The following is a 109274-nucleotide window of genomic DNA, read 5'->3' as shown; positions in this document are numbered from 1 at the left end:
ATTATTAAGTTTTCTCTTTCTTTCTAGCTAAACATTTTAATTAAGGGAAAAATTAGCATTGTCTTTCTTGTTTACGCTTAAAACAAACAATTATCACTTAATAAAAGTAGTAAAAGTAGTCTCATAAATAATGTTGGTTATGTAACTCACAAAATAAAATTTCTCTTTTATAATTTAGTCTATACGAGTAATATACATGTATAGTGGCTAGTTATGATAATAAATATTTTTGAATGAACGGTCAAATGTGTAACTTTCCAAGTATTATGTATATGAGCAGGAATTAAGATGGTCAAGATTTGTTGTTTATGAATTCTGAATTAGCATTGAATTCATAACTCGCTTTGATTGTTAGGTTCGCAATTATATATATATATATATATATAGAATTGAATTTTTCAAAACAAATGCGTGATTTAAGCAAAATTTCAAGACAAGTACGTGATTTAAGAAAAGGGTGAATTACGTATATATATACATATTAAGGAGAAATATTTCGAGCTTGTGACGATGGTTTTCTATTTATAAAACATAACATTGCAAAACCTATAACAAACATACTTTGAAAAAAAATTATTTAAAAAAAATTAAAAAAATTTATTCTTATTTTTTTCTCTCAAAAATTTATGTATGAAAGTTGTATAAAATGTGTATATCTCGCTCAAAGCTTAAAAAGTTCGCTAAAAATTTAGTGTATGAAAACTGTATCAAATGTGTATATCTCGTTTAAGGCTTAAAAAATCCTTTGTTGACACCCAATTTTGTCCCGCCTTTCTTCCAAAATATTTATTTGCGCTTCTAATATTTTTGACAACCTAAGAACAGTTATTTACATTTTATTACAATTTAGCTTTTATTAATATCGTCATTTTTCATTATCCTACAATAGTTGTTGGCTATTATCATTATTATTATTATTATTATTATTATTATTATTATTATTATTATTATTTTCATTATATTATGATCACTTAATATTATAATCGTCAGGATCACTTTTAACATTTCTATTTGTCGTTTTATGCAAAACGCATCGCATTTATTTTATACAATTAAACGATAACATTTACTTCTTTTTTTTTAACTTTTAAATATTATCGCACAACTATTACGATATCATATGATTTTTTCATTTGAATGCAAATAAATATATTTATATTAAGTAATATTTTAGCACGCGTTAATATAAACTGTTTTTAGTGCATCTTTGGAATTGGATTTTAACTATGTTTCTTATCTTATGAAGTCTCCTTTTTTATCAAGTCTGGACCCACGATTTTTTAACGAAAAAGGGATTTTAAAGCTAATTTGCGAATTGATATTATCCAGTTGGTCGCTTAATATTATTTTCAGTAGTTAAACAAATGGATACTTTAACAGTGAGATATTTTAAATTTTAGAGATCTTGATTGGTGCTAAAATCATTTTCTACATATACTATCTTAGTTAACTTAATTACTATTATCCTTATAAACTCCCCTTTGTGACATTATTAATATCTATATATATATTTTCTTAAATATCTGATCTTAAAGGATGCCTTACCCCTTCCCTTTAGGATAAATAAGAACCCTTACCTAGAATCACATTAGTTAAGTAGACCATTAATTGGAGTTTATTTTGGCATTTCCTTAGTTAAAATAGGTGTCCTAATTCACCGTTAAAATAATTAGGTGGCGACTCCTTAAGTTAAATAATTAGGAATCACCAATATGTTGTACTCCGCTTTGACCCGGTTAAAATGGGGTATAACAGCTTGGCGACTCTGCTGGGGACTTTAGGTTCTAACCATAACAAACTTAGGTATAATTAAATTGTTGACGTTTGGTTGCTATTTTTTTTAGGTCATTTTCCTTATGTGAAATTTGTTTTTTATGTGATGTAATATTGTAATTATTGCTTAAATTGTTCCTTCTATGTGAATGTCTTTTCATGTAATAATGTGTTATTGCTTTCCTTAATTGTCATTCCGTTCATATTTCCTCCACTCCTGAAAAATTCACACAAATTCACACACTTAAGCGGTTTCGCGGTTCGCGGCCGTGCACTACTAAAACACCCTCTAGATTGGATCGATCTTGTGGATTTAGTCGATCGGCGGTGCAGTCGACGGCCACGGACTTTCCACTCCCAAGTTGTCCGCTTGGGGGAGCCTTGTGTCATAGGAAACCAACTCTTAGTCAGCCTAAGATAGAGCTCAACCAAAACCCTCCTTTAGGGACATGCATCATGCAAACTTAGGAGGCTTAATACCCAAGGTGTATTAAGTCCATTAGTCAACCTCGTCCAAATGTCCAAGTGGGTGTATGACCCCGAGTGACGATTATCACATTATGTGCATTTGTTTGAAGGATAAACATGTTTATTATGTGGACCATGTGCTATTTGAAAGGGTAGTGGGTAGAACTAACCATTTGTGAACGCAGTAGCCATGAGTCAGTACAATATTTACCCAAGGTTTGGCATGGTCTTGAGCACCCCTCCTCAACTAAAGGCATGGTGGATTGATTTGGGGGACTACGGACAGAGGGTGGTACGTGGAGCACTTGGACACTTACCATCTTTAATGGATATCCAACCATGTAGAGACATCATCGAGGCGGCAACTGTGTTTTGGGATGAGAAGAGAGTCGTGTTTAGATTCGGCAACAATGAAATGACTCCATTGTTAGAGGAAATAGGTGGCTATGTGGAAAATGCAGCTTTATTACATAGGAAGAAAAATGGCAAAATTGCGGCATGATTATTCCAAAAGAACCTTCACCAAAAGAATTTGTTGACAGTTTCGAATTCAGGAAGGGTAAAGGCGTAGAATGTTTACAAGGGTCTATGATACCATTTGACTACTTGTATCATAGATTTGGCTATCAACAAAGTTTCACCAATCATCAAGATGAATTTTTTTCGTGTGACTCTTGGAAACAAAAACGGTGCTTCGCTTTCGCAGTGTGTTTTTGGGAACTATGGTGTTCCCTAAAGGGGAAACAAGAGATATTCACACCCGACTCATTACCGTAATGAAGCTCTATTTGGTGGCATTGAAGGAAATACTACACTGTGGTTCCTATGGTCGTGGCAGATATCTATCGAGCGTTAGGACGTTGCAAGCACGGATACAAGCATTTTGAGGGATGCAACTTGCTTTTACAAATTTGGCTAATGGAACATCTTCAAAAGGTCGACAGAAGTCTAGCATTTCGAAAGCCGACGGGAGAAAATCACATTCTTGGACATGTTCCAGGTGCTATTTTGACTAATAGATCATTTGAAAAGCCAAATTGTGTAGAAGGGTGGGTAAGACTTCTTAGCCGTTTGAACGATGATTCAATTCAATGGATGTTCGGTTGGTTTCCATCCGAGGTTTTGGTGTTTCGTACGAAGATCGTACCATTTTTAGTTTTGATGGGACTTCGGGGCTTGCAACCTTATGCCCCACTGAGAGTTTTAAGACAATCTGGAAGGAAGCAAAACATACCCTTAGTGGCAGACATGGATCATTATCGAGCCGACTACAAAGAGGGAAAATTCCTTTTGCGAAAGAAGTTCTAAGCATGTGGAAATCGAGGGAGACCATGAAAGCAGAGTCAATTGAGCCAAACAGATACCAAGCTGGATGCGATGATAACTATCTGGAGTGGTTGACCGCTAACTTGGAAGGATCAATCAAGCCCGGCATCAGCCTGAGAGGACGAGTTAAGGATGGAGAAGCAGAAGCACACATCTTACTCCGGCAACTGCGTAAGAAAAATCTTGTCTCTGAAGCCGAGCACCATGCACAACTTGAGGAAAAGGAAAGGGAGACAGAGAAATGGAAGCAACAGGCACTTAGTTACGAACAAAGCATGCAAGAATTAGATACACTTCTAGCTCAGCAAGGAGAAACTTGCATCAAAGAAGGTATCAAAACAGGAGGGGTTCTAGCTATGTCATACATTATCCAGAATCGCCGGAAGATCGATCAATCAATTCAAGCAACCAAGAGGCTCAAGAACGATGAAGGGCCTTCTTCATATTAATTAGCTCATGAAAGTCAAGTATTAGTTGTAATAATTTCCTTTATTACTCTGTACTAAGATTTAAATTTTCAAACAATGTATGTTTTTGGGGTCTTCAATTAATAGCACGTTGGGATGACATATAATTACATGTTTTATCCTTCAGATCTTCGCTAGGCCTACCTCTGGCACAAAAGAGGTCCCATGCATAATAGGTCGCGCTATGATTTTTCTTTTGCTATGTGATTTGTTTGCTATGCGATATATGTTTCTTTCACATTATTTGTTAATGTTAACATTATTTTATCAAAGTAGCAATCATTCGCACTATACTAACGTAGTTTTCTTCATTTTGAAGGTTTTCTTTTATTTTGATTATTTCCCCAAAGGTTGATTCGTGTTGACTGCGAACTGGCGGATCACCCATACTTCACAAGATCAAAAGCACGAGCATCCAACAACATGAATGATTCAGGTGCATCTGAACAGAATGGCTTGGGACTTATCACCATTCCGAGAGACGAACCTGAGGCTTCGGAGGGAAGGAATGATGTGGACTCATCGCCCAATTGATGCAACAAATGGCCAACATGCAAAGTGAAATTGAGCGACTTCGAAATCTCACCAACCTGTCCATTACCCTCAACACTCCTCCTCATGAACAGAGAACAAGTGCGACAATCCCACCATCCTTTTCGCCTGTTGACTCGCCTGCCCCTCAACCATTTCCCTCAAACCCTCCACTTCACACAATCAATCCAAGCGCTACTAATTCTCCCCCATCCCACAACAAACTAACCTACAACAAACCATCTCACAACAATCTAATCCACAACAAGCCATCCCACAAACAACTAACCCACAACAAGCCATCCCGCAACAAAATAACCCGTAACAAGCCAATCCACAACAAGTTAACTTTCAACAAGCCAATCCGTTACCCTTCACCACTCCATATGTTCCTCAGCCTTCAGTTATCCAAACTATCCCACTAAACTAGTACTACCCCACTTACCCAAAGCTACCAAGCAACCCAACACATACCGTTGGCACACGCCGCTAACCATAACACGCAAGATGTGCCACCGGTATATGTAGCGGAAGCTCAACCTTCACTACCCCATTGCAAGCCGTGCAACATAGAGAGGCCGATCCTTATGAGGAGATGGAAAGGGAAGCTAGGGCAAAAGCGGACGAGAATGTTGCAAAGGAGATTCGTAGTCTGAAGGAAGCGTTTAGAAGCATCCAAACCCACAAGGGATGTGAAGGACTTGAATACGAGGATCTGTGTATTCATCCCGATATTGAGTTGCTTGCTGGATATAAGGTGCCAAAATTTGATATGTTTGATGGAAAAGGAAATCCTCGGGCTCATTTTGAGATCGTACTGTGATAAGCTTGTTGGAGTAAGGAAAGATCAAGCCATTAGGATGAAGCTGTTTATAAGGAGCTTGAGAGGAGAAGCACTTGATTGGTACACATGCCAAGATCCGCAAAAATGGCGTAGTTGGGGAGAGATGGCGCGCAAAAATTCATGGATAGGTTCAGGTTTAACACTGAGACTGTCCCAAACAGATTCTATTTGATGAAGTTAGAACGGAAGTTAACAGAAACTTTCAGAGAGTATGCTATGCGGTGGAGAGCAGAAGCCGCAAAGGTCCAGCCCCCGATGGCAGAAAGTGAGATATCGACGCTCTTTATACAATCTCTAAAACATGCAACATACTATGAAAGGTTGATAAGTGTCATCGGGCAAAAGTTTTCTGAAGTTATTAGGATGGGAGATTTCATAGAAGAAGGTATCAAGACGGGAAGAATCACAAATTTGGCGACCTTGCAAGCAACAAGTAAGGCAATTCAATCAGATTCAATTGGGGGAGCAGCTAAGAAGAAGAAGGACGGAGTGTCCGCGGTCATGACCATCAGGAACGTAGACCAAACCAGATGTTAACCTACCAATACCCTTCATCCCAGCCTTCATATCCACAAAAGCCAATACGCCCAAGTCCCTCAGCCTTATTACCAACCTCCACCCGCTCCCTATCCTGTTTACCACACCCAGCCAACATATTATCCACCTCGAGCACCTGCCTATCAAAGCCCATCACAATACCAACCAACCTACCCGCCTCAACCCCAATACCAACCACAAAATCGTCCACAAAATATACCCAGACCTCGCCCAAACTTTGAAAGAAAACCAACTAAAACTTATACACCATTAGCCGAACCCTTAGCCTAATTATATGAAAGGTTGAGAACCGCGCAGGATACTCCAACCGATTCAAGGAAGAGTTCCCAACCCCCTTCCTGGATGGTATGATGGGACTAAACATTGTGTGTATCATTCAGGAGTTGCCGGACATGATATTGAAAATTGTCTTACTCTCAAAGATAAAATTGAGGCGTTGATCAAAAAAGGAGTCATCCTGCTCAAAGGAGCTCCCCCAAATATAAACAACAACCCTCTACCCAATCATGGTGATGCAAATGTGAACATGATCACTATTGATGAAGACTGTAACTTGGAAGGGACTATTGTACCGGTCAAAAAAGAGAAAAAAGTTGAATCATCAGCCTTTATCGCTCCCGTAATTACAGTCCAAATGAGGGCACCAATTGAAGTGGAAGTGCTCACTCCAAGGCCTAAGATCACAGCCTTAGTTGCTCAGGCACCTTCTTTCAACACCAAAGCAGTTCCTTGGAATTACTCGGCTGATGAAAGGAACAAAGGAAAGGCAAAATTAGTTGTAGAAACTATTGCTGCCGGGATAACAAGATCTGGGCGGTGTTATGCCCCCGAAGAGGTAGCACGAGGAGCACCGAGTAAGGAAAACAACCAAAAGAAAGCTGTGATCGAGGCTGAAGTAGAAGAATTCTGGAGGAAGATGCCAACTAAGGAATATTCTCGTTGTAGAACAACTAAAGAAAACACCGGCTCAAATTTCTTTATTGTCATTGTTGATGAATTCTGAAACTCATAGGAGCGCTTTAGTGAAGGTACCGAATGAAGCCTATGTTCCGAGACCTCTAGCGAGAAATTTTCAGCCATGGTTGGAGAAGTCCTCGAAGCCCACAAAGTCTCTTTTCATGACGATGAGTTGCCACCGAAGGTTTGGGGCACAACAAGGCATTGAATATCACAGTCAAATGCAGAGATAAATTCATTTCTAAAGTGTTGATTGATGGGGGTTCAAATTGTTAACATATGTCCTGTCATTACTCTCCGAGCTTTAGGAATTGATATCGGGAAACTTCGTGATAGTCACGTGAGGGTTAAAGGTTTTGATGGAGCTCAAAGGGGTGTCGTAGGGGAAATTGACTTAGCACTGAAATTGGACCCGTGGAGTTTGCGGTGGAATTCCAAGTGATGGATATATCCGCTAGTTACAACTTGCCGATAGGAAGGCCATGGATCCATATGGCACAGTGCGGTCCCTTCTACCCCGCACCAAAATTTGAAATTTGTCCGGAATCATCGGGAAATTGTGATCCATGGAGAAGGCAACAATTCGATCTATCCCGAAAACTCAATTCTATTATTGAAAGTGTAGAAAGGCTAGATGGATCTCGTTTTCCATATTAAGGAAACCATGTGTACTACTCAAGCCGAAAGGGTAAAGTTGTCACGTGTGCTTATGATGGTGGCTTGGGAAATGTTGAAGAATGGTTTTAAGCACCGGTCGAGGTCTCGGAGTGAACTTGGATGGAATAGTAGAACCAATTCAATTACCCGGTCAGAAGGATACTTTTGGTCTTGGATACGAGCCCACTCTTGAAGAAATCTCATTGGCTAGTCTCAAAAGGAAAGGTGATATTCCCTTGACAAAGCCTGTCCCTCTCCTGAATCAGTCATTTTTCAAGGCGTCTGTCACCCAAGTATCAGAGGAAGCTGCTGAAGACAACCTCGTGGAAGGTCTCAAGAATCTATTCATTGCCGAGGAAGAAGTTGAATGCAATGTGATTCTGGATGATTGCCCTGAAACTCCAACTATCTGGGATCGAGCCTGGAGATGCTTTAAACAATTGGACTTGTACCCCCCCCGATTTCTGGGGAGTCTTAGTAGATGATTTGTATTAGTATTTGATGAAACAACGCGATTCAAATTTGAGGCCTGAATCGTGTTTATGCTTTTGTTGTGTTTTGCCTCCACCTTTTGAAAGCTTAAATGCCAAATCCAAACTATAATTTTATTTTTTAATTTCGTCTTCATTTAATTAATTTCTCTTTTCTTTTTCAGCAATCAAACTAGTAAATGCAACGATCTTGTGAATATGACACGTAATGAAACAAGCGAACCAATCCTAAATGCCGAACAAGATTCTGAAGAATATGAAGAGGACATGCAACCTGAAGAGTTAACTAAAGATTTTGAACATTTTGAGAATAAACCAAAACCAAATTTGGATGAAACAGAGACCATAAACTTGGGAGACTCAGAAACAGTGAGGGAAACAAGAATTAGCGTCCATTTAACTCCATCACAAAGGGAAGAATTGATCAACCTCTTGAGACAATATATAGACGTGTTCGCTTGGTCTTATGATGATATGCCGGGTCTAAGCACGGACATTGTTTCACATAAGTTGCCTATTGATCCATCTTGTCCTCCAGTGAAACAAAGAAAAGAAATATTAAACCGGATTTGAGTTTAAAAGTCAAGGAAGAAGTCTCCAAGCAATTTGATGCAAAAGTCATTCGAGCTACAAGGTATCCCACTTGGCTAGCCAATATCGTGCCTGTACCAAAAAAGGAAGGCAAAGTCAGGGTATGCGTGGATTATCGGGATCTCAACAAGGCTAGCCCGAAAGATGACTTCCCCCTCCCAAATATTCACATACTTATTGATAACTGTGTGAAGCATGAGCTGCAGTCATTCGTTGATTGCTTCGCGAGATACCACCAAATTCGATGGATGAAGAAGATGCCGAGAAAACGGCATTCATCACACCTTGGGAGTATACTATGATCGAGTGATGCCTTTTGGACTCAAGAATGCGGTGCCACCTATATGAGAGCCATGACTACCATTTTTCATGACATGATCCATAAGGAGATTGAAGTCTATGTGGACGATATCATCATCAAGTCACGAAAGAGTTCAGATCACTTGATGGATTTGAAGAAGTTCTTTGACAGGTTGAGGCGATATAATTTGAAATTAAATCCCGCAAAGTGTGCGTTTGGTGTTCCTGCTGGGAAGCTGTTAGGTTTTATTGTGAGCAGGAGGGGCATAGAATTGGATCCTTCGAAGATAAAGGCTATTCAAGACTTGCCTGCCCCAAAGAGTCGAAAGGATGTGATGAGTTTCCTCGGTCGTCTCAACTACATTAGTCGATTCATAGCACAATCGACAGTAATATGTGAGCCAATAATCAAGTTATTGAAGAAAGATGCTGCTACCAAATGGACGGAAGATTGCCAACGAGCTTTTGATAGAATCAAAGAATATTTGTCTAATCCACCTGTTTTGGTGCCTCCAGAATCCGAAAGACCTTTGTTATTATATTTGTCTATGTTAGCGAATGCATTTGGATGCGTGTTGGGACAACATGATGAAACAGGAAAGAAGGAGCAAGCAATATACTATTTGAGCAAGAAGTTCACGCCTTATGAGGCCCGATATACTTTGTTGGAACGCACCTGTTGTGCTTTGACTTGGGTTGCACAAAAGTTAAGACATTACCTGACTGCATATACTACTTATCTCATCTCAAGGATGGATCCACTCAAGTATATCTTTCAGAAGCCCATGCCTACTGGGAAGTTAGCTAAATGGCAAATTTTGCTAAGTGAGTTTGATATTGTATATGTTACCCAAAAGGTTATCAAAGGGCAGGCAATAGCGGATCATCTTGCTGAACATCCCGTAGATGAAGAATACATGCCTCTTAAGACTTATTTCCCCGATGAAGAGGTGCTGTTTGTCAGAGAAGATATCTCAGAGGAATATCCAGGGTGGAGAATGTTCTTTGATGGGGGCTGCAAATTCCAAAGGAGTTGGCATTGGAGCAGTTTTAGTTTCGGAGTCGCCCGCATTATCCAATTTCAAAGAAAGCTCGTGTTTTCGTGCACCAATAATATGGCAGAGTATGAGGCTTGTATTCTTGGACTCAGAATGGCCGTTGATATGAACATACAAGAATTATTGGTTATAGGTGATTCTGATTTATTGGTTCATCAAGTACAAGGCGAATGGACCACTAAGAACGTGAAGATACTTCCGTACCTGCATTGTGTGAAAGATTTGTGTAAGAGATTTATCAAGGTGGAATTCAAACATGTCCCAAGGGCTCAAAATGAGTTTGCTGATGCTTTGGCAACCTTGTCCTCTATGATTCAGCACCCGGACAAGAATTACATAGATCCTATCAAGGTGAACGTGCAAGATCAGCAAGCCTATTGTTTCCATGTAGATGAAGAACCTGATGGAGAACCTTGGTACTATGACATTAAGAAGTATCTCAAGGCAGGAGACTATCCAGAAGGCATAACCAGTGTTCAGAAGAGAACACTTCGAAGATTAGCAAACCGCTTTTTCCTAAATGGAGAAATCCTTTATAGGAGGACTGTAGATTTAGGATTGTTAAGGTGTGTTGATGCCAAAGAAGCGGTCAAGTTGATTGAAGAAGTGCATGGCGGTACATGCGGGCCTCATATGAATGGTTTTACTCTGGCTAAGAAAATTCTACGAGCTGGCTATTTCTGGATGACTATGGAAACAGACTGCATTCATTTTGTGCAAAAGTGTCACCAATGTCAGATTCATGGTGATTTGATTCGAGTCCCACCAAATGAGTTAAATGTGACAAGTTCTCCTTGGCCATTTGCAGCTTGGGGCATGGATGTCATTGGTCCTATCGAGCCGGCCGCGTCAAACGGACATAGGTTCATTTTGGTAGCCATCGACTACTTCACAAAATGGGTAGAAGCATCTTCGTACAAGTCAGTGACGAAGAAGGTAGTGGTAGACTTTGTTCACAATAACATCATTTGTCGATTCGGAATCCCTGAGTCAATTATAATAGATAATGGAGCTAATCTTAATAGTGGTCTGATGCGTGAGATATGCGAAACATTTAAGATTACTCACCACAATTCCACCCCATACCGACCTCAGATGAATGGAGCAGTTGAAGCAGCCAACAAAAACATCAAGAGAATATTGCGGAAGATGATTGATAATTACAAACATTGGCACGAAAAATTGCCATTGGCCCTTCTCGGTTATCGCACTACTGTTAGGACTTCAACTGGGGCAACACCTTACCTTTTGGTCTATGGAACAGAGGTCGTGTTACCTGCAGAGGTAGAGATACCATCCCGAGGATTATCCAAGAAGCCGAGTTGAGTGATGCCAAGTGGATACAAAATCGATATGAACAATTGATGCTCATTGATGAAAAGAGGATGAATGCAGTTTGCCATGGACAACTTTATCAGAACAGAATGGCCAAAGCTTTCAACAAGAAGGTAAGACCGAGACAATTCAAACCGGGGCAATTGGTGTTGAAGCGCATATTCCCACACCAAAATGAAGCTAAGGGAAAATTTGCACCTAATTGGCAAGGGCCTTACATGGTTCATCGAGTACTGACTGGAGGAGCACTAATTCTAGCAGAAATGGATGGCGAAGTGTGGCCGAAAGCTATCAATGCAGATGCCGTCAAGAGATACTACATCTAGGAGCTTTTCATTTATTTTATATGTAATGTCTTTCTATGTAATGAAAAACTACATTCCCTCGGTGGGATACGTAGGAAACCCATATCGGGTTTGGACTCTTTAAGATAGGAATATTTTAAAATTTCCATTTGCTTGTATGTCTATGAACTACGCCTGACCTGATTCCCGTGGTGGGATACGTAGGCGGCCTACATAGGCTTCGGTCACATTATTAGAAAACCTCAATTTTATTTTGCCTTGTATGTTATGAACTACGCCTGACCTGATTCCCGTGGTGGGATACGTAGGCGGCCTACATAGGCTTCGGTCACATTATTAGAAAACCTCAATTTTATTTTGCCTTGTATGTTTTGAACTACGCTTGACCTGATTCCCTTGGTGGGATACGTAGGCAGCCTATATAAGGCTCGGTCTCGTCATGTTAAAAGTTCCATATCCTCCTATGCCAGAAACTGGGACAATTTTTAAGGGCATCATTGCAAGAAGACATCGAGAGATAAGGTCAACTGAATCGTCAGACAGAAGGAAAGACTTTGGAGAAAGGACGTTCGCTTTGTTTCACAACGTGTCACGGTTCTAAGTTCGGCAGAAATTGTTTATCACTATATACATATTCACCATAATTTTATGCATATTTCTTTTTTTTTTTAATTTTTAATCAAACAGTTTTATTAATTGTCCAATACTTAGAAATAGGCGGAGGTTACAAGTCCAAACAAAGCTGGAAGCACGAAGCATCAAGAACTGGATCTTCAAAGTCAACGCGAGTCAACCTCCCCCCAAAACTTACAAATTTTGAGATAATAGTCAAAATACCCCCCAACGTTTGACCAAAATGCCAACTACACACCTAACCTTTGCGTTGGACCTATTACCCCCCTGAAATTTTTTTTTCAGTATTAAAATGCCCCTTTTTTGCTGATGTGGACAAGAGCGTGAATACACCGCTCGGTGGCGCGTTATAGCCTTTAAAAAAGAGCATGTGACGTGTTTTGGAGCGCCAACCGGACCTGCCACGTAGATGCCATGTAGATTAATTTGAACTCCTCCATTTTTACACCCAAACGGCTACTTCATCTTCTTCTTCACCCATTTAATACCCATCTCCATTTTTTTGTCAAAAAAGCAAACGACTCCATAACTTCAACCACTCCAATCGTTATACCTCTAAAAATCAACACCTTAATCGCTCCAATCGTTGGAAAGAGGTTCGTTAGCTAGGGTTTATTTCTCATTTATTTCTCTTTAAATTTTCGTTCATGTGAAATTTATTGTTTTAAATTTCTTGAGTGATTCTTGCTCATATTTAGTCATTTTTCATTTCTTAGGGTTTGTTATGGAAAAAATTGACCTTGGTCGATTGTGTATGGATGAGAGTGATCCTATGCTTAGAACCGTGGTCCAATGTCAACACGGGAATTTGTTGCAAATGCAAACTTCTTGGTCTAAAAACAACCCGGAAGAAGATACGGTCTTGTCCCTATTATGGTGTATGGTCTTGCTCCCATTTTTTGATTTATTGAAAAATTAAATTTGTAAAATTATGCTCTGTTTTGCTATTTTTCGTGCTCAAAAATGCAAGTTTTTATTTGGAGGGACGGAGATGAAGTTGATCCAAGATCAAAATTTATCCTCCCAAAATTGGTTAACAAAATTAGAGATTTAGAGAAGGAATTGGTGCAATATCGGAGTTTGAAGATGGAATTGGATGAGATCACTACTAACGATAATAATTCGGTTAGTGTTGACATGGGTTTGGTCGAGGTTGATGGACCAAAAAAGAAGACACAAGGAAGACTAAAGGGGTAGGTTCCATAGGAATTTCATTTTTTGTTTTGTTGTTTGTGTTGTTGTTGTGTTCATAAGTTTTGTATTCCGTAGTGGCAATTCAAACAATGGAAAAATCAAATTGCCATAGATAGTGGTAGTGGTGGTAGTGTCTCGGCTATGTTATGTTTTGTTTGCCTTTTGTTATGGCAAATTTTCTAACATATACATCTATTTTATCATGTATGAATGAAGAAGTTTGATGTTAAGGTGTTTTGAAGTATTTATCCGAAATTAAAATTAAAATCAAAATCACATCCACATAACATTAATCATTGTCTTAATCAAAATAGTAGCATACATGGACATGTTAAACATAGACAATTGAATAATAGAGATCTACTAATCAATATTTATGATCTCTATCTCTTTTTAAATACATGAAATCCTATGCCATCTCCACACTCACATTTACACACCCAAATCTCTAGTGTGTCTCCCTCTTTCAAACCTTTTGAATCTATAAATGCCTTCCACCCTTGGCATAAACGAGCTTTTTTCCCAATTACGAACGTCATCTTGTGAACGGTGTCATCTTGATACTTTAACACGGCATGCGTTGTTGTCGTTGGAAAATGTCATGATGTTCATGTGGAAGTATCTTCAATGAACAAAAAAGAAAGTTTACATCGTCGGTTTTCACGTAAATCAAATAATAATTTCGCAAGGCAGGACTAGGGGAGTGTATGCCGGATCCAGCATACAATCTTTAAGAAAAAGTTAAAGTTATGCCGGATAAGATAACTAAAAATCGCCCTCAAGGCAAAGTACCCCCTCGGCGGACTTTTAGTTAAACATAACTAAAAGTCGGCCGGAGGGGGCATATAAAATTTAAACTTTGCCTTATAAGGCAAACTTTTTTTTTGGTTGAAAGTCTATTTTATTCCATCCAAAAAACTTGTACAGCACAAAGTTGAAGCTGACCTTCAACTGTACATGGTAAAATTCCTACTCACTAACTTGTATAAGTCAAACTAGGAGCAACTATTACATTAAAAAAACAACGGCCCGGTTTTAATCAACTACACTTAGCTAGGGATAGCAATTCATAGCAGCGCAAGAGCTCTGCCATTTGAAATTGTTCTGCCTTGGATGTGAATATGTTGTGCAATCTCTCTCCGCAGTCTATCGGGGAAGAAAGCGAGTATTTTGAAATCGAGTAGGTTCCTTTCTCTCAAACCAATGCCACTAGCATACCAAAAATGCAGCAAGTAATGGAGCGATTGGCCGATTTGTGTCTAGCAATGTGTGAGATCCATGTGATTTCATCTTGCCCCCTATTCTTCTAGTGTACCCCACCCATACCAACAATACGTACCACAATCCTTTTGTGATGGAGCATTCAAAATAAAGATGGGAAAATATTTCTTGGTCGCATACATAAGAAGATGGGAAAATATTTCCGAAGTCTATCAACGATTTGCTAATCTACCTTGTATTGCCGGCCAAAGTGTGAATTTGTATACGGGATGGACATTTGGTTGTAGCATAATACTTTTCCATGTAACTTTGGTATATATGCTTGAAAAAAATACATATATATGCTTCAAGGCAAAGTTTGCCCATAAGGCATAAGTATGCCCCCATCGGCATAAGTTTGGTAAATCCTTAACAAGTTTATGCCGATGGGGGCATACTTTTAATGGGCAAACTTTTATGCGGATCCGGCATAAACTTATGAAGGAATTATCAAAGTTATGGAACCGGCATACTTATGTCAAGTACGCCCATAAGGCATAAGTATGCCGGGTCCGGCATAACTTTGCTAATTCCTTCACAACTGTATGCCGATGGGGGCATAGCGAAATTTAAACTTTGCCTTGCGAATTTTTTTTAAAATTTTGACTGTGTGGGGGTTCGAACCTGAAACCTATGGGATTTAGCGAAGGGCAAAATTTAAAGATTTCAAATATGAAGGGCAAAATTTAAAGACCACCCCAAAAGAAGGGCAATTCTGCGAATTGCCCTGGTTTCAACCGAATTATTAGGCCATTTAATGGTCCTTGACCATGTTGGATTTAGTGCCATTTAATGGTCCTTGACCATGTCGTATTTAGTGCCTTTAATCGTCTTTGTTGACCATATTAAATTCATGCCCTTTCTGCCGAATTTGTACACGTTTCTATGTCAAGCCGAAATGGAATTGGAACACGTTAAACGCCTATGTACGTAGTGTTGTTTTGATTAAACGAACAAGACAAAATACTAAAATGTTGTTTTGATTAAACGAACAAGACAAAATACTAATATGTTGTTTTGATTAAACGAACAAGACAAAATACTAAAATGTCAATCCATAAATGTGTACATTGAAGAGCTGAGGGACATTTTCATCATAATTATATTTTCCATACGTTGGATCGTGAACAGTGCTTTCTTGGCTTGGGTTTGCCGATTTACCTCTACCTTTTGTCATTTTCTCTCTGTATCTCTTGTAGTTTCCTGGTTGTGATTGCTTCATTGCCTCTCCATTTCGCTTACTATTTGCACTTGGCTTGTAGCCAATGTCACCGATGGTAGCTGGCCGATCCGGTCACCTTTGCTTTACTAGTTGACACAATCTCTCGCTTGACATGCCAGTACATTCACGCAAATTATACCAAGGAGTTAGTAATGGAAACAACACATAAAATCTTCCTTCAAAATTCTGATAAACCAAGTCCAAGTGCTCTTGTTTTCATACTCCACCACAGCCCATGCCAGAGGCAACATTTGGTTATTACCATCTTTACACACACGCCTACCAATATTGTCCTCTCTACAAACCCTTTCGGAAAACAACCATCTAAACCAATACATTTTCTCTGATCTTTGAAATGCTTTCTTCAAAGCATCAAAACGGATATAAAAGCTGCGAAAAAAATGTGCCTACTATCAAAGCATTTGGTTCAAATAAGTTTAACTACACAAGTGGAACCGAGGATTAGTCCTTAACAATTCATCCCGTAGTCAAGGATTTTTCCAAACTCTGAATGTGATCTCCCATGATTTCTTTCGGTACTTTTGCTCTTGCTCTTCTAAGCGTGGTCTTACCAACATGAAGATTAAACTTTGTCCTAATTAGCTCTTTAACCGAACAACTTTAATGTTTGGCCGCTCGTTATTCTCTTTCTATAAGTCTCGACAATAAACTTGGCATTACACAAGTAGTTTCGCATTACTTTGGAGGCAAGTATGCTTTGGAATGTAAGTTTTAATTTGGAAATCATCTGTGGTTTTATCAAGCCTAGCATACAATAACCATGGACAACCATCCTTGCACCTCACCCTAACCCTTGTAGGCTCATTCACCCACTTTTCTACTTTAACCCTTTTCCCAACAAAGACATATTTTGTTCTCGCTCTCCTAAACTCATCAACATCTTTAAAGACCATACCAACTCCGCCATACAACTTTCTTGGCGGTGGGGTCATGAATGATTTTGTTCTTATCATTCTTCCTTCTTGTAAACCTTTGTCTTGTGGCATTTACCCCAACCGTATTCAATGTCCTCTTCATCATCCCAACCCTCATCCTCATCTATTTCAAAGCTATCATCAACAGTAACTATCAATGTAAGGTTCATCACCTCCTAACCTACCCTCAAGACTAACCTTACCTATTCTAGTTTCATCAAATCCTAGATCCACACCGAACTTGACCGCCGGAACCTCTTCCGTCGTGTTTTGCCCTCTCACTTCTTTTTTCTCCTCTCGAAATTCAATCCTCCTTTCACCCTCAACTCTCTTACCTCATCGACCTCATCACTTGCATATTCATCCTCACCTTCCCCTTCTATGTCATCTACAGATTGTTCACTATCATCGGTTGAGAAATCGAACCCTCATCTAAGGAATCGCATCCAACGGACCTACATCTTTAAGATCTTCATGAACAAGCGGGTGTAGAAGAGGGAAGGTCCCGTCGTATTTTCGGCGAGTAGTATCAAAGACAAGGAAAAGAGAAATGGGGTGTTGTTTCTTCAGAGCAACGGCGAGGCAGTGTAGGATAGGTAGGAGGTGTTTTTTCTGGAACAGAAAAATTTGAAGTAAAAGAGGAATGGGGTGGTGTGTTTTCAGCAGTAGCAGCAGGTGTATAGGAGGTAGGAGGAGGTGTTTTTTCACAAGTTTGAGTAGAAAAGGACAAAGGTGCATTAGGACAATTTAAGGGCTCCTCAACAACCCTTTCATTACTACATCTTTCATCAGCCCCTATGTCGTGACCCCTTTATTAAAAGGGGAACAAGATTCCTCCCTGTCCTCATGACTAACATATTCTAATAAAGGTGGGTCAACAATCGCTTCATCAACCATGTGCTTGACAAAAACCTCCACGGTGTCACCATCATTCAAACCCACGGTCATATTTAAAATAACCTCATCACTATCAACATCTACCAAAATGCCACAAATGAGGTGGCTTAACCGAATGTGCAAGTAGTTGTGTATCCTAATTCTTTAATAAAGTCTCTCAACTCAAAAAAAGACAACATATCAACATCGACATTGAATATATCAAGAACTTCCCCACCTTCATATATTGGCTCCCCATTATTTAAGTATAACACACCTCCATGGTACCATCTTAAGGTTACATACACAAAATCGACCATGTACTACCTAAATACAAAATAAAAAAACAAAGAATACCAAGTAATTCAACTTAATGTCAAACGGAATCAAAAAAATGATAATAATATGCCAAGAATCGAAAACCCTAGACTACATCATTTTTTGAAAAAAAAATCAAACAATATGCACAATATGATAATAAATGTGTTGATTACAGTTAGGGAACTATGAAAATTTGTTTTTTATAGTCCAGATTTCAAACAATATGCACAAAATCCTAGTATCATTTTTTGAAAGAAAAAAAAAATGTAAGGAAACTAACCTTTCCTAGATGAACAACAATGAACGAACGAGAACAAAAAGAACGAAAAATATGTACGTGAGAAAATGAAAACAAAGATTGGGGTTGAAAATGGTGTTTATCGTGAAATTTGGGATGGCTGCTAGGTTTTTGTGAATAAGAGAATTGGGGCTGATTTAATTTAGGGCTACGGGTCGGCTTCCGGGTCAAAAAATGGGCTGAAATTAAATATGTGACACGTGGCCAGGCGCGTGTGGACAAGCGCCATTTCATAATTGGGGGTTGGCATACTGGACTGCCACATCAGCAAAAAAGGGGCATTTTAATACTGAAAAAAAAATATCAGGGGGGTAATAGGTCCAACGCAAAGGTTAGGTGTGTAGTTGGCATTTTGGTCAAACGTTGGGGGGTATTTTGACTATTATCTCTACAAATTTTCTTTGAGCGCAGGTTTTCAAAATTGCGAAAGTTGGAAATCTATAATGTTTACAGCCTTGCAAGGACTATGCATCGAACGGTTTGAGTTTTCTTATAACATTTAGGAGGAATTATGCCTCTCAACTGCAATAACTCTCGAATTTTACGATAAATTAATGCCTAAGTTTTACCAAGATTTTCAAATGTATCGATGCACAAATATTTCCTACTACTTTCAAATGCTCCGCATAAACGCTTTCAAATACTCCGCACAAATGCTTTCAAATATCGCACATGCATCGCACCACTGCTTTCAAACACTCCGCATAAATGCTTTCAAATGCACTGCACACGTACTGCACAAATGCTTTCATTTGCTCCGCATAAATGCTTTCAAATGCACGCACATGCACACTGCACACGCACTGCACAAATGCTTTCATTTGCTCAGCATAAATGCTTTCAAATGCACTGCACACGCACTGCATAAATGCTTTCATTTGCTCCGCGCAAATGCTCTCAAATGCACTGCACTACTGCTTTCAAATGCACTACTTGCTTTCAAATGCCTTGCATGCCCCGCTTTAAACACGCACACGCACCGCATAAATGCTTTCAATCGCTTCGCGTAAATGCTTTCAAACGCACATGCACCGCACAAATATTTTAAAATTCACTGCATAAATGCTTTACACCACGAGTCATCTTTGGTTTGAAAAATCTCATTTTCATCAATCATTGGGTTTTAAAGAAAACCTCATTATGCCAGCTTAGAAAGCCTCGTTTTCATAAATCATTTGGCTTAAATAGCCTCATCTTCATACTTGGTTTAAAGCCTCATTTTCATTAATCATCGCCAAAGGCATCATTCTCATGAATCATCGGCCTAAAACCTCATTTGCATTAGCCTTAGCTAAGGCTATTTTACGTCGCTTTACTTTCGATATTTATTTACTAACTATTTTATCTAGTTAAGTTTCGCAGGAGCTTTAGCGCAACGTGGAACTATTTCTTCGGCAGTGAACTGGGGCAATTTGTTGGGAAGGGTAATCAAACTTCCCGACAAAGGTCAAGGGTCTACCTCGAACACTCGTCTCTAACCCCAAATATTCCGTTTACGTTCATAACCCGATCATCGAGTTCACACATAATACCCAGTGTCATTATAATTCGACACTGGGACAATATTTTTCAAAGATTCGCCCAATTGTGACTCGTTATTCGCAAGTGTCGTAGCTTCCTAGAACTACACACGGCCTAATTCTCGTGCAACCCGAGATATGTAGGCAACTCGAAGACCGGAGTTCGGCCGCAATTCTCTCAAATTTTCTTTATCCTTATAGTCTCCCAAATTCTTTTAGTCGGGACAAAACAGACTCTTGAGTCAACGTCTTTGCCGAAAATTCTTTCATCATTACCGGTCAAAGAGGGACAAGTTGTTGACACCCAATTTTGTCCCGCCTTTCTTCCAAAATATTTATTTGTTCTTCTAATATTTTTGACAACCTAAGAACAGTTATTTACATTTTATTACAATTTAGCTTTTATTAATATCGTCGTTTTTCATTATCCTACTATAGTTGTTGGCTATTATTATTATTATTATTATTATTATTATTATTTTCATTATATTGCGATCACTTAATATTATAATCGTCAGGATCACTTTTAACATTTCTATTTGTCGTTTTATGCAAAACGCATCGCATTTATTTTATACAATTAAACGATAACATTTACTTATTTTTTTTTAACTTTTAAATATTACAACTACTACGATATCATATGATTTTTTCATTTGAATGCAAATAAATATATTTATATTAAGTAATATTTTAGCACGCGTTAATATATAATTAATTAAAGAGAGTCTTTTCATTTTTTTTTTTAAAACTTAGATGCCTAGAAGTTAAAGGAAGAATGGAGCAAAGGCCAATAAGCAATACCTATTCAATTTCAACCCTTAAAAGGCCCATCTGCCTCCATTCAAATTCGGCTAGCCCAACTCAAACGACCAGCCCATCAACCAAATTAGCCCATTTAATTCTTTCTCTTGAATGAAGACTATACCTAAGCGTGTTGGTCTCCACAAAAGACGCCGTTCAGCAACTTTCCTCCATTTTTGATAAAGAGCTCCCTTCAATATTTTCAAAGTCAGAATTGCTACTCCATTTCGGTGCAATGTCTTCATCGCGCTCCCCCCATTACGAGTAAGGGTCCTAAAGCTCCAATTCACTCTCTGAATTCCATTCCTTTCTTATTTAAATCACTGTCAAGAATTTTGGACTATTCCAATAGCTTTGATGTTTTCAAACTTCTTTTGCTATGTTGATAGATAAAATCAGAATTGACAAAGTTTGCTCCACCTTTTTGGTGAATATTTCTGTAATCGTCCCTGGCCTTAGCAGAAGAGGTCAAAAATTTTGTTTGAATTTCCCAACCTTAACGTTTCAAAATCCGCCCAAAATCCTGCTCTAGGAGCCCTAATTCTTCTCTATAAATACCAGCACTTGGGAAAAATAAGGGGCAAGATTTTGGCTGCCACTCTAGCTTTCAAAGACTTTTTTTTTCTTCTCTTTCGTTACTTCCTAAAATTCTACCCGCTTGCTGCTATCTTCCTAAAAACTACTCGAGTTCGAGGTCGGAGTTCGTCGGATCTGCAAACCCCTGCCTCAGTTCACTGCACCATAAAAAGGTTCGTAACTCTGAGGTTCTTTCTAGCGATCTTATTTTTTTTATTTTTTTTTTCTTTTAGATTCAAACGAATATGCTGTAGACTGTGTTTTCTTTAGAAATCATGTCGTAGGATTCGTTTGTGCTCTGTATTTAGGCCATAAAATTTGGGTGAAGATGACTGCATTTTGTTGAATGTGTGATAAATGAGTCTCTGGATTACAAAATCTTTAGAAATGCATTGTATTTCAGTTATTAGAATTAAGCAGGACTCTTAAGTTTCCGCCTCTGGTTTAATTTCGTGTAAAGTGTGATTGTGATTTAATTAGCTATGCATAATTTGAATCGACCTCCGTATTTAGTTCGAACTAATATATTAACAGGTAGGGAGTAGGAAGCATGATTTAACTTTTCCTTATTTAAATACCATGTCTACTAATAAAGATCTGTAATCGGATTTATAAAAAGAACTAGAGAGCAAGTACTAAGTTCCAAAATATGAGTGTAAGTCATAAGATTTCTACTCTTTCGTGTATTATAAAGAAAGGTTGTCAGTTTATTCTTTTAATCCGGATTGGCTTGTAGTCCATCTTTATGAAAATTGCACTTTTAGAAAACACGATTGAGCTTCGTTCATGTTTTAGAAATCATGAGTCTTCTTCGTGAGTTTGATATCATGATAGTATGTTTCTAGATATTAGTCATCTGTATACTCACTTTGAACGATTCTGCATTTAAAATTTTATTACAATCCATGTCCCGCTTTTCGATAAATTTTAGAGCAATCTGGAAAATGCACATTCGTCTTTGTATCTTTTTGTATTTCATTTGAAGTTTAAAAATCATGCCTATAGGGGTTTACTGATTACACGTGCTTTGAACGTGGGTTCATACAAGTATCTATGATTCTTTTAAGCTAGAACTCCAGGAGTTGATTCCTTTTCAATGACACTCCTAATTTTTGTTAGGTGTTGAATTTCATTTACTTTCCTTTTTTTTTTTTAATTTCTTCCAGTTTTCCTGTTAAGTTTTGCTACTATACTACACCACTTTCCCCCTTATCTTGTTCGAGGAAATATGATAGATTGGTATAATCTTAAAGTTGTTTGAGTTTCTGGAGTCATGTCTAAATGTTGGTTCGTTTGGGTTAGCTGGAATAACTTAAATCAGATTTGTGTGTTATCCTCTTTAGTTGTAGTTGTGGTGTAAATTTGAACTTGTATTAGTGTTGTCTCTGTCCAGTAAGATTATGTGTTCCTTTAATACTAGAAATAATGTTTCAATGCTTTTCATAGTTCGTCTTGTTCTTGTTTGAATGCTACGACGAAGTGTGATATAGGACTCTATTTTCGTAAAACAATGCCTACGAATTCTTATTGAACCATGACTGAGATTACTCTACTCTGAAAATCACGTTTGCGAGATCTTAAATTACTCTTATGTGCATACAGCATACTACATGTTTGCGGGTAAATAAAGTTGAGATTGTTAGTTTGGCCTTGCTGGTGTGGAGAAAAAAAAAAAAAAAGGATCCCGCTGTCATGTTCGCTGTTGTAGGTTTTGATTTTTCCGTAATAATTCCATGCTTAGAGATATTTAGAAACCATATATTTGACTACTGTTACTGTTTGTTGTGTCAGCAAAAAAATGCTTTCCTAGTATCTATATATCTCGCCTATGAATTTTAACCTAATATAAATATGAACAAGGAGGATATTGTCAGAACTAGTATGTGGACTTGTTTTATAGAAATTGATTTGGCTTGTTCCGTTTCTTTACATACTAGACTTTAATGAGCTGGAAATGATTGACAATGGTTATTGCTTAAGTAATCCTACCTCCAGGAACTTTCCTTTACATGCTGTGTCATTTTTCAATCAAGTTTAAATGCATTTTCTCAAATAGTTTAATGGCCAAACCCATCGACAGACACCTGTGATCGTCCACTTCTTTCACTTGAACACCTCAAGTGCCCCTTGTTCCTATTGAGCACTTAGACTACCCGAATTTTGTTCCAATTAGGCATTTTTTGCTGAATCTGCTAAATATGGAAGGTGTGTGAAACGCACTCGCTGATGACGTGTCAAAGTGGCGAATGAAATGAAGACATGTGGCACATACTCCCAAAATAATTATTAAACAATATATATTGTGAGTAAAAAAACTATTTAGTTAATTAAAATAGAAACAAAAAAAAAATTGCAACAGCTTCCTCCTCCGATCTTCTTCTTCAAATCCTCCTCCGACGACCACCATGACTGCAAATCCAACCACCACCAGCGCCTCATTCTTCTTCAGTTTCTATCACCATAACCACCAACACATCCTCCTCACCCTTTATCGAATTTGACCTCTACCACTATCAGAACATTTTATTGGTTTTCAAATGATACCCATGACAAGTCCTATTTCAAGCAAACCTTTGAATACCCATGTCCTTAGTAAGATTTGATTTGCTGAAAGCTTAAAAAAATACACGGCCTCTTTTGCTAGAAGCAATAATATTACACACAAAATTATTTTGAATAACCCATGTCTTGCATCAAAATTGGTGTAAAGAAGTGCCCTGAAAATGATTGAACAGAACCATCTCATGAATCATGATTGTGGAGGTGGAATCGGCGCCATTTGTGCCGGGGGAATTTTCCGATCTTGCGATATATAATGTTTTTATTGAATAACCCATGTGCTTTCTTTACTGTTTTGGTGATACACAAATTCTTAATTGATTTAATTTGCCACGGGAAAAAATGATAGGAGAGGAGAAGATTGAATATATGGTGGCAGCATTACGGTGGCAGGATGGCGGTGGATGGTGGAGGAAGTCTTGGAAGGAGAGAGAAGGAAGAAGAATAAGTAAAAAATAAAAACTTGCAAAATTTAAGCCTTCCACGCGCCTCTTTTAAGTGATTCACACAAATCTTGCCATGTCAGCAAAAAATGCCTAATTGGAACAAAATTCGGATAGTCTAAGTGCTCAGTAGGAACAAGGGGCACTTGAGGTGTTCAAGTGAAAGAAGTGGACGACCACAGGTGTCCGTCGATGGGTTTGGCCTAGTTTAATTAGTGCATGAAGTGCTGCATATGTTGGTTTGTTTGCTGATGTTGAATCTAGAATGGAATTTTCCCACTGCTATGTATTTATTTTTATTCTACTATAATGTTAATATATGCTGCCCCGCTAATCTTTATTCTTCCTCTTTCTTTACATGTACACTTCGGAGCAAACTGGAGTCTTGAATTGGGACTCTCTCAAAACGGAGTTTCAAAATGAGACTCGGTGCTATTACCATACTCGTGCATGGAGTCAACACATTCCATATTTCTTGAACCACACCGGACAAGCAAAACCCGTGCATTGGAGTCGCCTGTGGCGACTTCTCTTTTTATATGTTCACTTTGTTGCCTTTTCTTCTTGCTATTTTTGTTTATGTGATTTGGGCTGTTTTGGTTGGACATACTGCTTAACATAGGATTAATTAGGAATATTTCACTTAACCCCTTTAGAATTCCCACTCTTATTGTTAATGGAGAATTTATTCTATCTTATGGAGTATTCACCTCATACTTGAAAGAATTAGCCAAATATTTGCTGGAGGGTGCGTATATATATGAAAAAAAAATGATTTTCGTAAACTGTTTTTAGTGCATCTTTGGAATTGGATTTTAGCTATGTTTCTTATCTTATGAAGCCTCCTTTTTATCCAGTCTGGACCCATTATTTTTTAACGAAAAAGGGATTTTAAAGCTACTTTGCGAATTAATATTAGCTAGTTGGTCGCTTAATATTATTTTCAGTAGTTAAACAAATTGATACTTTAACAGTGAGGTATTTTAAATTTTAGAGATCTTGATTGGTGCTAAAATCATTTTCTACATATACTACCTTAATTAACTTAATTACTACTATCCTTGCAAACTCCCCTTTGTAACATTATTAATATCTATATATAGTTGCCAGCTATTTTCTTAAATATCTAAAAGGCCACATCTACATTTCCTTAATTTTAATTTCATTAACCTAAGTTTGACCGGTTAACTGTATTTAAGCGGATCTTAAAGGATGCCTTACCCCTTCCCTTTAGGATAAGTAAGAATCCTTACCTAGAATCACATTAGTTAAGTAGGCCATTAATTGGAGTTTATTTTAGGCATTTACTTAGTTAAAATAGGTGTCCTAATTCACCGTTAAAATAATTAGGTGGCGACTCTTTAAGTCAAATAATTAGGAATCACCAATATGTCGTACTCTGCTTTGACCCGGTTAAAATGGGGTATAACAATCACCTCAAAATTGTATGTATGAAAATGGTATGCAATTTGTATCTCGCTCAAGGCTTAGAATTTCGCTCACATTTTCCTGTATAAAGTTCATGTTAGATTTCTCTAAAATTAATACAACTACAACAACATTGTATACAACTTTGATACAATATTCAAGACTTAAAATAATCGCTTAAATTATTGTATATGAAATGTGTATATCTTGCTCAAGGCTTAAAAAATTCGCCCAAATTTTGTATATGAAAAACGTATGAAATGTGTATATCTCGATCGAGGCTTAAACATTATGCTCAAAATTTTATGTATGAGAATGGTATGAAATGTTTATAGCTGGCTCAAGACTTAGAATTTCATTCACATTTTGTGTATGAAAAACGATATTAAAAATTTCGCTTACGCATACACATTTCATACAACTTTCATACACAAAAATTTGAGGTAATTTTTTAAGCCTTTTAGCAACAAAAAAAAAAAAAAAAAAAAAAAAAAAAAAAGTTAAAAAAATAAATGAACTTTTTAAAAAATATAAAATTGTTTTTTTAAAGTTTAAAAAAAAAATTAAATTTTTTTCTGAAAATAAAATAAAAAACGAAAAATATATGAAAATCCGTCATGTTTCGTTAAATATCATTATGTTTTGTAAATAAGGAAAACTATCGTCACGTTTCGTAAATATTTCTCCTTAATATGTATATATACGTAGTTTTCCCTTACGCAAAAGCAACTAAATTCCTCCGAACACATACTATATTGTAACACTAAATTGGAAGTATAACAGTTGTAGTCAAAGCTAGCTAAATTTGTTTTGTCAGTACTGATAAAATCTTGGGTTAGACAACTCTTCAGTTTGGATTGTCAATGAGGTTTTCTATTGCTATGTACATTTGACTAATGTCTCTTAATGCATATTTACTTTTAACAACGATCATAACTTAATTTGCCTACCATGACACAACCTCCCTTCCTTTTTATTGAGAACTTCTAATACTTCTTATTTTACTTTCATTATATATATTGTTGGTTTGAGATAGAATTTAAATGAAGAAACAATGGTAGTGAGAATCCGTGCAGCGAAACCCAACTTGTTTGAAAGGAGCATAGTTACTGTTGTATCATCTTTAAGTTCTTCAATATTACATAATCCCTAATCAGTTTGGATTGCATTTCAATCTCTATGTGAGACCAATAATAAATTTCTTTAGCCATCACATTTTTAAAATATCCTAATTCTTATTTTTCATGTGATTCTTTAAAAGTGATAATATAGTTTCTCATTTTAGATATCATAAAAAATGTTTACTCACAATATTTAAGACTAAACTTCACTTGCAAACCATTCTCATTAAAATCCATTTTATTTCTATGATTTTTTTTTCTACTTTCTGTATACAAAACTCAATTATCTAAGAGTAAAAATTTGTGCCGTATAGTGTTTAACAGAAAGTCGAAGTACTCTGGCTATTTTTTAACAAAGAAAAAGGTACATAGCTACTACTAGAAATTCACTTCCTACTAAAGAAAGGAAATACATTATTACATAAAAGGAGAATCTGCCATGGTCCTTCTATCAATGTCCAACCTTTACACGGAACAATCTCCAGATTTTTGGTAAAAAGAATTGCTTCAATAGGCAGAAGTTTTCCAAGAGGTATATCATCATCATAAATAATATGGTGGAAGTAGTATTTACATCTAAAGCACTTGTGTACTTTAGAAGGCTTGCAAAAATGTAGATACTACTTATTCATTTTACCTACTTGAATGGAACTGGAGCTATATTCTTCAAAACATATGTTGTTACTTTCTTTCCATATAAGTCCACCAAATGCAAGCTGGAATGGTCCTCCACCATTTTTTCTGCTTTGCCCTTCTTCCAGCATAATTCCAGGTCCTAAGGTCACAAGTGTTCCCTTGTATCACCCGTTTCATTTTACCCAAAGTCAAACAGATTCCAAATCTGGGAGGTAAAAGAGCAATGAAGGAAAAGATGGTTGTTGCTCTTCGATTCAGATTTACAAAGAAAGCATCTTAAGGAGAGTTGGAATCCCCTTCTCTGTAGATTAACTTGAGTGAGGCATCTAATGCCACAAAAAAGCAACACTATTTATTGTGTTTAGAGATATTGCCATCTTAAACTACTGTCGGATATAAACACACAAAACTGGAAAAGTATTGCAGTAGGCCACATTCAGGAGCGCATACCAATACTAGAAGAACCAGACATGCAAATATTACAAGATTTAGCGCACAATCCATTTATTTGTTGTCATCATCATCTAGTAACCTCCTCGTATGTAAGCATTTAAATGGTTCAGCTCATCCCAACGCTCACTTGCAGCAGCACGGACAACATCTCCAATGGAATGTTACACCGTTATCTGGCAAGTGACATGCTGTGTCAGACAAAAAGAAAGAAAGCTTTGAAGCATGAGCGTTGTCCTTAGAGAAATATTTCATGTGTGAATTACTTGGAAGATTCCCCTTATTGGTAAGTCCTCAATTAAGTTGGCAAGAAAGGGAGTTTTCTATACAAGAATGAGCTTCAAAAGAGAACATGGCTTTTTATTTTTATAAGGATTAAAAAAAAAAAGACAAAGAGTACGCGCTGAATCTCGGAATCAGAATGGAAAGGCGTAGGTCCGAAGATTGGGGAAGCATGATACCTTAATCTAATAAACTAAACACAAAAAGAGGAAGGAAGGAACTAAAGAAACTTGAATTTCATGTAAATTATGAAGGCAGCAATAAAGGGAGGGAACAACTATGCAAGAGTTATTCATATAGCTAAAAAATATTGAGTTGGAAAGTGAATCCCAAAGAACCATCACTCAATTTCCTTGATGCTCAAAAGCAGAGACAAATATCAGGAGGCAACTAAGCAGTGTGTTATAGCAGCAGTAAGGGGTGTTTGAATGGCCCATTGGCGCTGTATGTGGACTTCAATGGAACTAGATACACTCATGAGAGAAACAATAACCAAGATTGACCAAAGGGATAAATGATTTTTCAGATTTTATTGAAGACTTAGAGCTGGACAAGAGGAGATTCAAGGGCTGGCCTCAAGAATTGATAGTCTGTTATAAACAGAGAGGGATGAACATTTCAAGTATATAAAACAGATGCAACTTGCCAAAGTAATATGGGGTCGTAATCCTCAAATGTTAAAAGTGGACAATAGTAAAACAGAAGATCACTGCTGACATTTGACATTCAAATTTGAAAACATGTAATTGGAAAATGAAGGCTTGTGTACACGGTAGAAAATGGTGGAACAAATTTGAGGTGACAGGGAAACCAGATTTAATATTCGCCAGCAAAATGAGATTACTTAAAAGGAAAATTGATAGGATGGAGCATACAAGTCTTTAGCAACATTGAGAGAAAAGCAGAGGTACTGTACAAGTCAATGCTGTTGGACAAACAAGCAGAAAACAAAACTATTTTCAACCACACATAGTTCAGAAGGCAGATTTAACCTTAAATCCCAAGAAAAATGGAGCTAAGAGTTGAAAGATTTCAAATCCATGAGTGATTACTAGTATATATAACAACAACAACAACAAAAAACCCAGTCTGATCCCACGAGTGGGGTGTGGGGAGGGTAGGATGTAGGCAGAACTTACCCCTACCTTTTCGTGAGGTAGAGAGGCTGTTTTCCGGTAGACCTCGGCTCAGAAAGAGTACCTAACACAGTAATGTCAGAAAAGAGAAAGCAAATTAACAAGATACAAAATAATAGTGGCAACAGATAGTAATACACTTCAAGGAATAATAAACTATGCGATAACTGAATACTACTACTAAAGGATAAATAGTGGCACAGTATATATAAAATTAGCCAAATTGATGGAAAAAGATTGAAGCAATTTATCAGCAAAGTGGACAGAAAATAGTTGGCATTTACTAAAAATAGACAAATAATGGACGCGGCAGCATTAAGCCGTTAATAGCAAATGAGGCTTTGGATTCGGGAAAAAAAAAAAGATAAAGGAGCACTTGGCTATTGATAAAGCTGGACATATAGGAGGTGTACAAACCATGTAAATTGGGATTTTTGATGAATTCGATGGTAGATATGGGTTTTGGGAACATTACCATTCTCAAAAAAGATAAAGTTTTGGGAACAAGAGAAATTGGATAAAGTTTTCCACATCATCTGTCAAATTCTCAATCTTGATAAATTGTACACCTGTAGGTTTGGCATTATCCAAACAATGCCTCTTAGATTGATAAAAATCCTCCACAGCTGGGCTGTAATCCTACAATGCAAAAATAGATGACTAACTGTCTCAACCTCTTCACCACACAAATAGCATCTGGAACAAAGAGAGAAATTTCTTTTTTTGAGGCTTTCTTGAGTCAAAACAGCTTCACTTGCCAACAGCCAACTGAAACATGCAACTTTGTGAGGCACCTTCACTTTCCATATGTGCTTCCAAGGCCAATGTTGCACTTGTTGGTTCCCCTGGATCAAGAATTTGTAAGCTGAGCTCACTTTGTAAATGCCTTTGCTGTCTTCTTGCCACCATAGTTTGTCTGCTCCTTCCTGTGTTCCTTTAACTTCGTCCAGTTTTTTGAAAAATTCTGTCAATGTATTGATTTCCCAATCATTGAAGTTTCTTCTAAACTGAATGTCCCATCCTTGAGCAGTCCAGTTCTCAGCTAGCTTCTTATTCTGATGTACTGCCAGTCCATGAATGCTTGGAAAGAGTTCCTTTAGACAAGTGTTTCCCAACCATTTGGTTCCCCCAGAAAGAAGTGTTTTCACCATTGTTCACTTTAACAGTGGAATGTATCCTCAAGAAAGGCCAAAGGTTTCTTATAGATCTCCATAAACTGACTCCATAAGGGGTGTTCACCTCCTTAATCATCCAATTGTTATCTTACCCATATTTTGTTTTGATGATCCTTCCCCGTATTTTGTTTTGATGATTCTTCCCCAGTAACGTTGAGGTGTTTGTGAATACCTCCACAGCCATTTGAGTCTTAAAGCTTTGCTCTGTAACTTTTAAGTTTCTGATACCTAAACCACCTTGCTTCTTTCCCAGTATAACATTACACCACTTAACTAAATGGAATACATGCTTATCTTGGTTACCCTTCCAAAGAAAGTCCCTTCTGATGCTATCAAGTCTTTGGATAACTCCCTCTGGAATGGGAAAGATGGACATCATATAGGTTGGGAGTGCATCCAGTACAGAGTTAATGAGAGTGACTCTGTCCCTTAGTGATATGTATTGTGACTTCCACCTAGATAATTTCTTCTCACACTTTTCAATCACACAATTCCAGATATTCATAGACTTTGATTTAGCACCTAAAGGCATTCCCAAGTAAGTAGTTGGCAATGAACCTACTTCTCCACCCAAAATCCTGGTCAAATCTTCCTTATTATTTACTTCATTGATAGGATACATATGACTCTTTCTCCAGTTAATATGTAAACCAGAAATTCCTTCAAACAGTACCAGAATAGTTCTCAAAATCTTTAGTTGATCTTCATCAGCATCACAAAAAATTAAGGTGTCATCTGCATATTGTAAATGTGTGATTTCCATGTTTTCCTTTAAGTTTGAGCTTGTCGCAACCTCAAAGCCTCTGATCCAGTTGTTGGTTCTTGCCACTTTGATCATATTATTCAGGCCCTCCATGGCTAAGACAAACAGTAAAGGAGATAGGTGGTCACCCTGCCTCAACCCTCTATGTGCTGGGGAAAAACCTTCAGGTGCACCATTGGTAAGAACTGAGAACCTGACAGTTGATATACAATACTTTATCCACTTGATCCATTTTCTTCCAAAACCCATACAAGAAAGCAGTTTCAGCAAAAACTCCCAGTTGACATGATCATATGCCTTTTCAATACCCAACTTGCACAAAATTCCTGGCTTGCCTTGTTTAATTCTTGAATCCACTGCTTCATTGGCAATTAAGATGGCATCCATGATTTGCCTATCTTTAATGAAAGCCATCTGCTGTACATCCACTATAACTCTTTTAAGCCTCTTTGTGAGCACCTTAGAGTTCAATTTATAGACACTGCCTATAAGGCTAATGGGTCTAAAGTCTCTCAACTCCTTAGCACCGGTCTTCTTAGGGATTAATGCTATGTAAGTAGCATTGAGGCTTTTCTCAAAAATTCCATTAGAGTGGAAATTCTGAAAAGTAGCCATGATATTTGGCTTCAGTCCTTCCCAACATTTGATTAAGAAACCCATTGTATAGCCATCAGGACCTGGAGCTTTGTCCATGGCACATATCTTCAAGCATGACAACACCTCTTGTTTTTCAAATTCCCCCTCTAGAGCTGCTTTTTCTTCTTCATTAATAGCAGGACAGTTAATTAGGTTGCATGAAGGCCTCCAATCTATAGACTCAGAGTACAAACTCTGACAGAAATCAATAATTTCTCCCTTTAGTTTTGTTGGATCCTCCACTGTTTCTCCTTGTATCACAAGCTGATCAATGTTGTTGCTTCTCATGTGCATTGGCCACCGTATGAAAGAAACTGGTGTTCCTATCCCCTTCTTTAAGCCAAAGAGCCCTAGATCTTTGTCTCCATGGAATTTCTTCATTTTTAAGATGCTCTTCATATTCCATCAACAAAGATGCCTTCATAGATCCTATTAGCATTCTGTTCACCACCACAGCATCCAGTGTAGCCAATTGACTCAGAATCTGAGTCTTTTGAAATCCCAGGTTTCCTTGGCTAGTTCTGCTCCAATCTTTCAACTTGGCTTTTAAAGCTTTGAACTTACAAGCCAGAATGAAATCTGGTTTGCCTGTAAAGACAAAGCAGCTCCAGCTCCATCAATCCCTGATTCTTTCCACAAATCCATCAGTATTCAACCACCAATTTTCAAATTTGAAATAGGATTTGTTGTGCTCCCACACTCCACACTGCAATTCAACTGGGAAGTGATCAGATTCAGTCTTTGCAACAGTGACTGCTTGATATTCCTGAATTTATCATCCCACTCATGTGAGAATAGAATCCTATCAAATCTGGATACTATTCTATAGTTATCACCCTTATACCATGTAAAACACCCTTCCTCCAACTGAGGGTCTACCAATTCCATGTCTTCTATGAAGTCTGAGAATTCCTCCATGGCAGGACTTCTTCTTCCAAAGTTCATTTTTTCAAAAGGAAATCTAGTAACATTGAAATCTCCACAGACAGCCCAGGGGCCATCTGTCAAACCCCTTACTGCCCCTAGTTCATCCCACACATTTTCCCTCTCAGTTCTGCAGTTGGGGCATATACTCCAGTTATATGGCACTCAAAAGTTTGAAAGAGTGCCACAAACTTACAGTTGTAAAGCTGCTGACACTGTACCGACTGGACAGTGCAGCAGCACAACTGTAGTTTGCTAGTGGACAATGCAATGTCTCTTTCATAACAAGACTTGCTGCACCTATATAAGCAACATGATACAAGAAAAAACCTAACACTTTGCAAATCAGAAAATTTCATATATCTCAAAGTGCAAGCAGCTGCCTCTCAAGGTGCTCACAAGAACAAAGCTGCAACAAACAAAAGGACCAGCTCCCAACCACTGAAGATATCTTAAGTCCTTAGGTTTATTGAGTCTTTGTCTTTTGTTCTTAACTTGTATTCCTACACGGCTTTCAAGAAGTGTAGTAGGACAAATCTACAACCATTCTGAACTTGTTCACTTGGCTAGAGTTATTCAAGGTTTGTTCTTTGCAATAGAGTTATTGTAAAGGTCTTGCAAGAGAGTTATTGTAAGGGGAAGGGATTAAGAGTTTAATTCCTAGGTTGCAATAGGTTGTAATCTGAAGTTGCAGATCTACAACCATTCTGAGTTTGTTCACTTGGCTAGAGTTAATCAAGGTGTGTTCTTTACAATCGAGCTATTGTAAAGATCTTGCAATAGAGTTATTGTAAGAGGGAGAGACTAAGAGTTTAATTCCTAGATTGCAATAGATTGTAATCTGAAGTTGCTCGTTTATAGTGAAGTTGAGAAAATCCTACTGCTGTAGGTCGTGATTTTTAATCCCTTGAGCAAGGAGTTTTTCACGTAAATGTCTTCTGTTATTTACTTTCCGTTTTACTTAAGGGAATAATTAGAGAACCAAGTTCTCCACTCTGTTTGATGGACTCGTATTCTAACACACAGTAAGCCAGCAAGCTGATCATTGAGAGAGATAGCACCCAATTTCACCAGCAACTCACTTACATCTTGAAATTCCCAATCAAATAGGTCTTTCACAGGACAAATGAACTTTTCATTGACAATATTACTGTTTTATGATAATTTCAATTCCCATTAAGCATCAAGTACTCTTGGATCATAGATAAGCTTCCAATGAAGTATATTCTCAAATAATTTGAATATGATGTCGACCATTCATCTGTAGTATATCCTATCTGGTTCGGACAAGTTTTATTTCAATTTCAGGAAAACCAACATTAGTTAGGGCCAGAAGGATGGAGTATAACAGCCCAGCCCACTATAATGTACTCTTTGAGTCTAGGCCCGCACGACTTTAAAACACGTCGCTAGGTTGTAAGGCCTGCTTACTTGTATACCCAGCATCTATCTCTGTGTTTTGTCAATATAGGACTTTCCTCCTAAGCTAGTGTGTCGCATACACCCCCTCTTATAAACTCAGAGTCCTCGTTGAGATTTGTCCCACCGCATGGGATTTGCCTAGACTCAGCACTGAAGTTTGCCCCGCCTATTCGGGATTTGCCTAAACTCAATTGAACTTTGCCCCACACTGACAAGGCTGACACAAGAGGAGCTCTGATACCATCTATAACAGCCCAACCCACTAGTGCTATTGTCCGCTTTGGCCGTAGGTCTACACGGCTTTAAAATGCGTCGCTAGTGTGTAAAGCTTATTTCCTTATTAAAAAAAAAGGCTTGCTTACTTATATACTAAACATCTCTCCTATGTTTTGTCAATATGGACTTTCCTCCTAAGCTAGGGTGTCAGATAACAACCAAGCCCACTAATGATATTGTCCGCTTTAGGCCCGCACGATGTTATAACGCGTCACTAGTGTGTAAGGCCTGCTTACTAATATACCCAGCACCTCTTCTATGTTTTATTGATGTGGACTTTCCTCCTAAGCTAGAGTGTCACATACACCCACTCTTATGGACTCAGCGTCCTCGCTGAGATTTGCTCGACCGCATGAGATTTGCTTATATTCAGCACTGAGATTTGCCCCGCCTACTTGAGATTTGCCGAAACTCAATTGAACTCTGACCCACACCGATAAGGATGACATAGGAGTGGCTGCGATACCATCTAAGTGGGTTTGCCCCGTCTAAGTTACATGCAGTTATTGATTCTTAAGAAAATAGAAAATGATAATACCTGAGATAACCAAATAACACTAAAAATGATATTACTAGAGTTGTAATGTGTACACATAAGGAAACTCACCATTATTATGTTTTAAAATCAGTATGGTACTCTTGGATCATACATAAACCTCGACAAATATATTCTAAATAACTAGAACATTGTGCTGACCATTCATCTATAGTATGTCCTATCAATTTTGAACAAGTTCTATTTCAATTTAAGGAAAATCACAAATATTAATACTATATGGTTCACGGATAGAAGGATGGGTTGAACTTGTCAAAAAGATTGTTCCCAAAACATTTCAAGTTGCATGCAGTTGTTATTTATTCACAAAAAAATAGAAAATGATAATACATGAAGATAACTAAATAGCACAGAAAATTATATTCCTCAACTTATAGCGTGTGCACATAAGGGAAGTCACAGTATTACTCATATTATGAGTGCAGTAACATCTGATTTCCAAGATAAATAAGAGTGAAAAAAGAATCAAAATATCAAAAGTGATATACCTCCTCTGTAAGCCTGCCTGGAAAGCTCAAGCGATGTACTAATTGCCATTTTTTCAGCTTCCACAGTTGCATTGGATATCATTTCATAATGTCAGCCGAAGAAACAAAGCGAAAGAAATATTCACTTATTATTTTTTGATTGAAGTTCTGGTATCATTTCAAGGACGGAAGGATTCTCACTTATAGCCTTTACTAGTAACTCAGCTGTAGTTGCATCAAATGAGAAGCCCCTTCTAGTCATTTTCTTCATAAAAGTTTGCATTTCACTAATTTTGCTACACCTGAGAAATCCTTGCACAAACACATTGTAAGTGACATTGTCCGGAAAACAATCGTTGTCCTCCATTTTTCTTAGCATATCTTTAGCTTCATCTAACAATCCTTCTAGACAAAATCCATTTATCATTGTATTGTATGTTCTCTTATTTGGAAGCAATCCAATTGAAGAAAGCTCCTCAAAAATAGCACGAGCTTTGTCGACTTTACCATTTTTGCACAATCCATTAATAACAACATTGTAAAATTCAATACTAGTCTGTTCTATCTTTCTTTCCAACTTATTAAAGATCGACAAAGCTTCTTCAACAAGTCCATACTTAAAATAACCATTGAGCAATGTGACATGAGTGTATAGATCAGGAATGGGCCCTGCAGACACCATCTCATCATAGATTTTTCTAGCAGATCCAATTCTTCCAACTTCAAACAGACCATGCAAAATAGTAGTGTAGATAAAAATATTAGGTTTTAATACCTTTTGAGAAATTTCATGAAACAATTGCATGGCCTCAACTATTTTCTTTTCCTTACAGTATCCATTTATTAGTATGTTATAACAAATAATGTTAGGTTCCATATTTTTATCTATCATGATATCAAAATTTCTCCTCGCTCTATCCACTTGACCACACAAACAATATCCATCCATTATCGCATTGTAGGTGATTACATTAGGCTCTATACCTTTTTCAATCATGTGGCTCATTATTTCCTTGGCATCTTCAACTTTTCCTTCTTTGCATAGTCCGTCAATCACAATGTTGAAGGTACGCACATTTGGATAAATATTAAGGTTCACCATCTCAGAGAACAAAGTCTTAACTTTTTCCCACTGGCCATGTCTACACAAACCATCAATTAATGAATTCCAGGTGACTATATTTGGAAGAATGTCTTTCTGCTTCATCTCGTTCAGAAGGTTGATAGCAGCATCCGAGTTTCCATCTTTGCAGAGAGCATCTATAACAATGCTGTAGTTAAATATGTTGGGCTTAGTGCTTCCTTGTTCCATTAACCGGAGCAAACTTAATGTTTTTTGAGTATGGCCACTTTTGCTGAGTCCATTCATGACGGTTGCATACATGACTTCATTGGGCTCACAGATATTCTCTCTCACCAATTTTTTGAACAACTCGACAGCATCTTTGACCTTATTTTCAGCAAATAATCCCCTAATTAGGGTGGTAAAAGTGACAACATTAAATGGAATGCCATTCTTCAAGTAAATGGGTAACACAGAAAATGCACAATCAGCACGATGCATCAGGCAGTAACAGTTAATCACACTATTCAAGATGACTCCATTAATTGGGATACCTAATTTCAGCATTTCTCGAAAAAGAGAAACAACAACAGAATAATGCTTCATATTGAGAATAGTCTTAAATAATTTAGAGAAGCTGACAAGAGAAGTAAGAGGCAGCATTATGACCATTTGATGGAAGAGAGTAACAGCGTCATCTAAACACTTAACGCTCTCAAAATTGGTAGTAGCCCCAAGTTTAGCCTTTACTGAAATGGACTTATTAGTATGGGTTGAAGAATAAAGTCTAATAATTGTAGTTGAAGAAGAAGAAATGGAAATTGGAAAGAAAGAAATAAAGGGAATAATACCAATGTGCAGAGAAATTCTCTTCATCTTCGAATGAATTGCTGGAAATTGGAGGTGAGAGTGTTGTGCCCTAATTTTGGTCAAAGCTTGTTGGGTATGCACACTGCAGAGAGAGAGAGAGAGAGCGCGAAATAACGCCCAATATCATATACTATGGATTTGGTACAATTGCCCTTTGTGCCTCTATCTAACTAAAAATGCCCTTGCCTTTAACATTTTGGCTCAAAATTGCACGGTCCACACCCAATTAAAATTATTTAATACATGACATTACATTTTTGGGCTAATTTTGGGTCTCATAATAAAAAATAAAAAAAAGTGCGCTCTCTCTCTCTCTCTCTCTACACTCACCACGCCACCCAACCTTTGATCAATTCTCTTCTCTCTTTCATTTTAGTCTTCTTCTTCCCATCAACCCCTCCCTCTAATATTTTCTCTAATTACTTATTTGTTTGCTCATTTTTAAAAAGCAAACCATTTAATTATGCAAAATTATTTTGATTATGACCAAAATTATTTAATTAGTTTGAGTTTGAACTGATCCTAAGTTTTTATTGAGCTTATTTGTGTTGAAATTTAGTTGAATACTATAAAAAAAATTACTTGTTTAATCTCGTGAAACCTCCATAAAATTTGGACATTCATTGATTAACATTGACCTCAATTTGAAAATTTAATTTCGAAATTTGTTGGCTATTTAAACTTAGTATGTTGGAGTTTGGTTCATAAGCTCAAGCGTGATTGAGTATACTTGGAAAAAAATCCATGAAAGAAGTGAAGTGAACTAAAGCCGCTATTGAGAAGCTTTTCGAAGCTTGCTTTAAATTACTAAATCTGTAAATTTGGGTGTTTAAATCAATTGGGTGATACTATTTTTAAAGTTGGTAGCATGAATGACCATCGAACCTGAAGAAAGAAGCAGAAAACTCCATGGAAGTCATTACTGAAGCTTGAAGCTTCAAGTTAGAAGATGACATGGCAGCGGTAGAGATTTTCTCACACTGGCCGGTCAAAATGCGGGTCATGGATGGTTTTTTTTTTTTTAATTTGGGAAGGGTTTAAATTTGGGCCAATCAGATCTGGCCACGTAATAAATAAATATTTAATTATTCAATGTGGCCATTAAAAATAAGGGCAAATTAGACCTAATAGTTTAACGGTAGGGGCATTTTTGGCTTGATAGATGGACAGAGGACACTAGTACCAAATCCAGTTGTTCAGGGGCATTTTAGGACCATTTCCCTTTTTTTTTTATTAGCCTCTGTTTAGATGGAATTGTAAAGTGTAGCCCTGTATTGTATTGTACTTGAATACAATGTTTGGACGGAATGTATGCTTGTTATGATATAATAACATTTTTATTGTTTGATTTGACTGTATGGTACTGTATAATAACATGAAAGTTTACTAAAACACCCTTAATCCTTAATTACAAACTAATATATATATATATAAACTAAGGTAAATGATAAAATAGAAACTTTAAAAAAATAAGTAGGTGGTGGGTGGAGGCGGTCATTGGGTGGGTGTTGGAGGGGTGGGAGTAGTGTTGTCAACTACAACTTCACAACAACATCATCAAAACCCAGTAATCAATTTGGCCCACAACCGAGAATTTCAACAAACCATTTTTTTTTGTTCTTCAAGCTTTTTTCAAGGTTCAACAATGGTGGATTCGAAATTCTTTCTTTATTTTCGAATCTCGTCAACAACTATGGATCTAGAATGAGTTTAACACTTGAATCTCAACTTTAAAACTTAAACAGCCTTTGAATATGCTCAAACCTCTTATTCTTTTTCAAGTTCATACAAAAACAATAACAATTGTCCTTTTCATTTTTCTAAACATAAAATAATATTTCCATTACATTTCAAAATTAAAAAGAAAAAAAAGGAAGAAAATGAAATAGATTTTTAAAAAAATCCAAATTACACGTGGCAGCGCGTGTATTTCATTGTCTATCAAATGTTTGGTTCTCTATGTCACGTCAGCACTTAAGGTGGCATTTATTACTGTAAAGGTACTAGTGCCTTATCCCTATAGTTTAACATGAAGCTTTACTTGCAAACCATTCTTATTAAAGAAAATATATTTGACGAATTTATACCACGAGACAGCGTGTCGACAACTTTTTTTTATTAATAAAATCAAACTTCTCCCTCATATTACTTCATGTAAAGATTATTCCTCCATCTCAATTTATTCGACACTTTCAATTTTAGTCAGTCCCAAAAATAATGAATTCTATATTTAGCATGAATTTAACACTAAAATTTTCATTTTGTCTTTAATGAAATGATTTCTAGTCACAAAAATTTCTTTGGCTTATTAGATCATAAGATTAAAAAATTTCCCTTTTTTCTTAAATTTCGTGCGCGTGTACCAAACACCCCGTATGAATTGGGACGGAGGGAGTAAACATTGTCAAAAATTCTAGCATCAATGTCGAGCTTATAGAATGATGCTATAAATGAATGATACAGTATTAAACTCTTGCATATTTAAAGAAAAAAAAAATGGACGTGATGGACGTGACCCACTTGCTCCTTTCTTTCCTTTGCTCGCAATTAGGATCCGGTAATAGCTGGACCTTGAGACTTGTCTAAATTGAGAATAGCTCTGCCTCTGGATGTGAGCTCATTGAGGCAATGAAAAAGTAAAGAGCCCTCCACCTCATAAGTTGTATTTGGCTGTGAACACCATATCTTGGATTTAGACATATAACAGTTCAAATTTGGCTGCAATAGCAGCTTAAGGTCTTGCTCTAAAGATTATAATGACATATATACGCATAATCAATTCATCTTTTTTTTTTCTTCTATGACTGTGGTGTCCATACTAGCCTGCGCACACCTCAATTAAATCCACGAAGTACCTGCAACCTCCCAACAACACAAGTATTGGGTAACTCTGTCCACCAAGGCTTGGCCAGATGAGAAGAAATCACCTAGTGTTTTTGCCTCAACCCACTTCATTAGAAGTTGACAGTCTTAAGACTTACTTCATTCAGAGGGTTTAACCCTTTTTAAACAACAGCTATCAATAAACATAAAGCACTTTTGTGTCAAGTAAACAACAAAAGATCCACCAAATTTCAAACCTCAGTGGATTAAGACAACATCTGGGAAAATATTCAACAAACACACATCTGATGACATATGGTGATGGCAAAGGAGAAACTCAGGAAAAAATCAGAGAAAGAAAATAAGCTAATTTACAGCTAAGCTACAATAACTAGGTTAAGATTTCAATTCCTAGAAATGGAAATGAGCTATTACAGGACTTATACCCCTCTCTCAGCTAAAAGACAAAAGACTATAACTACCTTTTGAAATGTCACTATCTACAGCTAAGGCATCCAATGTGCCCTTAGTGCAAATACAGAAAATAGTTGTAAAACTATAAAAGGACTAAACTGTAAATAAGCAACAATGCAAAATAGTAAAGGCTTAACTAACAAGTACTACTTCTCCAACTGGTTGTACGAACCCTCAAAGCATATTCTGTATCAGTCCATCCCTGTTAAGAGCTTCCTTGTCCTCAAGGAAGGAATAAAGGAAACCTGATTAGCAGTGAATTGTAGTCCTCCCAAGTAGCTTGATCAGCTGTCAATTGATCCCATTGCACCAGCACTTGAGCTACAGCTTTGTTCCCTTTTTGTATCATCCTTCTATCAAGTATCTTCAGGGGTTTAGGACAGTAGGGGCTGGCTAAATCTACTATAGGTGGGTGTGATATGGTGGAAGGAACATTGTGACAGGGTTTAAGTTGAGAGACATGGAAGGTAGGGTGGAGTAACAGTTGAGCAGGGAGAGATAATTTATAAGCAACTTGTCCAATTTTCTCTAGAATTTGATATGGCCCATAATATTTTGCAGACAGTTTAGTGAAATGATGCCCAGATAAAGTGACTTACCTATAGGGTTGGATCTTCAAATACACCCATTCTCCAACTGTAAACTGCCTATCTGATCTATGCTTGTTAGCTTGTTCCACCATCCTTTGTTGTGCCCTAGTGAGATGGTACTTTAAGAGTTGCAACTTGAATTCTCTAGTTAATAAACTCCTGTCCACCTCTTCCATAGCTGATTCCCCAGCAATATATGGCAAATGAAGTGGTGGGGGCTGACCATATAAGGCCTCATATGGGGTAGTTTGAATTGAGGAGTGAAAGGAAGTGTTATACCACCATTCTGCAGAAGCCAAGTAAAGAAACCAATCCACCTGAGAATCTGAACAGTAGCACCTTAAATAAGTCTCTAAACATCTGTTCACCACTTCGGTTTGTCCATCTGTTTGGGGGTGGTATGCTGTTGAAGTGTTAAGGGCCACTCCTAACATAGAGAACAATTCTTGCCATACCTTGCTAGTAAAGATTGGGTCCCTATCACTGACTATATCCTCTGGCATGCCATGTAATTTGTAGATATGTTCCATAAACAGTTTTGCAATATCCTTAGCTGAATATGGATGTGATAGACCAACAAAATGTGCATACTTAGTTAGTCTATCAACCACCACCCAAATAACTGATTTACCTTTAGACTTTGGCAACCCTTCTATGAAATCCATGCTTATACTTCCCCAAGCTGTTTCTGGTACCTTCAGAGGTTGTAACAATCCAGGATACGGAGAGTTATCATACTTATGTCTCTGACATATGTCACAGTCCTTAACGTACTTCTGTACATCTTCTCTCATCCCCTTCCAATAGAATAAAGCTGCAAGTTTCCTATAAGTATGGTCAATCCCACAATGACCACCTGTGGGTGAGTCATGCCACATCTGCAAGATGTCCTTCCTTAGTTGTGGATCAGGACCAATCACTAACTTTCCTTTCTTCCTGAGTTGTTCATGTAAGAAGGTATACCCTTTTACTGTAGGGTTTCCCTCTTTAATACTCTGAATCAGATCTTTTAAGTGGGAATCCTGCTCCCAGCTAGTCATGATTAAATCCAACAACTGAGTTCTAACAGTAGATAGGGTCATAGCAGCCAACTCCACCATAGGTAACCTTGACAAGGCATCAGCTGCTTTGTTCTCCTTTCCCTTTTTATACTCAATACAAAAATCATATTGCATGAGTTTTGTGATCCACTTCAGCTGAGATCCAGTATGCAATTTTTGTTCCAATAGAAACTTCAAAGCCTTTTGATCTGTCTTGACTATGAAGGTCCTCCCTGTCAAATATTGTGCCCATTTCCCAACAGCCATAACAAGTGCCAACAACTCCTTGTCATATACAGATAATGATTGGTGCTGAATAGAAAGTCCCTTACTGAGGAAGGCCACTGGTTGACCTTGTTGCATTAACACAGCACCAATTCCCACATTGCATGCATCAGTTTCTACCACAAAGGTTAGTGAAAAATTAGGCAACACTAACACTGGTGCAGTAGTTAAAGCCACTTTCAATCTGCAAAAAGCTTCATCTGATTTTTCCTCCCACTTGAAATTATCCTTTTTGAGTAATTCAGTAAGTGGTTTACTGATTACCCCATAATTTCTTATGAATCTCCTATAGTATCCTGCCAAACCAAGAAATCCCCTTAGTTGCTTAACAGTCTTAGGTGTTGGCCAACTTTGCACTGCTTCAATCTTCTTAGGGTCTGTAGCAACTCCCTCAGCTGAAATATAATGCCCCAAGTACTCCACCTTATTTGTAGCAAAAACACATTTGCTCCCCTTAGCCAATAGCTTATTCTATACTAGGAGATCAAATGTGATTCTGAGATGGTTTAGATGTTCCTCCAAGCTGTTGCTATATATTAAAATGTCATCAAAGAAAACCAGAATAAATTTTCTGAGGTGATCTTGGAATATATGGTTCATTAGGCCCTGGAAGCTAGATGGAGCATTGGTTAAGCCAAATGGCATCACCAAATATTCATAATGTCCTGAATGAGTTTTGAAGGCAGTTTTAGGAATATCTGATGAAGCCATTCTGATTTGGTGGTAACCAGCCCTTAAGTCTATCTTGGAATATATCTGAGAACCACCCAACTCGTCTAACAACTCTTCAATAATGGGAATGGGGAATTTATCTTTCACAGTGAGCTTGTTCAATGCTCTATAGTCCACACATAGCCTCCACGAGCCATCTTTCTTACTAACCAATACCACAGGTGATGCGTATGGGCTTGAGCTATACTGAATTATCCCTTGATCAAGCATCTCCTTAACCATTCGCTCAATCACATCCTTCTGAATGGGAGAATACTTATAAGGTCTAGCATTAACAGGTGAACTACCTTCCAACAAGGGAATGTGGTGGTCAAACACTCCTCTAGTGGGAGGCAGTTGTTGAGGTTCTCCAAACAAGCCTGCATACTCTTGCAACAAATTTTGAACTTGCAAGTGAGTATTGTTTAGTTCTGTACCCTCCTTCCTAGTCATTACAGCCTCCACTGGTTTCACCTTAATCATAAAGATCTGAGCAACATCTGATGAAGTCTTATCCAAGGATTCAACACTGATTTCCTTGAAACTTGGTTGTATTCCCTGCAATGTGATTTGCCTGCCTTGATATTCAAATCTCATTATTAACTTGCTGAAGTTGAATAATATATCTCCCAGAGGACATAGCCATTTAATACCCAATACCAAATCACAGTTGCCAATAGGAAAAATATAAAAGTCATCCTGGAACATGACCCCTTGCATCAACCATTGGAAACCCTTGCACATGTATTCAGTTAAGATATCCCCCTTGCCTCCTGCTACTTGTACAGCTTGAGCAGTGATCTTGGTTAACTTGCACCCCAACCTCTGTGCTGTACTCTCATCTATGAAGTTGTGGGTTGATCCACAATCGACAAAAGTGTTGAGAGTCTCCTGTTCTGTATATCCCTTAACTCTCAATGTTCTATAACCATTGGTCCCATTCAGTGCATGAAGAAAAATAGCACAATTTTCTATAGTCTCTTCATTTGGCACTTCCTCCACCTCTGGTCCCTCATCCAAGGGATCCTCTTCCACAAGAGTGTTTTCTGTAGGTTCCAATTCCAATGAGAATAGGCGCCTCTTGGCCTTACAATTATGTCCAGGTGTGAATTTTTCATCACAAAGATAACACAACCCTTGAGCCCTTTTCTCATTCATTTCTGTGGGTGTCAACCATCTCTTTTTGGTATTGTTAAAGTTTGCTGCTGCAGGAGCAACAGGTTTCTTGAAGTTACTGGTGGAGTTACTCTTTTGCACAAAGTTAGGGCTGAAACCAGAGTTTCCCCTATTATGGGATTGTATTGGACCTGTTAAACTCTTTGTTAACAGTTCTTTTGTGGCTTTACTTTGTGCAGCAAAATTAGATTCATGTAACCTTGCTAAGTAATAGGCCTGGGGTAAGTTGCAAGGATTGCCTATTCTAACAGCATCACTTATCTCAGGTTTTAGGTTATTCAAGAAAATGCTAATTGCATACTCCACTGGCAAGTTTATTCTAGTCATCACACTATCATATGCAGCTTGATACTCCTTAACAGTACCAGTATGTTTCACCCTCATCAACTCAGTCATAGGGTCACATTATTCAGCCCCAAACCTGTCTGCTAATGCATAAACATACTCTTCCCAGGTGGGAAGGGGTAAATGAGCCCTACCTCTCAAATACCCTTGGTGCCATTGTAATGCATCTCCTTCAAAATGAATGGCCACCAATTTCAACCTTTGATGGATTGAAATATCTTCCACAGAAAAAAATTGTTCAACCTTATACAATTATGTTCTCAGATCCTCTCCATTAAACTTAGGAAATTCAATTTTTGTGTATTTGGTGAAGGCAGGAATTGGAATGGGCATGTTACTATTATTCTGTTGAAAAGGGTAGGGGTTTGGACTGGGTTGGTATTGTGGGGGTTGAACATAGGGGGTTTGGTGGTATAATGGTGGTGGAACATGAGTGTGTTGGGCATAATAAGCAGATGGATATTGGGTGCTCTGGGTGAAAGGAATGTGAGAGGGTTGCATTCCAAAAGAGGTGCTCTGAGGAGGAATTTGATTTTGGTATTGGCCTCTTGTAGTGGTTTGGAAATCCTGAGGTTGAAAACCTGCAGTTTGAATGGTTGTGCTCAGAGGTTGGCTATTGAAAATCTGGTTGGTATGTGTGTTTTGAGGGTTAGATTGGTTAGGTCTGGACAGTGAAGAAGGGGGGTTTTGAATTTGTGATTGATTAAGGGTTTGAGTAACTGGTAAAGTTAAGAAAGGAGAGGATAAATCACTAAAAACAAATGGACTCCCTGATGGAGTATAAAGCTCACCTGATAGGGTTTCAGATCCTTTATCTCTTTCCGGTCGTTTCCCACCATTAACAGCTTCCTTGAGCTCACGCAAGGCTTGTTCATGAGCTCTGAGAGATTGCTCATGATTAGCCTCCAGTTGATCTTGCCGACTGGTAAAGTTTGCCATATCGAGTGACATCCTTTGGAGCAAGGTTATCATCTCTCTCATTTCATCTGCCATTGATGCCACAAAGCCAAGAAGGTGCTCTGATACCTGTTACACCTCGGATTTTTTTTTTTTTCGTTGATGTATAGGGGATAGGCTAATGAGGTGAGACAATGGCGAGAAGTTAAGGACAAGACTATGTCCTAAAATAATTTTAGGGTGCGAGTTGTTAGGAATATTAATTATGGACAACGGTAGTGTGGAAAATATTGAGAAAGGCTAAGGGCAAGAAGAGAAATTCGGAAAATGGGCCGTGGAAATAATGCGGAAGGTTAGGGACAAAATGGTAATATCGAGAAAAGTCGAGGGGTAAAATAGTAATTTTACAAGGTTCAAGAAAAATCCTTGGAGGGCCAAATCTTATATAAGAAGACACTTGGCCTTCTTTATTAAATTTCAAGAAAAAGGGAAGAAAGCTCTAGAAAAAAAAAATGAAAAGGGGGCAAAGTGTAAATAAATAAGGGACCAAAGTGTACCAAAGAAGACACTTGGTCATCTTTGACCAAGTGAAGAAATTCAAGAAAAGGAAAGAAAATTCAAGAAAAAGGAGGAAAAATCTAGAAAGGGAAGAAAGGGAATAAGTGACCAAAATTGAAGGACTAGGGTGCAAATATGAAAAGATGACTTGTTCATCTTTTATTTAAGAAGATATTTGGAGAGAAAACATGAACAAAAAAAAAAAGAAGAGAAAGAACAAGATGGAGCCTATTCGGCCAAGAGGAAAAAAAAAAAGGGGGAAGAGAATTGATCAAGAAAAATTGTTTTCTTCTAGCAAATCAATCAAGTGGAACGTCCCTAACAACATGGTACAAGTATTGGAACAAGCGAAGTATTTGTTGAGCAAGTTTGGAGCATAGGCAAGTAGAGAAAAGCTAAGTAAAAAGGTAAGAAACAATCTTCCTACATATGTTATGAATGTTTGTGTAGGTTGTAATGTATGCAAATGAGTGAAATTCATGGAGAATATGGATGCTTGAGGGTGGCCGTGTAGGTTCTTGCATGATATAGAAGTGATGAAGTAATTCTTATGTAGCATTTTAATTGTGGTTGTTACGTATTTTATGATGAAATGAATGAAATGCATGGAAAATAGAAGTTGTGGGAGTGACCGTGTATGCATGGTGTAGGCCGTGAGTATGTGTGTTGTTGTTGTAATATATGGAAAATGGATGAAAAAAAAATGTATGGACATGTGTATGTAGTATGTTGGCCGAATATGGTAGTGTATGTGGGAGTGGTGAATTAATTTTATTTAATATATTTTGGTTGTTGTGTTGTGAATTATATGATGAATAATGAGGATTTAATGGGTAGAGATGGAGTAATGTATGAATTGAATAGAACGGAATTGAATTGAATTGGAAATAAATGGATTGTTGTTGGCAAGATTATTGGTATTGTTGTTAGTTGGCCGGGTTGTATTCCGGGATTGTTGTTGATTGAAATCGGCCAAGTTAAACTTGGTGGCATGGTATATTTACGGGGGAAATCTTGCCGAAATTTCGGTAGCCAAGTTCATCTAAGAGTCCAATTCAAAATGCACGATCAACATTTGGTAAACATGACCAAATCGTAGATTTCGGCGGATTTGGAGCTTGAATTTGGAATAGCCTAAAGAGCGGAAAGAGGTATGTAAGACTTTACTTTCTTTCTTTGGCATGTCCTAGACGTATAGGCTTGATTTCGCGCCTCGGGGACTTCCCTAACTCTAGAAATCCGAGATTGAAAACTAGTTACTATTCATTCAGTGGCATTGAACCAAAAATGCTTAAATAGTGAAAGAAAGGTCGAAACACCCTAGGACTTGCAAGAATACGACCCGATCATCCTAAGACTTCCATAAGCAACATTATGAAATGTATTATACGTAAATTGTGTACGCCGCCTCATTCGACCGAGGCGGGCCCACTATTCCCAAATTCCTTCTTATTGTTACATTAAGCTTATTTCCATACTGTAGTTAATAAAAGTTTTGGGTTATCGTTTCCACTATCAAACCAGTAGCTGTTCTTACAAAACCTATGACCCCAACGCATGATTTTCTTTCCAAAAAGTTTACAAGGGTTTTTCAAATACTCATTTTCCTTCAAAAAAACCAAGTTTTATAATATTAAAAGCCCTACTAACTAAAACGACGACCATAGTTCTATGATGATAATAATGAAGCCGGGAATAAAAAAGGTATATAACGATAATAGTCAAGGCTATGTTTTTCAATGGCTATGACGATGTCAAAGAAAACGAGAATGGTACTATGATAACTATGACGAGAATGATCTCATGTCTAAAGGTTCCAAAGTACATGAAATGCTATACTATGATTCTACTCCATGTTTATTCATAATGTTGACCTTCATTGATTGTCTCGCCTTACTACTAGTTCCTTCAAGGTGAGATAAAGCGCCCATGGTTATTTCATAATAAAATCGGAGGTTACCGACCTTACGTCACTCCGATAGCGTTATAGCTTTTCCTTGGGCTCCCATGCATCTTTGTTTAACTTGTTTATATGATAATGTATATAATACACGATATTAATGAATGTACTTGTATACACCGTATATGTGGGGAATGGGGAGGGCAACCGTGTCCCCGATTCGGTGGCTTATCATCCGGACGCGGGATGCCGGACGCGGGATTTATGGGAGAGCCGTACGCGGCGTACGTTCTATATATATATATATATATATAATATGATATACTTGGGACACCTTTGTTGGGGAGGGGGGGTTGGGAGAGCGATGAATTCGGCGTCTTTGTCGTACCGCAAGTAAAAAAAAAAAAATCTTGTTTTTACGAAAAGTATCGTTTTCTATGTACAAAAACAAGAAACACCGTGTTCGAATAAGGAAAAAAAAAAAAGCTAAGCGTGCATGGCCTCCGCCCTGAGTGGCACTCACATGTACAGGTTGCTTCTCTATACTGTGGTACTGTCTATGCTTCCATATAGTTATTACTCTGCAGGTTACCGTCTTACACATGATCTGTCTCATATGTACAACTTTTACTATGTTATTACTGTTCATGTCTTACATACTCAGTACATTGCTCGTACTGACCCCTCTTCTTCGGGGTGCGTTCATGCCACGCGGTACACCCGGACGGATAGAAGCCGGGATAGAAGATGTTCCGGCGAAGTTGGCAAGCTCCATTTGGCCCGGAGTGTAGCCGAGTCATAGCACACGTGCCGGGATTTCGATTACGGTTAGAGACTTTGCGAGACGAGTCGTGGGTTCGGGAGTCAGATTGTATTATGACACGAGTTATATACAGTTACATGTTTTATTCGACTTAAAAGCAACAAAAGAGTATTTCAGTCATCTATTTATGCTTACTTGTCTTAAAGGTTTTCAAAAAAAAAAATTTACGTAGTAAGGGTCAGCGGGTTCGCTCGGCTCCGGTCACGGGGTCGGGTGCCCACCACACCTTGATCAAGATCGGGGTGTGACAAAGTGGTATCAGAGCAGGTCGGTCCAAGGGTTGTCTGCAAAGTCGTGTCCGGTAGAGTCCTGTTTATGGGTGTGAAGCCGGCCACATTTATAAACAGGAGGCTGCGGGGCATTTAGGAATGGTTGACCTTCTTTCTGTCTTGTGATCGTGCGATAGAGCCAAGTTATAGGAGAAAGGAATTCCTTATATAAGTTCCCCGTGCGACGAAAGAAGCAGGGGGAGAAGGAAATACTGTAAACGGGCAAGAAGTGAGACGTGTTGTTTCGAAAAAGTTATGGACTTGAGATAGTGACAAAGGTGTAATCGCTACTATCGAGAACCTGGAAGTCCAGGATAGGAGGTAGCCATACATACGGACGGAAGATGAACGTTGGGGATCGAAAAGGGTAAAATAGTAATTGTAGAGAAAAGGACGGGTTACGAAAATACCTCGGAAGCCGTAAGACCTCGATGTGCCCCGAGCATGTAATAAAGGTCGTGTGAGGAAGCGGACGCGAAAATATCGGTGTTAAGGCATCGAATTTCGGCAAAGTTTCGAGGTTAAGCGTGCTCAGGTAGGAACAATTTCAAGATGGGTGACCCCCTGGGAAGTTCACAAGAAATTTTACATAATCGGACATATGAGACAAATGGAAAGCTACGAGTGACCTAAGGGGAATCAAAGTATATGGAATTGCTAGAAGCTATACGAGGTCACATAAAAATGAGGTAGACTAGGCGGGGAAGAGACAAGGAGTGCGGCACGGCTCGGAAATTAGGATAGGCTTGAATAGTGTTCGGAAGTATTCGTGGGTTAGTTGATAGTAGTTATATATACGAATGTATGAAATATCTCATGTATAATTGTATTGGTGGACATGTAAGTCCCGATGAATCTCCGAAGCTATGGTAAGGAAAGTATTGATCACGCATGGGAATCGAAGCTTGAGTGACAACAATGGTAAATAGTACAGGTGCTGCAAGGTAGACTGCTATTGTTTTATTATAGACTGAAACTTGAGAGTCTAGTATGGTAATATTGAGAAAGATGAGAGGCAAGGTATAAATGGAGACTTTATAAAAGGATTGTCGGTATAAGGATCCCCTTAAAGGGGGGGAGATCATATTAGAAAGAGAAGAACTCATGAAAGGTCAAATGATTGCATTACGACAATAAGAGACAGGCGTAAAGGAAGGAGCAGTTATAAAAGGAACCCTCCCTGAGTATAATGACGCCCATAAGGTCAGTTGAACATTCGAGGACGAATGTTCTAAAGGGGGGGAGGATGTTATAGCCCGTACTTCGTACGTTCGGATCTTTGTGAGACAATGGCGAGAAGTTAAGGACAAGACTATGTCCTAAAATAATTTTAGGGTGCGAGTTGTTAGGAATATTAATTATGGACAACGGTAGTGTGGAAAATATTGAGAAAGGCTAAGGGCAAGAAGAGAAATTCGGAAAATGGGCCGTGGAAATAATGCGGAAGGTTAGGGACAAAATGGTAATATCGAGAAAAGTCGAGGGGTAAAATAGTAATTTTACAAGGTTCAAGAAAAATCCTTGGAGGGCCAAATCTTATATAAGAAGACACTTGGCCTTCTTTATTAAATTTCAAGAAAAAGGGAAGAAAGCTCTAGAAAAAAAAAATGAAAAGGGGGCAAAGTGTAAATAAATAAGGGACCAAAGTGTACCAAAGAAGACACTTGGTCATCTTTGACCAAGTGAAGAAATTCAAGAAAAGGAAAGAAAATTCAAGAAAAAGGAGGAAAAATCTAGAAAGGGAAGAAAGGGAATAAGTGACCAAAATTGAAGGACTAGGGTGCAAATATGAAAAGATGACTTGTTCATCTTTTATTTAAGAAGATATTTGGAGAGAAAACATGAAAAAAAAAAAAAGAAGAGAAAGAACAAGATGGAGCCTATTCGGCCAAGAGGAAAAAAAAAAAAGGGGGAAGAGAATTGATCAAGAAAAATTGTTTTCTTCTAGCAAATCAATCAAGTGGAACGTCCCTAACAACATGGTACAAGTATTGGAACAAGCGAAGTATTTGTTGAGCAAGTTTGGAGCATAGGCAAGTAGAGAAAAGCTAAGTAAAAAGGTAAGAAACAATCTTCCTACATATGTTATGAATGTTTGTGTAGGTTGTAATGTATGCAAATGAGTGAAATTCATGGAGAATATGGATGCTTGAGGGTGGCCGTGTAGGTTCTTGCATGATATAGAAGTGATGAAGTAATTCTTATGTAGCATTTTAATTGTGGTTGTTACGTATTTTATGATGAAATGAATGAAATGCATGGAAAATAGAAGTTGTGGGAGTGACCGTGTATGCATGGTGTAGGCCGTGAGTATGTGTGTTGTTGTTGTAATATATGGAAAATGGATGAAAAAAAAATGTATGGACATGTGTATGTAGTATGTTGGCCGAATATGGTAGTGTATGTGGGAGTGGTGAATTAATTTTATTTAATATATTTTGGTTGTTGTGTTGTGAATTATATGATGAATAATGAGGATTTAATGGGTAGAGATGGAGTAATGTATGAATTGAATAGAACGGAATTGAATTGAATTGGAAATAAATGGATTGTTGTTGGCAAGATTATTGGTATTGTTGTTAGTTGGCCGGGTTGTATTCCGGGATTGTTGTTGATTGAAATCGGCCAAGTTAAACTTGGTGGCATGGTATATTTACGGGGGAAATCGCCGAAATTTCGGTAGCCAAGTTCATCTAAGAGTCCAATTCAAAATGCACCGATCAACATTTGGTAAACATGACCAAATCGTAGATTTCGGCGGATTTGGAGCTTGAATTTGGAATAGCCTAAAGAGCGGAAAGAGGTATGTAAGACTTTACTTTCTTTCTTTGGCATGTCCTAGACGTATAGGCTTGATTTCGCGCCTCGGGGACTTCCCTAACTCTAGAAATCCGAGATTGAAAACTAGTTACTATTCATTCAGTGGCATTGAACCAAAAATGCTTAAATAGTGAAAGAAAGGTCGAAACACCCTAGGACTTGCAAGAATACGACCCGATCATCCTAAGACTTCCATAAGCAACATTATGAAATGTATTATACGTAAATTGTGTACGCCGCCTCATTCGACCGAGGCGGGCCCACTATTCCCAAATTCCTTCTTATTGTTACATTAAGCTTATTTCCATACTGTAGTTAATAAAAGTTTTGGGTTATCGTTTCCACTATCAAACCAAACCGAGTTGTTCTTACAAAACCTATGACCCCAACGCATGATTTTCTTTCCAAAAAGTTTACAAGGGTTTTTCAAATACTCATTTTCCTTCAAAAAAACCAAGTTTTATAATATTAAAAGCCCTACTAACTAAAACGACGACCATAGTTCTATGATGATAATAATGAAGCCGGGAATAAAAAAGGTATATAACGATAATAGTCAAGGCTATGTTTTTCAATGGCTATGACGATGTCAAAGAAAACGAGAATGGTACTATGATAACTATGACGAGAATGATCTCATGTCTAAAGGTTCCAAAGTACATGAAATGCTATACTATGATTCTACTCCATGTTTATTCATAATGTTGACCTTCATTGATTGTCTCGCCTTACTACTAGTTCCTTCAAGGTGAGATAAAGCGCCCCATGGTTATTTCATAATAAAATCGGAGGTTACCGACCTTACGTCACTCCGATAGCGTTATAGCTTTTCCTTGGGCTCCATGCATCTTTGTTTAACTTGTTTATATGATAATGTATATAATACCGATATTAATGAATGTACTTGTATACACGTATATGTGGGGAATGGGGAGGGCAACCGTGTCCACCCGATTCGGTGGCTTATCATCCGGACGCGGGATGCCGGACGCGGGATTTATGGGAGAGCCGTACGCGGCGTACGTTCCGTATATATATATATATATATATATATATATAATATGATATACTTGGGACCTTTGTTGGGGAGGGGGGGGGGGTTGGAGAGAGCCGATGAATTCGGCGTACGTACCGCAAGTAAAAAAAAAAAAATCTTGTTTTTCGAAAAGTATCTGTTTTCTATGTACAAAAACAAGAAACACCGTGTTCAGAATAAGGAAAAAAAAAAAAGCTAAGCGTGCATGGCCTCCGCCCTGAGTGGCACTCACATGTACAGGTTGCTTCTCTATACTGTGGTACTGTCTATGCTTCCATATAGTTATTACTCTGCAGGTTACCGTCTTACACATGATCTGTCTCATATGTACAGCTTTTACTATGTTGTTACTGTTCATGTCTTACATACTCAGTACATTGCTCGTACTGACCCCTCTTCTTCGGGGGCTGCGTTCATGCCACGCAGGTACACCCAGACGGATAGAAGCCAGGATAGAAGATGTTCCAGCGAAGTTGGCAAGCTCCATTTGGCTGGAGTGTAGCCGAGTCATAGCACACGTGCCGGGATTTCGATTACGGTTAGAGACTTTGCGAGACGAGTCGTGGGTTCGGGAGTCGATTGTATTATGACACGAGTTATATACGAGTTACATGTTTTATTCGACTTAAAAGCAAAAAAAGAGTATTTCGGTCATCTATTTATGCTTACTTGTCTTAAAGGTTTTAGTATAAAAAAAAAAAAATTTACGTAGTAAGTTGGTCAAGGTATTAACGAGTGCATTTCGCTCGGTATTTAAACGACAAAGGTTTCACGAATAGCCATACGAGAGAGAGATAAGAGATATATTATGACTACGATAGTAATGACGATGAGTCTATGAACATAAGGAGCTGAGATGTGTAAGATAGAGAAAAGAGACAAGGCAAGTATGATAACGATAATGTCAAGCTAAGCCTAGAGATGCTATAGTCTATGATATGATGCTCTTGTTAAGCCAATGAAGCTATCCATAGCCATTGATGTTGATCATCATTCACACTCACCTTATGTTTGTTCCTTCAAGGTGAGGCAGAACCTTTACGAATGCTCATAGTGATATCGGGGGTTCACGACCTTATGTCACCCCGACATAGCCATAGCCACCTCCAAGTCCTAACGTATGTTTTGTCGATGTATGTATATGTGATGATGCTAATTATGGTAAAGCCTTGATATTATGTTCCTATAAAGCCAATGGCACAACTTATAATCTATTGATGTTGATTAGTATATACACTCACCTTATGTGTGTTCCTTCAAGGTGAGCGTAATGCCCATAAATGCTCCATAATGTAATCGGGTCACCCCGATAAAGTATAAATAGCTAAGAGTCTCTATGCATGTAATATAATAAGTATATGATGATAAACATACTATGATGAGTTATGATACGCATATTATGAAAGACATATTATGATAAGTATGCTATTAAAAGCATAATTTTGATGGGCATGTTACGATAAGCATGATGTAATGAATGTATGATGATATCACACCGCGCCTATATGGCGGGCACCACCGCCAAAGCGGGCAGATTATACACCATGACCAAACGGCATGGGGCGCCACTAGTGGACAACATGAGATAATCTCCCGGACGGGTGAGGCCGGACGCGGGCTAATATTATTGATTGTCACACCGCACCTACATGGTCGGGCGAAATTTTATACCACCGCACCTAAATGGTCGGGCAAGCTTATACACTTATGCATGCATGAAATGATGATGTTTATGAGAGTAAGTCAGCATGCACTATTTCTTTTATGATACAGTCAGTACAAATTGCTCCTCATTGATGCCTCCTTATTTTATTGACATCTTATTATTGTTTATGCCTTACATACTCAGTACAATATTCGTACTGACGTCCTTTTTCTTTGGACGCTGTGTTCATGCCCACAGGTAGACAGCGAGACGGTACGGATCCATAGGAGCTATCGCCAGAGAGTTGCGAAGCCCTCCTTTATTCGGAGGTGCTATTTTTGAGATGTTACTTTGTGTATATATGTACATATGTTGGGCATGACGGGGTCCCGTCCCGTCCATGTATCTAGTACTCTAGTAGAGGCTCGTAGATGCGTATGTGTGGGTAGCATGGTCCCATAGTCGTCATGTATATGCAAGTTCATGTATATTATCATTTTGATAGCCCAAAGGGCCTATGTTATATAAGTAAATGTGTTTTAAATGGAAAACGTTTTCTATGTTTATAAAGGGTAAGAAATGTGATCGAAGACAGGATAAGACATAGGAGGAGTGGTGCTCGGTGGTCAGCCTCGGGTACCCGTCGCGGCCCCTAGTCGGGTCGTGACAATACCACTGATGGCAAAGGAGAAACTCAGGAAAAAAATCAGAGAAAGAAAATAAGCTAATTTACAGCTAAGCTACAATAACTAGGTTAAGATTTCAATTCCTAGAAATGGAAATGAGCTATTGTGACTTATACCCCTCTCTCAGCTAAAAGACAAAAGACTATAACTACCTTTTGAAATGTCACTATCTACAACTAAGGCATCCAATGTGCCCTTAGTGCAAATACGTAAAATAGTTGTAAAACTATAAAAGGACTAAACTGTAAATAAGCAACAATGCAAAATAGTAAAGGCTTAACTAACAAGTACTACTTCTCCAACCGGTTGTACGAACCCTCAAAGCATATTCTGTATCATATGGAGTTACTCATATGCAATCTTGAAAGAGAAGTCCAGCTCATATAGTTGCTCATAGTCATTAGGCATTAGACCAGACTCAATTAGATATAGAAGCAGCTAGTCACTTTGGACCACGTATAATTGCTCCTGAGGAAGAACTCGGGCTATAACTCCTGACTACCCGCTTCAAACTTAGGACTGTCTTCTGCCAACGGGACACACAATTCTCTCACGAGTGCACAAAATTTCCAAATCCACAAACGAGGGATAAAATTGACATTATAGGGCACTAAGACTCTACAGGGGATTGGCAAAAACAAGATGGTTGCGTTGACCTACTATTTGATGGCCTTGTGAATGCAGTTATTGACAATCCAAACTTGCACTTTTTCTGAAGAGGACCACAGAGAAGATAGCAATCTCAAGATGTTGATGTTACCAAGACTTTAGAAATTATCAAAACGGACTCTTGCCATAGTAATTTATAAATTGCAGGCAGTTGTTATTGATTCTCACATAGATAGAAAAGTGATAATACATGAAGATAACTAAATAACACTGAAAATGATATCCCTAGACTTAAAATGTTTACCCATAAGGGAACTCACATTATTTCCAAGATAAAGAAGATTTTGAAAAAACTCAAAAACATATTAAAATTTATGTACTTCCTCAACAGACCTGCCTAGAAAGCTCAAGCAATGTTCTAATTGTCGTCAGCTTCTGCAATTGCACTGTATGTCATTTCTTTTGCAGAGACAAAAAAGGAAAATCTATCACAGGGATAACGTAGCCGAATAAACCAGGCGAGAGAAATAATCACTTCTTATTTTCCGAGTGAAGCTCTAGTATCATGTCAAGGACGAAATGATTCTCCTTTATAACGTTTACCAATAACTCAGCTATAGTTGCATCAAATGAAAAGCCACTTCCAGCCATTTCTTTCATGAAAGTTGTCATTTCACTGGTAGTGCACCAGAGCCGAGAACCATTGCCTTTTTTTTATTAGGTAAAATTTTATTAGAAAAAAACAGTATCAAGCTGATACTGTGAAAGTACAAAGATAATGCTGGCTAAAACGTGCCCAGCATGTTTTGTATATTCAACAAAACATTTCCATTTCCCTGATAGTATAAATAATGTAAACAACTATATTTCACGAATCGAATTTGCTCCTTTTTGCCTTCAAAACACCTTGTATTTCTTTCAGGCTATGCAGATCGAAAACAGCTCTCTAGATCTTCTTTTGGTACGCATCTCGACATCCATTTTCCCAACATTCAAACATTTTCTTGAAACTCATAGGAGTTGTTCAGAAATGCCAAAGTTACCTAAAAACATGGACCACACCAGCCAAGTAAACTCACAGTGAACAAAAATATGATCCACAATTCACAGGATTTCTCACATAAATAGCATCTGCACCTTTACCCTCGTCTCTCAAAATGACAGATATTGTAGTGCTTTCAAAACCATGTTCTTCCATATGAGCAGCTGAGGTCGATTCATGACTTGCAAACCTAAGTGGCCACATTACTGGATTCACTAAGCAAACATGTCGTCAAACAGCCTAAGGTCTAGACTCTAAAGACAAACTAAATATATCACAGAAATTGACAGCCCTCAACAACATAAAAAACCTTTATTTTAAGTATCCCACAAAAGATCCACCAACTTCAAAGCTAAGTAGTGAATTAAGACAACATCTAGGAAATTATTCAAGACAAAGATACAAGATTTTAGATATTACCTTTCAATCCAGAAATGATTAAAAAAAACTATTATCTTATAGAGAAATCTTTTTTGTAGAGATGTTCTCCTTCTGAATGCCGTGATTAACCCAATAAGGTCCCACCGTTAGCCATATGATTTTGAACTTTACTGCAACATCCAATAGAAACACTAAAAACATTATTGTTTCATCAATTTACTAAAAGCCATAATCTCTAATACTAACAGATTTTGACATAATAAGAAAGATCACATCAATACTAACAATAACTGATCAATGCATTGATTGACCACATGTGGTCTCGGAGCTGCAATTGTTCTCCACACTCAGTCCGTTAGAATGCCTCCCAAGTAAACTTACCGTTTTTCTGGAACTTTCACCACAGTAAGTCAGCAACCTGATCATTGAGAGAGAGCCTCCAATTTCAGCAGTAATTCATTTACATCTTCATATTCCCAATCAAATATCGCAGGAACAATGAACTTTACTCTGACAATATTACTATTCTATGAAAATGTCAATTACCAATAAGCATTCAGTACTCTTCAATCATATATAAACTTCAAAAAATATATTCGTAAATAATTTAAATAACCTATCAGATTCGAACTTGTTTTATTGCAGTTCTAGGAAAACCAAAACAATTCATACTATATGGTTCAGGCAGAACGATGGGGTTGATCTTATCAACTCTGGTGTTCCATTTATGGATGATGTAACTATGACTTTTAGAAACTACCAAAAAGATTGTTCAAGTAGCAATTTCTGAGTTAAAGGCAGTTGTTATTGATTCTTGAAAAAAAAAAATGATAACTCCTGAAGATAACAGTTAAAAAAAAAAATACCTGAAGACAACTAAATAGCACTGAAGATGATATTACTAGCCCATTCATGACGGTTGCATACATGACTTCATCTGGTTGCAATTTAACCCCATGTGGTTATATTATGACAAATTCAACCGTCATACTGTTTTAATTAGTTTTCACCGAATAGCTTGATGGATCATTTCGAATTAAACATGTTAAGTCTAGTTAATAAAGGTAACATAGCCCAACCCATTTGAACTTCGAAGGTTGCACTTTTCAAATTGAGTTGATTTCGTTACTTCTACATGAGACCAATAGTAAATATCGTTTACCCCTCACAGCTTTAAAGTGTCCATATTCTCCATTTTCATGTTACACATTAGAAGTGAGTTTCTCATTTTAGATATTCATTGAAAATATTTATCTCCATTATTTAAGACCAAACTTTACACACAAGCCATTCTTATTAAAATCCATTTTCATTTTTATTGATTTTGTTTTCTTTTTTGCTCGGTGTAAAAGTACTCAATTGTCTAAGAGTAAAAATTTATGCCATATATTTTTTAACAGAAAGACAAATTCACTTCCTATTAAAGAAAGAAAATACATTATCCACCTATGCATTTGAATACTCCAAATATATGGATAAATAAGTCAATCATCTCATAAAAGGAGAATTTCCAATGGTTCTTCTGAGAAAATTCACCAACCTTTAGATAGAAGCACAGACATCTAAAATGGATACCATCCCTAGCGCGATTATCTGAGAAGTGACTTGTGTCAGAAAAATAAAGACAAAGTCGAAAGAAAGCTTTGAAGCGTGAGGAGTCGTTGTCTTTAAAAATATATTTCATGTGTACTGTTGAGGAGAAAACAAACAAGTTTTATAGAAATATGATAAAGCCAAAGTGCATCGATAAGCCACTTTCAAAGAAGGCAAAGTTATAGAGGTTCTAGATAGCTATTTAGAATAGGTACCACATATTTCAGTTTGAATTCAAAACATAAACATAGATTAAGTATTAAGTAAGACTAAAACCTATACAAAACAACAACAACAACATACTCAGTGAAATTCCACAATGTAGGGTCCAGGGAGGGTAAAGTGTACGCAGACCTTACCCCTACCTTGGAAGGTAGGGAGACTATTTTCGAAAGATCCTCGGCTCAAGAGAAAGCATGACAAACAAGGTCAGATGAGGACAAGCATATCAAAGCGATATGAAAATGAAAAATAACCAAAGTGAGAAAATCATGATAAAGCAATCTGGAAAGAAAGGAGAAGTAGCTAAATAAGATAATCGAAGTACAAGAACCAAGAGATAGTGTGTAAATCAAAGGACAATAAATAAATAAATTAACACACACACACAAAAAACAAAAAAAAAACCTTTTATCCGAGGGTCCAGTGCCGACCAGTGTCCAAGCTGCACGTACAAGTCATTTATATAAAAAGAATTCCATTTGAACACTTGAACTTATCCAGAATTTCACTTCGGCACTCAAACTAAAGCGGGTTTCATTTACTCGAACACAAGCCAAACTATGTCATTTGAACACAAATTTGACAATTCCAAATCAGGTTTAGTATGTGAACTTCACTTGCTGTGACATGAAAAAAAGAAAAAAGAAAAAAAAAAGACCAATAGAAATAAGCCATGTCAAAAAAGATAAAAAATCAGAAATCCAAAAATAAAATTAAAAAAAACAAACCAGCATGGTAGCCAAGCGATGTAAACCAGCCTTCCATGACTTCTTCCATCACCAGGGCTCCTGACAGGCGGTCACTAAGGACAAATCTGCTCCACCCGATATTCTCCGGTTCACCAAGAAATTTTTCAGAAATTAAACCCCCCTCAAGTTAACAACCAGCTTGTAACTAATAATTATACTTTATTATACTCAATATAAAACAATGGACAAAATATTAATTCAACATATAGTTCAAGTTTTAAAAAGCATCAAATTTGAACTTTTTAAAAGGTTTTTGGTAATCTCCATTGTTTCGGGTGACAATAGTGACATTAGGCCATTGTGGAGAGTAGAAGAAACACAAAGGAAAAAAAACAAGTTATAAAGCCAAAGTGCATCGATAAGCCACTTTCAAAGAAGGCAAAGTTATAGAGGTTCTAGATAGCTATTTAGAATAGGTACCACATATTTCAGTTTGAATTCAAAACATAAACATAGATTAAGTATTAAGTAAGACTAAAACCTATACAAAACAACAACAACAACATACTCAATGAAATTCCACAATGTAGGGTCCAGGGAGGGTAAAGTGTACGCAGACCTTACCCCTACCTTAGAAGGTAGGGAGACTATTTTCGAAAGATCCTCGGCTCAAGAGAAAGCATGACAAACAAGGTCAGATGAGGACAAGCATATCAAAGCGATATGAAAATGAAAAATAACCAAAGTGAGAAAATCATGATAAAGCAATCTGGAAAGAAAGGAGAAGTAGCTAAATAAGATAATCGAAGTACAAGAACCAACAGATAGTAGCAGAAATCAAAGGACAATAAATAAATAAATTAACACACACACACAAAAAACAAAAAAAAAACCTTTTATCCGAGGGTCCAGTGCCGACCAGTGTCCAAGCTGCACGTACAAGTCATTTATATAAAAAGAATTCCATTTGAACACTTGAACTTATCCAGGAATTTCACTTCGGCACTCAAATTAAAGCGGGTTTCATTTACTCGAACACAAGCCAAACTATGTCATTTGAACACAAATTTGACAATTCCAAATCAGGTTTAGTATGTGAACTTCACTTGCTGTGACATGAAAAAAAGAAAAAAGAAAAAAAAAAGACCAATAGAAATAAGCCATGTCAAAAAAGATAAAAAATCAGAAATCCAAAAATAAAATTAAAAAAAACAAACCAGCATGGTAGCCAAGCGATGTAAACCAGCCTTCCATGACTTCTTCCATCACCAGGGCTCCTGACAGGCGGTCACTAAGGACAAATCTGCTCCACCCGATATTCTCCGGTTCACCAAGAAATTTTTCAGAAATTAAACCCCCCTCAAGTTAACAACCAGCTTGTAACTAATAATTATTACTTTATTATACTCAATATAAAACAATGGACAAAATATTAATTCAACATATAGTTCAAGTTTTAAAAAGCATCAAATTTGAACTTTTTAAAAGGTTTTTGGTAATCTCCATTGTTTCGGGTGACAATAGTGACATTAGGCCATTGTGGAGAGTAGAAGAAACACAAAGGAAAAAAATATTTTAAAAAATGAAAAAAAAATTAGCATCTCACGCGAAAAGGTGGTACGGGGCTCAGTTGGAGTGTCCAAGTGAAATTTCTGGACAAATTCAGGGACCTATCTATGTATTACGCCACATTATATATATATACATATGTGTGATTAATGTTACATAATTCTTTTTATTTAACCGTGTTTTAGCCTCCATGGGCATAAAATTCCTCAAACGTAGAAACTTCCAAATTATCACCTTTAATGTAAATTGGAAAAACAAAAAAGATTAAAAGTTTGTGAAAAGTTTTGTGCATATAATCTAAGATAGTGTGTGATTTCAACATATCAGCATATACCAAAACGTTATAAACTTACAATATTTGAACTTTAATTTTTCTTTTAAATGCTTATATTGAATAATCTATTTAGAGGGAACACTTTTTATTTTTATTTTTTGTTTCTAAAAGGAAAACTGAGGAACTTTCTTTTTTGCCTTTTTGAACCAAAATATTTATATAACAAGCAAACTAATAGTAGGTTCAATATAGTGCTTTTCTCCTTGAAAAGGTAACTAATGATACAACTTTGAAGCGCAAGAACGAAATAACTAGTCAACTCCCAATTTTTTGGCGAGGTGCAAGTGAACCCCCTCAACGCCCAACATTTACATAGGTCTGCCTCTAATATAAGATCTTATATAAGCAATATTACATTGAATTTTCACAGTAGATTGTCTTGGCGACTTGAATCCATGACCTGGTCAAATTGAGGCAATTTTTACCATTGCGCTAAAGCTTCCCTTCACGATGCATATATATTACAGAAAAAGACTATTGTACTAAAGAGGGTTTGCGGGGTGGGGGTTCACAATTTTGGAAGGTTGTTCAAACATGTTTGCAGGGTTTAAAAGCCTAAAGAACAAGTATGATCTAGGAAACTCAACCAGAACATTCTCACTATGTTGGAACAGAATTAAAACTTTCAGAATGCTCTTAAGAAATGGAATATTAGTTCCATAAAACAAGATGAACACCTTTCTTCTATTTAAAGAAAGAAACTACCATATTAAACAACTACCAGTTATAAGAACACTAAAAACTGGAAAAGTAATGTCGTACAGCCACATCCAGAGGCACATCACTGGAAGACCCAAGCACGCCAATATTTACAAGAAAATGGTCAATTTATTTACATCGTTATCATCTCGTAACGACCTTGTATATATTTAGGCATTTAAACGGTTGAGCTCATCTGTATGCTCACTCAGAACAACACGGAAAACGTCTCTGATGGACACCATACTTATCATACGATCTGATGGAATGTACCTGATGAGGTTATCTGGCAAGTGACATTGTGTCAGAATATAGAAAGAAAGCTTTGAAGCATGAAAAATCACGGTTCTTTAAGAAATATTTCTAGCATACTATTTAGGAACAAACACGTTTTTTCAGGACACAACAAAACACATACTACGGAAGTACGAATCGATAAGCCACTTTTATAAACATACGCAAATTGACATTTTGTAATAAAATATCTTGCAGTCTGACTACAGATCTAGCTACTAGATTAGCTTTTGAAAGGAAGCACATTACGATGCGTCATATTTCTTTTTATCACAAGAAGAGGCTTTTGAGTTTAGTACAAATGCCAGTCTTATAAAGAGACAATAATGAGACTTGAGGAATCATGAAAGCCACTGAATACCAGTAATCTTCCAGTTTCAAATTTATGTCTAGCCTCCAAAACCTTATTCATAATGCTTCCGTTCACATGGCCAAGTCGAGGCAAGAGAACGCAAACAAGAAAATATCAGCTTGAAATTCAAAAATAGGAGATCACAGCTGAACTCAAATAACTCTAGAGACCAGTTAATTTTATGAGGAAAGAAGATCACATTGAAAAACTAAACATAGAAGAAATTAGATATATGTCACTTCTATTTTATAGTGTCCACAAGATTCAATATTTACAGAGACAAAAAAATATCTTAAACAACAACTATGACAAAGCTACACATGGAGACACGATCAAAGAACAATTTCAAAATTCAAAACTAGTACAGAAACGCAAAGAGGAAGCATCACCGACTCCAAAACCAGTCAATAAGAAGATGATATCTTATAGAATTGGTTGATACCTCTTTTTCTATAATTCCAGCAAGTGATTTATTCTCCCCGGTTTCCGAAATCACAGGGGTCCCGACATTATGGTGTGTCATCTGCATCGAAGAAATCAATCAGTTATCTCAAATTCTCGCTACAGAAGCAACATTACATTAGTGTGCATATCAATACATAAACGTAAATTTACTCTGTGTAAAGTCAATGGTGAGATGCAAAGTCATTTTAGAACAACATTCTTGAGTACTTCTCCATGAAATATGATTGCTTGAGTTTAGACAGATAACAGTTCAAATTTGGCTACAGCAGAAGCCTACATCTTGCTCTTAAGACTATAACTACGTATACCGCATAATCAATTTTCCTTTAATCCAATTTCAAGAGGGTCTCAACAACATAAAGCACCTTTATTTCAAGTATCCCACTAAAGATCCACCAAATTCTGAAGCTAAGTAGTGGATTAAGATAACATCTAGGAAAATATTCAACACGAAGATACAAGATAGATTTTAGATATTGCTTTTAAATCCAAAAATAAAACATAAAGCTATTAACCATATGATTTTAAACTTTACTGCAACATCCAATAAAAACAAATTATTATTCCATCAATTTACTAAAACCCTAATCTCTAATATTAAGAGATTATGATGTAATAAGAAAGATTACGTCAATACTAACAGATAACTGGTCAATGTATTGATTGGCCACAGAACAAATCTGATAAGCGCGGCAGTAAGAATGCTTGTTTTTCCATCTTTATGTTCTTAGTTTTGTTGAAATTTTCCATTTTTCCTCTCCTTCTCCTTTTGTAGAAACCATGAGAAAACAAATGTCGGTCCTTGGAAAGAATCTTCCTTAGTGGTAGTTCTCTCCTGAAACCCATGGATCTCACTCTGTTTTCTTTATTTTCTTTCAACAATCAAATACTAGACCAACAATTATTACATGTCAAGCCTATTCCACTCTATTAGGACTCATTTTCATTCTTCAGCAATCAAGTCTAACTATCATCCTTGGATAAATAGAAAAACCGATAAAACAGTTCCAGAATGTAATAAAGGAAGAGAAGAGCTCACTCTCAACAGTGAAAAAACAGTTCTTGAATTCCTATACACAAAGAAAGAAAATGTACAGGTAGCTGAGATGATGATACAAGGAAACTAAGCACCCCCAAGGTGCTACAAATGATAAAAAGTTTCATTGCTTATTAAAAAAAATGTGTCAATTACTCATATAAGGAAACTTGGTGGGCTTAAACATTCAAATTACTCTTAACATGTTGCAACGAATTTAAGTGTAGTTTGTTGTGTTTGAAGCAAATACACAAAAAATGTCTAGAGGTTTTAGAAATGAAGCAAAAAATAGCACCTGCCATCCGGTGCATTGCTTGCAAAACTTTAGTTTCTACGACAAGGGAGAAGAAATCTGGAAGCAACTGATAGCAGAAAAATATGGGACGGAAAATTTCTGGATTAAAAAGGTTCCTAACTATTCTTGTGAAGTTGGAAATATATCAGAAACTTATGGGGCAAATGATCAGAGGACATTCACATTAAACTGAGAGATGGTAGAAAACCCTCTTCTGGCAAGATAGGTGGATGGGGGACAGACGATTCGAGTAGCAATTCCCAGGATTTTCAGCTTTGCAACAATAGAAGTGTATTAGTCTCCAAGAGCATAGAACATACCTTTGTAAAGAAGGTGTAATGTAGAATTATTCTGCATCGCCTATTCTTCCAGCTTCAAAAAGACCTTGCAAGATGGTATTATATTGTAGGTAATAATATTAGGCTTTGATCCTTTTTGGGAAATTTCACAAAACATGTGCATGGCCTCATCCACTTTCTTTTTCTTACAGTATCCATTTATTAGTTCGTTATAGCTAATAATACCAGGTTCAATATTTTTATCTATCATGAAATCAAAAACTCGCCTCGCTCTGTCCAGTTAACCACACAAATAATCAATATTTGTAAGTGATTATATTAGGCTCTACACTTTATCGATCATGTGTCTCATTACGTCCTTGGCATCTTCAACTTTTCCTTCTTTGCATAGTCCGTCAATCAGCATGCTGAAGGTGAAAACATCTGGATAAATATTAAGGTTCAGCATCTCAGAGAACAAAGTCATAACTTTTTCCCATTGACCAAACTTACACAAACCATCAATCATTGAATTATGTGTGACTATGTTAGGAGGAATGCCTTTCCGCCTCATCTCGTTCAAAAGATCGATAGCAGCATCTAAGTTTCGACCTTTGCAAAGGGCATTTATAACAATGCTGTAGTTTTTTATGTTGGGCTTAGTGTTTCCTTGTTTCATTAACCGGAGCAAACTACAAGCTTTTTGAGTATGTCACTCTTGCTGAGCCCCTTCATGACGATTGCATACATGACTCCACACAAATATTCTCCTGCACTACCTTTTTAAACAACTCAATTGCATCTTTGACCTTATTTTCAACAAAGAATTCCCTAATTAGGGTGGTAAAAGTGACAACATCAAATGGAATACCATTCTTCAAATAAATGGATAACACCAAAAATTCACAATCAGCGCGATGCATCAAGCAATAACTGTTAATCAGGTTATTCAAGATGAATACCCTAATTGGGATAACCAATTTCTGCATTTCACCAAAAAGAGAAACCACAGTAGAATAATGCTTCATATTAAGAATAGTCTTAAATAATTTAGAGAAGTTGATAACAGGAAGAAAGAGGCTTCATTCTAACCATTTGATGGAAGACACTGACAGCATCATCTAAACATTTGACATTCTCAAAATTGCTATTTACCCCAAGTTTACCCTTTACCGAAATGGAAGTATTAATTCCAAAAGAAGAATAAGGAACTAAATGCCGTACCAAAAAAGGAAGTAGCAAAGAAAGAAATAGAAGGAATATTTTTAGGTATTTGAAAATCGAGTTTTCATTGAGCATGCATTTAACTTGAGATAAAGTTGAAATTTTGTAAGTGAAAAAACTTCACTTGATAAACTAGTCAAAACTTCTTTTTCAATCTTTTAAAAATAAAAAATAAAAATGTCAGCCACATATATACCCAAATATTATTTTGAAACTCTTTTTCTAAAAAATGAAAAATTTGTATCGATAAACGGACCCTTTGTTTAAATAGTTTCTCTTCTTGAATTATGATCGGAAAAGTTTGATCTTAGAAAAGTTTAATCATATTACTTAACATCAAGCTTTACTTGCAAACCATTCTTACTAAAAAAAAAAAATAACAAATTTATACCACTAGACAACTGTGTCTAACGTTCTCTTTTAATGTATCAAATCAGACTTCTTGTCCCTTACATCATGTAGAAGTTAAAAAATATCAAAATTTCTAGCATCAATCTGGAGCTTATGGAATGCTCTAAATTAACGTTACAATATGAAACTCTTGCGAAATAAAAGATGGAAGTAACCAAACAAGAGAGACGACCCACTTGCTCCTTTTCTTTCTTTTGCTGAATGACTTGATGGCCATTAGGATGTGGTAATAGCTGCAATAAGTGTGCCATTCTCCTTTGCTCACAAAAGGTCACCTAAGAACTATAATTTTGTGCTCAATGCTGCTGAATATGACTTCATTTTTGTGCTGCAAATCCTCACAAATTTGGGCTTCAAATGAGCAGATTCATCAGTGTTTTAGGCTGCAATTTATCACACCAAAAATTCAGCTGCAATAAAAGAAATCCAAGCCACAATCTTGAGTGCTGCTTCATGATCTTGAGGGCTGCAATAAAAGATCATTTGTCAAAGTTTGTTCGAACCTGAAGGTTTTGTGATGCGGTAGAAAATGGCGGAACAAAATTGAGGTTTCATATTGGCCAGTAAAATGAACTTACTCACAGGAAAATGGATAGACTGGAACATACAACTCTTTGGCAAAATTTATAGACTGGAACATACAACTCTTTGGCAAAATTTAGAGAAAATCAGAGGTACGTAATGTTGCTGGACAAAGAAGCAGAAGACAGAACTCTTTCAACCACACAGTTAGTTCATGAGGAAATTTCATGGAGACAAAAACCTAGAAGCCCTTGGTTGCAGCAAGGGGATAGAACCAAGAGATTGCCAATATACATAGGAGATACAACCACATTAACAGTTTGGAGGTGAATCGGGAGAAAATTGAAGTGGAAGAGCAAATCATCAGTACAAGGCCCTCTACTGAGAAGAATGGAGACCAACATGGAAGGATGATATCTACCATGCCTAAAGGACGAAGAGACCAAATCGATTGAAAGACCTTTCGAAGAGGCAGAAATATTTGATAGTTGTTAGCAGATTTGCAGGGGAAATAGCACCTGGTCCAGACAGCTCCATCAGGCCTTTTAACAAAAAATGTTGGAATGTCAAATGATGTGTTGAAAGCTGTAGACTATTTTCACCAGAATATCACTAGTTTGATTCTTTATACAGACAAACACACACATATTTATCATTATAGCCTAACTGACGGCAAAACGATTCAAGCAATTTATCAGCACATTAGTGGGCACAAACCAGTTGACACTCACTAAGGGTATACAAATAATGTGCACCGGAGTTAATAGTAAATGAGGCTTTTGATTCAAGAAAAAGACAGGAGCACAGGACTACTGATAGAGAAGACATACATTTACGTAGACTGGATTTTTGATAATTTGATGGTAGATATGGGTTTTGGAAACAAATGGAGAAATTGGATAAAGTTTTACACATCCATGGTCAAATTCTCAATCTTATTAAATGGTACATCAGCAGGGGTCTAAGGCAAGGTTACCCTCTTTCTTTCTTTTTTTTTTTTTTTTTTTGAGATGGTAACAATGTTACCCTCTTTCTAATTTCCTGTTCATTAGTTATGAAGGGCCTTGGTAGAATGACTAACAAGGCAACACAGCTTGGCAGGATAAAACGCTTTTAAGTAGATACAAGAGGCCAAGGATCGATGATGATATCACATCTCTTATATGCAGATCATACACTTATAATGAAGATCAGGTATTGTAACTTGAAGACAATCTTTATTGTGATTTGAAGCTATATCAGGTTTACAATTAAATTATTCAGAGTCCAGCAATTGAGGTAAACAACACTAAGTTGGTAGAACTCCCGGGATGCAATGTGGAAGAAATACCAACCATAGACTTGGGAATGCCACTAAGTGTCAATCACGGGGAAAGCAGTACATGGGAAGGGTTTATGGAAAAGTGTGAGAAGAAGCTCTCAAACTGGAAGAAGCAAATGTTATCCTTAGGAGGAACACTATTCCTAATCAACGTGTCGGACGCTGTTTCTATCTATACTATGTCTCTCTTTCCAATACCCAGGAAGATACAAAAGAGAATGGATGTGATGAGAAAAGACTTGTTGTGGCAAGAAATAGAGAGAAGAAAGCCTTCAACTTAGTCAAATGGGAAATTGTGAGTTTCAAAAAGGAAGGAGGGGAGGAATAACTGAGGAACCTTAGGATAAACAACAAACATCTCCTTAGGATAAACATCACATGGTGTGAATCAAAAAATGAAAAAAAAAAAAAAAAAAAAAAGAAGAAGAAGAAGTTATTATCCTATAGACTACTTCTTTTGTAAAAATGTTCTCCATCTGAATGTTGTGATTAACTCAATAAGGTCCACAGTTTAACCATATGGTTTTAAACTTTACTGCATCATCCAATAAAAAATAAAAAATAAGACTAAATTTTTTTTTTTTTTGGTAAGGTAAAGTTTTATAAATAAAAAGTACCAAGAAGGTACATAAAAGTACAGAAACAAATATCCCTACAATAAGATCAAGTTACAGAGTTCCCAAGTGAATCCAAAAAATCCATACACTGATCCATATAGTCTAGCAGATTCCTCTCATTCCAAATAAACAGATTTTGAAGACATAAGTTCTTGACTCTAGAAATATGGTGCTTCTTGTTCTCTAGAAAGCAGTATTTCTCTCATTCCAAATGGTCCAGAAAATACACAAAGGGATAGTTCTCCAAAACTGTTTTTGGATACTTGTAATCTTCTGCCCATTCCAACTTTCCAGTAGACTTCTAACATCTGAAGGCACTACCCAGACTACACGACACAGATTTAGGAAGAGCTCCCAGCATTGCTTAGCCACCTTGCAATGAATAAAAAGGTGACTGAGTGGTTCCAGATTCTCTTCACAAAGATAACATCTATTACTTAACATGAAACCTTTCTTCTGCAAATTATCTAGGGTTAAGCATGCTTCCCTGATGACAACCCACCCGAAACAGGCTACCTTAAGTGGAGCTTTGGATTTCCATAGGATTTTCCATGGCCAATTTGGCTCAAAATACACTGACTATTTTTGCAAAATGCTATAGCAGCTTTTAACCGAGTATTCCATATCGTTGCTTGTTGTTCATAACATAACATCCTCTTTATCTTCTTCTACCACTATTGTGTCCAATAGTAGTAGTAATTGCCCAACTTCCTCCACCTCCCAATCATTGAAATTCCTTCTAAAATTCAACTGCCATCCACTAGATGAGTGAAATTCATAAACACAACCTTCTCTATTAGAAGAGCGATTGTACAGTTGTACAGAGTTGGGAATTTGTTCTTTAAGCTTTTCTCCCCCACCCAAACATCAGGCCAGAATTTTATTGTCACCATTGCCCAGCTTCAATTTAGTATGCTGCTGAAACTCATTCCACAACTTACTCATATTGCTCCTAAAAAATTATTGTTCCATCTTACTAAAACCCTAATCTCTAATACTAACAGATTTTGATGTAATAAGAAAGATTACGCCAATACTAACAGAAGGAATCTCTACTGAAACCCATGGGTCTCACTCTGTTTTCTCTAATTTGTTTCAAAAATCAAATACTATAGCAGCAACTATAGCAGCAATTATTGCATGTCAAGCCTATTATGCTCTATTAGGACACATTTTCATTGTTTCAGCAATCAAGCCTAGCTATCATCCTTGGATAGACGGATAAACCGAATAAAACAGTTCCAGAATGTAATAAAGGAAGAAAAGAGTGAAAAATCATTTCTTGAATTCCTATACACAAAAGAAAGCAATTTTATACCCAAATCCCATACAAGCCACTAGCCTGAACAAAGATTCTTCCTGCACCGCAAGTACAGGATTTTTAAACATCTAGATTTAATGGGCTGCTTTATGTTGTTTATCTTGTCATTTGAGATGTCTGTCAATCCAAGTAGAAAACAATTATAATTTCTGTCCCTTCTCTGTAATTCTGTCGAAAAAGTACCTGAATATAACTAAATAGCAACGAAAATGATATTACTAGACTTATTTTCTAAATCGATAAGGTCGCAACTTGGAATTGGCCGGTGGGTCCAAACTTTCAATATGTCAATTTCTGGTGTGAACCCATATATATATAAATTTGAAATCATGTTATAAAATGTCTGGCAAATATAGCTATTAACCGGAAGCACATTTCGATGCTGCACATTTCTTTTATGATGAAAAGAAGTTTTTAAGTTTACCTCTTCTGTCATAACGTCCCCAACTTTGATTGATTTGGATGATCTTCCCTGTGCTATGATTTCCCTGCGATGAGTTCAAGAGAGTTAATGTGAGAGAGGAGGAGAAAAGAAAGAGAAGAAAGTACATAGATCATTTGGTACTAAATTGCATATAATGACCTATTTGTTTTTCTTATCGTAACATATGGCCAACTATTTGTGTCGGCATCTAGTAAATCATCCTGCAAATACTTTATTACACTCATGAATGAGAAACAAAAGATCACAACTGACATTCAAATGATTCTAGAGACGAGGTTAATTTTTTGATAGAATGAGAACACATTGAAAACTAAAGAGAGAAGTAATCAGATATATGTTACTCCTATCTTATACTCCCTCCAGATTAAAAAGAGTGTCTACTTAGCCTTTTTTTCTTGGGTCAAAAAGAGTGTCCACTTATCAAATCAAGAAAGAATTAACCTTATTTTTCCAAATTTGCCCCTATTAAGTGTTACGTGACCAAATCCCAATACCTATTTAATTAGGGGCAGTTTAGTCAAATTAGCTATTTTTTTAGGAATTAGCATTTTGTTAAGGGGTGTGCAAATGACTAAGTGGACACTTTTTTTGAACCGGAGGGGTATCTTTTAGAAGCGGTTGATACCTCATTCTCTAATGATTCCAGCAATTGATTTAAGAACCATAAAGCCAATACTGAATTTACTAGGGAAGCAAAAGGGAAAGGAAGCAGTAGCAGTAGATTGCTTGTTCTTCCATCTTTTTGGTTCTTAGTTTTGTCGAAATATTCCTTTTTTCCTCTCCTTCTCCTTTTCAGAAACCATGAGAAAACAAAATGGCCAGAGGGTGCTTTAAATGTCAGTCATCAGAATGAATTTTCTGTAGTGGTAGTTCTCTCCGGAAACCCATGGGCACTCTGTTCTCATAATTTTGTTTCAACAATCAATTAGTACAACAACAATTATTACATGTCAATCCCAAACTAGTTGGGATAGACAAAATGAATGTTTTGCATTTATGCCGCTCTATTAGGACCCATTTCGTTCTTCAATAAAGCCGAACAATCATCCTTGGGTAAATCGAGAAACCAAATAAAACAGTTCCAGAGTGTAATAAAGGAAGAAAAGAGCTCACTATCAACGGTGAAAAGCCATCTTGAATTCCTATACGCAAAAGAAAGCTTTTTTTTTTCAATTCTAAAATGGAAAGAAAGCGTTTTGATACCCATTGGCACTATCATGAGTTACGGAAAATTTCAGAGTATAATTTTTGGCTCCATCTCGTAGAAGCCATTACACTGAATAAGAGTTTCCAGATTACACTGTCAAAGTATTGTAATCGATAAAGTATTCTATTACTACAGTTTAGAGTATCTACCATTATGATTCCGGAAGGTTGTTGCCTGACTCAGACAGGTCTAACGCAAGGTGATTGAGCAGTCTCGCCATACCTTTTTTATTCTTGCTTCTCTTGTCACTCAACCATCTACCATTCTCTCCATCCAAATAGACCAGAAAAAGCAGAAAGGTATGGCAGTCACGTAGTGCTTGTTCACCCTTGATGAAGAGTGCTTAGTGCAAGTTTAATGCATGACCCATTGGACATCTTCAAACTCCCAATCGAATCGGTCCTTCGTAGGACCAATGAACTTTATTCTGACAATATTACTAATCTATGAAAATGTCAATTCCCAATTAGCATCCAGTACTCTTGGATCATATATAAACTTACAACAATATATTTTTAAATAATTGAGTTAATGGTCAAAAACACACCTAAACTATCACTTTTGCAAGTTGCATACCTCAAATATATGCTGTTCCCTTTACCTACCTAAACTATCACTCTGTTTGTATTAAAACACACATAGATGCTGAGTTGGACAAATATTTGTTCCCAATCGACAACCAGCATGTAGAGGCTAGCTCAACATGGAGGTGTGTTTTAATCTAAGGAGAGTGACAGTTTAGGTAGGTAAATGGAACAATGGGTAGTTGAGATATGAAAGTCGCGAAAAGGTGATAGTTTAGGTGCATTTTTTATCATTAACTCGAATATGATGTTGACCATTCATCTATAGTATATCCTATCATATTCAAACTTGTTTTGTTTGAATTTCAGGAAAACAAAAATTATTCATACCATATGGTTCTGGCAGAAGGATGGAGTTGATCTTGTCAGCTCTGGTGTTCCATTAATGGAAGATGTAACTGCGACTTTTAGAAACTTCCGAAAAAGATTGTTCATGTAGCAATTTCTAAGTTAAATCAGTTGTTATTGATACTTTAAAAAAAATAAATAGAAAATGCTAATAACTGAAAATAATAAAAAGAGCATACTTGAAGATAACTAAATAGCACTGAAAAATGATTTTAGTAGACTTATAACGTGTACACGAAGGAAACTCTTATTATTTTTTAAATTGGTATGGTCACAATTTTTTTGATAAAGGTAACTATGGCATGGTCACAATTTTTTCTCATATTAAAAGTGCAATAACATTTGAATTCTAAGAAAAAGAAAAGGTGATAAAAAAAAAAAAAAACTCAAAATATCAAAATTGACGTACCTCCACAATTGGCCTGCCCAGAAAACTCAAGCAACGATCTAATTGCTATCAACTTCTGCAATTGCACTGGATGCCATTTCTTTTGCAGGGATAAAAAGGAAATTGTATCATAGCCATAGCGTAGCCGAATAAACCAAGGGGAAGAAATATTCACTTCTTATTTTCCGAGTGAAGCTCTGGTATCATGTCAAGGACGGAAGGATTCTCCCTTATAGCGTTTATCAATAACTCAGTTGTAGTTGCATCAACTGAGAAGCCCCTTCCAGCCATTTCCTTCATGAAAATTGACATTTCACTAGTTCTGCTGCACCTAAGAAATCCTTGCACAATAACATTGTAAGTGACATTGTCTGGTAAACAACCGTTTTCTTCCATCTTTCTCAGAATATCTTTAGCTTCATCTAACAACCCTTGAAGACAAAATCCATTTATCATAGTATTGTACGTTCTAACATTCGGAAGCAATCCCATTAAAGAAAGCTTCTCGAAAATCGCATGAGCTTCATCGAGTTTACCATTTTTGCACAATCCATTAATGACAACATTGTAAAATACAATATCAGTAACTTCTCTCTTTCTTTTCAACTTATTAAAGAGAGACAAAGCTTCTTCAACAAGTCCGTACTTAAAATAACCATTGAGCAAAGTGCAATGAGTGTACAAATTAGGTGTAGGCCCCGTAGATAGCATCTCGGCAAAGATCTTTTTTGCATCACCTATTCTTCCAACTTCAAATAGACCTTGCAAGATAGTAGTGTAGACAAAAATATTAGGTTTTCATCCCTTTTGAGAAATTTCACGAAACAATTGCATTGCCTCAACCATTTTCTTTTCCTTACAGTATCCATTTATTAGTACGTTATAGCAAATAACGTCAGGCTCAATGCTCTTATCTGTCATGATATCAAAAATTCTCCTTGCTCTATCCACTTGACCATGCAAACAATATCCATCCATTATCGCACTATAGGTGATTACATCAGGCTCTACACCTTTTTCTATCATGTGTCTCATTAATTCCTCGGCATCTTCAACTTTCCCTTCTTTGCATACTCCGTCAATCATCATGCTGAAGGTGCGCACATTTGGATATATATTATGATTTACCATCTCAGAGAACAATGTCCTAACCTTTTCCCACTAACCAAGCTTACACAAACCATCAATCAACGAACTATACGTGACTACGTCTGGAGGAATGTCTTTCAGCTTCATCTCGTTCAAAAGGTTGACAGCAATATCTACGTTTCCATCTTTGCATAGAGCATCTATAACAATCTTTGTAAATATATATGTTGGGCTTAGTGTTCCCTTGCTCCATTAATCGGAGCAAACTTAGAGTTTTTTTAGTATGACCCCTTTTACTAAGCCCATTCATGATGGTTGCATACATGACTTCGTCGGGCTCACAAATCTTCTCTCTGACCAATTTTTTGAACAATTCAACCACATCTTTAACCTTATTTTCAGCAAAGATTCCCCTAATTAGGGTGCTAAAGGTGACAACACTAAATGGAATGCCATTCTTCAAGTAAATAGGTAACACCGAAAATGCACAATCAGCACGACACATCAGGCAATAGCTGTTAATCACATTACTCTAGATAAATCCATCAATTGGGATACCGAATTTCTGCATTTCTCCAAAAAGAGAAATGACAGCAGGGTAATGCTTCAAATTTAGCATAGTCTTAGATAATTTAGAGAAGTTCACAACAGAAGGAAGAGGCTGCATTCTGACTATTTGATGGAAGAGGGTCACAACATCATCTAAATACTTGACATTGTCAAAATTGCTATTTAACCCAAGTTTACCCTTTACTAAAATGGACTTGTTACTATGGCATGTCATAGAGGTGGCAAAATGGGTTAAAAATATGGTTATCCGCCCGATCCAACCCATTTTAAATGGGTTGGATACCCTATCCATTTAATATGGGTCCAATATGAGTCAACTCATATTATCCACTTAAAATATGGGTAAATTAATGGGTAAAATGGATAAAACCCACAACATATAGAGTGTGTTTGGTATGAAGGAAATGTTTCTCATTTTTCCATGTTTGGTTGGTCAAAATGTTTTGGAAAATATTTTCTCTAGAAAACAAGTTCCTTAACCACCCCCTCTACCCCCACCCCGCACCACCCCCCACTACCTCCCTCCCCACCCCTATAACCACCCAGCCCACCCCCTTCCCCTATCACCACCTACCCCCAACCCTTACCTCTCACCTTCCCACCACCACCCCTATCTCTCAACTTTGCAAAACTAGACATTTTGTGAAAGTAGTAACTTTCAAAAATAGCAACTTTGCAAAAGTAATGACATTACAAAAGTAGCCGCTTTTTCAAAATATTACTTGCGAAAAGTAGCTACTTTTCAAAATAGTCGTTTTTGCAAAAGTATTCACTTAAGAAAATAGTCACTTTGTAAAATTAGTCACTTTTAGAAAATAGCCACTTTGTGAAAGTAGATACTTTTTAAAAACAGTCACTTTTTGAAAGTAGTCAATTTTCATGAATAGTTATTTTGTGAAAGTAGTTACTTTAAAAACTAATCGCTTTGCAAAAGTAGCCATTTTTTAAAATAGCATCTTTGTGAAAGTATTAAAATAACCATTTTCGAAATGTGCCATTTCCAAGATAGTGGTCAATTTTGTAAAGTAGCCATTTTTTTAAAGTGACACAAAAATGGCTACTTTTGTAAAGTGGTCATTTTTTGAAAAATGACAAAAAAGTTGCTTATTTTTGCAAATTTGCATTTTCGGTCGTTTTCCAAGAAATAAATTTTTGCAAAAATAACCATTTTTACGTCACTTTATAAAAATGGTCAATTTACAAAAATAGCCATTTTTGTCACTTTTAAAAAATGGCTAGTTTACAAACATAGTCACTTTTTTGGGGTTGTCTTCAAAGTACAAAGTAGTCATATATGAAATAGACGCTTTGGGAGGGGGGTGGGTGAGGGTTGGGTGGAGCGGGATAGGATGGAGTTGGGTGGGTAGGGGAAGATGAAGTGCGTTCGAGGGTGATCGTTGGGTGGGGCTGGGATTTGGTTGGGGAGTGGGTGGTGGGGGAGTGGGGTTGGGTGGATATTTTCCAAAAAAGATTTTCTTTGAGGTCGTGTCATTGAAAAGGTTCGAAGTTCTACTCTTCCCACAAATGTTGAGGTGCAACTATGTACTAAGGATTGGATTTGTGGACAAAATGGTAAATTAATCTTCTCCATATTGGCTACATGAAGCCAACATCTTTGAAGTAGCTTTGGATAATTTGGATAATATGGATATCCATATTATCCGACGGTAACCCATTTTTTAACCGTGTTAAATATGGGCGGGTCGGATAACTGATCCGTTTTTTGTCAACCCATTTTCGACCCGACCCATATCCGACTCTACCCACCCGTTTGCCACCCCTAGGCATGAAGAATAAGCTTTTATTGTAGTAGTAGAAGAATGGGGAGTAGGAAAGAAAAGAGATAAAAGGAATAATACCATTGCCAGAAATTCTCTTCATCTTCGATCAATTGCTGCGAATTTGTCTGGATTTGACTTGGAATCAAGTTTAAAAAAATAAATACTTGAGGTAGTCTAGAGTTGGTTTAAAAATACTCTCTCCCTTCACTTTTATTTATCTATAATTCTAAAAATATATTTTTACTTTTACTTGTTACTGTTAGCATATCAAAAGAGAACAATTTCTTTTTTTCTTGTTTTACGCATACTATTAATTACTCACAATTTCTTTTTTTCTTGTTTTACCCATACTATTAATTACTCACTTTAAATCATATTCAAATCCAATAAAAGGTATGCACCAATTAATATGGACACATTGGTAAATTATGCACTTCATTTATTATTTTTTAAGGGGTGTGAAAAATAAAAAGTAGACAAGTAAAAGTGAACGGAGTGAGTAATTGAGGTTTTAGTCTGTCAAGAATGTATTTTATCTACTAAGCCTTTTAGTGTTGCTTAAAAATAAAAAAGGTATTTTATTCTTTTTTCAAATTTACCCTCAACACATTTTTAATTTAATGAACAAATTTATTGCTTGTTATAGTTTCAAAGCTCTCTTAATTAAGAGTATTTTAGTCAATACACCTCTTAAGTTTTAGAATTCAGAGAATTCCTTAATCCGTGTGCCCAAATCTAAAACCTCAATTATTTTAGATCGGAGGGAGTAACATTTTGAATCTTGTGCATCTTAAATTAAAGATGTGTTGCATATACTCAAATGCCCTTTAATTGTATGGTTATAAATGTGTCATATGGAAAGTTGGACTTAAAAAATTGTAAAGGATTCTTTTTTAAATGAACTAAAAAGAAAGTAAAATAAACATTTTGAAACTTGAAACAGGGGACAACAGTTATGGGTCATTTCTACTTCTGGCCCTAAATAATCCCTTCGGATAAAAGAGTGTTCACTTAGCCATTTGCACACTCCTTAAAAAAATATTAACTCCTAGAAAAAAAGAAGTAATTTGACTAAAATATCCCTAATTAAATAGGTATTGGATTTGATCACATAACACTTAATAGGAACAAATTTGCAAAAATAAGATTAATTCTTTCTTGATTTGCTATGTGGACACTCTTTTTGACCCAAGAAAAAAGGCTAAGTGGACACTCTTTTTGATCCGGAGGGTGCAGGTCATATGGATTTACCCAACATAATCCAAAGTTTCATCCTTTTTTATTTGGTTTAAAAAATTGGAGACTAAAGTATTCTTTTAAGTTATTAACTTACATTCTTCCAATCTACATAACTTTTAATCTCTCAATTTATTTTGTATATTTGAGTTTGAGTTGCATTTTGACTCTGCGATTACACTATTTTGACTCATTTGACCAAATAATTTTGGCAAGTCCAACTTCAAATCCATATATCTAAAGTTTTTGCAACCACACCTGCCAGTGTAAATTATTTTTGAAGCGGTTAAACTTAAAAACATTTATAATCTTTGGATATTCTTAAAATAGGGGTCCTTTAAGCAATATTTTGTATCTGTCCTTGTCCCTTCAGGAACTCATTGAAAGGTATTTAGGCCTCATTTGTTTTCACTTATTAAGTACGAATCGAATGGTTCGGACGCTTGCACCAGTGCGTTGTTTCTTGTTAAGATTAAGATTTAAGCACTTTGGGTCGAATAGGTCTTAATCATTAAGATCTTGAACCAAATTTTAATATCATTAAGAGGTATTTTTGTATGGAACTTTTTATGCTCCCTCAACCCCACCCCCAACCCTCCACCTCAACCCCACCCCACCCACTTTCCACTCCAACCCCACCCATCCACCTCAACCCCACCCCACTACCCACCCACCCTCCACTCTAACCCCCACTCCCCACTACCCTCACCTCACCACCAACCCCCACCCCCACACCAACCCCTACCCCACACTACCCACCCCCACTCCCCACCACTAACCCCTACCCTCACTCCCCACTACCGCCCCCCCAACCCCACCATCAACCCCTACCCTACACCACCAACCCCGCCCTCACTACATCCCACCCACTCACCCCTCCACCCCCACTCACCACCCATCACGACTACAAAACATCTCCAACATTACTAATGAATGTAAATGTTTCATTTTTTTTAATCAAATAATATTTTATTAAATTTGTATTTATTTTCTACTATTTAGTTACTTTTTAATTTGAATCGTATATTTATTATCTTTAAATAAATACATTATGCACATTCAGATATTGAAAAACAAACAGTCTTAATCATTCAGTGTTCAGACCTAGAGACAACATCTTAATCATTCAAATGTGCATTCAGATTCAGACGTCTTAATCTTAATGAAACAAATGAGGCCTTAATGTAGTATTGAAATAAGATTCAATTTGATGGCTGCAGTAAAGAATAGGAAAAAGGACATATACAACTCATCACTAAATGAGTCTCCAACAAAAGAATGGAATACGCAAAAGAAAAAGTGAAGAAGGCATAGCTAACAATCAAATTACATATATGATGATTCATTTTCGTGGTTGATCAAGAAGTTGCACAAAGGAAATACTAGTAACAACACCAAGAACAAGAATGAAGAAATATTAGTAAAATGTCAAGCTTATGATAACCGACTTCCCTCAACTCCAAAGAGTGATAAGACTACTGCGAAAATGAGAGTTGCAGTGGCCTATGCTTTAAACAAATGAACAGTAGCCCTATGCCCACCTCAGTCATAACTCATAATAGCTACTACCCTTAAACAATAGGAAAATACTAAAGAAATCCCCAGTTCAACAGTAAATTGATACTTAAAAATGAAGACAGTGGATCACAATCCCTTGTGTTGAGTAACGGGCACATAGCGAATTCATCTGGCCGTCAAAAGGTTCTTGTAAGTAATATCTCTAGAGTACACATGACAGTTCTACTTGTGCAGCAGGCATTACACCATTGTCTCTTTATCGGCAATAGTACAGCAGCAGAAGCCTTGCCCGCCACTAGAAAAGCGAACATTGACAAACTTGCAAACACACGAGACAATCATTTCTAAAAACTTGATGCTCCATATGCGTCTCCATTGTGAAGCAGAGAGATGAAGTTGTTACTTGATTGTTGCGCCAATCTAGAATCCCATTGCATTGGAATAAATATTTAACTCCTGCAATTCACTACACCTAGATGCAAGATATTACTATGGAAATAATGACCTTCCACCTCCAAAACTTCAAGATCTCTTAGCATTTCAATAGATCCAGGACATTGTTTTATACCCGTATCAAGTGCAAAAAGATATTGTAGATTTCGCATCTCCCCAAGGTCAACTTGCAGCATTTGTATAGATTAGCAGCTCCTAATGTCCAAGGATTCAAGAGATTTTAGCTGGCATATGTTGCTTGGAATATCCATAAATCAATTAGTCTGTCCAAATTTCCTATTGACTCGTGGATCTCCGTCAGCCTTGAACAACTAAGTCTCTAGACTTCGTGAACCATTGAAGTTTGGAGTTCTTCTGAGTTGCTTGCAATCAGAGAGATCCAACTTCCTCAAACTTTTGCAACACCACAAGTGAACCAAATATAGTTTCAAGTAAGATTTTCTTTTCGTCAGTTGCAATAACAGTACACAAGAAATTATAACATTGAGTAACAAACCTGCAAATTAAAACCAAATTCTTGGATATTACTCCCTTGGATATTTAGAAATACAAGTATCTCAGCTGGAAAATATGATGGTACATACTTGAGACAACAGCTAAAGATCTCCACTAATATGTAACTCGTCGATTTTAAGCACCCTAAGATTTTTCATTTTCTTAAATCCTTTTGCCCTCAAGTTCGCACCCTTTAATGCCCATGGATCTACCTTCAGTACTTCTACCTTTTTGGAATCCCATAATTCAGTAAAAGGGATAAGGCACCATTACCCCCCTGAACTATCTTCCGAATTTGCTACGACACACCTTACCTTTCCCAGGGTCCTATTACCCCCCTAAACTTATTTAAAACGGAATAATTACCCCCTAAAAGTCGATGCCCACTCTCATATGGGAGAGTGACATACACTCTCCTTGCCACATGTGTATTTATTTGTTTTCTTCTTTTTTTTTTAATTTTTTTCAAATTTTACGTGTCAATTTTTTAAAAATAAAAATAAAAAAGCAATTTTCATTAAAAAAAAAAAAGAGTTTTAAAACCCGTCTTTTTTTTTTAATTTGAAAATTTGATTTTTTTAAACCCATTTAAAAAAAAAAAAACTAAAAACATGGATTAAAAACTGAATTTTCTTTTTAAAAAAGGATTTTTAAAACCCTTTTAAAAAAAAAAACTGAAAAATGATTTTTTTTTTTTTAAATATGGAAAAATGGATTTGTTAAAAATATGGAAAACTTGATTATTTTTTTAAAATGTCTTAAAAAATCTTGATTTTCATGATTTCATTTTCTTAGGACACTTTTATTTTTCAAATAAAATCGGAAAAGTGTTTTTCTTGCCAAAATGTGAAAAAACTGAATTTTTATAAAATTTTGAAAAAATTAATTATTTTCTTAACATGTGGAAAACCCTTTTTTTAAAACTAAATGTGGAAGACTAGATTTATTTTCAAATTTTAAGAAAATGCAGATTTTTAAGAAAAAAAAATTAAGTTTTCTCTTTATGTTTTCACTCTCTCAAAGAGAGTGAAACACACTCTCTTTGCCACATCGTTACAGGGGTAAGTAATTATTCCGTTTTAAATAAGTTTAGGCAGAATGACTTTTAAAATGAAGCGTTGTCGTAACAAATTCGGCATAGTTCAAAAAAGAATGTGTACTTTATCCCTTCAAGAAATGAAAAGTGCCTTAAGACCATGTTTATGTCCCAGAAAATAAGAGAGAAAAATGCTACATGTAAACTGAATGTCAAACAAAGAGAATACATTATGTACCAACAAAAACTGTATTTACACAATTAGAGGATGTAAAAAAAATGTAAAATTTCTCAAACAGCTAAGATGAGACTCTTTCATATACTAGCTAACATCATTCAATAAGAAATAATACGAAAAGAAGAAAACAATGATGAACAAAGAGGGCAAATAACACATGTATTAGTTCTCATTACATATTAACATGGCTTTGTGAACACGGTAGAAAAATCATGGAACAAATTTGAGGTGACAGGAAACCAGATTTCATATGGCCAGCAAAATGAAAATTGATAGGCTGGAATATACAAGTCTTGGCAACATTGATAGAGAAAATCAGAGGGACTGTACAAGCTAATGCTACTGGACAAAGAAGCAGAAAATCTTTTCAAGCACACATAGTTCAGAAGTCAGATTTAACCTTAACTCCTAAGAAAAATGGAGCTAAGAGTTGAAAGATTTCAAATCCATTAGTTTGATTACTAGTGTATATAAAATTAGCCAAATTGATGGAAAAAGATTTGAAACAGGTTATCAGCAAAGTGGACAGAAACTAGTTGGCATTCACTAAAAATTATACAAATAGTGGACACGGCATTAAGCCATTAATAGCAAATGAGGCTTTGGATTCGGGAAAAAAAAAGAAAAGAAAAGAAGACGACGGAGCACTTGGCTATTGATAAAGCTGGACATATAGAATGTGTACAAACCATGTAAATTGGGATTTTTGATGAATTCGATGGTAGATATGTTTTGGAAACAAGAGAAATTGGATAAAGTTTTACACATCGACTATCAAATTCTCAATTTTGATAAATGATACACCTGTAGGTTTTTTCTCTGCTCATAGGAGTTTAAGGCAAGGTGACCCTTTTTTTTTGTTTTTTACTTTTTATTTTAGTTATGGAGGGATTCGGTAGAATGACTAGCAAGGCAACACAGCTTGGCTGGATAAAATTGCTTTCAAGTAGATACAAGAGGTCAAGGATCGATGATGATATCACATCTCTTTTATGTAGATGATACACTTATAATATGTGAAGCAAATGAGAGCAAGTATTGTAACTGAGGACAGTCTTACTATTGTTTGAAGCTGTATCAGGTTTACAAGTAAATTATGCCGAGTCATATTTTCCCGGTAATAACACAAAGTCGGTAGAACTGCTGGGATGCAATGTGGAACAATTACCAACCAAAGACTTGGGAAAGCTACTAGGTCCCAATCTGGAAAAGTGTGAGAAGACTCTCTCAAATTGGAACAATATTTATCCTTAGGAGGAAGATTAATCCTAACCAATAGTGTGTTGGACGCACTTGCTATCTATATTATCTCTCTATTTCCAATACCAAGGAAGACAGAAAAGAGAATGGATGAGTTAAGGAAAGATTTCTAGTGGAACGGTAATAGAGAGAAGAAAGCCTTCAACCTAGTCAAATGGGAAAAAGTGACAAGGAAGAGGAAAGGGAAACAAGAGTAAAAACATGGGATACACAACAACAGTCTCCTTACGAAGTGGCTTTGGAGGTTCTCCAATGTGGAAGAAGAAATGTGGAAGCAATTGATCGCAGAAAAATACGAAGGTTCCTAACTATACTTATGGAGTTGGAAATATATCAGAAACTTATGGGGCAAGTTCTCAGAGCACATTCACACTAAAATTAGAGATGGTAGAAAAACCCTCTTCTGGCAAGATAGGTGGACAGGGAACACCCAATTCGAGGAGCCATTTCCCAGGATTTTCAGCTTTGCAGCAATAGAAGTGTATTAGTATCCACAAGAATGGAAATACCTTTGGAAAGAAGGAGTAATGACTGAAATGAGCCAATTTTTGCAAGTGAATGAAGGATGTAAGAAGCTAAGAAGATGCTAAGTTTCCTCAGTTCATTTCAACAAACTGAATTTTTATTTTTTGTATCCCCCTATGCGCTACAAATGATAAAATTCTTTATTACTTATCAAAAAATATGCCAATTACTCATATAAGGAAACTTGGTGAACTTCCACATTACTCTTAACATGTTTTTAGATCAAGTAAACTGCAGAAATAATGTATTAAGCTTATCTTCTTGTGTTTGAAGCAAATACACTAAAAACGGCATTAAGAAAAGAAATGAAGCAGAAATTTGTCATCAGTTGCTTCGCTTTGACATAAAAAGCGATATTAGTGGACCTATAACGCGTACATATAAGGAAATTCACCACTATTATTATTTTTTAAATTGGTATGGTCACAATTTTCTCATTTTAAGAGTGCAATAACATTTGATTCTAAGAAAAAGAAGACTGGTAAAAGAACTCAAATATCAAAGTTGATGTACCTCCTCAACAGGCTGCCTAGAAAGCTCAAGCAATGTTCAAATTGCCATCAGCTTCTGCAATTGCATTGGGTGTCATTTCTTTTGCAGGGATAAAAAGGAAATTGTATCACAGTGATAACGTAGCCGAATAAACTGAGCAAAAGAAATAGAGAAAAGACATCATTTAACTCCTGAACTTGGCACAAAAACTCACTTTAGCAACTAAACTTAAGTTGTATTTATATACCCCTTAATAACTTTCATTTCAATTATTTTTCACCCTACAAAAATAATATCACTCTCACAATGTGAGGTATATTACACTCGCGCCACGTCATTGTCACGTCAATGCCACATCATTGCCACGTCGTTGCCTCGGCATTGCCATGTCAAAATTACCAACACTTCATTTTTTGTTTTTCTTTTATTATTTTTTCTCTTTCTCTTTCTTCTTCTTCTCCCTTTTCTCTTTCTTCTTCTTTCTCCTCATCCTCACTCTACTTTTAGCAACCACTACACCGCTGCTACCACCGCCGCTGCTGTGCCACCACCGCCAAAAAAAAATCATTATTATTATCAATCCAAATTGGACAAACTGCCCTTCAAAAAAAAAAATTCATCACCATCATCTTTAACCCACACCCACCACCACCACCATCATCTCCCACCAAATTTCATCCAATTCCTTCTCAAATTAGTCCCATTTACACTCAAATTCGTCCAAATTGATTGTTTTGGTTGTTATTGTTGGCCATTATTAGTTTGGACGAACTGCCCTTAAAAGACAAAAAACAATTACCACCACCATCTTTAACCCACACCCACAACCACCACCATCATCTCACCTAACAAATTTCATCCAACTCCTTTCCAAATTAGTCCCACTTACACTTAAATTCGTCTAAATTGATCGTTTTGGTTGTTATTGTTGGCCATTATTAGTATTATTATTAGCAAATCATTTCTTCTATAACCATTATTCCATAACTTTATTTTTGAAAGAAAACAAAAACCAAAATCAAGAAACCAAAAAATTGTGAAAATGAAAAGAAAAGAATGATGGGAATATAGAGAGAAAGAGGGATTTGTGAAGAAGAAGAAGAAGAAGAAGAAGGAGAAATGTGGTGGGGGGCGGGGGGCGGGGTGGGGTGGGGGGTTGTAAAGAAGAAGAAGGTGGTGGGGCGGGGGCTGTGGGGTGAAGAAGAAGAAGGTGGGGGCGGGGGGGGCGTGCGCATGGGGGGGGTGTGAAGAAGATGGTGGGTGGGGGCTGTGAGTAGGAAGAAAGACGGTGGGTGGGGTTGAGTGAGAGGGAATTGTGAAGAAGATGGTTTTATTTTTATTTTATTTTTTATTGTATAATTTTTATTTATTTTTAACTTATAATATATATATATATATATATATATATATATATATATATATATATATATATATATATATATATATATATGCGGGTCCATCTTTTTTGTTTTTACTCTCTTAATTATTTTTTTTATCACTTCATCATTTAGGGTTGTATTTAATTAAGATGAAAGTTATTAAGGGGGCTATATAAATACAATTTAAGTTTAGTTGCTAAAATGAATTTTCGTGCCAAGTTCAGGGGTTAAATGATGTCTTTTCTCAAAGAAATATTCACTTCTTATTTTCCGAGTGAAGCTCTGGTATCATGTCAAGGACTGAAGGATTCCCCCTTATAATGTTTACCAGTATATCAGCTGTAGTTGCATCAAATGAGAAGCCCCTTCCAGTCATTTCCCGCATGAAAGTTGTTATTTCACTAATTTTGCTGCACCTGAGAAATTCTTGCACAATAACATTGTAAGTGACATTGTTTGGAAAACTGTTGTTGTCCTCCATTTTACTTAAAATATCTTTAGCTCCATCAAACAACCCTTCAAGACAAAATCCATTCATCATTGCATTGTATATTGTCACATCCAGAAGCAATCCCATTAAAGGAGGCTTCTCGAAAATAGCATGAGCTTCGTTAAGTTTACCATTTTTGCACAATCCATCAATGACAACATCATAAAATTCAATATTTGCATTTTCTCTCTTTTTTCCCAACTTATTAAAGAGTGATACAGCTTCTTCAACAAGTCCATACTTAAAATAACCATTGAGCAAAATGCCATAAGTGTATAAATCAGGTACGGACTCCGCAGATAGCATCTCAGCATAAATCTTTTTTGCATTGCCAATTCTTCCAACTTCAAATAGACCTTGCAAGATAGTATTGTATGTAAAGATATCAGGTTTTTTCCCTTTTGAGAAATGTCACCAAGCAATTGCATGGCCTCATCCATTTTCTTTTCCCTACGGTATCCATTTATTAATATGTTATAGCTAATAATGTCACGTTCAATGTTCTGGTCTTTTATGGAATCAAAAACCCTCTTCGCTCTATTCAGTTGTCCATACAAACAATATCCATCCATTATTGCATTGTAGGTGAATATATTAGGCTCTGCACCTTTTTCGACCTTGTGTTTCATTAATTCCTCAGCATCTTAGACTTTTTCTTATTTGCATAGTCCGTCTATCACCATGGTGAAGGTGCACACATCTGGATAAATATTAAGGTTCACCATCTCAGAGAACAAAGACCTAACCTTCTCCCACTGACCAAGCTTGCACAAACCATCAATCAATGAACCATATGTGACTATGTCTGGAGGAATGCCTTTTATCTTCATCTCGTTCAACAGGTTGATAGCAATATCTAAGTTTTCATCTTTACAAAGGGCATCTATAACAATGCTGTAGCTATATACGTTGGGCTTAGTGTTCCCCTGTTCCATTAACCGGAGCAAACTTAATGTTTTTTTAAGTATGGCCACTTTTGTTGAACCCATTCATGACAGTTGTATACATGACTTCATTAGGCTCACAAATATTCTCTCTCATCAACTTCTTGAACAATTCAACCGCATCTTTGACCTTATTTTCAGCAAATAATCCCCTAATTAGGGTCGTAAAAGTTACAACATCAAATGGAATGCCATTCTTCAAGTGAATGGCTAACACGAAAAATGGACAATCAGCACGATGCATCAGGCAATAACTATTAATGACGATACTCAAGATGAATCCATTAATAGGGATACCCAATTTCTGCATTTCTCGAGAAAGAGAAATGACATTAGAGTAATGCTTCATAGTTAGCATAGTCTTAAATAATTTAGAGAAGTCGACAAAAGAAGGAAGAGGCTGCATCCTAACCATTTGATGAAAGAGAGTCGCAGCTGCATCTAAACACTTGACGTTCTCAATCTTTGTATTTAACCCAAGTTTAGCATTTACTGAAATGGATTTATTACTATGGGTTGAAGAAAAAGCTCTAATTGTAATTGGTGAACAAGAATGAGAAATAGCAAAGAAAGAGATAAATGGAGTATCATTGCAAAATTAACACAAAGAAATCCTCTTCATCTTCAATTGATAAGGAATCTCTTGCAGTGATTTTTTTTTCTTCAGAATTACTCCTCTTTACTAAACTGCTGGAAGAATTCTAAGCAGATGTCAAAAGTGGTGTTCGATTTTGGTGGGCCCTAATTTCCACATTCTATTCTATTGTAGTGTTTCATTGTACTCCCCCCCCCCCCCCCCCACCCACCATTTTTACTTGTCTAAAAATACATTTTTACTTATTCAATTTGAAAATATTAAGAAATAGTTTATTATTTTGTACCTGTAAAGGGTCAAATTTACCCTCCAAGTATGGTTTATAATTTAAATTTACCTTCCGTTAAAGTTTGAGATTAAATTTGCTCTTTCCGTTTGGATACTTGTTATATTTGCCCTTTAATGGATGGAAGTCCACATCACAGCAAAAAAAATTGCCACATTGGATTCCACATCATAAAAATTTCCAGCATATGTATTGTGTGTATTTGGTTAGGGTATAAAGATAGATAGATGTTGAGGGTAAATTTAAACTATAAACCATACTTGTAGGGTATAATTAAACTATTATTCTCTCTGTTTCAATTTATATGGCATTATTTAATTATGTACAGAGCTTAAAAAAGAAAGAAAGACTTTTGAAATTTGTGGTACAAAACAAACATTAATTATATATGGTTAAATTATTTCTATATATAGAAAGATGACATTCTTTTTTAGACAGACTGAAAAGAAAAGTGTGTCACATATTGGGACAACGGGAGTAAAGGAATTATTAGTGGCTACATAACTTTTAAAGTATATTTGATTGATTTCAATCATTAGACCACATAGTAATAATTAGAGGTGATATAATAAAATTATTATTTTATTTATACCTACTTAGGAGTATGTCAAATCAATACAAGATAAGTAAAAATTTACAGAGGAGTAGTCTTTCATCTCGCACGAAAATTGTCAGCTTGATTTTGTATATGTTGCCCTATTTTGATCAAATAGTTTGGAGTAAATATCTCAAAAGATCACTCAACTTTGAGCAATTATGTAGCAAAGTCATTGAACTTTGCTACATATCAATAAGGCCTAATACATAAACAGGCCATCAAATTTGGCTTCAGCTGGCAAGTATGCCCTCCAACATTGGGTGTGCACAAGTAGGCACCTCAACTTGTATAAAGTTGAACACGCAAACACAAATGCTGACGTGACACATAAATTTTCGAGGTGTACTTTATACAAGTTGAGGTGTCTAGATGATCATTTTGTAAGTTAGAGTGTTCAGCTGACAAAATGGAGACAAGTTGAGGTGCCTACTTGTACACACCCAAAGTGGAAGGCATACTTGCTAGCCGAGGCCAAGTTTGAGGGCCTGTTTGGGTATTATACCTATCAATAAAATCACTCAACTTTAGAATTTTCTCTCATAAAATCATTCAACTAAATGTGTCATCAAAAAAATTTGACATGACAATATTAATCAATAGTTGAGTTGTAACATTATTAAAGGAAAAAAACAAAACAACAGGAGGTGCATTTTAATCGAAACTTGCAAAAAATAAAATATAATTTTATGAATGATTATAGGAAGTTTTTTTTGTTTTCCGCACAATACTTGATACCCACTTTGAGATCCAATAACTAACCTAGATTTGAGTCAGAAGCCCCACTTTAGAGGTGAAACGCTCTCTACCAAAGGTGATTCAATTCTCAAAACTTGAACCCGAGACCTTGATCAAGTGTGTGAAGCACTTGCCATCCTACATATTATTAGATTCTAATACTAATAGGATGAAAAGAACTTGAATTAGCTACGAAGTTTCTCACTAATCCGTCGCTAATTGTCTCTTAGCCATCAGAATGTTATCATAATCCGTCGCTAAATAGGATTAGTGATGGATTTGTAGTTTAGCTACAAAAAATTTTCGTGGCTAATTCATGTTTTTAGTAGTATATAAATAAGAAATTAACCTACCTGTAAGAACTGCAATTTTAATGTTATTTCTCTATATTTTCCAAGAAAGTTCCTATATTACCATCTAGCTACAACTCATTCCTTTACTGATCTAAATAACGACTGTGAGATAAAGTGAAATTGACCGAAAGTAAATTTTGTAATGGTAATGTTTTGGATAGTATATTGATCTAAATGGTAATGGTAATGTTTATGGAAAGCGGATCAGTTCCTCCCCTAAATGAGATAATTTTATTGATAATTTAGGTGGGTACCTAATGACTTTGTTTGACTTTGTTGATATAGGGGATAGTAAAGACTTACATAATCAATTATTACATTTTTTGACATGCGTCTTTCTTATTCTTTGTAATTGGGTGTTCAACTATTGATTGAGCTTTAGCACATATTTCCTAAGAAAAAGCCTTTGTTGATATATGATCTTATTAAAGGTTTAAATTATCTTATTTAAGGCTAACCATCCGAACTGTCCCATATTTGTTGCAACCCACATTCCACTTTCTCTGTTTTTTTGTTTCTCTATTTTTTTTTGTTATCTTTATACAATGAATATTTATATTTTTTTCACAAAAATGTTCTTTCGGTAATGCTTGTTTGAAGGGAAAAATTATCATTCAACTTTTGATTGCTATTTTGGTCTTTCAACTTTTAACTTTCAGGTTTCACACTTATAGAATAGTACAAATAGATATATATCATGGAAAGAACTATTGTTTCTGTTTATTTTAAATAACTCAATTCAAATGTATGATTACTCATCAATCAACATCAATAATAACCACTTTTTTCCATTAATTTGCTTAACAAACTATTTGGCATGTACAAAGGCTTTGATTACTTCTGCAAAGAAGACAAGTACAACTATGAGGCATCTTACTTGCTGGCCAGTGAAATAGAGCCAGATTGCCACAACTAATGTTAGCACATGTGTCATTAGCCGTGAAGGTTCCAGGGCAAAACTGTTGACCTGATATAAAAGAATGAGAATACTCATATTGATCAATACGCCTAAAAAGATGAATGATGACAATAAACATTCAAAGACATACTTGTAGAAAAATAATAATAATTGCATATGCATTGAAGAAGAAATCATACCTAGCGAAGGGTCAAACAAAGTGAAAAATATTGCCATAGAGAAAAGAAAAAGCATAATGCAGCTCTTCATGTTTTTTTCACTATTGTACTTTAGTATGATATGAAAGTACTCTTGTATAATATGAAAGTATGGATTGTTGATGTCATTTAGGACTCTTATATAGGGCTTGAATAAAAATATGAAATTATGGTATTAGCTAAAATAAGGCTAGTAAATCTATAATATTTAAATTACTTGCTAAAAATTACAAATGAAATTATGGCATTAGTTTAAATCTGGCTAGTAATCTTTTAACAATTAAATTACTTTCTATATATATATATATATATATATAAAATTCAAATAACGCTAGTAATCTTGTAATATTAAGTTGCTTGCCAAAAAATAAGACACAAAGCCAATCAAGTACCTACCTATATAATTTTGTTTTTGGTAAGTACACCTATATAATATTACACATATTTTATGTTATTTAAGTGGATTCTTGCTTTTTGTTTAGACAGAATACCTCCGGGCTCTTTTAAACTTGGCATCTTTTATAAAGTATCATAAATGAAGATAAAATTTTGAGTCTAAAGTTCCTAGATTCTAGAAAAAGAAATTTAATGAGTTCTAGATAAATTATTTATATATAATAAGCGAATTGTTTAACACAAATACAAGATACAAGACAAAGCTAATGAGTAATTTAATGGCAGATAAAAATGATTAAATAGATTTTCGTGGAGAAGGGGGTATGAAAACAAAAATAAATGATAAAAAAGAAAGGGATTTTTTTTTAATAAAAAAAGATCGCAAAACAAAAGAAATTAAAACGGTGGCATGAGCTCAATAGCATGTGCATTTCACTTGTTGTGCCAAATCAGTGTGAGGTGTTTAATTAGGTATATATTTGATATAGTTGGAGTGTCTAATAGGAATTTTTTTTGTTGAAGTGTCAAAATGAAAGATGCAAACAACTTTAGGCGGTCGCTTATGGCTTTAGCCTTGGTTCTAATATATGAGTAATTCACTTTCTAGATAGCAATCAATCGACTCCAAAGTGTTTTGATTTCAGTGTAGATAGGATTGATTCTTTTAGATGATTTGGATTTAACACTGCATAGATAACTTATTAATTAATTGGTTGAATATAAGGGTCATCAAGCCGTCTTAGCTCAGTGGTAAAGCGCGTGGCTTTTAACCACGTGGTCGTGGGTTCAATCCCCACAGTCGGTGAAAATGCTATTTTTACAAATTATACCTACTTGTTATTGAGGCATTGTTGTTGTTGTTGTTAGGAAGTCTTTATGATTTGGTATGAGTATGGAATCTAAATTAACCTTGGATGCTTAGTTCATAATGTTCATCAACCAATGTCTAATAAAGTTTATTGGACAAAATCATCAACAAAATAAATTGAAATCTCAAACAAATGTCAGATAAACCGAAAGGCAACAACCTAACACCTAGTTCATGATCTTCATCAACCAATTTATAATAAAGTTCATTAAGAAAATGATCAACATAATAGACTGAAATCATCAACAAAATAAATTGAAATCCCAAACAAATGCCTAATAATCTAAAATGAAAGTGTAACCTTTTATATATATATCCATGTATTTTGGATTTTGGGTAAGATTGATTTAAAATTGTAGCAATTTGTATCCGATCTGTATATCCAAATTTTTTAAAACATAACCCTTATCCGAACAAAATATCCAAAATCTGAAATCTGACCATTCGAATAGTGTGAATCGATTCGGATTGTCGGATGTATCCGAAACTGGTTTTTTTTTTTTTTTTAAAAAAACTAAATATATTTGGTCAATTTTTAACAGTTAAAATTGAATCAAACCAAACACTACACAAGGTTATTGATTTGAATTTGGTCAATTAGTGGCATTATCATTGTTAGCAATGTTCATGATTCGGTAATTCGGTTTAATTGATTTTTGGTTAAAATCAATACTAAATTAATTAAGTCATATTTTTAATAGTTAAAATCAAACCAAACCAAACATCTCAGAAGGCTATCAGTTGGGTTTAGCTCAGTTTAGTTTGATTTTTTTATTTTATATTTACAAACTTTAGTCTTACTAACAACTAGTAATTTAATGATAATTATTGAGACCGGTCACGGTAAACTGGCCAAAATAAAGTGTCACGACCCAAATTCCCATTTGTGCCGTGAGGGCTCCCAACCCAACCCTTAGGCAAAACCCCAAAACCATACAAGTCAAGATAACATTAAGTAAATGCGGAAGTAGAGTCAAAATAACCCAAGGTACTTAAGTCTTAATCATATATGGATAGAAATATGTCTAAGTCTGACACACTCCCCAAAACGTAGAAGTCACAAGTACAAAGCCACTAATATGAATACAAGTCTGAATCCAAAATCGTTTTTGGCTATTTTGACTATTTTACCCCTATTTACCCTTCCTCTAGCTTCATTATAGTAATTTTGACTTGTGAGGATAGGTGGCGCGGTTCCCGTGGTATTCGGATGAGATTTGGGTGAGAAAATGAGGATTTTAGAAGTTTATAAGTGTTTGATTGACCAAAGTCACCATGAGGGTAAATGAGTCTTTTTGGTAATTTCGTCGATTCTATTAGGTCTGGAATATCTATTATGACTTGGTTGAGTAGGTGGTTCAGTTTCCGAGGGGCTAGTGGGTATTTTGGCCATTTTGTTGGAAATCTAGTTTTAAGGGATTTGGAGTTGACCTCGGTCAACACCGTGTCAAGATGACCTCTTTTGATAATTCCGAAGGCGCGAGTGAGTCGTAGCGTAGTTTAGGAGTGGTTTGCATATTTGGTTTAGGTTCAGGAGGTTCCGGATAAGTTTCGGGTGTCAGGCCTAAGTTTGAACTAGAGTTGGAATTGCGGGTTTCTGATGTCTCGCACCCGCGAGGCCACAACTGCACGTGGTGGGCAGCTGGTGCGAGGAAGAGAGATTTTGGGCGGGCCGCAGCTGCGACTTTCAGCTCACACATGCGTGCCCCCTTTTGCAGAAAAATGGTCGCACCTGCGTCCTTGGATATTTTATTGTTTCTCGCACTTGCGAGGGTCTGTTCGGAGAAGCAAAGTTCGCTTGTGCGGAACTATGAGCTCAAAAGCGAAAATCGCTGGTCAGAATTCATTTAAGACCTCATTTCGAAATTAGACTTCTCATTCACATATTTGGCATTTGGGAGCTTGATTTAAGGTGATTTTGGGAGATATTGCAAGATTCATCAATTGGATAAGTTCCTAATCTTTGTATTTCGATTATATCATGGATTATTGAGAGTTTTCATGCTAGAAATCATGATTTAGGAATGGGAAATTGGGAGTTTATGAACCCTAGGCTTGAAATAAGAATTTCTTCAATTAATCACGAAACTGATGTTGGATTTGGTTAGTTCTTGGTATCTAGACTCCATAGATGATTGGTAAACTAAGTTTGGGTTGAATTACCTATTTTGCCCTTTGTGGCTCGGAATCCTATTTTGGGTGACTTTTTGGGTTCAGAACTAAAGTATACTAATATGGGTATCAATGGATTGGTATGACTCCGTAGAATAATAATTTGACCTAATTGAACTAGATTTTGCAATAAAATTACGGTTTTGACCTTCAAGTTTGGAACAGGGTTCTGGGGTTGACTTTCTAGACCCGAATCATTTGTAAGGCAATATGGGTATCTATTGACTCGTATTCTCATGTACAATATGTGTTGTAACAGATTGAGACAGTTCGGAGGCTCTATGGAAAGGCAAGGGTCTACTGTGATTATTGTGATCCTATTTGAGGCATATTGAGACTATAAACCTTAAGCATCATGGCTGGTTTAAATTGGACTAATAAGAGGGGATAATTGGGTAACGAAAAGGGGTTCTGATACTTGTGAGGTGAAGAGAACTTGTATTGGGTATCAGTGCCATGATAAGGGTATTTGTGCAATTTCAATCGTATAGTCCGGTCTGAATGTCAGAGTTTGGGCATTAATTGATAGCATAGATTGATTTGTGTCTGTGATTGGGATATGAGGTCCCTTATTTACTGTTTCTATGCTTATTACTTGTCTCATTGTGATTATGTGTTCTTATCACTCCTAAATACTCATTTAAAAGTGGAAAAGAGCTAAAGATTGATTCTTTATTGCTTAGCTTGATTTCTTACTACTGTGCGTGCCATATTCATGTTGTTTATTGTATCTCATAAGCATTTGAGGATACATATGTAAGGTCCAAGGGTAAATGGTTCCGGATGGAGTGATGCTGCTGATATGAGCCAAATTGGCCAAGTGAGAGGTATTGTGAGCCTATGGGCTGTGTTGTATGATTTGGAAGCCTAAGAGGCTAGGAAACCCGAAGGCAAATAATTCCGGGTTGGTATATGGACCAAAATTGATAACGTCCAAATCCACTTCTCAAAGAGAAAGTGTACACGGTCGTCGCAATATAATTTACCCAACTATGAGTCGGGGTCGAATCCACAGGGAACAATATAAAGGCGATTTAAACAAGTAAGGAATTATCACCAACTAAGCTAAGCCAAACACTTTTTCAATATTTGGATTTTTGATTTAAAATCTAACAAAGATAAAATAACCTAGAAAGCAAGTAAAATGACCAATGGCCTCACAAGCAAAGGAAAACAAGAGAAATTACTCTCAAGTAATGATCCAATGTATTTTACAATTTTACAACTATGAGCGGGTTTATATTAATAGATAATGATTTCTAAAATCTCATTGAAAGTCTCTCAACCAAATCAATGAATTTTACTCTAAGCTTTCTCAAGCCTTAGAGTGTGATGTTAAACACAATCAATTCAACCTCAAGTTAACTATCCTATCTCTAGCTCAAGGTATTAGATGGATTTAATGACCCAAATCTTTGCTATCTAACTCTTTGCCTAACTTTCACTTTCTTTCTCAAACAAAGTAAAAGTACTTAGGCACAAATAATGTTTGCAACCATTAAGAGACATTAAAGCATGAAGAGTTGATAGAAAAATATTAACCCACTTCATTAGATATAAAAATTGTTCAATACATAAGCAATGCAAGAGTTCAATCCAAAACTTGGAGAATGAATATTTTCATAAACAAGATTCAAGTAATGAAATGGAACACCACACACTAGATATGCAATACAAGCAAGGAATTGAAGAAAGGGTTAAGAAATTTATCATTCAAGTGCTCCAATCTTCTCCTCCAATGGTGTGATTGATGATGAACCCTAGCTTCAAGCTTGAAATGTGGCCAAAGATGATAGATATTTTGCCCAAGTCTTGCTTTTATAGTTGCCCAATTTTCTCACATCAAAATATGACCAAAACAGCCCATAAGTTTGGGATTTGCAGCTCTGCCCCGTTTTTCCAAAACTGTCAATTGGACAGTTTTGCACAGTTTTTGCAAAACTGTCCAGTTTTGCCATTTCTTCAATTTGGCCTATTTTTGACTTGTTTTTCACTTGGTTTGATCCCAATTCTCTTTATAACTCAATGTACCTGAGAGAATAGCAATACACACCATAAGTAGCCTTATATTATCAATAAAAGATACAAAAACTAAGATAAAGAGACTAGAATAAGTGGTGAAATCACCACTTATCACTTGCGAGTCCCCCATGGGTCATGATTCATTAATATTTGAACTTGTGTGTACCGGGAGATGGAAAAGGCCTTGCATTACATTGCATTTCATATCATATTACCTCATTGACTACTTGGTTATGATTTGCTTGAGTTGTTGCCTTATTTACTTTAAATGCTTAGTTGGAACCTTGACGGACTTGTGGTTTAGAAGGTTTCACCTAGGCTAATAAACTGATATTGTTGAGAGTATTCTGAATATTGTTTTGCGGATTAATTGCGGTTAAGTGTGGAAGTAGTAATCGTAGGCCAACCTTCGTCTCCGTTTTGGTTAGGGTCGGTCCACGATGCTGAGTACACATTGTTTTCCGTACTCACGCTACACTTGTTGTGTGCAGATTCTAGTCCTAGCACAAGTGGATCTCAGGATGCTGTCGGCCTTTTGTCACGACCCAAAATCCTAAGTCGTGATGGCACTAGTCCCACCGTACTAGTAATCCAACACAGCCATAATTAAAACGAAATCTAAGTGCGAAAAATAAGGCATACAATTCATTTCATAAGTCTTAAGAAGCTTAGATAAATATTATTTTAAAAATTATTACAGCTTTCCCAAATATCTGATGTCACATGATAACAAGGACACTAGAGTATGAAAAATAGTCTGAAAATACGATAAAGATTGTCTGAAGACAGAAGTGATAGATGAATAGAATCTGAGGCCATCTTCGGATCCGGAAGCTCACCCCAATCACTCGAACGAAGCTCTAACGGGGAACCTGGTAGTCACGGCCTTCACTGGTGCTAGGGATCGAGTCTGCACATAAAAGGGTGTAGCAAGTGTAGCATGAGTACAAATAACAACGGGTACTCAGCATGCATTGTCGATCGATCCTTTCCAGAATGGAACGAGGGCTGGCCTATGAATTCTCTAACCACACTTGTGCGCTATTAGTCCAAGTAAAATAGGATCACAATAACAACTAAACCACAACCAGCATACCAGCAAATAAGGCAAAGTAAACCAAAACAGTCACAATATCAACACAAGCATGGATAAATAAGATGCAAATACGATGAAATGCAATGAAAGTCTTTTGTTTCCACATCCCGATATATACACGGTCGAATATGAATGACATCGTGACCTATGGGGGGCTCATGAGGCCCATATACCACCGCTCCAGTAGTTTTCTCAGATCGCGGCCTCATCATTTCATATCATATCTCAGTAACTTGTCTCTTAGCCAACCGGGCTTAAGTACTAATATCATGTGCCAATGTCATCACTCATTCGGAACAAGGTCCCATCAGACTCACAATCGTATCCTCGAATCATATGCATGAATACATGTAAAGCATGAATATGGCATACTTCAAGTCATGAGTAAGAATGTAAGCATGGAAACCATCAAAAGCATATTCTCAACATCATAAAGGCCTCACCTTTTTAGTTATTTTATTACAACGAGGATATATGAGTGATATGCAAATAAAAAAACAAGATAGACAAATATAATAAGAGGCATAAGTAAGGGCATCAGACCCCAATCACAATTCCATAGGATCATACTATTCTATCAGCTAGTGCCCAAACATGGCATTCAAACCGACTATACAATTGAAATAGGAAAAATATCCAAACATGATAACCGGTATCCGATACTAGTGCTCATCACCTGACAAGTATCGGAACCCTCTTAATTCGCCCAATTTCCCCTTTTTAGGTTAATTTTAATCCAACACACACGACCAAGAGAAGGTACAAGGTCTCAACATGCCTGGTAGTGCTGAATCTCGAGTCACGAGGTCCTCTTGCTATCACGAAAGGACTCCAAACGCATAAAATCTAGTCAAATTCGTATTATACGTTAGAACATGAGTCTAACAACATCCATATTGCTACATATTCCAAAACCCCCAAAATAAGCCCTAAAATTAGGATTCCGAGCCAAAAAGGGTAAAAACAGTAAATCAAGCCTAGAATCATGATCTCTGTACTAGAATCATGATCTTTGTACTTCATATGACTTATATTCCGAAAATCATCCATAAATAATCACTAATTCATGTTCAATTTCTAAAACCCCAATTTCATAAGTTGGGTTCCAAACCCTTCATTATTACTCCTGAAATTCAACATTCTAAGCATGGATTATGATCTTACTAGGTGGAATAACCAAATTATGGGATTAGAACACTTACCTAATGAATCCTTCTTGATATGCCTTCACTTCTCCTCTAAAAACGCTCTCAAACTTAGGGTTTGTGAATGGAAAGACTAAAGGGTAAACACCCTAAAACCCACACTCTGTTCAGTGATTCTCGCCCCTACCAACTTAAGTTCGCCCCGGCGCACCCGCACCGGCGAACGAATCTTCGCCTCGGCAAAGTCCACCAAAATATCTTGGCCCGCACCTGCTGGGCCAGGTTCGCTGGGGCGTGAGCGCTCCTGCGGGGAATTTCTCGCAGGGGCATATTATGCACAACTTCACTAGTTCTCACTCCTGTGAGCCTCCGCTCGCTGGGGCGGAACCCGCACGCGCCTGCGCATAACACCAGAAACCAGAAAAATCTAGTTTTGGCTCTCGTTTTCTGAAATCCCGAGACTCTTTCGGAACCTCCCTGACACAAACCAAATATGCAGACACATGTAAAATGCGCTACAAACTCGTCCACGCACTCAGAATTCCCAAAAGAGGTCTTGTTGACAAATTCAACCCCGAATGGGTAAAATCCCACTTTCTAACCAAATGACCAAAATGCCCCCAAGACCCTCGGGAACTGAACCAAACAATCAAACAGCCTATATTCGACGTTCCGAAGCTAATGGAACCGACGAAAATCCCAAAGGATGAAATTACCCCCCAAAGATGCCTAAAGTCAATCTAACACTTAAAGGTTACCCAACTTAGCAAATACCGAAAACAAGAAAAAGGGCGGTTTCACAAGGGCAAAATATGCAGAAATACGAAAGCAATCAAAATGAACTAACGGGTCGTTACATTATCCACCACTAAAACACATGTTCGTCCTCGAACATCAAAGACAAGCAAAGAGAAAAGACGTACTTGGGGCATAAAAAAGATGAGGGTACCTCGCCCTCATATCCAACTCGGTCTCCCAAGTATCCTCCTCTGCTGGATGACCTCTCCACTGAACCTTCACAGAAGCAATTTCTTTGGATCTCATCTTGCGAATCTGACGGTCCAAAATAGACAAATCCTGATCAAGCATTACTGAATCCCATGTAATCACATCAGAACCGTCCGAAACATACTTTTGAGCCTAGAAACATGGAACACCGTATAAACACTCGACAAACTAGGAGGTAGTGCTAACTCATACGCAACATCTCCAACTCTTTGAATAATCTCAAAAGGACTATGTAACGAGGACTCAACTTCCATTTCTTTCCAAACCTCATCACACCCTTCATGAGTGAAACCTTAAGCAAGATCGGATCACCCACCATAAACAATAAATCATGGACTCTCCGGTCCGTCTAACTCTTTTGCCGACTCTGAACGGTGAGAAGCTTCGCCTGGATAACCTTCACTTTGTCCAACGAATCTCTAAGCAAGTCCATACCCCAGGGCATCACCTCAAAAGAATCAAACCGACGGTAGATCGACATATCCGACCATACAAGGCCTCAAATGGACCATCCCAATGCTCGAATGATAACTGTTATTATAAACAAACTTAGCCAAAGGCAAGAATTGGTCCTAATGACCACCAAAATCAATCACGCATGCTCTCAATATATCCTTCACGACCTAGATTGTACGCTCAAACTGACCATCAGTCTAGGGATGAAATGCTATGCTCAACTCAATCGGCGTACCCAACTCCTTTTGCAAATACTTCTAGAAGTAAGAGGTGAACTAAGTCCCTCTATCAAAAATATTGGAAACGGGCACTCCATGCAAATGGAGGATTTCACGAATTTAGATCTTAGGTAGCTTCTCAGAAGCATAAGTCGTCTGAACAGGAATGAAATGAGCTTACTTAGTCAAACGATCCACAATCACCTAAACGGAGTCAAACTTACCCAAAGTCTGTGGCAACCCTACCACAAGGTCCATGGAAATCCTTTCCCATTTCCACTCAGGAATGGGCATCCTCTGAGAAATCCCACTAGGCTTTTGATGTTCATACTTCACTTGTTGACAATTCAAACACTTAGACACAAAATTAACAATATCACTCTTCATGCTACACCACCAATAATGTTGCTTTAGATCTCGATACATCTTCATAGCACTAAGGTGAATAGAATACCTCGAGCTGTGGGCCTCCTCAATAATCAAGTAGTCAAATCACCAGTTTGAGGCACACACACTCATTCTTTAATCCTTAAAACCCCTTCTTCATCAAGCTTTGCTTCACGAGCCTTCCCCTTCAACATTTTATCATGAATTTTGCACAACTTTGGATTATCATTGCTAAGCTCGAATCTTCTCCAACAAAAAGGAACGCGCCTCTACATAAGCAAGAACCCTTCCAGGTTCAGAAATATCAAGCCTAACCAAGGAATTTGCCAAACTCTGAACCTCTCTGGACGAAAGTCTCTCCCCAATCGGGTGACAAGCAAGACTACCCATACTCACTGATTTCCGACTCAAGGCATCCGTGACCATATTGGCCTTATCCGGATGATAAAGGATAGACATATCATAATCCTTGAGTAACTTTAACCATCTTCGCTGCCTCATGTTCAAATCCTTTTAGTTGAATATATGCTGAAGACTCTTATGATCAGTGAAAACCTCGCAATGCACACCATATAGATAGTGCCTCCAAATCTTCAGAGCAAACACCACCACCGCTAACTCCAAGTCATGAACGAGGTAGTTCTTCTCGTGCACCTTCAATTTCCTGGAATCACAGGCTATGACCCTTTCTACATAAAAACACAGCCAAGACCTAACCTCAAAGCATCACAATACACGATAAAACCCTCTCCCTTCATGAGAAGAGTCAAAATGGGAGCTGAAGTCAACAAGGCTTTGAGCTTTCTAAAGCTCACCTCACACTCATCCGACCACTGAAAAGGAATAACCTTTTGGGTCAATCTGGTAAGGAGGGATGCTATAGCAGAAAATTCCTCAACGAATCATCGATAGTAATTAGCCTAACCAGTAAAGCTCCGAACCTCTAAAACTGTAGTAGGTCTGCCCCAATCACGGACAACCTCAATCTTCTGTGGGTCAACCATGATACCATTCTTGGACACCACGTGCCCCAAAAACACCGTAGAACAAAGCCAAAAATCACACTTGGAGAACTTAGCATAAAGCCTCTTCTCTCTCAAAGTCTCAAGAACAATCCTCAAATGACTCTTGTGCTTCTCCCTACTCTTAGAGTAGATCAAAATATCATCAATGAATACAATCACAAAGGAGTCCAAATATGGTCGAAAAACTTCATTCATCAACTCCACAAACGCTATAGGCACATTAATTAACCCAAAGGACATGACCAAAAACTCATAATGACTATAGCGAGTACGAAACATTGTATGGGGAATATCCTATGTTCGGATCTTAAGCTGATGCTATCCGAATCTCAAGTCAATCTTGAAAAAGGATGACGCTCCTTAAAGCTAGTCAAACAGGTCATCAATCCTGAGAACGGGATACTTGTTCTTGATGGTGACCTTGTTCAACTGCTTATAATCAATGCATATCCTCATGGATCTGTCCTTCTTATTCATAAACAATATCGGCGCACCCCACGAGGACACACTAGGATGAATAAACCATTTTCTCAACAAATCTTGCAACTGTTCTTTCAATTCCTTCAACTCTACAGGAGCCATCCGATAAGGGGGAATAGAAATGGATCTTGTGCCCGGGTCGACCTCAATATGGAAATCAATATTTCGGTCCGGAGGAATACCAGGAAGATCAATAGGGAACACCACAGGAAACTCCCTTACAATTGGTACCGACTTAAAAGGAGGAGTCTCGGCACTGGTATCATGAATATAAGCAAGATAAGCTAGACATCCTTTCTCAACCATCCGACGTGCCTTAAGAAATGACACTATCCACTTAGGCGCATGACTAACCGTACCCTTCCACTCTAACCTAGGAATCCCAGGCATGGCTAAAGTAACCGTCTTGGCATGATAATCCAAAAAAGCATGGTACGGGATAAACAACTCATGCCCAGAATCACATCAAAATCGGTCATATCTAGAATCATCAAATAAACCCAAGTCTCATAACCCATCATAGTGACTACACAGGATCGGTACACCCGACCCACCATTACGGGCTCTCCCACCGAAGTAGAAACATAAAGAGGAACATTAAGAGTCTCACACACCATATCTAGACCCGATGCAAGTAAGTGGACACATATGAATAAGTAGAACCAGGATCAAATAAGGCAATAGCTGACCAGTGACAAGAAAAAATAGTACCTTTAATCACAGAATCTGAGGCCTCTGCATCTGTCTACCCGGAAATGCATGACACTGGGCTCCACCACCACCAAACTGTGAACCCCCACGACCACCTCCATGGCTGGTCTAAGTGCTACTTCTACTCGAATGAGAACTCCCTCTACCACTCTAGGAACCACCTCTCGATGGCTGACTAGTTGGCCTCGGAGTAGAAACCTGAGAATTGGGGTGCGAACTACCCTATCGAGCTATGGGGCAATCTCTGGCATAGTGCCTAACCTAAAAACACTCATAACATCCACCACGGGCTGCTGGCTGGGGAGAAGAATCGGAATAACCATCACGACCACCTGACGGAGAATATGACGATTGAGAGCTCTGTCCCGGACTATATCTACCACTATGACCCGAATTACCACCCTTTGATGGTTGAATAGCTGCCTGGCCGGGCCGGTTGAACTGAGGATGATGGCCTCTACTATGGTGGTCACGGCCTCTAGAGAAGGAACCTCTAAAATCTCCGAAAGAACGAGGCCTCTTCACAGACCTATCCCCAAACTTCTGGCACCTAAAGGTCTCCATACCCTGCGCAGCATCAACAACAACCTAAAAATCCTTGCCTGAAGAGGCAACAAACATAGCAGATACTTTGAGATGATATGATAACCTTCGAATGAACTTGCGGATCCTCTCCGCCTCATTGGGTAGAATAGTCAAAGCATGATAGACCCCGAGGAGATTCCGAAGGAGAAGCATGTTTAGGCGGATGAGGTTGGACCTGCCCACTCACCAACTGGATTCATTGCTACTCCTACTCATGATGGTTGCATATATGACTTCATTAGGCTCACAAATAATCTCTCTCACCAACTTCTTGAACAAGTTAACCGCATCTTTGACCTTATTTTTAGCAAATAATCCCATAATTAGGGTTGTAAAAGTTACAACATCAAATGAAATGCCATTCTTCAAGTGAATGGCTAACACGAAAAATGCATAATCAGCACGATGCATCAGGCAACAACTATTAATGACGATACTTAAGATGAATCCATTAATAGGGATACCAAATTTCTGCATTTCTCGAAAAAGAGAAATGACATAGAGTAATTCTTCATAGTAGCATAGTCTTAAATAATTTAGAGAAGTGAACAACAGAAGGAAGAGGCTGCATCCTAACCATTTGATGAAAGAGAGTCGCACCTGCATCTAAACACTTGACGTTCTCAATCTGTGTATTTAACCCAAGTTTAGCATTTACTGAAATGGATTTATTACTATGGGTTGAAGAAAAAGCTCTAATTGTAATTGGTGAACAAGAATGAGAAATAGAAAAGAAAGAGATAAATGGAGTACCATTGCAAAAGTAACACAGAGAAATCCTCTTCATCTTCAATTGATAAGGAATCTTTTGCAGTGATTTTTTTTTCCAGAATTACTCCTCTTTAGTGAACTGCTGGAAGAATTCTGAGCAGATGTCAAAAGTGGTGTTCGATTTTGGTGGGCCCTAATTTCCACATTCTATTCAATTGTAGTGTTTTATTGTACTCCCTCCCTCCAATTTTATTTGTCTAAAAATACATTTTTACTTATTCAATTTGAAAATATTAAGAAATAGTTTATTATTTTATACCTGTTTTATTTTTATTATTCCCTCTGTTTCAATTTATATTACACTATTTAATTATGTACAGAGTTTTTTTTTTAAAAAAGTCTTTAAGAAATTTGTGGTACAAAACAAGCGTTAAATATATGTGGTTAAATTATTTCTATATATAGAAAGATGACATTCTTTTTTGGACAGACTGAAAAGAAAAGTGTGTCACATATTGGGAAAACGGGAGTAAAGGAATTATTAGTGGCTACATAACTTTTAAAGTATATTTGATTGATTTCAATCATTAGACCACATAGTAATAATTAGAGGTGATATAATAAAATTATTATTTTATTTATATCTACTTAGGAGTATGTCAAGTCAATACAAGATAAGTACAAATTTACAGAGGATTAGTCTTTCATTTCGCACAAAAATTGTCAGCTTGATTTTGTATATGTTGCCCAGTTTTGATCGAATAGTTTGGAGTAAATATCTCAAAGGATCACTCAACTTTGAGCAATTATGTAGCAAAGTCGTTGAACTTTGCTACATATCAATAAGGCCTAATACATAAACAGGCCATCAAATTTGGCTTCAGCTGACAAGTATGCCCTCCAACTTTGGGTGTGCACAAGTAGGCTATAGGCACCTCAACTTGTATAAAGTTGAACACGCAAACACAAATGCTGACGTGACACATAAATTTTCGAGGTGTACTTTATAAAAGTTGAGATGTCTAGATGATCATTTTGTAAGTTAGAATATTCAGCTCACAAAATGGAGACAAGTTGAGGTGCCTACTGTACACACCCAAAGTCGAGGGCATACTTGTCGTATTGAGGCCAAGTTTGAGGGACTGTTTGGGTATTATACCTATAAATAAAATCACTCAACTTTAGCCTTTTCTCTCATAAAATCATTCAACTAGATGTGTCATCAAAAAAAAAAAATCTGACATAACAATATTAATTAATTTTTTATGCCATGTAGACATGGACCCCACAATAAAAAATAAAATAAAATAAATCCATATCTTAATATGCCCACACCCACCCACCCACCAAACCTTCATCTAAAACTCATTTTCTGTCCTGACGATGAAAATATGGTACTCAATCAGATATACCTTAACTGTGTTCTACTGAACCAAGACACTGAATCCATGTTACGGATTAAAGAAGCTTTGGTACGCAATGGTGCTCCTATTATGTCATATACTTTGCTATGGTTATGTCAAGCACCTATTATGACAGCCTAGTACGCAATATTATTTAGAAATTGTCTTATGTTTTGCTTATCTGGTATTGGAAGGAAATTGGGGAAGTAATTATTTTGATTTACAATCAAAGTCTGAAATTATATTGTCGGAGTGATTATTTTGATCCAAGTTCTGACAATATTCATGTTGCATCTCACTAAAAAAATATATGGACTTGTTGAACTTAATTTTAAAGAAACAAGGAGAGGAAGCGTAGATAAAAGCAAATGTCTCATAAACGACAGTGAGTCTTAAGCAAGCATGCAGACACTAAATATCTTCGTTTACGAACTACCAAAGCTTAACAGGGATTAATTTGTAACATGGATTCAGTGTCTTGCTTCAGTAGAACACAGTTAAGGTATACCTGATTGAGTTGGTGTATTTTCATCGTATGGAGAGAAAATGGGTTTTAGATCAAGGGTTGATGGGTGAATGTTGATGCATTAAGATATGGTTCTATTTATTTTATTTTATTGTAGGGTCTACGTGGCATAAAAAAATTAATTAATATTGGCATGTCATATTTTTTTATGACATATCTAGTTGAGTGATTTTATGAGAGAAAATACTAAAGTTGAGTGATTTTATTGATATGTAGCAAAGTTCAATGACTTTGCTACGTAATTTCTCAAAGTTGAGTGACCTTTTGAGATATTTACTCAATAGTTTGATAGACTACAAATTCAATTTTGTTAGATCAAGTCAACCGGGATGTCACAATTTAATCCACTTAGACTTGGACAGATTACTAAAAATAGACCCTGATTAATTACTCCCCTGTCCTATATTAGTTATCGATGTTACAAAAAATATTTGTTTCAAAATATTTATTATTTGAACAAGAATTGTAAATGAAAATCGTTGAGAAAATTTGTCAACATAACTAGCGGAGTTTGTACACTTTTATATAAGATTGATACATATTTATAGATGTTTTTATATATATGATATATGTTGAGAAAAATTAATTTAGATATTTCAAAAAGAATTACTCAAAACCTTGTCTATATTCATTCTACTGAAACCTGGTTAATGGTCTTTAATACATTTATTGTGAATGAATGCCTACCCTTAATTAGCCATTATTTTGTGACAATTCCTAACGTTTAGCAGCCATGAATTTCGGCAATTAAAGGTTTGAATACTAATTGTCTTCTAAAATTAATGAATACAATTCTTCAATGTCAATTATCAGAACGTTACCTATGGGTCATCCTACTACTATATAATCTCAACTTATTTTATTTTGGCTGAGAGAAGATGAACTTAAGTTCTTTCCCCAAATTCTATTAGTCTGCTGGTTTTTTTTTTTCCTATAAAATCTTTGTTAGATTCTGATTTCTAATTTTCGTACTGAGAAGAAATTGTCAATCTTGGGGGATACAATTATCAGGGTGAAATATCCTTAAGGATAGTGTCTTAATTGACACGCCTCAAGTTATGAGATTGTTCGAGAATTCCCTACAATATTCGTGATCGAGTATTTTCTGTAAGATTTCCAATAATCTTAAGGATAGTTTCACTTTATTCTTATGGAAAATACCAATTATGAACGGTTCAACATTTCTACCTACGCTTATGTTTTTGGGTGACATAATATCAAGAGTAAAGTTTTTGCCTATACCATGTGATGTGGATTTGAGGCACATGTATTGAAGTAATTTTTTTATTAATCCATTTTAACGGACAATGACATATCAGATATAATAGTTACCGTTATGGTTGAGGAAGTTAAAAAGTGAGTGTTTATATTTTTTGACCTTGCAAATCCGAGATTTTTGTGGTAACAAATTACTTTTGAAGACCTTGGTATATTGTATTTTTTGTGGAAGTACTTTATGATCAAAAAATAATATTTGCATAGCTCTTGGTCATTTGGTATGATTGAGTTTTCTTCATATAATAACTCTGTGGCCTAATTTGACTTTGATGGTTTAGTTGATTGAACTTTTGACTGATAGTTGACGCACCATTCAGGGAGTTTAGAGGTTGTGATGCACAATATCAGAAACAATATTTCAACCCCATACTGTTATGTATTGCCGTCAATAACAAATCTTTTAATGGAAATTGTAATCTTTTTGTGTGGGGCGCTAACCCATCATATATTCATCAATATAGAATAAGATTCGGAGAAATGATAATGCCGCTAAGTAAAAATAAGTTTGACTAAGCGGATGATGTAATGGTTGTAGTCATTTCTGCCGAATCTTGTGGCTAATGTGAGACATTGGATGGTAGATGACTTTGGTGCTACTAAATATCTTTGTGCTTAATAAATAATTTTGTGTTCTACACCCAAGTTGAAAAAAAAAAGAATGATTTATTTATGTCGATGATGCAAGAACTACTCAAGCTCTTAGAAAGGAAAAAACTCTTACTAAACTTACTTTTGGGGAAAAAATTATTGGCATTAGCTGGGGTAATTTATGTTTCTAATATTTGAGCATATTTGGTTCTTGTGGAATTATTAGATAGATTTGGATGGAAGTTTTTATTTGAGTATGATAAGGTTGCATCATGCAAAATAATATTTTTATGAGCAACTGGTATTGTAATCATGGTTTATTTATACTTAGTATTTTTAAATAAATGATGAAAATATTATTATTTATATATAGGGGTGTTCATGGTCCGATTTGACTCGGTTATTGGTTAAAACTAAACCAAACCAATTAAGTCAGTTTTTTCTAATATTCAAATCAAACCAAACCATTAAAGTATAAATTCTATCGGTTTCGGTTTTGTCGGTTTTATCGGTTTGGTTCGGTTTTTGTGGTTTTTTTTTTTCGAATTTTAAGAATGTACTAATACAAATAATCTTTGAATCAAATGGTAACTAAATACGGCTTTGACTGTGATCCATTCAAATCTAAGAATCTTCCTAATTAATTCAGTTATTTTATGTATGTATAGGCCTATGGCTATGGGTATTGGAATTACAGAAACATAACATCTACTTTTCATGATTGTAGTTACTGTTATACCCCATTTTAACCGGGTTAAATTAGAGTACAACATATTGGAGATTCCTGTTTGCTTATTTTAAGGAGTCGCCACCTAATTGATTTTAAGGTGAATTAGGGCACCTATTTTATTAACAAGGTAAAGCCTAACTAAACCTCCGTTAATAGTCTCGCTTAACCAAAGGTGATTCTAGGTAAGGGTTCTATATTATCCTAAAGGGAAGGGGTTAGGGCATCCTTTAGAATCCGTTATCTTACGGTTATCCGGCCAAACTTAGGTTAATTAATTAAGGCTAAAGATGCGAATGCAGTGTTTGCATTTTAAGAAAACGGTTAAGAGATATTGCTAAGATTTTAAAAGAAAATGTGATGATATCGTGTAAAATAAAATTTACGTAAAAAATAATAATTTGCATGAAAGATGAGTTTAACTGCTATTTTAGAATAAGACTTATAAAAGT

General features: G+C 36.6%; 2 protein-coding genes, 2 long non-coding RNA genes, 1 other non-coding gene and 3 pseudogenes across 5 annotated transcripts; 3 read left to right on the top strand and 5 right to left on the bottom strand.

Moving 5' to 3' along the window:
* Positions 1–7661: 7661 nt before the first annotated feature.
* LOC132048999 (uncharacterized) lies at positions 7662–11702 on the top strand (annotated as a pseudogene).
* A 20495-nt stretch (positions 11703–32197) lies between these two features.
* Positions 32198–37633, bottom strand: LOC132050387 (putative pentatricopeptide repeat-containing protein At1g12700, mitochondrial). The gene has a single exon (XM_059441620.1). The coding sequence runs from the start codon at positions 37511–37513 to the stop codon at positions 35717–35719; it is 1797 nt and encodes a 598-aa protein (XP_059297603.1). The 5' UTR covers positions 37514–37633; the 3' UTR covers positions 32198–35716.
* A 25178-nt stretch (positions 37634–62811) lies between these two features.
* On the bottom strand, positions 62812–64130 carry LOC132050389 (uncharacterized). Its single transcript, XR_009413401.1, has 2 exons — positions 63812–64130; positions 62812–63009 (listed from the first exon to the last, which is right to left on the bottom strand). It is a non-coding gene; the product is annotated as an uncharacterized LOC132050389 (long non-coding RNA).
* A 1659-nt stretch (positions 64131–65789) lies between these two features.
* On the bottom strand, positions 65790–67329 carry LOC132048998 (pentatricopeptide repeat-containing protein At1g62910-like). The gene is made up of 4 exons (XM_059439678.1): positions 67255–67329; positions 66536–66610; positions 66192–66426; positions 65790–66055 (listed from the first exon to the last, which is right to left on the bottom strand). Exons 1-4 carry the CDS (start codon positions 67327–67329, stop codon positions 65790–65792), a joined length of 651 nt encoding a protein of 216 aa, XP_059295661.1.
* Positions 67330–68623: 1294 nt separating this feature from the next.
* LOC132050390 (uncharacterized) lies at positions 68624–73589 on the top strand. Its single transcript, XR_009413402.1, has 2 exons — positions 68624–68794; positions 73405–73589. It is a non-coding gene; the product is annotated as an uncharacterized LOC132050390 (long non-coding RNA).
* Positions 71662–77391, bottom strand: LOC132050388 (pentatricopeptide repeat-containing protein At1g62670, mitochondrial-like; annotated as a pseudogene).
* Positions 77392–86155: 8764 nt separating this feature from the next.
* LOC132048997 (putative pentatricopeptide repeat-containing protein At1g12700, mitochondrial) lies at positions 86156–87932 on the bottom strand (annotated as a pseudogene).
* Positions 87933–92149: 4217 nt separating this feature from the next.
* Positions 92150–92221, top strand: TRNAK-UUU (transfer RNA lysine (anticodon UUU)). Its single transcript has one exon. It is a non-coding gene; the product is annotated as a tRNA-Lys (tRNA).
* Positions 92222–109274: the final 17053 nt, after the last annotated feature.

This window comes from Lycium ferocissimum, chromosome 3 (genome assembly GCF_029784015.1).
Source record: "Lycium ferocissimum isolate CSIRO_LF1 chromosome 3, AGI_CSIRO_Lferr_CH_V1, whole genome shotgun sequence".
In the NCBI taxonomy this organism is placed as follows: Eukaryota; Viridiplantae; Streptophyta; class Magnoliopsida; order Solanales; family Solanaceae; genus Lycium; species Lycium ferocissimum.
The sequence above is the reverse complement of the archived record's forward strand: the minus strand, read 5'-3'. Positions and strand labels throughout refer to the sequence as shown.

Excerpts from the sequence above, each read along its gene's own strand:
- LOC132050387 (XM_059441620.1), bottom strand. The coding sequence starts at position 37,513 with ATGAAGAGAATTTCTCTGCACATTGGTATTATTCCCTTTATTTCTTTC.
- LOC132048998 (XM_059439678.1), bottom strand. The coding sequence starts at position 67,329 with ATGGCACACTTATTGCAGCTATTACCACATCCTAATGGCCATCAAGTC. Across the intron at positions 66,611-67,254 it reads AAAAGAAAGAAAAGGAGCAA|GGTAAACTTGGGGTAAATAG; the intron begins GTGGGTCGTCTC and ends ATTTCGGTAAAG. Across the intron at positions 66,056-66,191 it reads GAATATTTGTGTGGAGTCAT|GTCGAAACTTAGATGCTGCT; the intron begins GTATGCAATCGT and ends CCCTTTGCAAAG.